Below are 126,515 nucleotides of genomic sequence, written 5' to 3'. Positions count from 1 at the left end.
ATCACTCGCATCACCGCCTGACCTCTGCTTTGCACCCCCGCAGCCCCTGTGGAAAAATGTCTCCCATGAAACTGGCCTCTTTCTGGTGACAAAAAGGTTGGGGACTGCTGGTTAACACTGTATGAAATTATCTTGTATATTTTTCATCTTCATCAGTACTCCCTTTCCCTAGAAAGGTGGGTGGTGTGTTGTAAGTATTGAAACAAGTCCCTGAATTAGCACCAAATCATGTCAGACCAGGAAGATTATTTTCTAGTTATCCCACACGCAGCAGGCCATCCTCTGGGCTGAAGAATCAAACATGGCAGGAACCTACTCAAAGCCCTTGCCTCTCCAGTGAACCTATGACAGCCTCAGCTGGTGTGAGATTCAGTCACTCGGGAAGAATCCAGCTTTCACTTGGCTTCCCATTCTATTCGTCCTCCAGGGTCTCCTCTCTAGGTCCTAATGACCAGTAGGTCACGATATCCCAAGTTCCCACCTAATATTAGTCATTTACCTTTTTATGAATCATTACTTCTCAGGTTTAGTGTCATCCAGAGGTTTCTTCCAGGAAACCAGCATTGAGTATTATTATTCAATTGTCTTGTCATTAAAATAAAGTTCAACACATTCTTTTTAGTGGCTACAAAGTAGCATAGTAAAGATGTACCGTAACATATATATTTACAGGTTACAATTTTTAGTAGTTGCTTAAATTCAACGGAAGTACTAATTTAGCTGCCTTTTCTTCTTTGAGACCAAGGTGAGTGGAAAAATGGATGTAATTTTTCAGAAGGGAGCCACAATAAAACATTGAAGAAGACCAAAGGAAAATATCTCTCTATTAGATACCTTGCTTATGATACATCTAAGAGATTAATATCTTAAAAAGTATTTTCTATCAGGTTATTATGTAAGTTACTGTGCATGTTGCTCTCTTACACTGGGCGGATACCTGAAAAAAAAATTACAGCAAGAACATTCTCAGAAGGAGACTTAGTTTTTGTTTGCCTATGTATAGAAATGCACAATTGTGAGTGTGACATAGTGTCACCAAGACCAGTGTGACTTTATATCAGTGAGTTCCTGGAGAAATGAAGTTTCTAACAAATTTGCCTATGGAGAAAAGGCCTAACTAAGTATGCATCTATATGATAGCTAAGGAACAGTAATAATACTTTATAGGTTGAATCACTTTAATGAAAGAGTGGAACTTGGTCAAGTGGAAAATAACTGATTTTAGTTTAAGGATGAGTATGGAAATAATATTTATTTAGTGCCTTATGTTAGATGTTTATGTTAAAATGTGTTACTTTTTAATCTCTACCAATAATTCAGTGAGGTAGTATACCATTTTATATATGGGAAACCTGAATTTCAGTGAAGTTAAGTGGTTTGTCTAATAAATTTGTTTCCAAGAGACAGTAGGAAACAGTAAGTGTGGTCTATAAGGCTCTATTGCTTGGGTTTTAAGCAATCCTGTAGCTCTTACAGACTAATCTCTCGGAGCCTTGGTTTTTTTCTTTTCTTTCTGTTTTTTTGTAGAGATGGGGGTCTTGCCATGTTAGGCTCAAGCAGTCCTCCAGCCTCAGCCTCCCAAAGTGCTAGAATTATAGGCATGAGCCACAGTGTCTAGCCCTCTGAGCCTCAATTTCTTTATCTGTACAGGGAGGAAATAGTTTTCACACATAGATTTTTTCGGGAAATATCTCAAATGTTAATAGATTTTTAAAAATATCAAATAATTGATGTAAGGGGCATAATTCATAGGAAGCATTTAATATTAGTAACATATTTTCTCAGTGATTCTAAACTTTGGAATTTCATGGCCAACAGACTTAAAAAAAGTGGGGGTGAGCAAGATAGAATGCTCTGCTTTTTATCTTGCCAAGTGAGACTTAAAAAAAAAAAGAATTATCTACTACCACAATCTTCATAAAGGAAAGGACATTTTAAAATTCAACTTGGTAGTGAATAACAGTCTCAGAATGAAGGACTGTTCTTTAAATTGAATAAATTTAGCTTCATAAAAGACTCAGTGTAATTCTTATTTTACTATGAACTAGGAATTAGATGTTCTGTAAGTCTCCCTTCAGTTCTGGAATATTTTGATTCTAATATTCACAATCTTCCCTAGTCCTCCCTGCTTCTGTACTTTTCCCCATCTAACCTGGAAATATTGGCTGACGATCCATAGTTTAAGTGGTTATTTACCTAATGAACCTGTGAATAACTGCTCTTAGAAATCATAGGATTAGAGACTACATCAAATGAAATTGGACTGGATAAAACAATAGGCACTGTAAGAAAAGTAGCAAAGACAACAATATACATTCATCCATCTAACAACTGTTCATAGCCTACCGTGTGCCAAGTACTCTACTGAAACCCTATGCAAACCCAAGAAATGGTCCATGCCCTTTGGAACTTAAAATTTGTATTACTTCTGTTTCCTAGGACAAGTACATTCTTAGAAGCTTCAAGGCAAATATTATATATTCCTAAAGCTTTAATTTTAATTGAACAAGGAGGGAGAAGGGTGAGAAGACAAGTAATTTGTTTGACAATTTAAAATTTATGTTAAGCATCCATAAACAGGAGTGGCATACTAAGTTTACATGAATGGAAATATAATAATACTTTAAAGAAATTTTACTCTTGTAAGAGCCACTTTTGGGCTATGGCTCCAGATTAGCTTGCATAGTTTACTCTCGTCTGCCTCTGGATTGGTGGTTCTTTACATTTAGTTTTCATAAACTTCATTTGAGGGAATTTGTTAAAAATACAGATTCCAGGGTCCTGGAGATTCTGATTCTATGGGGCTGTGGTGCAGTCTAGAATCTGCTTTACAAAAGAGCTATTTATTAGGTGATTCCAATGTAATGGTCTTTAGATCTTTCTTTGAGAGGCCTTGCCTTAGGGATACTTCAGAAGTTTCAGAAGAAAATAAATTGAAAAGGGACCTTCACAAAGTGAAACTTGGGAACTTTCTCCATTAAAGAAACTAATTTTTTTGCATACTATCCCTGCTATCTCTCTGAATGCTGCCAATTTAACACACTTTTAAACTGCATAGATTAAGTCTAGACTAGCACTGTGCAACAGGTCAATTTTAGAAAAAGTCCTTGGGAAATTCTTGTCAGATATGGTGCTAACCTGGTTGCTTTAGGAAGCTACCTTGGTTCTGTTTTTTCAGCTAAGTTAGGATATCACAGCTTTTTTGTTTTAATAAATTTACATAATGAGTGGCAGGGAATCTGGCTTGGAGTTGTATCTACCCCCTAAAAATAGAATTTAATTTATTGCCTTTGTATCTTTTAGGGATATCAATGCTCTCCAGCCACAGACCACCAGGAATACACCTGTAGCTGGACAAAATTGGGCTTATTGGCTTGTTGTGACAAAGGACAATGCTAACCATGGGGAACTGTGAAGTGTCTCAGTAAGAAGGTGTTAGAAAAGACAGAGAATTTGGCCTTGTGGTAGGTGATTTGGGGAGGGTTCAAGGAAGTGGGGCCTTGCTCTGGATTGGATGCTGGCAGGAAGTGGTGATAATTCTACAATAGGGTATCTTAATTCTTACCTAAAACACAAGAAGAACAGAGTGAGGCTAGAACTAATGGGTAATGAAATGATAGTTATATATTAGCTAGGATAGAGGGCTGTTTTGACAATATTCATGGTTTTTCTGTCATCAGATGTGATTATGAGTAGTCTCATTTTTATTGATTCATTATAGTCTCAATGACTTTGGCTGATTGTGGTGTTCTGTGAAATTGTTTATGTTCAACCATGGAATACCACAGCCTAGTTATGAGTTTCAGGCCAGCTCTAGGCTTTGAGGGCCTGCTTTTCTCTTTCTTAGGGTTAAGATAAAAATAAAGGTAAATTCTATTATATGTATGAATAGGATGTAGACACATCCAAAACATTCAACAGCAGCTGTGTGTAGACAAGGCTGAAAGTCAGCTCAGTATAGAGGAATAAGACAAGAATTACTGTTCTTGTTTAATTGTTAGCTCAATAATGACTGTGTGGACCTGACAATAACATTGTTTCCATTTATTGAGCATCTACTATGTGCCATGTTACATACTAGGTGCTTTACACACAACTTTGCAAGGTGTACTTTGATCATCCCCATTTTACAGATGTATAGTCAATAAGTACCATTTCTAGAACCAACTAGTGTTAAATGGAAGAGCTGGTATATTATTAGTGGGATTTGGCCATTTGGAACCCACTCTATTTTGACTATACCTGCATGTTTCTGTGAACAAAGTTCTCTGAAAACGAATTTGTAGGAAAGAGAGTTTATTCTAGTGAACAGTTTGCAAACTGGGAAGATGTTAACCTTTGGTGTAAAACGAAGATATATTCCAGAGAACAAAAGGAAGCCTCAATTTTGAGGCAGATGTTCCTGCCCAGGTCCACAATCAGGTCAGTTTATGCAAATGATGACTTAAGTGAGTTCTGATTGGTTGATACAATTGATCCCTGATTGGCCCAGGCAGGGGAGCTCTGGTTCAGGTGATCTCTGGAGTCACAAAATTGAAGAAAGGTGTGTGTTTGCAGGGAAGTGGGAGTACATGTGTGACCTCTAGTCAGCAAATGGCTGCTTGCTGTATTTTAAATCTAGGTTCAGTTAGCCACTTGGGATCCATCTTGAAGGATTGCTCTTTCAGATTCACATTGGTTCACACCTGTCTGTTCAGAACTTTGGTGTCTGTAGGTATAGCAATGGAAATATAACATACACTTGGGATTGTCCTGAAAATCAAATGCTATCATACATCTGATAGCACCTAGCACAATAGCAATGGAAATATAACATACACTTGGCGGGATTGTCCTGAAAATCAAATGCTATCATACATCTGATAGCACCTAGCACAATAACTGGCCCATGGTAGATAAGCCATAACTAAAAGTTTGCTTTCCTTCACAGGTGCCTTTAATTATGAGTACAGATGAGTTGACTATATCGAGGCTGTGGAGTGATTCTCGATGATATTAATCTCTTGGTCACACAGAAGTCAGGCTGAAGGGAATCAGTATCACAGAATCATAGAATTTTAGAGACCAAGAATTGTCATGGTCATCTCTTACAAATGGGGAAAACGAAACTCAGACAGTTGATTTGCCCAGTGTCACACATTTAATTACTGCCAGAGCTAGGCCGAGAAACCAGGTCTTCTCACTCCTAAGCCCTTGCGCTTTTCCGGCCACACGCTGCTTGTCATGAAGTCTAAAGTCCTAGTACTCGCTAGGGTCCTTGATTTATGCTCACTGGTTGCCCTTACAAGGCTAAGGGATCGCTGCTGACATTTCAGGTCTGAGGCTGCAGAGCTCTGCACGTGGACCTAAGTGAGAGGGAGCCTCTCCCCTCTTGTTATGTAACCTTACAGTTAAAAGTTTCTAACAATATTTTTATTCGGTGCAATTGGCAACGTAAGCATTTTCAAACGCGGAGCATTATTTTCGGGAGCTAGTTAGCGCTCCAGTTCCGCACCGCGTGGGGAGGACGGGGCGGGGCGGCAGGACTTCCCAGTGGAGCCCGAGACCCGGGTCTCGGAGCGGGCCGGGGGCGGGGCGAGCGCGCGGGCGGGAAGGAGGCAGGGCCGGGCGGGCGCCGGCGGGAGGCGGGCGGGAAGGAGGAAGGGCCGGGCGCAGACGAGCAGGCGGCTCCGGAGCGGCGCGCGCCATGTCCGCGCACAATCAGGGCACCGAGCTCGGTAAGGGGCCCGCGGGTCGCCCCCGTCCTCGCCACCGCGTCTCGCACCGCCCGGGGCCCTGGCCGTGGGTCCCCGAGGCGTTCTAGCCGGGGCGGGACGCGCTGGCGTCGGGGCCGCACCCGCCCTCCACGGCGGCCGAGCCGAGAGACTTGATTCTGGGGCACAGGGCCGCCGCCTGCCTTGGCACCCAAGCTTTATGTTTGTAAGCGGAAGTGGGAAAGGATTAGATTTTCGTCTTCCAGCCTGTTCGTTCTCTCTCTAGCTCCCTGGCTGCTGGAAAACAAACAATAACAGCCCAAAACCAAAAGCCCCCAAACAAAACCAGATAAAAACCTTCTTTCTCCTTCCTTTTAATGGAATACCTGTGCGATTTAATGCTGGATTTCTGTAGATAATTTTAACACAACTGTATCCCCGAAGTGGCCGTGCTGGTGGTGCAGGTGTCAGGTTTTTCTGTGCAGCAAGTACAACATTGCAAGTGTGATTTTAGACGCACAAAGATTTTAAAAGTGCCTGTATCATTTCATCTTATTAATATTAGTTTAAATACTACTGGCAAGAAAACTTGGTTCAGATTTCCTAAATTGTGAAAAATTTGTTAATTCCAACAGCAAAACCATGGTCAAGCCAAAGGTTAAGCATCTCAGTTTAAATATTATAGCTTGGATATCTTTGTATCCTGGAACTTTAACTTCTTATCTTTGTGACTTTGAGTAAATTTAAGCACTCTGTGCTTAAGTTTCTTCATCTGTAAAATGGTACTCACCTCATAAATCGGTTTAGAAATTAAATAAGAGGATATTTGTAAAGTGCTTGGTATTTTGTGGGCACCTAGTTAGTATTAGAATAATTAGGGGCTAAGTTTGAGAAATTAGTTATAACTTGTATGTAATACATACTGGTACTTTTTTTTTCCCTCGTGAAAGTGAATGTGCTCATTGAACAGTCTAGACTTCAAGCGGTGTTCTGGAATTTTTGTTGAATGGAAAGAGACTAAATCTGTCTTTATAAAGACAGTTGATTTCCTCATCTAGTTGATTTTGTTTTAGTCACTGTCCTGTAGCAGATTATATTTTAAACTCTAGTCCTATCTCTGGAACATGGACTCAGTAATAAAGGCCTGTTTCCTAGTTTGGAAGATCCTTGAAGATGGTGGGTGGAGATGAGGTGGTGTGTCTTACCTTGGTATCCCTAGGGATATGTCTGTGTGACTGTGTACACGTAGAGGATGTGCCATAATTTTCCAAAGCTTAAAAGTTTTTATTTTTCTTTCAAGAAATACAATTAAGTCATTTTTGGTTGCTTTATTTGCAATAATTAGAATCACTTCCATTCGTTTGTTGAAAAGTAACAGTATAGACAAAAACAATTGCCATGTAGAATAATAGCAAATTTGATTTTTATTCAGTTATTGAAATGATTATAGCTTTGATTTTATTATTTTCTTTGTTAAAATCGGGTTTCCCCCCCCCCACTAGTATTAATCCTTAATCCAAACAGGTTTAGTCTAAAATGCTAAAATAAGTTATTTGAATTATGTACTAGGGAAAAAAAAATCATTCAGTATTAATTTATGCAGTATATAAACTGATGATATTTTTATAGTTTTCTAATTTAAAGACTTTTTAATAATTTTTGAAAGAAATTAACCTTTTGTTTCCTTATAACAAAAGAATTTCATGTTTATTATAAAAATTCAATTAGCACTAAAAAGATTGTTACTAGTTCAATCACTGTTATTCATATCTTACTGTACTGTATATACTTCTAGCTCATGGACTTTAAAAAAAAAATAGACTGGCACAGTTGCTCACACCTGTAATCCTAGCACTTTGGGAGGCTGAGATTGGAGGATCACTTGAGGTCAGGAGTTGGTAGACCAGCCTGAGCAAGAGTGAGACCCCAACCCTATAAAAAAAATAGAAAAATTAGCCAAGCATAGTGGCGCATGCCTGTAGCCCCAGCTACTCTGGAGGCTGAGGTGGGAGAATTGCTGGAGCCCAGGAGGTTGAAGTTGCAGTGAGCTATGACGTCACCACTGCACTCTACCCAGGGCAACAGAGTGAGACTTTGTCTCAAAAAAAAATAAAAAAATAAATAAATAAATAAAAGTAGAGTGCTTTTGAGACTAAACCTGACCCTCATAGTTAAAAACCCTTCAAGGAAAACATTCTTTTAGTGTGGATGTGTGGAAAATGTTTTTCAAACAGGGAACAAACCCTCTAACTTTAATGTTAGAGGATGGAGCCCAGCATTTGGAGTTTTAACAAGTCCTCTGAAGCATACCCAAGTTTGAGAACCACTGGCCTAATAATCTCAAAGGCACTATGGAGTGCTACTATTACTATTATGCCCTATGTGGTCTATTAAAATGTACAGATGTCCTTCTGTCTGTTTTCTTAGATTCCTCTTAACTTGTGCCTAAAGTGGAGATGCCACATGGGCAGTAATCTTTCATTTACTGATGTATCTCAGGCACCTAGAGTGGTGTTGGGCACACAGAAAGCCCTCAAAAATGTTGAATGAATGAAGGAAGGAATTTAGAACTACTTCTTGCTTGGGGGAACTGGGGAATCCACCTGGGCCCCTGGGCATGCACAGGTGCTGTAAAGTACTGGACCTTTTTCCTCTTTCTGAATATCATTAAGATTCAATTTTGTCACTTCCATCTTTAAAGATATCTCAGTAGGCTTATGAAGGAAGTAGACAATGTGGCTTCCTTTCAAATGTGATTATCTCTGGAGGCTTTTGGAAAATGGAGATGCTGTATTAGGTGACTTCTAAGGATCTCCGTGCTCTGTATCTGTATATCTGAAAACTCTTGTGCCAAAAAGGAAAGATATCTGAAGAACAGAAAAAAAGTAATTAAAAACTAATCTTTAATTGGGAGGAATTGGGGACAATTCTATGGATTTCCTGTATTGAGTTGACAAGAGATTGTTTCAGGCATGTATGCACAGGTGAAATCATCAGTGATCATGATTACTGGTGAATGTAAGGACTGTTTTGCTCTGTAAAGGTACCTTCTTGTAATCCAAACCAAAACAAACAGAAAGGGCAGTTTATTGGTTTAAAACATGGATAAAGGAGATCAGCTCTGTCTAGCTGCTGAACCTAGAACCATGATGTGATTTTGTATTTTAAGTAGCACATTTATTCCTTCAACAAGTAGTTATTGAGTACCAGTTATATACTGAATAATGTTACCCTAGGCCCTGGGGTTATAAGACGGACTAAAGAGATGGTCACTCTGCCTTCACAGAGGTAGGTCTGGTTCAGGAGCTGGGTGTCAAGCCAAAGCTACAATTAAAATAATTACAAATGTAATATGCAGTTATTTTCTATTTATTTTTGTCTACAAAGTTAGATAGATGACCTAGACCGCTCCTTAAATGGGTTCTGATTACTGATTGTTCTGATCTTGTATTACAATCTTTATTTTCCCATTAAAAGAACTTACTCAGATAAGAATTAGGGATATAGGGAGCTCATGTCTGCCACTCCTGCTAAGGCGTAATTTGGGTATAGAATGCTTCTGGTTTGGGTGATGGTGACTTTCCACTGCAAAGTTATCATTTTTAAATTTTTTTAAATCTTTGGCACAGAATCTTAACTCTTAAAGATAGGTAAGGCACAGGATGATTGCACAATAATTCTTCACTTTATTTAACACTTGGTGTGAGCCACACACTGTGCTTAGGTGCTGGCTATAATGATAGTGGTTAACATAGAGCACTAGGTATGTGCAAGGCACTATGCTGATCAAAGTAGGGCTCTCGAACTCCTGGGCTTAAGTGATCTTTCTGCCTCAGCCTCTGGAGTAGCTGGGAATACAGGCACATGCCACTGCGCCTGGCTCTTGATGTGTTCTTTAGGTACAAAAATTAAATAGCAATAGTGAAATATTTAATAATTTTGTTGATTTGGGGTAACTTTTTTGTTCTGGATTTCTAAATCTAGGACTTGTTTCAATAGTTTCCTGAGAAATAGAACTGAAATCTCTTTGGTCCTAAACAAGGCAAACAGTTTAAGGAATCCATGAATTTCAAGTGAAAAATGACCTTGTATCACCTTTCAGGGATCCCCAGTGTTTATTACTATGTTTATTGAGATGGGGACATTAAAATGAGTTACAAAAGTCAATCCCTACTTAAATAAAAAAACAAAAACAAAAACATAAAGTGGCATATTCTTTACTAGGTGGCATGTGAAAATTTGATTCTAACTCTTAGCTCACATGGTAAGATAGAATTTAAAATTTTTTAGATTTTTGTAGGGAATTTCCCAAGTGGAGTTAACTTGAGATTTTTTTAAACAATAAAATTGATTTGTACCATATTTTAAGTTAATGGGGGTTTTGTGTCTGAAACCAGTATTTTTCTCCTTAATACTTAATATTCGTACATATATAAAAGTATACATACAAATATATTTTGTATATTTTTTCTTTAGATTTAATGGAGTACTCTTACAAACATTATCTCTTTTAATTCTTCCAGGAATCCTTTGTGGTAGGCATTTTTATTCTCATTTCATGGGTGAGAAAACTAGCTCAGAAAGCATAAGTAACTTGCTTAATGTCTCAGCTAGTAAGAGTCAAAGTCATGACTCAAATGCAGAACTTCTGATTACAAGTTCTTTACCCTTAGCTTCATATCAGTGCTGCCTCTAGGTACATTTTTCTCCATTTTACACACTTACCTTCATTCTGTAATACTGCCTTTCCAATAAATAAAATCAGAGACCCCATCAGAACTGAAACAGTAGAAGTATTGATGCAGCAGCTGGAGTGTGTCTGTCTCTCTTTCTCTCACATATATATCATGTTCTAGGTATAGAGAAGTGTATTTACCATATGGTAGGGAAGAAAGTTACTGTAATATGAAAATAATTATTTTTATTTAATTATGATTATAATGATGAAGTTATTATCCTTCCATGGAGTATTGATTATAAACCAGCATAAAAATTCTTTTTTGCTGGAGTTTTGTTAAACTTGAAAATAATCTCAAATTTTTAGGGAAGTTGAAAGTGCAACATAAAGAACTTTTCCCTCTGAACAATTTGAGGAAAATAGTTGACTTGCATGAAGCCGTACCACCCATAGATATTTTAGTATAGCCATAAAAATGAGACATTAACACTGATACATATTTTTTAAATTAAAAAAAATGTTTTTAAGAGAACAGGGTCCCTCTCTGTCACCCAGGCTGGAGTGCAGTGGCACAATCATAGCTCACTGCCACTTTGAATGCCTGCACTCAGGTGATCCTCCCACCTTAGCCCCCTGAGTAGCTGGGATTATAGGCAACATTGATATCTATTTAATACCATCTCATCCGCAAACCTCATTCGGTTTTAGCCAGTTGTCCAAATAATGTCCTTTATTTTAGAAAGATCCAGTTCAGAATTACACGTTGCCTGTAGTTATCTTGTCTCTTTAGTCTTCTTGTCTGGTATAATTGCTCAGTATTTCACTGGACTTGCAGGATCTTTATTTTTTTGAAGCATGCAGGCCAATTATTTTATAGAATGTTCCTCAGTTTCTATTTGCTCATTTTTTTCCATGGTTAAATTTAGATTATGCATCTTTGGCAAGAATACACTTACAACTTCCCTAAAAGTTTGAGATTATTTCAGAGTTACAAAAAGTATAGCAAAAAAGAATTTTTATGCTGGTTTATAATCCATACTGCATGAAAGGATAATAACTTCATCATAAAAATTATAAATAAAAATAATTATTTTCATATTACAGTGTTACAGTAGAAACAATGGTGTCTTCTCTTTGCATCGTATTGGTAATATACACTTTTGATTTGCCTCATTATCGATGATGCTTTGATCACTTGATTAAGGTGGTGTTTGCCAGGCTTCTTCACTGTAAGTTTACTTACTAACCTTCGTAATTTTATGGGGAAATACTTTGAAACTATTTAAGTATGCTGTTCCTCTGCAAGCATTTCATTTATTTATATTTGTTTATTTACATTAGTCTCCTTTGAGGTTTCCTATTTTCCCAATGAATTATAATTGTCACTATCATTGTTTGTTTTAATATTCAAATTGTTTCAGATTTTGCAGACCCTTGAAGGTGGCTTCTCTTTCTTTCTGACATGTGCCTTCCTCACCCTCTCCCTCCCAATTATATTTTAAATAATTCCTTACTTTCTGACTCAACAAGGTGTTTTTGGCTTATTTTATAATTTCCCTTTCCCAGCACTGGAGTCAGCACCTTCTCTAAGGAGCATGTCTTTCGGTGGATAATATTTAGACGCCAAGATCTGAGCACTGGTATGCTCATGTGACTGAGTGTCTCTGTTCCCAAGTCCCTCAGTTAGCAGAGCTGAAAAATGCATGTACTACTCACACACATTTACTTCTGTGTCTGCCTATCATCTGTCTCTACCTATATAGTGAAAACTGTGAGTTCACACTGACACCTTCAGTTCTGGTCCAACACCATAGGTTTTATTCCAGTTTTCACCTTTTCCATGTTTGGGATACTCCACATGCGGGGCTGGACTTCCCCTACCCCAGTAGACGTTCTTCTCAGTGTTCAGGCTCTGACGCCCTGAGCTGGGCAGCCCTCTCATGAGGTGCCTTCTTGGTCCTGCCTGTGTCCAGCCTCCTGCAGCAGACTGCTGCCCACCTTACCCTGGCGGTTGGTCTGTGGCACTCTGGGCCAGGCAGCCTCTCCATGGAGATACCCTCCACCCTGCTTGTGCTTTGACTCCCAGTTTCTGGCAGCCCCTTTGTGCAGATCCCCTCCTAGTGATTGGACTCTGGGCTACTCCGTGCATGGGGCCCTCTCCGCCTGTTTGGGCTCCATGCCCCACTCTGGGCCATAGTGGTGTCTCCTTCCCAACCTGGCTCAAACACCTACCTTGCTCACCTCCTCCCTCAGCCCCACCCCAGTGGTTGGACAATTGTTCAGGAACGGAAATTATAAATATATAAAAATACATATTTAAAAAACCCCTCATGTGGAGTACCCTTGTTACTTGTTGCTCATGATGGTGGCTGGGATACCAAGGTGGACCTGACCTGGTCTCTGCTTTCCTATAGCTCACAATCAACTAAAGGAGATATTCATGTCAATCATTGCATGTAATATGATAAAACTGACAACTGAAACATGGTAGGATGGGAAAGATAAAGATGAATTCATAGACGATCCAGAAGAGATTTTTTTTGGAAAGGATATTTCTGACGGAGTAATTTCTGCAAAGGCATCAAGCAAAAGCAGCCTGGCATGTTTCATTAACTATAGGAACCCAATTTTCAGATTTCTAATGTAATCTTCTCATTATACTCTAATGGCTAAGAGTAATATTTTAGTGAAGAAAGTAAAAGAATCCTTCATAGTCTAGGTATGAAATACATACACAGAGTCAGTATAATAATGATGGACATTTTAGATTTTAAATGGGGCATCCTTTTGTGAATGTTAACTTTGATTTTACCTTTGAAGTCCTTTACCTTTTGCTTGTAAGCATAAATGATGGTACTGTCTTTTATTATTCTGATCCTGTTCCGATAAATAGAAAAAACTATAAAGTAATAATTTGGGTTTGTTGTATAATTAAATAATTAAAAGTCCTCTCTGGTGCTTGCTAAGTTAAAAAACATTTTTTTAAGCATCTAAGCCCTGTGGATTTTAATTATTAGGAAGGAAGACAAACTTCAAGCACTCATTTAAAAATGGGATGCCTCTGCCAGTAAAGAAAGACTAGCAAATGAGACAGCAGACAGAGCCCTTGAGGATGCGATTTAAACATGTCACTAGAAATTGTTTAAGTGGAGAGCTCTGGCCCTTTTAAAACACTGTCTGTCACTTGAGGATTGGGTCACCTTGAAATGTGTTCATCTTTGAGTTAAAGGCATAAAAAGGCACTTTGAAATTTTTCAGTTAACTTTGGTGCGTGTTGTGTGTGTGTCTGTGGATGTCCCTCTCCTCAGCCTGCCTCAGCCGTAACACTGAGTTCCCTGGAAACCAAAGTGGTTGCAAGAGAAGGATAAATGTTTAATCTCAGCTCCTGCAAACTATACAGATTTTTAAAATGTTGAGACACTCAGGTTGCAACTTCTGGCTCTCTTTGTGTAGTCAGTCAGACCTTCTTCCCCCAAAGCAAAGCCTGAGATAAGAGCAGCCACTGGTAATGCCTTCCCCAAAAGGTACAACTTAACTGGTGCCTTGGCTCTTTCAGAACGTGGTTAATGATGTCAAGATTGTGGTCTTTAAAGTCTGGAAAAATACCCAAATTAACTGCTCTCATAATCTAGATTCAGATAAGCTTTTCAACTGAATGGACACACTCCTGTCCCACAGCTTTAGATGGGCATGTGTGTATCTGTGTGTGAGATTTCATTCAAATGTCTAAAATTTGACGTTGAACTAGGTATCTGGCATCTGTAAGGTATAGTTAGAGACTCCTTATCTCTGATTTAGAAATCCTTGAATAAACATTACCTCTTATGAATATTTCAGATAACATTTTCTAGGAAAATAATAGTGTCCACATTTATAAAGCCACCTCTTTTTGTTGTTTTTCATATCACAGGATTTCCTAGAAGAAAGGCATCTTAGCTATCAGTCCAACCCTCCTCTGTTACAGATGAGTAAACTGAGACGTAGGGAATTTAAATCTGTGGTCACATGGCTAGTTAGAGGCCACACTGGCATTGAAAGGCAGACTCTATGCTGAGAGATTATTCCAATACATTACATTACCCTCCTTTCCACTAGCTTTCTGTGCGCTTGGCTGGGCTATGGTCCTGCATCAGAATCACCTGAGATGCTTGTTAAAAATGCAGGTTTCTGAGCCCCACAATAGCTTTCATTATTCATATTATGGGGTAAAGCCCAGGAGCCCATTTTCACAGGCTCCCAGGATGGTTCTGAACATTGCAGACTGAAAACCATGTGGTAAGCTGTGCAGTAGACCCAGGCTCAGAGTCAGAGAATCTTTAATTGCTATGTATTATTTTTTGACAAATCATCTGTCATTTTTACCTTTGTCTTATTGTCTTTACATATCATATTTTTTATATTTGATAAGCAAAGTGTCTGTAAGCAAATATGCGGAGTATTAGCCATTTATTTTCTGATTGAAATAAGGGAAGAAATAGGTTAAATGAATGGAAAGGCATATTGGAAAAATCAGGAGGGGAGGTAGTTAAGTAAGAGCATATATCTGAAAAGTGCACTGTAAAATGAAAAGGGCCATATATTATTCAAATGGTGCCAATGGCTGACGGAAAAATATAATCAAACAGTATTCTTCATGATGATTTTGGAAATTGTCATGAGTGTATCTTCCCTATAGTCTCAGAGACTGCAGGGGACAGATCCCTAATCCCATTAGCTAAAGATGTGAGATTATCTACCAGAAAGAGTAATTCAGTTAACTTTCTGTTAGAAGTAAGAACATACTCATGTTTCTTGGAGATTATGAATTAAGTTGGTATTGTGGACTCAAGGAGGAAAGTAGGTTGTGACAGCCTTTATTATTTTTGTATTTGGTGAAGCAGCTCAAGCTCTGTATATATGGTGGTGTTTTGAGGGAGTATTTTTTTTCTTCAGTAGGTAGGGAGAAATTTAAATGCTTCTAGTAATTTTCCAAAGAAACAAGAACCATATTTTAGTTTTATGTCTTTATAATCAGAATTTATTTTCCTTTTCTTTTAAACTTTGGCTTCAGGAGGCAATCGTTATTATCATCTCAAAGTCATTCATTCAACATGTATGTAGAGCACCTGCTGTGAACGCATCACTATCCATGTGTTGGTGGAAGATAAGAGAGCAAGAGAAGTTGAGAGCCCTGCCCTTGAGAAGCTTCCCTTCATCAGACTTGTCTCGGGAAGTGCACTGCCTTACTCTTGTCAAGGAAAACAAACGTTGCCCATTGTCAGGATATGCAGCTGCCCTGTTTGAAATGGCTAACCAGTCAACATTTGTATGCATTAACCTTTGGATAACCATTTAAAACTACTGTGGGAAATCTCTTGAGCTGGGCAAAGATCTAATATGGGTTTTCTCAGGGAAAACGCTTTCATAGATCTGTCTTCAAGAAGAAAAAAATCAGAATTTCAGTCTGCAGATGAATACTGTGTTTGGGTGTAGCATTAAACTAGTAATTAATGTAACATAGTGATGTTTTGGGACTTAGCAATTAGCATGTAGAGTCTAGAAAGTAGACATTGGTGCAGATGATACTAAAGATCATCTCAAAGCAAAGCAGAGTTCTCTCTACATCCTAAAGAAAACTGAGTCATTTTGGTGCTTGACAGTAGTTATTTTTACAGGCCAACTTGACATTAGGCATCCTGTGGAATGAATGTCAAGGAATCTGTACCTGGCTGTTTATGCTTCACTGAATGCATTGTGGTTTATCTGAGAAGGATGTAGGATCAGGACCCAAGCACTTTCTTTAGTTCTAGTTCTGATAGCATCTCACCGTGGGACCTTGGGCGAGGGGACTTCAGTGCCCTGGCTTGTGCTTTCCAAATCTGTAAAACAGACACATGACAGTGTAGGTTCATCAGTTGTAAGATTTGTACCACTCGGGTGGGGGATGTTGATAATGGTGGAGGTTATGCATGTGTGGGGAGAGGGGCATGTGGGAAATCTGTGTACTTTCTGCTCAATTTGCTGTGCATCTAAAACTGCTCAAAAAAACAGTCTTTAAAAAAAAACCAGACACATGATCTCTGGGAATCCTTCCAGCTCTGAACTTCTTTGGGTCTTCTGTTCGTTCCTTATGACCCCTCAGTGGAATTGTTGGTTTGTAGTGTTCCCTTTGCTTGGAGTTCAGACCTTTCCCTTCCTTCTCTGGCCAGCACAATCTTTTCTGGCTTTCAAGGCTCTAAATTTCAGTGCTCAGTTTACATTTTCCCCTCTTTCTCTAATGATCAGATACATTATTATATATTTTCTTTTTCTCTAGCTGTTTCATGAATGTACCCTTTACCTTAATATATCTTTATGTGAGCAGAGCCTTTTATTTTGCATTCGTTCCTCTGCATGGCAGAGTATTAATTACAGTCTTACTGTTTCTTCCATAAAAAGATCTTGTGGATTCATTTCTTCTTCTTTTCTTCTATTCCTAGGCTTGGCTCACTTTATCACACACCTAAATCACAATGGTGGCTTCACAGCTGGTTTCTTTACCTCACAGGCTTTCTCATCTACTCCAGGAAAATCCATATTTGGTTAAACTTCTTGTTATTTATTTACATAGAACAACTTATATTTGTCTTCTCAGAATTGCTATTTCGATCATTTAGTTCCTTTAGAATGTTCCTTCATTTCATGAAAAGTATGTAATCTTAATCAAATTATTGTATTCTCTGTCTTTAGTAGAAGGAAATAATTGCGTTAGTGGGGACAGCCAAACAATGCTATCAGGAAGTATGTGAATGAGGTTAGTCAGGTAGAAATTTTCAAGACTAGAAATAGAAATGTCAAATTTTGCTAAAATTATAAGTCAAATAATTGAATTGAGTAAATATGTTTTTCACTCTAGAGATTATTAATATATATATAGCATTCTAGAAATAACTTGTGTTTTGGAATCATAGATATCTGTGTTTCTATTTTCACCCTGACAAATACGGTCTGACCTCGAGCAAGTAATTTAATCTCTAAGCTTCAGTTTCCTTATCTGTAACGTGGACCTAATGCCTACCTGGGAGAGTTAGTGTGAATATTAAATGAGAAATGTAGTTAAATCACCCTTAACTTGATAAGTGATCAATAAATGGTAGACATTATTCCAGTAATTACAATTGATCCTATGTTATCTTCCTAAAATACTTGCTGTCATCATTTCACCTCCTCCATGAAGGCTCACTTGGTCTCTTCTGCTGGACTTTTTACTACTAATCTCCTGGTACCTACTGATTTCAGTTTTGTGTTGTATGTTCTAGTCATACCCTATTAATTGGAGGCTTGAGTGTAGGATCTGTGTTTGTCAGATCTCTGTATCCTTCATGTCCCTTAGAACAGTACTTTTCGTGATGTAAGGAACTATTTTTATCAGAGTTTGTTGAAAGAATAAGGAAACATTGCTGCCTTTCCTGGGAATTTACAATGCCTTATACTGCCTGGTGTACCAAGCCCAGACACTTCCCTCTTCCTTGGAAGGTCCTGAGTCATTTGGCCCCATTCCTGTCCCCTCCTCTCTCCTGACATCCTTTGCTCTTGTCACATTGTCTTGGTCTTTGGTTTTTGTTCTTTGGGGATGTTGCTTCTGTTTGGAATGCCTGTCAACATTATGCTCTCTGCTGTTGGAAATTATCCCAGGTCTTGGAGGTTAAGCTTAAATCTCTTTACTTTCAGGAAATATTCTCTTGTTCCTCTTGTCTTTTTACACTTAATTGTTCTTATTTGTTTCTCTGTAATTTTTTTCTCACCATTTTGATCACATGCCCCTTAACACCAAGGACAATCGCTAGTATATAAAAGGCCTACTTATCTGTAAACTTTGGAGAATGAATCAATGCAGAGGCTTTACTCTTTTAAGTCTTAAAAAAATGTTTAAAATGTAAGCTATCTGGGATGAAATTTCCTAAAAGTATCTTTAAAAAATATTTCTGCCTAATTATAAAGGTAATATATAGGTTACCTTTATAATTTGTTCATAAATTATCAAGGGAATTAAAATTGCTTAGTATCACCCCATGTAGAAGTAGAACTTTGACGGTTTAGTCCCTGTGGGAGGTAGAGTGCACTACGTAGAATTTAATCATTTTTGCTGACTTGGAGGACATCATTACAAGCATCAAAGCACCTGTGTTTTCATACAGTGAGGCCCCCATGGACTCTTGAGGCTTTTACAGCCACTTTCCTCTAATCAAGTGGCCAGGGCTGCTCTACTTTTTTTGCTTGCCTGAGTATGTTTTTAATAAATTTTTTGATTACTCTCCTGTGACCAGACTCTTACTCTTCTGACACAGCAGTTTCTACTTTCAGATGTGCTGTTTTGAATATACACAAAGCTAGAAAGAAGAGAATCACGGTTGCTAGAATTGTGGGTAAACTAAGAGCAAGAAGGTTTTGAGTGGAGATTCTGTCAGTTTTCTGCACCTGGGATTCTGTAAGAGAACTCAACCCTAAAGCCCTAGGGCATCCATTGTAAGTAATGAATAACTCCTTTCTGATGCATTTAGGATAGAATTGGGAGAATTGAGAAAATAATTATGCATCATTTTTTTGTTTAGTGGTTCAGATGAGGAACCTTGTTAGACAGGGCTTCTGGGGCTCTTCTGATGAGTCAGATGCATAAACTGCATCCGTGGACGCTGTGAAATCTCTATTCACAAAGTAAAACCTTTTTATTTTAAAAAAAACTTATTCTTTGCTGTGAAATATTTATTCACAAAGTAAAAGCCTTTTTATTTTAAAAAAAAACTTATTCTTTGTTTCTTGGCAACATGTTAGAAAGTTAAAGACACATGCCTTATTCTTTTTTGAAATAATGGTTAACTATTATCTGGTGGTACCAGTTAGTTGTATGTTAGGTTCCTGGATGGTTCTTAAACCTTTTAATTATGAAAGTTTTCAAACACAGAAGCAGAGAAACTAATATAGCGAACTCATATACTTGTCTCCCAAATTCAGTAGTAATCAATATTGCCATACTTGTTTTACTAGCCCCCCTTTTTTGCCATGGTATTTAAGGCAAATCCACATCATGCCATTTACCCCTAATACTTCGATATGTATTTCTAGAGAAACAATGTATTGTTATATAAGTACAGGATCATTATCAACATTATATAAAATTATCACATGATTATGATCCAGTAATTCAATATAATTGATTTTCTTAAAATTGATTTAGTAATACTTAAAAGATTTTAAAAGGAAGATGTTTTTACTTTCATATGGTAATACAAATACTATAGTAACAGTTAAAACTTACTGAGTACTTATAATATGCAAGGCATTGCTAAGTATTAATACATGCATTATCCTGTACTTTACTCCTGCTTATAATTTTATGCAGTCAGTACTGTTTTTATCTTGATTTTTATCCTGATTTTACAAATGAGGGAGCTGGTATTTTGAGAGGTAAGGCAACTTGCCCACAGTCATACAGCTAGGAAGAGAATGGTGAGTTGGGATTTAGCTGTGATCTGTGTGACTCCAGAGATTGTGCATTCAATTTGAAAACTACATTGCCTCTTTATATACTTATATATGTTTTATGATTCATATAACCTGCACATTCCATATATGACCAGCTACTACTTATGTGTTCTCTTTAGGCTTTATTTTGTTATTAGGAATTCAAAATATATTACATGGATGATATATATTAAGAGATTGATATGGAGTAGAATAGTGCCTAAGAATCATGTAAAGGAAGAACAATTAGCAGACAAATGAATTGGAAGTTAATTTATATTTCCATTGCAAACATTTGATTTCAATGAATCTGTTTTTTGGCTCAAAAATGATTTTTAGAGAAATTTTTAAATTGACAAGTAATTATATATATCTATGGGGTATAGTATGGTATTTTGATATATGTATACAATGTGGAATGATTAAATCAAGCTAATTAACATATCTGTCACCTTACATACTTATCATTTTTTGTGTTGAGAATGTTTGCAATCGACTCTCAGAGCAATTTTGAAATAGACAATATGTTATTATTAGTAATAGTCACCGTGTTGGGCAATAGATCTCAAAAACTTAACTCTTCTCATCCAACTGAAACTTTGTATCCTTTGACCAACATCTCTAATTACCTTTCTTAATTGGAAAACCAAAATGAAGGTAGATATGAGATCTATAGATAATCTGTTATTTTAATTAACAAATTTTAAATTTCTTGCTCATTATTCCTCTTTAGAGATCTTAAAACAATCAACAAAAGGGATTATTTTAAAATTCCAGTCTTTAAAATGTAAAATTTGCCTCTGGGTGCACCAGCCTCTTGCTGCATGCTTTCCCCACCCCCGAGGTTCTACTTTGAGGGTGCCTTTGCCCTATTAAAAGCTGTCTGGGAGAAGAATAGAAAATTCGGTTCCCGCTAAAATGTGAAAGACTGATGGTATAAAGAGCTGCTTTTCCTGGGAAAGGTAATTTTAATTGGTACCAAGGAATGACATTTTATTTGTGCAGCTTAAAATTTTCAACCAAAGGGAATCTTTAGTTGTGGGGAACCTTCTTGCTATCCCTGAAATCTTGCCATTTTGACTTCTGTCCACTTTGGTTTTTTTGTACACTTGACCTTAAGTACTTCTCTCAGCCTCCTAGATCTGTAGCTGTTAAATCTTGCCCTGCAGACAGGAGCAGGGTTGTCTGTGAAAATTAGACCGGAGCCAGCTCCTTTAGCGAGCGCGCTCGGTCACGTGACCTGCCCCGGGGCTCCGGGTTCAGCCGGGTCGGCGGCGCGGGCGGCGGGGAGCCGAGTCCCTGCGGTGCCCCGTCCGCGTCGGGGCGGTGTTTACGACAGCGTCCGGGCCGCAGAGTCATTGTAGAGCTAGCTCAGTCTAGCTTCTGAGTGCGCACATCTAATGACTTCTCTTTTAAAGGCGGGGTGGTGCTTTAAAGTGTTTGATGGCTTGTCACAGAGCGTTTGGAAGCAATGGGAAAACCAGCTGCCTTGTCAAAACCTGTGCCACAAAAGAACTTCTTCCGGAGAAGAAATTGCAGAAGGAGCTCAGGTGCCCGTGGGAAGCAGCGTTTTGAATCCGTGCCCAGCAGGTGGTGATTTCCACTCTAATTCGGTTTTGGACAGATATTCCTAGACAGTGTTGGCAATCACTGTGCTCCATAGTGTAGCGGGGGTTTGTTTGTTTGTCTGGGGAGACAATATCAACTGAAGCCTGGTCTGCTTATAGTCAGAGTATTTCAGCACATGTTAGATGCCTGCTGTTCAAGAGGGACACCTGCATTCCAAGCTCCTTCTGTGAGATTGTGTGTTTAAGTATATATTTAAGTACCGATAAAGGCATTACTGGAGAGCATGAGACTGGGGTAAGCAGGGATCTGGAGAGCACTTGATTTTTTTTTTTTTTTTTGCTAATTAAAGGGTAGTGAGAAAACAATATAAGGCATGTAGAATATGTACAGTAGCTACCTACATAATACATTGTTTTAAGAGTTTTTTTTTCCCCAAAACTTAGCTCACTTCAGTTTCAAAGGATGATCTCTTATCTCAGTTTGAGAATTTGGTTGTGTAGTTCTAGACCACCTTGATTAAAATTTTCCACAAATAAGAACATATGTTGGGATGGTTACCCATTTAATCAAATGCAGCTTCTTTTTTGAAAAGAAGTTGGACTTCGAACTCAGACTGACTGAGATTCAAATTCTGATTCTTCTATGATTTTCGAGTTTTTATACTTAAAAAATGTAAAGCTAGGTCAGACAATAATCGTGAAGATTAAGTGAGGTATTATATGTGCAGCAACTGGCATGGCACCTGGAATATAGTGAGCCAAAATGAGAATGACTTACCCTTCCCTTTACACAAACAGAATAGGAATGTTGGAAGATTCTGGCCGTAAAGCTAAGGAGTAACTGACTGTGAACAAGGGTATTTGCTGAGCGAAATATAACATGTGATCGTGAGGGAGAAATTCAAAGGGTATAAGCAGCTGGAACCCCATTGCATGCTGCGATGTGATGGGAGTTGACTTGGAACTAGACATATATTCGATATTTTATACTGATTGCTTTCCTTCATGGAAATGTGATTAGCGGTTGTTATTGTTTTTATATCCCCCCCAGAAGGGAATTTATCCATCCCAAGTTCTTTTATGTTTCTAATTTTTTTTGGTAAGTGTCTTTGAAAATTAATAGCCAGACTATAGAGTAGGTGTTTCTTCGATAAGTCTCATTGGTACGATCATATGACAATTTTAGGCAGATAATCAGAGACAAGTGTGTTCATGCACTGTTACTTGAGAACAGCACATTTTGGGGGCTGAAATAGACGTTGGATTCAAAGTTCAGATATACAAGTTTTAGTAGCAAAATTGTAGTGATTCTCAGTAGGTCATTTAAAAAAATACTCACCCAGAAGGTACACATCAGGAGTAACTCACAAATTTTAGGAAATGAAGTTGTTAACACTTCTCATAAAATATGATCTTCATAATTTACTGTATCTTACCTTAGAGGTAAAACTTAAAAGTAAGTGTTCCTGGAAGAAGTCTTATATTACCTTAAATTCATGGTAAAGTACAAATGACTGATAGTAGATTTTTTTTGCAATGAGATTTAAGTGGGATAGTGTGCAGTAAATTAGGACATTGAGTACTGGTCCTTGGTAATGGGGGAATAGGTTTCAGGAAAAACAAGTATGGATATTATGTAACCTTTAAGTTCCATTAATATTTAATATATTTCATTGGTTTTTTTTTTTTAACTTAACATACTTTTAAAATTTTAAATGAAATAGTTTTATTTTTATTTTGAGTTCTGTTATGGGGCTATACATAATGTTTATATTTTCATGGGATTAATTGCATGCAGGTCTGTTTTAGCACACAAGTATCCTTGCGGACGCTCTAACTTACATGAGTAGCACAACATTCAGCATAGGTAGCAGCTTGATGAATAATATTTTCTGTTGACTGATAGTATGAATTCAATAAGTAACAGTGCATTTTTGAACAATCTAAAATTTTAATTTAGGAAAGTCCTTCATTAAGTCTCTTATTGAGAGGAAAGAGTTAAGTAGATTTTCTCTGAAGCTCCTGGCTCCTAGAATAATGGATTAAATGTTCTCAAAGGACAGAGAGTTGACTCTTTGCCCAAGAGGGGGCCAAAGTTATCCAGCTTCTTGATGAATTTCTCTAAGGTCCAATGATTCTTTCTGACCATTGGACACATTTAGGGGCTCAGAGAAACTTGTATCAGAAGTTTTCCCAGAGTACATATTTGGAAATCCAAATGTGGTTTTTAAGAAGTGTCTTACGGTGGGTGTGTCTCCATGATAGTGTGCCATGGCCTGGACTTGGTTTGTCCCTACCAAAACTGAAGTTGAAATCTGATTCCCAATGTGGCAATGTTGGGAGGCAGGGCCTAGTGAGAGGTGTTTGGGTCTCAGAGGTGGATCCTTCATGGACAGCTTAATGCTGTCCCTCTGGAGTGAATACGTTCTTGCTCTCCAGAGAGTGGATTAATTCCCCCGAGAGTGGGCTGTTAAGAAGAGCCTGCCTTCTCTGGTTTTTCTTCTCTTGCTTATTCTTTCACCATGTGATCTCTTTGCATACGCCCCTTCCCCTTAGCCTGTTTCTGCTTCCCCTTTGACTTTGGCCCCTTTGACTGTGTTATCACGCATCAGAAGCCAGCACCATGTCCTTGAACTTCCCAGCCCATAGAACTGTGACCCAAATAAACCTCTTTTCTTTATAAATTACCCAGCCTCAGGTATTCTTTTCTGGCAACACTAAATGGACTAAGGCAGAGCACATAGTGGTAAAACCAGGATCTTGTCAGTGAAACGTCTTGTGATATGAAAACTTTTGCCCACAAATTACCAAATTTATTTAAGATGTTAATTTGACTGAAAAGTACGAAAGAGTACTGATTTTTAGATGACAGTATTGTTGGTTCAGGGATTAACTCACAGCATTGTTGGGTATGTAAATGTGTGTATGTGTCTGTGTTTCTCAAATTTGAAAAACATGCACGAACCCATATAGATACTTAACTTTTTCTGGCACAGTGACAGGCATAGGTAGAGGCTTAAAGAATCAATACTTGATTTAGGCTGATAGAGTGAGTCCATTTCATAAAGCAAAAGGTAGGCTAGGTAAAGTGTAAAAGAAACTCCAAAGGACATTTTGTCTTCTTGCTTCTGAGATATTTTCTCTTATCCTTACAAAGCAAAGGGTCTGGGATATGGTGAGATTGTAGTCATAATGTAAATCCTGACAGTCTGTAAGAAAGAAGCAGGTGCATCTTTTAGGAGTATAATGGTATACATTTGTCTTAGTCTGTTTTCTTCTGCTATAACAGAATACCAAAGACTGGGTAATTATATACAGAAAAGAAATTTATTTCTCACAGTTCTGGAGGCTGGGAAGTCCAAGATTGAGGGACCATATCTGGTAAGGGCCTTCTTGCTGCATCATAACATGTTAGAAGGCATCACATGGCAAGAGAGCATGAGAGGGGCTGAACTCATCCTTCTTTCAGGAGTCCCCTCTAACAGTGACTAATCCCACTCCCACAGTAATGGTAATAATCCATCCAGGAGGGCAGAGACCTCATGACCTACTCATCTCTTAAAGGTTCCAGCCCTCAACACTGTTGCAATAACAATTACATTTCAACATGAGTTTTGGAGGGGGCATTCAAACCATAACACCATTATTCTCATGAAATTTCTGAAATAGAAGGAAAAGATAAAAATAGCAGGGTGGAGTTTAGATAATGTTTAGGAGATATTCAGTGACTCTTATCATTGGATATATGCCGGGTGGCAAATCTTTATGGAGAATTATTGGAGCTATATAGTAATTTACAAATATCAGATAGTTTATAAACACTGAAGTGAAATTGGGTCTTAGTTTCCATTTTGGGTTCAAACTCTGACTCTTAACTGAGTTTTTGGTCAGTTGATTTTTTCAGAAGATCCCTTTGGGACAAGAAAGAAATATAAGCAGTGCTTCTGTAATATATCGTGAAGGCTATATAATATATAGCATCCCTCTGTATTATATAGCATGAAGGCTGCTGATATTCCTCCTCATTAATTATAAAATGCTTCTCTCCTCTCTTTGAACATATTTTAATTTTTATTGACAATATCTATGTATATCCTTTAAAAACACTTAAGTCAACAAGAATTAATACAGTAAGCCCTGGTCCCATCCTCCTATATCCACAATTCCTGCTCCCAGAGACAGTCTTTTCTTCTGATACACACCTCTTGTATTTCTAAATAACATGCTTTTACTGTTCTTAATTTTTCAGTTTTAACTTTTACGCATGACTTTCTGATACGGAAGATAAAAGTAGCTTCCTTATAATTTTTCTCCCTCGTCATCTCCTTTCTCCCCTCTCCCATCCTCTCATTATAGTAATATAATTGTTATATAATTTTTAGTTTGATAAATTTTCAGTGTTTTTATTAATATGACTACATAAATACTAATCCATATTTAAGCCATATGGTATACCATGATTGCATTTCATTTCCTATATATATAATTTTTATTTTCCGTGGAATTATCTCATTTGCTTGGTTATGTACGTAGTTATTTGTAATTTAGTGAAACTGATCTTGCTACATTCAAACAGATCAGGTAATTTATCAGTTTTATATTTTTTTGGAGACATCACTTTTAGGGTTCTACCCTCTCTTGTTCTAATCTAGCTACTCTCCAGGCCTGCTGCACCTCTGCTATCCCGGGCTCTCCCTTTGCCATCGTCCTAGAGGTTTTTTTTGTTTTGTTTTTTTGTTTGTTTTTTTAACACTGTTGTTTTGGATCCCTTATTTCCTGGATTCCATGTCTTCTTTCTTGGTTTTCCTCCTGATTTTGGTGGAGCATAACCATCAGTAACTTCCTAAAAATCAAGGCTTTGAATGTCAGAAAATGGTTTTATTCTTCGTCATGTTTAATTGATAGTTTGGTTGAGTGTAGAATTTTGTGTTTGAAACTATTTCCTTAGGAATTTAAAGGGATTCTCCATTGTGTTCTAGCTTCTAGCCATTGTTCCTCTTGAGAAATTTGATGCTATTCTTATCTTCATTTAGTAATGTGATCTCTTATTTTTCTTTCTGGAAGCTTGAAAATTTTCTCATTATCTTCAGAGTTATGAAATTTCATAGTGCTTTGGTGTGGCCGCTCCTTTTTTAAATTGTCTGCACATTTGATGGGCTCCTTCAATTTGTGAACCATATATTCCTTTAGTTCTGGGAACTTCTGTTGAATTATTTCTCCTATTAATTTCTTCTCTTTCATTTTCTTTATAAAAAATTTACTTTTTAAATTGACAAATAGTAATTTAAAAAATGCTTATTGCAGCACAATTCACAATTGCAAAGATGTGGAACCAACCTAAGTACCTATCAATTCAGGAGTGGATTGAGAAAATGTGGTGTGTGTATGTATATATACACATATGCATATACACACACCATGGAGTACTACTCAGCCATAAAAAGGAATGAAATGTCTTTTGCAGCAACTTGGGTGGAACCGGGGATCATTTCCTAAGTGAAGTATCTCAGGAATGGAAAAACAAATACCACATGCACTCTCTAATAATGGGAGCTGATCAGTAGGCACATACAGGCACAAAGAGATGTAAAGGTGATTGGAAATCAAGAAAAGTGGGAGGGGGAGGGTTAAAAACCTACCTATCAGGTACAATGAACACTATTCGGGTGATGTGTACACTAAAAACCCCAACTTAAGCATGATAAAAGGTATCCATGTAACAAAAACATATGTACCCCCTTAATATTTTAAAATAAAAAAATTTACTTTTTTACTTGACGAATAAGTATTATATATATTTATTGCGTACATTATGATGTTTTGAAATAGGTATAGATTGTGGAATGCCTGAATTGAGCTAATTAACATATGCATTACCTGATATACTTATTTTTTGTGTGGTGAGAACACTTAAAATCTACTGTTAGCAATTTTTAAAAATACAGTACAGTTGTTATTAACTGTACTTACCATGTGTTACTATATAGGTCTGTTGAACTTATTCCTTCCGATAACTGAAATTTAGTACTCTTTGACTAACATCTCCCCAACCCTCCCTCCTCAGCCCCTGGTAACGACCATTCTACTCTCTGTTTCTGTAAGTTCAACTTTTTTAGGTTCTGCATATTAAGTGAGATCATGCATTTCTCTTTCTGTGCCTGGCTTATTTCACTTAACATAATGTCCTCCAGGTTTATCCATGTTGTTGCAAATACCATGATTTCCTTCTTTTTTAAGGCTGATTAATACATCCATTATTTTCTTTGTCCATTCATCTGTTGATGGACACTTAGGTTGATTCCGTGTCTTGGTTATTGTGAATAATGCTGCAATGAACATGGGAGTGTGAGTATGTCTTCATCATACTGATTTCATTTCCCTTGAATATAGATCTAGTAGTGGGATTGATGGATCATATAGTAGTTCTATTTTTAATTTTTTGAGGAAACTCTATACTATTTACCATAATGGCTGTACTAATTTACATTCCCACGAACAGCAGACAGGAGTTCTCTTTTCTCCACATCCTTTCATTTTCTTAATTGTCTATTTCTGAAATTCTTATTCCTTGGATATTGGACTTTCTAGACTGATCCTGTGATTTTGTTGTTTTTTTCTCCTGTTTTCTATCTCGTTATTTTTTTCCTCCCAGATTTTTAAATAAGTAAATGTTCATTATACAAAATTGGCAGAAACTTGGCCATAGTTTCTCTTTTTCTCCATTCTATATTATATACCAGTCTTATCAGATCAGTTGATGTGGTCCCCAGTTTTTCAGGTCTAGAGTCTTTTGTCTAAATTTCAGGATTCTCTGTGAACTGATACCACTGTACCTGTGCAATCATATCTTTACTCCCAAACACAACGTTTTGCCATTGTTATTCTAGAAACAGGCCATAACTGTTCCCGAATTGGTCTTCATTCATAGTATACTCTGTGTTTGAAATGTCTGTCTTCTCCTCGACTCGTATTTAATTTCTACTAGTCTGTCATGGCAAGTTGGCTTGTTGAAACCTCTGGCCAGCCGTGTCTTTGCTAGGACCCAGTCAGTCTCCTGCTTTGTTCTGCATTGTCATGCCCTCTGTGTAGTACCACTGCTCAGATGGATTAAATGATAACTGTCAGACCAAGTAGGCTGGTTCTTTCCTTCTTGTCAGTGATGGCCTTCTAATCCTACAGCTGAGTTAATCAGAGAAAGGCCTACAACATCAAACCTGTTGTACTAGTATAAAACATTCTATGACAGCTAACGCAGTGCCCATGGCAGAGTCAGTGCTCCATAAACGGTTGTCATAAACGGATATCAACTCCAAATCTAGTGATGACCCCTCTCACAGAACCAGAACTTGGAATTCCTTTTTTCCCAAGTCAGGGCTGCGTACCAGGTGCTGGTGCCTTGCATATTCCTGTAAATCTCCATCCATGGCAGCACAATGCTGGGCCTCCGTAGGTGGCCTGTGAGTTTGGGTATGTTACCACTGTGCTATTAAAGTTTTACAATAAGCTCACTCAGAATGATAGTAAATTAAAAACGAAATGGGTGGGAAACTTTTGGATATTTTAACTGCCCCCTTTCTTTGACTTCGTGATTCAAGGAAAGAAGTACATTTCTCAAACAGCTTTGATATGTGGATTGCCGAGGAAAACTATATAGTCCCAACCTGGCAGGTTAAGAGTTCTTTGAAATAGTTAATGAAATGCTTCATACTGGGAACCTGGTGGAACCACTTTACTTAGTTTCTGAAAAATCTTTTGATAATGCTTCCCCTAAGAGTTTAAGGAAAATGCCAACAGAATAAAAAATAACTGCCTTTTTTATAGGTTTAAACATATTTAAACAATAGCAAAAAAAGAATGTGAGTGAAAATGTGCTGTTCATTCCCCAGAGAGGTCAGTCATTGGTTGACACCAGATTTATTGCAACAAATGACATTTTCAAAGCTCACAAAACTCTTTGGAGGAGAGTTTAGAAAAACAATTGATGGACATAAAGTTAAAGATATTTTGAAAAGCTAAAAATATGTTAGCTTTCTAAATAAATTGAGCTGAATTTAAAGACATGGGCATCTATTACTATGATACTTTACCTTAAGGTTTCACTGTAATTTTTTAAAAGAAATTTAGACATTTACATATATACATGTATTATATTTATATATATAAATTTTATCTAGGTATGTTTATATATATATATATATACACACACACAGTAAAGTATACTATCTCAAATGTATAGTTCAGTTTTTACATATCTATACCAGGGACTTTCAATGTACTAATAATTTGATTTATACGTTTGTATTAGGGGATTGTTAAATATTTACATTTTAAAGGTTGGGAAGGAAAAAATAAAATAACTCCTAGTTTGCCATTTTATACTTACTGAAGCAGTTTGCTGCTGGAATCTTTTCATATTGGTTTCTATGTGTTATTTATTGCTGTGTAATAATTACTCTAAAACTTAGTGGCCTAAAACAACAGTAAGAATTTATTATCTCACACCATTTCTCTGGGTCAAAAATTTGAGAGTGGCTTAGGTAGGTGGTTCTGGCTTGCAGTCTCTCATGAGGTGGCAGTCAAGTTATTCGTACAAGCAGCAGTCACCTGAAGGTTTTTTCTGGGGCTGGAGGTTCTACTTCCAAAGTGGCTCACCCACATGGTTGGCACCTTATTGCGGGCAGCCAATGAGAGGCCTCAGCTCTTTGCCACGTGACATCGTCCCAGGACTGCTTATGTGTCCTTATGACATGGCAGCTGACTTTCCCCTGAGTGAGCAATCCAAGATGGTAAGGCAAAAACTACAATGTCTTTTCTTACCAAATGTTGGAAGTCACACAGTGATATTTCCGCAATATCCTTTTGGTCATGTGGGTCAGCACTATTCATTATGGAAGGGGCACGAATACCAGCAGGGGGAGTCATGGGAGCCATTTTAGAGGCTGGCTGCCACAGTTTACCTTATTCATTATGTTTTTTTTTTTTTTTTTTTTTGAGACAGAGTCTCGCTTTGTAGCCCAGGCTAGAATGAGTGCTGTGGCGCCAGCCTAGCTCACAGCAACCTCAAACTCCTGGGCTCAAGCAATCCTCCTGCCTCAGCCTCCCAAGTAGCTGGGACTACAGGCATGCGCCACTATGCCCGGCTAATTTTTTTTATATAGATTTTTAGTTGGCCAGATAATTTCTTTCTATTTTTAGTAGAGACGGGGTCTTGCTGTTGCTCAGGCTGGTCTCGAACTCCTGACCTCGAGCAATCCACCCGCCTCGGCCTCCCAGAGTGCTAGGATTACAGGTGTGAGCCACCGCGCCTGGCCTCATTATGTTATTTATTTTAACTTGCTTTGGTATATAGTTTCTTTTTATTACTAAATTTCAAGCATTCAGAAAAGTAGGACTAGTATAAAGAACACTCATATATACCAATCACAACTTAATACTTGTTAATAATTTGCTGTTTGTGTCTGTAGTTTTTTTCTGCAATATCTTAAAATTACAGATATCATGACATTTCACTCATAAACGTAAAAATAGTTTGCACCTTTAAAAAAATAAAGACATTTTCTTACAGTACCATAATGTCACAGTAACCAAATTTGAAATAATTCCTTGATATCATCTAATACTGAGCTTGTATTTAAATTTCCTCATTTTTCCCTCAAATCTGTTTTATAGCTGGTTTGTTCAAGCCAGGATCTAAATAAGGACTGTGCATTATGTTCAGTTGTTGTGTTTGTCTCCCTTAATCTGAAGCAGAATCTCCTTTTTAATGTCATGAGTTTGATGATACTGGGTTACCTTTCCTGTAGAATGTCCCACCTTCTGGCTTTGCCTAATTATTTCCTCATGATGTCATTTAACTTATTTCCCCATTTTTTGTATTTCCTTTAATTTGAAAGTTATACCTAAAAGTTGATTAGATTCAAATTAAGCAGTTCTGGTAAGAGTACTTCGTAAGTGATGTGGCACATTATGAGTGTCTGGTTATCCCATTTTAAGTAATGTTAATTTTGATCATTTGTTTAAGGCAACTCCAGCCACTTCTGCTAATCGTATAGTTCCAATTTCCCCCCTTTGACCTGCATGTCATGTATGAATTGACACTTCCACACCGTATGAACATCTGTTTGACCATGAACTTTTCACCCAATGTGTTTAACTTCCATAGGTAATGTTTGCTTATATCAATTATTTCATTAAGGGTTGCAAAATAATGTAATTTGCTTTAATTTGATTCTTTATGTTGTTAAATCACACATTTTCTGCTCTCTTCTTTGATGCTAACACTTCCTCCACAATCTTTGCTATATTTGAATCCTTTTTCCTTGCCCCCAGATGTCCCCTCCTTCTCAGGTTTTCTTAACAAATAGTAGCTTTTTAATGAATCTTGGTTAAGTGAATGGCTGTACTTTCGTTCTAGCACACCAAGGCTTCCTCAAACTGCCAGCTTTCTTTTTTGTTAAGCTATGTGTTTTTATCATGGATTCATCAAATATTTGTAGATCATTTGCTATGTATCCGTTAAGTACAGTGATGGGGAACTGGGCTGGGGGTGGTAGAAATTTGATGTACTAATGAAGTTGTCTGAATCCGTTTGCTTTGGGGAAGCTCTGTTGTCTTGTTGGAAACATCTAAGTAGATAATTCAACGATCATAACCACTAGGTTAGGTACCAGTGCCTGATATATATAGTAAACACCTGAATATTTGTTGACTGGGGTAAGAGTTGTAATATTGCTCCGTTAAGGTTCAGTGCAGCCCAGAGGAAGACTTAGTGGTTGAGCAGCTGGAGAAAGTTGCTCAGAAGTGACACTGAGTTGGATATTTGATAGAGTGACTGAGCATACAAACTAGATACTTCTGACAGTTTAAAAGGGGGCACTAAAAATACTTAAAATTATATAATTAAAAATATTTGTTGATTGATTGACAAATTGCTTTTATTGGTGGATTTTCTATTCAAGAGAAAATAGTTCCATTTAAAAAAATTTATTCTAAAATGGAAATATATTTGTGCACATCAAAGCCAAAAAAGTATTCATATTAATTATCTCAGCATTATAAAACAACATAAGTTGAATTATTACTCTGCTTTAATTAGCTTCTTAGCTGTATGAATCTCTGATATCATGTCAAAGTTGCATTTTATGTTTATTAAATTTAAAATTCTTGACAGCTTCAATTGATTCTTATGCATGGAACATATTTTTAATTGAGAAAATATTTTCTCTACAGGTGCTGGGGTACTTGGTAAACTCAGCACATTCTGTAAATGGAGGATATTCTCAATTTTCTTTTTTTTTTTTCATTGAAATGTCTATATATTTTACCACAAATAATTCACAGCTAATATATTGTTGCCTCCATTCTAAGGCACAAGACTAAATATTTTTATAAGACAAAACTTGTCAAATAAGATGTCTGTTTATCATTCTTTTGGATGTTTTACTAAATTTAAATACTGTAAAATTAACGGGCCTTCTCAATTTCTTTTCTTTGTGGCATAAAATATAAACTTGTCCAATTTAAAATAAGAGTTTGTGGTAGCTAGTCTCCAAAGATGGACCAGATCTCTGGATCGATGCCCTTGTGTCGTTCCCTATGGCAGTGACTCTGGGCTGGCCCTGTGACTCACTCAACCGATAGAATGTGACGAAAGTGATGCTCTAGCAGCTGCTTTTACACTTGGGGGAACTCTGAGCTGCTTTTTAAGAAATTTAGCAACCCTACTGAAGAAGGCACTTGGAGAGGGAGAGGTTCTGAGGCTACATGGAGAGAGAGAAGGAGACCTAGATCCAGGCAGAGCCCAGTCTTCCAGCCGCCCCTTCCCAGGTACCAGACGTGAGTGAAATCATCTTGCATGTCCCCCTTTCCACCGCACCCCTACTGGTGTCTTGGTGCAGGCTCCCACCTGCTCTTTTCTGAACCCCCTAATTGGCTTCCCCACAGGAGCCAGATCTATAAATCAGATTATTTCAGCCCTTTGCTCAAAATTCTCTTTAGACTTCCCATCTCACACCCGAAGACCTTTCCATGCTGAAAAAGTACTGCTTAAAGATCTTTCAGACCTTGCTGGCCACACCTCATGATGCGCAGTGTATTTTATATTGAGTGCCACACAGTACATGCCTACATACATGGAATTGAAACAAAACTTGCATACATGATCCCTACCTGTGTTACATGCAGTGTACTCTGATATTTTCTGTTCTTTTTTTTTTTAAATGCTGTTTGCAACTGACAGTATTGATTTCATGACATACCCATGGGCTATGAGCCTCATTTTAGAAACATTTTACGATATGATCTGGCCCTTGCCTCCCTCTCTGACTTTGTCTCTGTCTCTCCTTTGCCTACTCCCCTCCAATGCACTGGGTCCCTGCCTTGCCTCAGATATGACATGTTCATTTTTGCCTTAAGGACTTTGTATTTGCTCTTCTTTCTGTCTAGAAAACTATTTCCTTAGGTGACCACCTCATTGCTAAACTTCCTCCTTTCACTTGGGGCTCTGCTGAAATGTTTTCATATCAGACTGTCCTGGCCCATGCCCATCCTGCCTTCCCCATTGTCTTAGCCTATGTGACTTTTCGTTGTAGCCCATATATGTTATGTACTAGATTCAGTAGATATTTAGATATTTATTATCTCTTTTCATTAGAAAAAGCTCCGTGAGAGTAAGGATTTAGTTTCTTCATTCACGGCTGAGTCTACAGAGTCTACCGCAATGCCTGGCACCATTGTGGGTACCCCTTGTACATTAGTTGAATGAATGAATGAATGTGATTCATAGAATTGCATTTATCAAATTCTACAGGAGGTTTTCTGTCCCTTACCTGTCTCATATCTTAAATTTAAGTTACTGACTTTGGGTAAAGATCCCTGTAGACTCTGTAAGCAAGCCTGGAGCCATTTGGTGTAGGAATTCTGGGGTCCTGTGTACCTTGGACTAGAGAGGAATATGGACTCAGGGAAAGTCTGCACCCTTGGCCCCAGAGACTGCCCATCTGTGGGGAAGACGCAGCTCTGGGTGGGCCAGAGCAGACTCTAGAGTGTGGGGCCATCTCACCCAAGTGTACTGGTGGGTCCACGTAGGAGTAATGTAATAGGCAAATTCTATCAGGTAGCCTGTAGTGCTAACATTTTGGTGATCTTTTCTGTGGGAATAGTAATAGGACATTCTTACATTATCATTTCTGCCTGATATTGTGCAGCTGTGTCAGGCTGGCTTTGTGGAAGAGCTCAGTGGCCAAAGATTTGGTCATGAAGGGTTTGGAGCAGTGAAAATGCCCAAGGAGACATTGTGTAGTGCTGGGGCCTGCACCTCAGCGACAGCTGCCTTACTGGTTTACCTACTACAGTCTGCCTCTCTTTCTACCTGGAATGCACACTGCTGCCTGGCAATGCCTCCTAATTCAAGACTTAAGTATGTTTTTTTTTTCTGCTTAATAAGGTAATACATGCTCTTCGTAGAAATTTTTAAGTATTATGGGAATATATAACATAAGGAAGCAGAAATCTCATATAATCCTACCTCTAAAGAGAAACACTTCTTTCAATTTGACGTATAGTGTTTATTTTTTTGCGTAGATACCAATAGATATATGTTTTATATTTTTTGTTTTTATAAACATTTTTATTTAAAAAAAATCATACCACTGTGCAGATTACTTATTTTCACTGAGTAATATCTCATAATCAGATTTCCATGACAGTACATAGACCTCATTCTTTTTAATGGTTGAGTTGTGTTCCATATTATGGATATGCTATATGTTATTGAACCGGAGGGCATGGATCTTGGTGTCATGTGCAGTAGTGCTACCATAAGTATCTTTTCAGGTTTGGATTTGTATACTTATGTAAGTATTTCGATGGAACATATTCTGTATGCTGATTTTTAAAAAAATACTTTTTTAATTCTGTTGCAGCCCTGTTTGGAAATCTTTAATGACACCTGATCACCTATAGCATAAAGTCTGAACTACTTAAGCGTGCTATCTAATAGAAACAATGTAAGACACTAAGTAATTTTAAATTTTCTAGTTTACATATTATAAAAAGTAAAAAGAAACATGTGAAAACACAAACTCAGATTATCTTCTACTATGTTGGTGTGTTCTGAAAAAGTGTTGTAACCCATTTAGCTTTGGATGCAAGACGTATTTGAAACCACAGCCAGATGGGAGGGAGTATAAGCAGTGAATAGATGAGATTGGTGCAGAGGCAACAAATATGGAAGATCAAATTGCCCTTCAACTCAGTGCCAGTAATCTAAGTTGCAGTTTTTCAGGGGATATATAATAGTAAACTTATTCGCCTGGACTTGGATTGATATCCTAAGGAATGGCTAGATAGGTGAATGTATGTGGGATCAGTGTTAGAGATTAGGGGCAGAGTTGCAGTGGGGAAATGTGTCATTATAACAAGGTCTCTGGGCTGTGGCAATCAATATATGTTGTCAGTTGCTGGTGTCTTGGTTTCTAGAACATCTGTTTGGGTTCTAAGGATTGGGCTTAATCAGTGAGGAGAGTTGGCCAGTGCCCAGTGGGGATAAGGATGCCCTGGAGAGCTCAGCTAGGTTTGTTGGATGCTAGACTTTGGGAAGAAGACTAATTCTAGACCCCACCTGCTGATAAGAATGGGAGTCTCAGGATAGTCTCTGTTTTCTGTCTTTTTGGGTTGGAAACTGGGCAAGGTTCAATCTGCTCATTTATATAAATTGAATGTTCATGAGCTTGCCTGAATCAGGCATATACTGACATTCAGGAATCTTTTTTCTAGCCAACCTAACCCTTTCCAAGGCTAAAGTTGAAAGACTAGACATGATCGAGTGATACTTCACTAATTTCTATGTCTGATATAAAAAATAAATTCACCATGATGGAAGGGGCACAAGCATTTATTGAGCAACTATTTCTGTGCTAGATGCTTGCACATATGGGAGGGTCTGGCTAATTCCTGAGAGGTTATAAATTAGTATTAAAAAATGCAGAAATAATAGACAATTAGGTGAATACAATAAGGAGGGTTCTCAGTAATATATTCTGGTATTAAAATATATAATTACGTATCAGTAAATGACTATTTAGAGACAGCACTAGGGGACAAATTTGGGTGGTCCAGTTAGATATAAAAACCGATAAAAAATCAAGAGAAAACATGGGAAATTCAATCTCTCTTATTTTCCCCAATTTTTCCGGGGGGCAGAATTCTCTAAGAAAGTATCATGATTTATTTTTGTCTATTAGGAACAAGGATAAAATCAAAATACAAAATACACCTCTTTTCATAGGGTTATGATTTGGTATTACGTGTTTTAGGAATATTGTGAAAAATACAAGAACATCTGTAGAAACACAAATGGAAGTGATGGAAAGGCTAGAAAGATTCGCAGGGAAAATGATCTCTGTCTCCACTGAGAGTCAAACAGGAAAAAAAAAATAATAATAAATTGTGAGAAGAGCATTTGAGAACAAATTTATAACCAACAGAAGGGCCTGAAAGCCACCAAAAAGAAACACTAAGAAACAGTGGGATTTTCTTCATTGGAGAGTTTGCCTTCCAATTATGGTTTCATGTCTGTTCTCCCCAAAGACATGTGTACTTGAAACCCCGCCTGGCCCCGTAAGAAGAAGAGTCTGTGGTCCTGATGAGATTGTGTGCATTAGAACCACTTCTCCTAGAGGGGAGATGCTAAAGGGTACTTGAGTAAAATATTAAAAATTATGAATGACATAACAAAGGCCAATCAATCCTTTCTTTTCCCCAGACCCCATAATATGAGAACAAGGGTTATTTGATGAAATTAAGGAGTAGCAAATGAAGTACTAATAAAATGAGTTAGTCACTTATATAATTCATTGCCATGGGAGGTCACAGAGGCAAATTTTGTGGCTAGATTAAACATGGGGCTGGATAATTTTATGACCGCTAATGATATTTTTAGCAGTTGAGGCTGATATCGTGAGAGAAGTAATCCTATTACATTCTCCAACAGATAGTTTGAAAGGATCTCTGGCAAGTGGTGTCTGAGAAGTGTGAAAGCAGGTCTTACGGGTTGTAACCTTTAGTGGGTATTGTGCTAAGAATTGGTTTTTAAGGTGAATGTTCACAAGCATCTCATTCGTGCTTCAGTCCCAGCTTCTCCTATGGAGATCCAAAAGCCCTCTCTAATCAGAAGCAATTAAGAAAGGCATTCCCCAGAATTAGATCATTTCTGGTATTTGGGAACCACTCAACTTATTTATTGAATGCCACCCATGTGTCAAGTATTTTGCATGGAGTTTTTAAAATCTGTTGGGGCTATAAACATTTAGACACACCAGTGCCACTCTTAGGAAAGGGGACTGCACTAAAGGCAGACTGCAATGTTGCGTGGAAGCACAAAGAAGCAAAGGAATGTCTCAACCTTGTGAGGTTACGGGAAGGCTCCCAGAGAAGGTGATGTTTGAATTGAGTCTTAAAGGGTAAGCGAGAGTTCGCTCTGCAGTCCAGGTAAGGAAGGGCATTCTAGGCGAAGGAACAGACAGAGTGCACAGATCCAGAGACAGAACATGACACGATGGGTCAGGGAACGGCTAGTAGTTCAGGAAGGTTGTCCCATGTAGTCAGAGGGACAGGGAGAGGATGGGAATGAGGAGGATGAGGGCACGAGATGGTGGAGGGTCCTGGTTTGCCTGAGACCTCTCCTCAGAGGGCTTGTGCTTCCAGTGGTGGCAGTGGTGTTGGGTGGGGAACAGAGAAGAGGGAGGTGTCATATGACCGGCAAAGCACATATGACCCCTGCAGGCCTCGCCCCACTGAGCGAAAGGCTTTCCTCTTTTTGACCACTGTCAGCAGTTACTTGGTGCACAGCACTTTGCTTCACTCATTTTTCTTATCTGCCTGAAATAATCTTTACCATGAACCTGATCACCACTGTTAGTCATTAATTTAACAAAAAAAAAAGAGCCTCCCCTATGTTTGGATAGAGGGAGGTTCTTATAGGTCCTAGATAAATGGGGATGAGTCTAGTGTGTCTGTCTGATTTTGTTCCCTTGGGCTCTGCTGGAACAAAATCAGTCCTTGGGTGGGAAAGAAGAGGCAGATTTCATCTGCCTGACCCCACACTCCCACTTTCTCTGTGAAGTTGGCTCAGCAAACAAGCATGAAAACATACAATGTCTTTGAGGAGCAGGAGCAGATGGATGGAAATGTTAAAAATCTGTTTTGTTAAGTGATTTCAGCTAAGAAAATAATTTAATTAGTGAGAAAAAGCAACCAAACTTTATTCCTTCTTCGTTGATATTTAAATAAGAATATCATTATTAATCACTCAGACTCCAACTTAGAATTTCTACACCCTTAATACTGATACTTTTAAGAAGAATCAAATGGAAATGGGAATGAGAAAGAATGTTGTAAACACTGGTTTTGTTGGTGGTCTTATCTTTGTGGTGGATGCAAATATTTTATTGTTATTTGTATTTTTACGTGATACAGTGTGTGGTCAGCAGTTTCCCCCATTACATTATAAAGAGTTGTGGAATTGGAACGTGTTTCCTAGTGGATAGCCTTTTCCACAGTAGTCTTTTAAGGCTCTTTTAAGATGTTCTTCAAAAACATGGAGTTGCTAGAGAGATACAGAAATGAGGTTAGCTACAGAAGGTAAATGTGTACCTGCCCAATTTACTGTGAGGCCAACTACATTAAAGGAAATCAGTGGACGAAGTTGAAATATATGTGCACCAGACACTGTTTGGTGCTAGACACCCAAACATGAATAAATCGTGTCTCACAATATAGTAAGTACAAGAACAATTTCATCACAACTCTTTGATGAATTAAGTACAAACTCTGTAATAGAGGTATATCCAAATGTTAACTCTGTCTGGGGATCTGACAGTTCTTACAAAAGTTAACATTTAGACTGGGTCTTAAAGTAGAAATGACAGTTAACCAAAAAAGTAGAGAGGGTAGATCAAGATAGGAGAGAGCATTTCAGAACAAAAGCCACAGAAATGTCTTCTGAAAGTTTGAACAGCTTGTTTTTCCTTTCCTTTTTTCTAACTTCTGTTATACCAGTGTTGTTATTTCTAAAGCATTTTGAAAAATTCTCCTTTGAAGAAAGAATGAGCTGTATCTTCTTAGTATCTAGTGGATATTAATCTTGTCAGCAATGGGGTAGTAATCAAGGATTCCTTTAAGTCCCGACATTAATTCACTTAAGTATTTATTAATCATTTGCTCTTCTGGACTAGACACTTGCAAATAAGTCTTTGCTGTCAGAAGTGAGGTGCACGGCGTGGATAACACACATTTCCCCCCATTTTCAGACGTGTCTATGTAATGAATCAATACAGGTTCTTCTAGTTCCAAATGTACTTGATTTTACTTGAAGTATGCCTTTTGATGACTGGGCTTCCTTCAACAAGGTTATTTATTTGTAGTTGTCCGAAAAAGAAACATAAGCTTTAAAAGAGCATTGATGTCAAATGATAAATGTATCCTTTCAAGGACCATGTAAAAATAGATTGACTATATTTAATAAAACTTTTAAGTTTCAGAAGGTGTTGTTCTTTCACCTTTAGACCTTAGCTGGATCTCCAAAATACAAGTGAATCATCCAGCCGTTCTGAGGCGTGCGGGACAAATCCAGGCTCGCAGACCTGTGAAAAAGGAGTGGCAAGTAAGGGTTTGTCTTGCGCATTCTGTCCCTGTATTTTACAATGCATGGTCTCTTCCCTCAAGGCCACAGTATTGAATTTCGCTCAAGATGCATCTAAACTTAAAAGATTGCAGCTGTCCATGACTTATTTTAATAATTCATATATGATGATGATGGGTTGGAGAAAGATAACACATTTATCCAAACAAGTTAAAAATCTTATCACTCTTGAGTGGCAAAACCGCAAATGAATTTGAAGCATCTTTATTCATGAGTGAATTAAATGGCATATTTTCTCAACACATTTATTCAGTTTCTTAGACATGCCTTCTTTGGTTGTCTTCTATTTTAATTTTAAAACCCTAACATCTAAACCTGGTGTGTCCACTCTTGAGGCCCTTAGATATAAGAGCTGACCTTTTTTGACCATCATGTGTACCTTACTATTACTTTTAATAAATCACTTTTCAAAATTCCAGAAATGATGTTTTGTAGAGTGCTTGTGGTCAGCACATTCTTCAGTGTATCCCAACTGAAGACGTGCTATGCAAGACTAAAAGGAATTCAGAGTTCGTTTCATAAGGGAGGCAGAAGATTGTGATGAAATCTTTTACATTTTATATTTTGCTCATTCTTAGAAATATTCTGATTGAACGGATAAAAGAAAATTCATCTGAATGACTACAAAATATGAATATTGTTTTAAATATCAATTGGATTAAATCAAATGGAAAAAACACCAATGAACTTGGAGACTTTTTTTGTTTTTTTAAACAATATGTCATCCCAGATCCCAGGGTGGGAGATAAAATGTAAGATAGAAACCTTCTTCCTGAGTTCTCTCCCCTGAGGACAGACATGGTGGGCTCTCCTTATGGATGAGATGGGGAAGTCAGAAGTGGGGAGACTTGATCTAAGAGGGGTTTCAATTTGGGATGTCTGTGGGAGAAAAACAAAGTTTAAGGCTACTCTTCCCTTTTATTCTGGATAATGTTCATCTTGTTAGTGACTCTTGATCTATGCTTTTATTATATATCAGAATATGCCTTAGGACACTGTGGACATAGATACTAGCACCCACATTTATCTAATGACTAACTAGGTTAGAGATTAATTTTTTAAAAAATTTACCCTGTTTTTACTTTTCTTCAAACCAGGCTGCTTGGCTCCTGAAAGCTGTTACCTTTATAGATCTTACCACACTTTCAGGCGATGATACATCTTGCAACGTTCAAAGGCTCTGTTATAAAGCCAAATATCCAATCCGGGAAGATCTCTTAAAAGCTTTAAATTTGCACGATAAAGGTAATCTTGTGTATAATCTATCTGGTATTTACCTGTTTACAATACTGATTACTAAATCTAAGAAGACTTAGCTGCTAAAATGATAGAAGTGATAAAATTCATGATAGAAACCTGTGTTATGTATACATAGACAAATAATTGAGATTCTTCTCTGAAAAACAGCAGGAAGAGAATCTGAGTCTTGTTTTTAGGTCAGTTCTTTCCGTCCATGGATTAAAGTTACTGGTAGAGAGTACCTTTATATTTCTTTTCAATTCTTTAGTTTTGGAAGTTTTTTTATCTAGTGACTCTAAAATATTGATTCTGATTCCCTAGCCACATGTGAAAAAGCCAGTCTCATTACTTAATAATCACATCTCATACATAAAGTATTTTCTGTGAGTAAGAGAAATACTTTTGAAAATAAAATGCAAATAGGAAATATTGTATGTTTGTATATAAGGTTAGATCTTTCCAAAAGAGTCATATTCACTCCCTTCATGTATGTGAAAGAAAGGACTTTCTAAAGTTGCCATAACTTTAGAACCTTAGGCCGGGCGCGGTGGCTCACGCCTGTAATCCTTGCATTCTGGGAGGCCGAGGCAGGAGGATCGCTCGAGCTCAGGAATTCGAGACCAGCCTGAGTAAGAGTGAGACCCCGTCTCTACTAAAAATAGAAAGAGATGATCTGGACAGCTAAAAATATACATAGAAAAAAATTAGCTGGGCATGGTAGCGCATGCCTGTAGTCCCAGCTACTCGGGAGGCTGAGGGAGAAGGATTGCTTAAGCCCAGGAGTTTGAGGTTGCTGTGAGGTTGATGCCATGGCACTCTAGCCTGGGCAACAGAGTGAGACTCTGTCTCAAAAAAAAAAAAAAGTTTAGAACCTTAGCATATTAGCGATGGAGGAGACCTGTGAGAACTGAACCCCTTATTTGCTAAATAAGAAAAATGAGACCTGGAAGGCTAAGTGGCATTTCCAAAACAACATGTCTTGTTACTTGCTGGGCTGGTTTTGGGAGCCAAATCTGCTTTCCATGGAGGGACATTTCATGGCTCCTGAATGCTCATCTGCTGTGAGTGCAACTAGAGATGTTGACTTGGCCCAATGCAGGTATTTTATCCCAGATAATTTGTAGATAATTTACATACTGAAGCAACTCTACAGATTTTGAAAAGTATTTGTTTCCTTTAGGCTGGCAATAAAAACCCCACTTTATGGCACTTAAAAGTAACAACTTTGTGTAAGGTCTTCTGATATTGCTTTGCTTTATGATGGCTAGTTGATTTATTTTTTATTTTTTTGATTTAAGAGCTTATTCCTTAAAATGAGGGTTTCAGATTCAGATTTTATTATTTCTTGCAAAAGAGGAGTACTATTAGTTAAATGTCATTTTTCTGTGCCACCCTCTTAAATTTCACTTACTTTTTTCCATCTGTCCTTCAAACTGTCCTTTCTTTAAACTGCCCTGTTTGAATGCTGTATAAACCTTGTTTTTGTTATCTACCCGAAATGAAATGTTTTCATTGAGTCATAACCACCAAGTTTACTGTTTAGGCATTTTTAAAAATGGTATTATGTTAATCTCAAAGAACAGTGTATCCAAATTGTTTTTATGACTGTAATGATGAGAAAATAATCCACTTTGTCAAGAACTAGAAGGGAATGTGAAAAGTAAAAACCTTTTAATTTGCTGCAGCATCACGGAGGAATTATTTTTTCTCTCATTTGATTTCTGCCAATGTTGTAGTATAAATAATAATTCAAAGCATATTGTGTGAGTTGAACTTCATATACAGTAGGCTGTTATGATTTCTTTCTCATAGGCATTACTACAGCTGCCGTTTGTGTTTATCCTGCCCGGGTATGTGATGCTGTAAAAGCACTCAAGGCTGTGGGCTGCAATATCCCTGTGGCATCAGGTAAAATCTGTTGTGGCTTTTGTTGTTTTTTAAATGTTTCCAGTTCTTCAACTCAGACACCAGGGAGTATTATATTTAATTGTATATTATGATTTAAAGTAGTTTACTGTATTTAATTAGTTGTATTTAGTCATGATTTCAGTATTTATTAATTTCTTAGTAAGTAGCAGACATTATGTTAATTCCCGTAGAACTATGTTTCTATCCTTAAGGAAATTCAGTTGTTGAGGAGGAATAGTCAAATAAAAAAAACCATATGTGCAATAGATAGTATTGTATTAATATATATATACACACATTCACATACCTATGTATATGTATTCTGTTTATATATGTGTGAAAAATATAATAATAAAGATATGTAGAAGGTACAGTTGTAACTGAGCAGAGAATGATACAGTCTGCAGAAGTTGGTGACACTCAAGTAAGAGAAAGCGTCACAGTGGAGATAATAGTTCACTGGGTCTTAGAGGATGAGGAGGAGTTTACAGCATTGATAAGGTAGAAAGTGGCCTTTTAGAGAGAGGCACTAGCACGTGTGCAGGTGCAGAAGCATGTTCAGGGAACTAAAGAGATTTGCAGTTTTTGGCTCCAAAGCCTGGACAAAGAGGGAGCTACAGGAATTGGAGCTGGAGAGTGAGCTCAGGGCCGAATTGCAGAGGGGATCCACGCCATGCTGGGGCGTTGGGGCTTTATTCTGGTGACGGGGAAGACACTGAAAGGTTGTAAGCGGAGGCCTGGCATGATCAGCTTCATGGCGAAGAAACTTAAAGCTTCAGTTTAGTAAATATGTGTCTGTGTATATATGTATGTATGGATGGGTCATAGATAGATATAAAATTAGATTCTAGTTTTTTTTTTTTTTTGAGAGAGAGCCTCACTGTGTTGCCCTGGGCTGGAGTGCAGTGGCATCATCATAGCTCACTGCAACCTCAGACTCCTGGGCTCAAGTGATCCTCTTGCTTCAGCCTCCTGAGTAGCTGGGACTACAGGTGTGCACCATCACATCCAGCTAATTTTTCTATTTTTTGTAGAGACGGGATCTCGCTCTTTCTCAGGCTGGTCTTGAACTCCTGACTTCAAGTGATCCTCCTCCCTCAGCCTTCCAGAGTGCCAGGATAATAGGCTTGAGCCACGTGCCTGGCCTAGATTCTAGTTTTAAGAAATGTTAGAGAAATATCTTGGTGCTTTAAAAAATCAGTCTGTAAAGATCAATAATTTATTTTATTAGAAACACATTAAAACATGGTATGCAGTATTTATATACAATGTATTTGTTAGGATTCCCAAAGTATTTGGAGCTACACCTTTAGGCCTTAATTTTTAATCAGCCTCAGTCAAATCAGTTTTTCCTTTATGCAACAGGGAAATGTGCTTTCCTCTAAGGAGACAGACCCAAGGAATTTAATAACATCAAGGAAACACAATAGGTTAGCTTTAGAAACAGGGATGGAATTAATGATGTACATGTAAAATATGTTAATACTTTTTCAAAAGTGTAGTTGTATTTTCATTTTCCTCTTCTTTATGTTTAACTGTGCTCTTCCCAACTCTGTCCTACTCCAGTTTTGTGGACTAATTAGATACCTTGCCCTCTGGCATTCTCTTTCTTCTATTCTCATCTGCCTGGCTGGTTGTTTTGAGAGAGGCAGTGGGAGAAACACATATTACAATTGGGTTACCACAGCCAAAGGGGTTCATGAATGAGTAGATCAAGATAGCCATTTGATCAAGAGTAGGATCCAGAAGTAGTGTGCTAGATAGCTAGTGTTCATCAAAACACGGCTACTACTGCTATTTTATGGCTATCACTGAGAAGATATTTTCTTAATTGGTGGGTACTTAATGCACCCTCATGAGCATCTCTGCAGCAGCTTAATTTTGCATCTTCCAGAGAATGGAATATTCATATTTGTGCTAACACCAATACAATAGGAGAGAGCATTCTGTTTCTTCACACTTATATTATTCATAACATAGGTGATGTTATTAACTGTCATTAATGATTTGGTTTCTAAATGCAGGGGGTTTTTTTTGTCTGAAATTGTTTGTTGAGCTACTGATCCGATCAACTGAAATTTGTTTTTGTCTCCCTCCCTCCCTTCCTTCCTTCTCTCTACTAGTGGCCACTGGCTTTCCAGCTGGACAGACTCATTTAAAAACACGATTAGAAGAGATCAGATTGGCTGTGGAAGATGGAGCTACGGAAATCGATGTAGTAATTAACAGGACCTTGGTGCTGACAGGCCAGTGGGAAGGTAGGTACGTGCCTTGCCTAAGAGGGAGTCACAGTTCTTCCCTAAATCATATCATGGGGATCTGTTAAGAAGCAGCGTGTTTTGTAGGTCACTGTTCTAGGTTACAAGTCACTAGATCAGAGGGTGAGTTTAGTAGAAACATAGCTAGGATTGCTCATCCTTCGTAAGTCTAGGCAATTGCCTTCCTGCACGAACTTTTTAGAACCCTTTGGGTGCTTAGGTGAATAGTTATTTCCATGCAATCGATTCATAAATTTTTAAAAAAATTGTATTTTACTGATACGGTTTTCCTTTAGAAGGGAAAAGGTACTACTATTCTGTACTGTTTTGTTAATCAATACATAAATCACTCCAGGCAAGTCTTTTATGCAAAATTTATTTTAATATGTTGGAGGAAATTTGTCTTTTTTATGTTAATCTTTGTGGTCTTTGAGGATGTGGGGTTATTAATAATTCTGCTAAGTTTGTTTTTATTCCTAGTATCCTTACACATAGCACCCATGAATATTATTTTATATTCACCTCTCAGATTAATGATTCACTGTGATAGCAGATTACAATAAGACATTGCCCATTCCAGTAACAAGCTATTGTTTTTATAAGTAGATATTATTATAGAGGATCAAATAGATTGGACCTCAATCTTAAATATATTTTGTTTACTAAAGATGAGGTCATTGATAGCTAAAATGACTATAATTCTCCCTTTCAAAAAAAGTCATTATAACAAGTATTTAATAGTTTAGCCATAAATTTTTAATGAAATCATAAGTTAAAGCCAGAATAATATATCATCTCTTTATATATGTGTATATCAAATAAAAGGCATATTTTATTCTAATTATGGAGGCTATACCTAGTCATTGTTAAAAACTCCTGCTAGTCATAAAGGAAGTAGATATAATGATCTCACCCTCTAGAAATAACCCCGGCAACACTGCAGTGCATAACTTGCCAGACTTCGTATATACACACATGCTATCCTCACCCTGTCTTGAAGTTTTAATAAGAAATAGGATTATATTTAATGTATTTTTCCTTAACCTGTTTATTGGACTTGCCAATATCTCACGGATGTCTTTCCATGTTTCTTTCTATCCATCTGTATTTATCTGTAAAGCCCTTATCTCTGTAAAGCTTATTTCCATTGTTTATCAATTATGAATTGCTTTTGGTTATGAAGTAGCAAATATTTAGTCAATGGTTTAAATACTTAAGTATTTGTTCTCTTACATGAAGTCCAGAGGTAGGTATGTCAGGGGTGTGTGGCTGCCCTGCAAAGTTTCTGCAGACCTGGGCTACTTTTTTCTTCCAGTTCCAAAGCATGTGGCCTCTGCTGTCGTGCACTTCACTGTCTGAGGTGGCTTCTAAAGCTCCAGCCTTTGTACAGCTCCCAGATGATAGGAAGGAAGGGCTTGTCCTGTCTGAAAGTCTCATGTATCACCTTTGCTCATTATAGCTCATTGGCCCGGGCTGAGTTACCTGGCCATACTTGGCAGCAAGTGAAGATGGAAAAGGTAGTTTTAGCCTGGAATATTAGTTACATTCCTGTACATTCCCATTGCTTCCCCTCCAACCCCCAATACTCATCAAAATTTATAATTCTCACCAAGTTGAAATTCCTGACAGTTCATAAATATCATTTTGTACTTTTAATTTGTGTTCCTTTTCTTATTATTGTTAATGTGTGTTTTGGCCAACTGCGATCTTTCTTAAAAGGCTTATTTTAAATAAATATCCCTGTCCCTGTATATTAATTTTGTTTATCCGCTTTTAGTCTCAGATTTCAGTTAAGATTTAAAGCTAGATAGAATAAGAAGGAAAAGTGAGTAAGCATAATATTTAGAACAAATCTGGAAATAAACTTTATGTGATTTAGTGGGATAAGAACCTGCATGTCCTTTATGACTTTTATAAAGCAATTATTGATATAGAAATATACTTTATAACTTGTGTCTTTTACTAAACAGTTGTAGATATAGAAATATAGTTTATATTGTACTACTAATTGGAAAATAAAATACAATAGGAGATGGATTTTGATGTAATTGACTGTCCCTTAATGAACTAGGAATGGTTGTTTTTAAGAACTGAAAATTTCCCAATAGCAGGCATTTATGCAAAATATAATAACACATCATTGTCCTGAACCATGCTTTTCTATTAACTTTTTTATAGTGTTAATAACCTCTTGACCAAAAACAAATTGAAAAGGAACAATTTAATATTAGAAATTTAGTACCAAATAGAAACCTGTGGTGACTTAGGCCTTTTTTCACTGCAGTATTTTGTCTTCATTTTGATTCTCAATTTGATTACATATTGTATTTTTCAGTGTTATGTTTTAATATTATCTGTTTACTAAAATATGGACCTAAAATTAATTTCTTGGGATTTGCTGATGGAAATGTCTATCAGGCTATTGCATTTTCAAATCCAGAGCTCTCTCCCCTGTGCCCTGAGATTTGTAGGATACTTGGTAGAAAGAAATCCCACTTTTTAAAGCTGGCCTTTTAGAGTGTGTCCCAACCATTTCTCATGGTCACGAGGGTCCCCAGTTTAGGGTATGAACTCAAAGAAGAGGCCAGAGGGGGTCTCGTATTCCTATCCTTGGGTTCTCCTTGTTGACCGCTTAAAATCTCTGTTTGCCTCAAACTTCTAACTCTTCCACCCTCCCTGAGGCTCCTTGACCATTGGCAGATGACCTACCTGCTACTTCTCAAAGAAAATAAAACCATCAGACAGGAATTCCCTCAAGGTCCCTGTATCAGGTCTGCTTTCCCTTGCTTCTTTTCTCCTTCCTCCCAAATACAGTCCCTCTACTGTGTTATGGCTCTCATCGCCTGCATTTGCAGAAGCCTGATTCCATCTATCGCCATTTTTTTTTACCTGTATTTGCAGCTTCTCTCAACTAGCCGACTCCTGTTAAGCATTTAGACATACTTCAGCTTTTCTTACCCATTTAAAGAAAACCCACATGCCTCTTCATCCCCAGCCAAGTCTTTCCTTCAAGACTTTTTTCCTTTGACTAAAATTCTTAAAAGAGTCATATTTACTTGTTAGTCTTGGCAACAAATTTGAACCAAGATACTAATGACTTCTCATTTCGCTGTGTTCAGGTGATATTCCTCAGTTATTTATTTAGCTTTACCTGCCAGCAGCATTTGACACGGCGGACTCTTTCTTCCTTCGGCATATACTTTCTTGTCATCACTTTGGTGACTACATTCCTGAAATTTTCCTTTATGTTTCTGATTACTCCTGTATCTCTTTGCAAAGTCTTCTGCCTCCTGTCATCCCTGAAGTGTCCATGGTCCTCAGGTTCTGTCCCAGTGTGACTTTTCCTCAACCTCTGCACACCGTCCCTTGGAAACTTCATCTCCTGGCCGATTTCAGTTGCTTCCTTATGCTGAAGACGACCAAACCTCCCGAGCACTGGAACCCGGGTCCACCTGACTCCAGAACTCGTATTCGTTTTCCCACTAAACCATGTTGCTTTTCATCCATTATTTTCATATAAGTAAACATTCACAGTCAGTGAATCTTGACAAAATCAGAGCAATCTAGCTATTCTAGAAAGAAATGTGTTAAAAGAATTTATATTTTTCTGAATTCAGGGTGGCCAATCATCACTGGAGTCACAGAACATACCCAGACTGTGGAGTCGGAAGGGAGGATGACACCAGGAGAGCGGGGATAGTTGAGAGCAGAGTTTTACATTAGACAGACCTTGGTTGGAATCCTGGCTGTACCACTGGTAGCCCTTTACTTTCAACAGGTGCTTCCTGTTCCTTCTATGTAAAATGGGGATAATAACACCCACTTCACAGGATTATAAGAGGGATGAAATCCCATAATGTATGTGAAATGATCATCATGTTGCTTGGCCCAGATGAAGCCCTACTAGCCAGCAGCAATTTTACCTCCCCCTCCTCCTCCTTCTCCTCCTCCTCCTCCTCCTCCTGATGGTATGTTGTCAAGGGCAGTAACCACATAGCACATGTATTAAGTGAATGAAGTGGAACTCTAAAGACTTAAGTTTTATTCTTTGTGATTTTGATAATTTACACCTAGTCCTTGGGCAAACACTTCACTTCTTTCTGCCTCCATTTAATAAGCTACAAATGAGGGGATAAGACTTAATGAATTTTATAATTCTTTAGAGCTGTCATGACCCATGATTTTAAGTTTGGTGTTTTCATTTGCAGTGAATATTATTCCCATGATCAGTACATGAAATACAATATTTCTTTATGGTGATATTGAAGTTGACATCTAAGTTGCATTCCTTAAACTGTTCTTTGAAGAAAACGTTCACCAGAAGTGGTTCATCATCTCATAAATCTATAAAGGCAGGTTTTAAAAATTAAATGCATTCCATGCTCTGTAAACATACAGAAATGTTCTTTTTACTTTTTTTATGACCTCTCTCTGTTGCGTGTCTTTACCTAATATACTTACCAGTAACAAGGAAATGCTATCAGATTCCACCTTGTTTAGGAATCTAGTTCTTTGAGCTCAGGACCTAGAGCTGGCTCTACTGCTTGTGGGAGACTCATTCTGCACAGGAGCACAAGTAGACATGGCTCCAGAGAGGGGCTGGGGTTGTCGCTGACATTCTCCATGTTGTGTTCAACATAGCTGTTGAAAGTATTGTTTGCCTCCTGGATACAGAGCCTCATGTACCTTTCACTTCCTTTGCTTGTTCTTTTGGTTTGTGGAGTATATACTTCATGGCTGTCAAGAGTTTTAGGGTGAGAGAATGAAATATTAGGCCCACAATGTTTTTCATTCTTCTTTGTGAATGAAGTGGATCCTAAAAATTTTGAATCTGGGCAATAATCTATTTTTTTTAATTTGCTTATTTTTACACAATAAAGATGGTAGAAAGAACATCTCTGAAAAGAAATTGATATTTTTCTTTCTTTTGTAGAGCTTGTTAATCATATTATCTTATTAGAAAAACAATCTCTTAAGCTATAGGCACTTTTGGGGGAGGAATCACATAATCTATAATCTGTGGTTTTTCTTTTTGGGGGGTTGTTTATAACAGAGAAATTCTGGAGATAACTTATGACAGCTGTATGCTTTTATTTTTGTTTTTATGTTATGAGTCTTCAAAACTTCAAATACTATTGACAAAAATGTGTGTGTTTTATCTCTTGTAGGTTATTTTATTACCTGGTGGTGTAGCTCATCTCTGTTTTAGTCTTACAAGATTAATTAGTTGCTTTGGTGGTTGAAACTGTGTTCTCGAACATTTTGTGACTTTTCTAGTTTAAAAGGTTGCTGTACAATTTTATATTAAGTGTTTTACTGTACATATAATTATCTTAAGAGTTATTTTCAGGCCATTCTTGTGCAGTGTTGAACATCTTTCCGGTACTCAAAAAATAATTGCTTAGATATGTTCGTTAACAATTATTTTTTAAGTGCCTTTGAATAGCATGAAATATAAAAGGAAATCTACTTTATGACTTTTAGATGGGAAGTATAGCCTTTAAACACTTGGATTCTTACTTAAATCATAATTCTACACATGAAAGTTTTACTAACATTGTTTTTTATGTCTAGAGCAGTGCATTTCCAGAAAACCTAACAGATTGCCCGCTCCTTCAAGATTAAGAATATACTTTCCTTTTAGGTGGAACCTAGAGAGAAACAAAATAATTTTAAACAGAGAAAAGTAAAATGCTAGCGACGCTGCTTCCTGCTGGCATATGGGGCAGTGTGGGAGAAGGTGGAGCCAGTGGTCGACTTGTTTTGGATGTTGTTTCAGACAGATTCAGTGTGACCCCTTCGCTTCCTCGCTGCTGCTCGGATCTTCACTCTGATGCACACGGGACTTTCCTAGTGTGGCCGGGTCCTCCGAGTCCTGTCAGTGAACACTTCACTGTCACAGCCACACTTGTTTTTCAGCTGAGAATGGCGGGCGGAGGTCAGGTTGTGACCGCCACTTGTCATCCGTGTGGTGATAGTAGAAGGGATGTGGGGGACAAGACAGGAGACAACCCCTCTACTAGTTGCACCACTATGTTGATTAAGCATCTGCAATGTAATGTATCCTGGGTTTCCAGTACACCCACTGTCACGACTCTTGAAAACCTCATTATAAGTCAAAACATTTATTAATAGCTTTTTAATGTGACATCACTAAGTCAGCCACTTTTCTGGTGTATGTATTTTGTTAAATTTTGCATTATTCTGACTAACTTGCATTTGTGGTGTTGGAATTCCATTTTCATTTGTCAGGCATCTTTTATAATTACTTTCCAAATTATTATTTTTCTGGTATGTGGCAGGAATTGTTCTTTTTTTTAATTAAATAGGGAATTTCTAGTTTTCATAATGTTTAAATTTTTAACAATGAACATTTGTTCAATTACAGGTGAGTATGTAAACAGAAAAAGTAATAAAGGCTCTAGGGAATAAGGTCATGATGTTTGTAAAGATTTAACTACAGGGATATTTACTGAAGTAGTATTGATAATAGCCAAAAATCTGGTACCTTAAATATCCAATATTAAAATGATTGAATAAATTTTTTATGTCCATACAATAGAAGATTGTGCAGCCATTAAAAATTGTGCTATAGGCTGGGTGTGGTGGCTCACACCTATAATCCTAGCACGCTGGGAAGTTGAGGGGGGGGGAGGATTCCTTGAGGTCAGGAGTTCGAAACCAGCCTGAGCAAGAGCGAGACCCTGTCCTTACAAAAACTAGAGAAATTAGCCGGGCGGATGGCATGTGCCAGTAGTCCCAGCTACTCAGGAGGCTGAGGCAGGAGAATCACTTGAGCCCAGGAGTTTGAGATTGCAGTGAGCTATGATGATGCCACTGCACTCTAGCCCAGGGCAACACAGTGAGGTCTCTCTCAAAAAAAAAAAAAAAATCAAAACACTACAATCTAATTTTATATCTATCTATCCATACATACATATACACACAGACACATATTTACTAAACTGAAGCTTTAAGTTTCTTCGCCATGAAACTGATCATGCCAGGCCTCTGCTTACAACCTCTCAGTGTCTTCCCCGTCACCAGGATAAAGCCCCAACGCCCCAGCATGGCGTGGATCCCCTCTGCGATCCGGCCCTGAGCTCACTCTCCAGCTCCAATTCCTGTAGCTCCCTCTTTGTCCAGGCTTTGGAGCCAACACCTGCAGTTCTCTTTCAGTTCCCTGAACATGCTTCTGCACCTGCACACGTGCTAGTGCCTCTCTCTAAAAGGCCACTTTCTACTTTATCAATGCTGTAAACTCCTCCTCATCCTCTAAGACCCAATGAACTATTATCTCCACTGTGATGCTTTCTCTTACTTGAGTGTCACCAACTTCTGCAGACTGTATCATTCCCTGCTCAGTTACAACTGTACCTTCTACATACCTTTATTATTATATTTTCACACATATATAAACAGAATACATATATGTAGGTATGTGCATGTTTGTACATATATATTAATACAATACTATCTATTGCACATATGGTTTTTTTATTTGACTATTCCTCCTAAACAACTGAGTTTCCTTAAGGATAGAAACATAGTTCTATGGGAATTAACATAATGTCTGCTACTTACTAAGAAATTAATAAATACTGAAATCATGACTAAATACAACTAATTAAATACATTAAGCTACTTTAAATCATAATATACAATTAAATATAATACTCCTTGGTGTCTGAGTTGAAGAACTGGAAACATGTTAAAAAAATAACAAAAGCCACAACAGATTTTACCTGATGCCACAGGGATATTGCAGCCCACAGCCTTGAGTGCTTTTACAGCATCACATACCCAGGTGCCTGTAGTCCCAGCTGCTCGGGAGGCTGAGGCAGGAGGATTATTTGAGCCCAGGAGTTTGATATTGCAACACCACAGCACTCTAGCCCAGGCAACAGAGAGAGAATCTGTCTCAAAAAAAAAAAAAAATTGTGCTGTAGGCCTATATTTGATATGGAAAGATGTCAATGATATATTGAAGGGAAAACAAGTTACAAAATAATATGTACAATGCATAAATACATTTTTTTAGTTTTAAAAACCATTGAGTGGTTGGTAGTCTCAGTTCTTCCCATTAAAAAAAAAAAAAAAAAAAAAACCCGGATGCTAAGCAAATTACAGCAACTATATCAAACATATCTTTTTTTTTTTTTTTTTTTTTTGAGACAGAGCCTCACTTTGTTGCTTGGGCTAGAGTGCCGTGGCGTCAGCCTAGCTCACAGCAACCTCAAACTCCTGGACTCAAGCAATCCTCCTGCCCCAGCCTTGTGTGTAGCTGGGACTACAGGCATGCGCCACCATGCCCGGCTAATTTTTTCTATATATTTTAGTTGTCCGGCTAATTTTCTATTTTTAGTAGAGATGGGGTCTTGCTCTTTCTCAGGCTGGTCTCGAACTCCTGAGCTGAAACCATCCACCTGCCTTGGCCTCCCAGAGCTAGGATTACAGGCGTGAGCCACCGTGTTCACCCCAAACATATCTTTTTAACTTCTATTTTTGAATAGTTTTAAACTTATAGAAAAGTTGTAAAATTAATACATAAAACTCCAGTTTTACACATCACTCAGGTTCACCAATTATAAAATTCTATCCCATTTACCATTTTTGCCTTATTCTTTTTCTGTGTGTGTGTACATATATATAAAAATAAGGTATATGCATATTTTTTCTGAACTATTTGAGATTAAGTTGCAGACCTGTTGACCTATTAGCCTTAAATACTTCAGTGTGTATTTCCTAAAAAAAAAAAAAAAAAAAAAAAAAAAAAAAAAAAAAGGGACACTGTACCAACCCACAGTACACCATCAAAATCAGGAAATTAACATTGATACTTTACTACCATTAAATATATGAACTGTTGTATTTTGTAGATTGTTCCAGTAGTGTTATTTATTAGGTCTAGGATCAATTGTTATGTTGTCTCTAGTATTCTTCAGTGTGGATGAGTCCTCAGTCTTCCTTGTCTTTGAAGATTACAGGCCGGTTATTTTGTAAAATATACCTCAATTTGGGTTTGTTTGGTGTTTTCTCTTGATTAGATTCCAGCTATACATTTTGGGCAAGCATACCACAGAAGATTAGCTCTATTCTTCTCAGTGCATTATTTCAATACACTGTCAATTTGTCCCATTATTGATGATGTCACTCCTTTACTTGGTTAAGGTGTTTTCTGCCAAGTTTCTCCATTGTAAATTTAATAAGTATTTTGCATTGTAATTAATTAATACAGATTATAAATGGAGATATTTTGAGACTATGTTAATATCTTGTTCCTCATCTAACTTTTATTCATTATTTTAACATCCACTCATAATTCTTCAGTTATTACTCTCATAGTGGCCAAATGGTGATTTTCTAATTCCATCATTTCTTCTATACTTATTAGTTGGCATTATCTTCCTCTCTTTCCCTCCCTCCTTCCTTCTTTCTCTCCTTTTACCCTCCCTCCCTGCTTCTTTCCCTTCCTTCATTCGTATTCATAAGGACTCATACATTCCTATTTCACTCAATTGGTTATAATCCTTTGCTGTCAGTGTTTATTTTGATACTCAAATTGTCTCAAATTTGGCCAGTGGGAGCTGCTTCAAACTGGCTCCTGTGTCCTTTTTATGTTCCCATCATACTTTGAGAACTTTCTTGCTTTCTTGTAAAAGATATTTCAGGTTTGTCTTTGACTTCTCTACTGTAGCACTGGAATCAGCCGTTTCTCCAAGGAGCCTTGGTTTCTTTGATTGCTGAGTCGTATTTAGAAACAAAGATCTGGGTGCTAGGTATACTCATTGCTATCGGGGTGTTATTGTTTCTAGCCCCTCTCAGCAGACAGATCTAGGAAATACATTAATGTACACATACACACAACACACACGCATAAACTCACATACGTCTGTATCTGTTTCTCTATCCATCCATCCACCCACCCACTCATCCATCCATCTATCCATCTATCTGTCTTAGAACCCATGAGTTCACACTGATAACCTCTATTATAATCCAACATTACATGGTTTAATCTCAACTTCCTCCTTTCCATATTTATAATCTATTCTTGTCAATGAGAAATCCCTCACTCCCATTGTCCCATTATCTCCAGTGTATTCATCTTTCTGATTAGTATTTACCTATTTGATCAATTGCCTTGTATATGACAATCTCTAGACCCTGTGGGCTGTCTCCCTGGCCCAGTACCACTGGCTGTGCCCACCAGGTCCTCACTGGTAAGGGGGTCCCTCACTTTCCCTGGCAGGTCTGACTGTAAGCTCCTCCTCCCCTTTCCTCCCCTGCCTCCATCTGGCAGCATGCACTCCAAGAGTTTCCCCAGGCCCTGGTGACATGTCAGTCCCAAGTGTCCTTCCACCTTCATGGCAGTGTGTGGTTGAGGGTACCCCTGCTACCCTCTTCTCTCTGGCTGAGAGCTCCCAAAGATAGAGTTCAGATTGTCTTTCTCAATCAATAACAAGAAGCTGTTTGGTCTTAGTTATAACAATTTAAGCTTTCAGAGTGAATCAAAATTTATCTTCATTTTATATGTGCTTATTATTAAGGGTATATTTGAGGGGAAAACAATTGATTACCTTCATAATCTTTTTTTTTTTTTTTTTGAGACAGAGTCTCGTTCATTTGCCCTGGGTAGAGTGTGGTGGCATCCTCATAGCTCACAGCAACCTCAAACTCCTGGGCTCAAGTGATCCTCCTGCCTCAGCCTCCCAAGTAGCTGGGACTACAGGAGTGTGCCACAAAGCCTGGCTAATTTGTATATTTTTGGTAGGGGACGGGATCTCTCTCTTGCTCAGGCTGGTCCTGAACTCCTAACCTCAAGCAATCCTCCCTCTTTGGCCTCCCAGAGTGCTAGGATTACAGGCATGAGCCACTGTGCCCAGCCTTCGTAATCATTTGAATAACTTTTATACTTATTTCCAGAATTTGAGAAGTATTTGGGCTGTAAAAGTAAAGCTTTCCTATCAAATCTTGAGGAGAAAAATGTGGCTTGGAGAAGTTCAGTAACTTTCCTAAGTAACACAGCTAATCGGCAGCCAGTCAGGGGCCAGAAAGTCCTGATTCAAATGTACGGACCCTATCCCAACATGATGCCCTTGGTTCTGGTCCCATCCAGAATGCTCATAAAGCAATTTATAGATAATTTTGAGCATATTAAATTATACAAAATTAAGTATCTTATGTTTCTGAGTTACCTTGGAACTTTTCATTTTACACATTTTTTCCCCTAGAAGATTGGAAACCAGATCCTGGCATAACATCCATATGCCAAGTGAGTAGTTTGAGCTACATGGCAGTTGACATCCGTTTAGGTTCTGGGTTTGAATTACTCCGTTATGAAGTACTTCAGTTTATCTTCTTGAGAATACATTTTAACTACAGCATGTGTGCACGTGCCATGCATGCATGTGTGTGTGCTGGGACAGATATAAGAGAGTTTGAAGAAATAAAATTTTATTCCACATGGTAAGATTCTGGGCAAGTCATTCATCTTCCCATATTTCACTTTTCACATCTGAAATGTGGAAGTAGCTGCCAGATACCTCACAAGGGATAGTTAAATAGTATGTAGAAAACACTTTGAGCATTTTCTAAGGAAGAGGCTTTGAAAACTTAGGGGATTTCTCATTTTTCTAAGTAATTGTTTTCCATGAAGAATTGTTTGAAAAGGGGACCTCTTGAACTTATTACTTCACTTGTAATTTCCTTCACATATGTAGTCCAGCAGCAAGTATAATAAATCCACACCCTACTGCTGTTCTTTCCTGGTAACATAAGAGAAAATCCACCCATTAGTTTTTTCTTGTTTTGCTCATTTATATTGAAAGGAAAATATCAGCTAAGTTTGTGAAAGGACATAATTAGGTATTGACAGGGTTACATCTCAATATCAAGTTGCTTCAAGTTATATGTATCCTTCTAGTTTCCGAGGTGTCTATCATTGTGCTGTTAAGGTCGATGTCAAAACTACCTAAGCACTAATAGTGCTTCTTTGTGGTTTCCATGGCTTGTTTTGGAATCAAGTGGTATATTTTTCTTATATGTAAGATCTGCAAATTCTGATTGTGCTTTCATAAGTATTAGAACAGTGCTTGCTTTATTTTGTTCTTAAAAGTTATTTTTGCATTTCTGGAAGTATAATAAGGAGAAGTGCAGAAAACTAGTATCGAATGATGAAATACCTACTAAGTGCCTAGTTCTGTTCTAGCCAATGTATTATTTAATCTTCACAAAAATATGTGAGCAAATGGAGCCTCCCTAAGTAATTAGGCTTACGGAAATTGAATAATTCGTAAATGTTTACATAACTAGCGAGTAGCAAAAACTGTCTTATCTCAGGAGCCTATGCTATTCAAAGGAGCAGGGGCTCTGAGTTTAAAAACAAAATTGTTTGTGATATATAGTAAACTTTTCCTCTCAGACTGCTCCTCTGGTGTCCCAAGGAGGTTTTATTTTATGTTCTTTAAGAAACATGTTTCATATGGTGTCCTCTGCTTTTTTAAGTCCCTCCGGGCACTCTGAGCCTAATAAGCCCTGAGCAGTAACAGTAACATCACCACCCCTCTACCAACAGCTAGGAAGACAAGGAGTCAACATTCCTTGACTATGTGCTAGATACAGTCCTTACCGCTTTATGTGTATTAACCTATTTAGTGCCCAGAGTAACTCCATGGGGTGTACGTACTTTTGATATTCCCATTTTATAAATGAAGAACCTGGGACAAAGATTAAGTAACTTGCCCAGATCAAACAACAAATTAGTGGTCAAGCTGAGGCATGAACCCACATGGTCGGGGGAGCCCACCCTATTGTCCACTATCCCGTACTTCCTTAGTAAATGTTGATGGGTTGAAAACTAATGAAAGCAATTCTGATTAAGTTAAGCTGAAGGAGGGATTTATTAGGAGGACATAAAGTAGCTCACCGAATAAGTAGGAAGCCTGGAGAGCCAGGCTTGGAAAACAAGCTGGACCAAGAGAGACTGAGGCACAGAGAATACAGCCAGATTGTGCCACAGGCAGAGTTTGGTCATGAGGCCATTGTGGGTGCTGCTGCCACTGGCCAGCACAGGTACGTGCTGTTGGCTGTTGGCTTGCCACTGTGCCCCTGGACTTTCAGAACTGCTGCTATTGTTCATGCTGCAATAATAAAGAAAATCTCTAAGTGTTCTTTCGTCTTTGCATCACTTTGTAAGGTTCAAAGGCCTGGGTAGAAGCAATCACTTGATGGAGCCCAGGTCACATTCAGAAAAAGGCTAGATTTTGTAAGCTTTTTGATTTAATTGTTCTGGTATATTCTAGGCAGGATGGTAACAGAATGAAATGACCACTTTCCAAATGTTGGATCTTAAAGATTAAGATTTTTCTCAGAAAAATCAATCCTATTATGTGATGAAATAGGTCAGTAAAATGATTTTAGAAATTGGGAGTTAAGGAATCAGAAGGCACTGTTTGCATATTTGTTAAATCCGGTTAAGCTCTAAGTGGCCACTTTTGGTTCATTCTGTTTGGGTCATGGATAAAGAGCCTAACTTCCAAATTGCTGATAAATGGCTGAGTCATAAAACACGTAATTTTTTTTTCTGGTTAATTTTAACTCTACTTAAAGAAATTCACTGGGTATCAAAAGGTAGTACTCTTTAGAAAAAGGATGGTGGTTTTGTTCATAAATATGGTTGTAATCAGTGTTTTAAGAATTTGTTTTACAGGTCAAAATTCACTATAACAAATGCTGTAATAAAATATTTTCAAAGCTTATCTGATGACTCACTGATTGTAAGCACTAAACCATACAGCAAAGTTTTGGTTTGGCACAAGGAGTTGGTTCAGGCCATGAAATAAGATTTGACTTTTATCACATAACAATTAATGGAAACTCATTTTACTAGAATTCTGAACTTAATAATAATGATTAAACTTTTTGAGTGCTTACAATATGTCAGGCAGTGTACAAAGTACTTTATATATGATATATCTTCTCTTTTAATCCTTATAATGGCCCTGTAAAATAAATATTGACACTTTAAAGACAGAACTGAGGCTCAGAGAAATAACTTGCCTAAGGTCCCCGGGAGTGATGGAGTTGGGTTTTAAATCCAAATTTGTCTGACTTTAAGGCCTGCTTTTAATGGCCATATTGTGGAAGAAAATCATTAATAAAGCTCAAGTTGACTCTGGATTAGCATTCTGAGATTTTTAGACACAGGAGGTTTTCATGTCACTTTTTCTGGGAGAACAGTTTTCTCTTTTTAGATTCAGTAACTCAAGGATTGTCGAAGATTCCTTCTCTGAATTAAAAGAATATAAATTGTTACTTCTACATAATCTATCGCTGTTTCTAATATTCTTATACAGGTTGTCATATTGGAGGTGTAAGAGGATTTTCTCCCAGGTTAGGTAGATACGCAGGGCATGGTAGGCAGTGTGGCATCTCAGATCATTTCCCTTACTCAAAACTGCCCATTATTAAGGATTTGTGAAACTGGACAATCCTTTCTTGAAGAACCTTCTGTGGGTATCATCTCTGGGTGGCAACAAACTCTAAACTTACCAAGCATCTTGGAATAGAAGATTTGGTTTTATTTGTATTCAATTTTCACTTTCAAGATTCAAGTTAAATTTGGTTTTCTGGGCTTTTGGAAGGCAATTTTGTTTATTTGTTACAATTGTTATGGTTTTGACTGAGTTTGCGACTTACTTTTACTATGTACTTTTAGTAAACTTATGAATTACAGAACTCTCCTCTTAGCATTAAAAAATGTTTATCCTAACCTTTACTATGAATTTCTCTGATGCTGAATTTATGTGCTTATAAAACTACTTCCTATGAAAGACATATACAGACAAAAGAAGGAAAAAGCCTTGGTTCTGATAGTGTGATCAAGAAGTGGGGCGGCCAGTCTGATACAGGGTAAAAGCCGAATCCACTGGTGTCATTGACAGTGGACTATTGACATCTAAGTTTTCAAAAATTTAATACTCATTATATTGGTTTTACTTGTTTACTAAGATCCTGTTACTTTGAATATGAAATGTTCCCCCCCCCCTCGATTTTTTTAGTTGTAGTACTTGGGTCTTGGCTTGGGTGTTCAGAGGTTAATAGATTCAAGACAGCGTCTTGGAACCCCTCTATAGTTGGCTTTGTGCACATATATCCAAGACTACCTGTCCAGGCTTAATGCTTTTTAGTCAGCTATATAGACACACACTCTGGAAGATAATAGGGCAAGCTGTTATGTCTTTATTATCATTAGCAGAGCTCTCAAGAAAGGTCTACTTTATATTCCAACAAAAGAACTTATTATGTGTGAATGGAAGAATTAATAAAAGACTTTTTCACTGCTTTGCAAAGTGGTACATCACTGTATGTATGGTAGGTAAATTTGTTTTTTCTTATATATAACCATATATGAAAAAAGTAGAAATTATTTATAATTTGCATGTCATTATAATGATATTAAAAAAAGCTCCATGACTCTGGACCTCAGGCCAGGGCTTAGAAATGGTTTCATAGTAGCAAACTAAGCATTCCTTGTAACAGGATGTGAACTGCGACAGAATGCTCTAGGCAATATTAAATTGGGGTGATTTTTAGAAAGTGACAAATGTTTTATGTTTCCTAAATCTGAAATGGGTTCTACCAGCTCTAAACGGCTGCCAAGTTATGTTATCACTTGCCTGCTTTGTAACCGCCTCAATCACTTTCTTCTCAGCCCTGTATGGTGAGATTCGTCAGTTTCGCAAGGCCTGTGGGGAGGCTCATCTCAAAACCATATTAGCAACAGGAGAACTTGGATCTCTTACTAATGTCTATAAAGCCAGTATGATAGCAATGATGGCAGGTAAGTGTTTTATATTCAAATGATGTTTTCTATTCAATTGATATTTTTAGGAAAAATAAGTAAGTGAAAACATTTAGCTGTTATTAAAAGTGCTAACCACTTGGAATTTTTTGTGTGAGGTGTCAGATGTTTTGTGAATACATGTATAATGTGAAGTGGTCAAAAATTCTTGGCTTTCTTCCACATTTTTGTGGCATTTCATTGCTGCACTATTCTTATAAGGCAGTAGATGGCTCTCTTGTTAGTGAATTGCCTTCTATTTTATTCTTTGATTATTCGTTCATCAACATATATTAGACAGGAATTTCTTTAGCTGTGACTTATTCGTTTCTGTGAATTTAAACTTTTGATTTTTCTCAGAGATGTGTTTCCTGTACTATGTGAGGCAGCCTCTGCTTTTGTTAGTGTTAATTTTTTAAAACTTAATGCGGTATCATTGTTTTTTATATTTTCAAATGTAAGTTGACTTATTCTTTTTCTCCATGAGCAGCAGATCCATCCATTCAGACGTTAAAGCTTGAAACCTAGGAGTCATGTTTGATTCTTTCTTTTTGTCACTTTCACAAAAAAGTCAGTGAATAAGTCTCAAGATTCTCGCAAGACCTCTTTCCTGTATCCGATACATCTTCCCTCCATCCTGAGTGCTCCTGTTAGGACCATGGTCCTCCACGTGCATTGTCAGCTGGTCTCCCTGTCTCTGCTTTTGTCCCCCTCCAAGCTATCCTCCACACCATGGCAAAAATGATCTTTTAAAGATGCTAATTTGGTTGCAGTTCTGCTTGCTTAAAATCCTTCAGTGACTTTCCCACATCTTCAAGGAAAAGTGTAAATTCCTTAATCCTTGTTTTTTAAAAAAGTCCATCCTGAGACCCTGCCTGTGCCTCTGCAGTCTCATTTTCTCTTCATACCGTATTCTCCAGCCATGAGAATGACTCGCAGTTCCCTGCAGATGGTGCCATGCAAACTTTTTGGGTCTGTGCCCCCTGCTTGGAATGCCCTTTGCCCAAATAACTCCTTCACATCTTTGGGTTCAGCACAGGTATCATCTTTTTCACGAATATTTCCCCTGAGACTGCCTCCTCCCCCGGCACGTGGCTCATTATCTCCTCTGTGTACCCCATAGCTTCTGTTAGAACCTCTGTCAGATAGTTTATCACCTTGTACTGCGATTGAGTATTGAATTTCTAGGTGCCCCACTAGGGGCCCCATTTTTGGTAAGGGTACTTGGCTTCTCTGGTCTTAATTCAGGGCCATTTGTTGTAGTTGCCTTCTAGATTTTTACACTCTTGTGTACTTTTTGAATTGTCCATCAGACCTAGTAGATCATTCCTTGAAATTCTCCTGAAAATCAACCAACTAGGTATTAATGGTGCCATTGCTCTGATCATTGAGGCTGTATCTAGAAAATATCTGCTCTTATCATCTCATTTAGAGCAAAATCTCTGAGACATCAAAGGATAAAAAGGAATGGAACACTTTGAACAGCTGTTCATTAGTGATGTTGGCATTGCAAAGATCCACTGTAGCAGAAGATTCAGTGCAGCCCTTAGGAACCTGGAAAGCCCCATGGAGTCTTAGCTAGACAGGCAGCCTCCCTCTCAAGCTCCTTGCCATGACGAGGGATTGTTAGCCCGGGTAACACAGTAAAAGTTTGGAAACAAATAGCAGCCACGTGTAGTGCTTGCTTTATGGTAGCTGCATTGTTGGTTGTGTACACGAGGCTGAGATACTTCTCACAGTCACTTCTGAGCCAATCTTGTGGCATCTGTTACTCCATCTGTGATCCAGGCCACAAAGTATAGTCATTTTGGGAGGTCAGCCATCCATATCCTATCCAGAGCACTCATCATGGGAACGTGGCGTTAGGTCATCATACTCCAGAAGCCTCTGTTCCAGCCTTCACCCCTCACCCCTATCCACAGAAAGAAATGTAACTGGAAACATGCTCTCCCTCTGTCTCATCCTGTCTACTTGTTTTCCTATTCCTGTTGTCTCTCTACTTCATTTCTTCATTTAACCAGCATCTATTAAGCACTTATTGTGAGTCATATAACTGTATTTGTGGTGTGCTTTACCATATATTTTTAAATAATATTCCTTAACCTTCACATCAGTCCTGGAGTTGAAGAAACCTAAGATTAAGTAACTCACTTAACGTCACAAAGCTAATAAATCCCCCGTATCATTGTGGCTGCAGGTTTATTGCTTTTTCAGTAGTGACAGCTGTGTTCCAGGGCACCATGCTAGATTTCAAATGAAGGACACAGTCTTTGTGAAGTATAATATATGAAAGCATCTTGCGTATTTCTTGGCCCACAGTTTATATTTCCTATAAGAAGGTATAAAATAGAATTGAGATATTTTTTGAGGAACTTTTCTTTTTTTCTTTTTAAATTATTTTTTTATTTTAGAATATTATGGGGGTACAAATGCTTTGGTTACATACATTGCCTTTGCACCACCCATTATTGGGCATCTACCCAAAGGAACAGAAGTCATTCTATGACAAAGACACCTGTACCCGAATGTTTACAGCAGCACAATTCACAATTGCAAAGATGTGGAAACAACCCAAATGCCCATCAATTCATGAATGGATTAGTAAATTGTGGTATATGTATACCATGGAGTATTACTCAGCTATAAGAAATAACAGTGATACGACATCTCTTTGGTTCTCCTGGAGAGAGTTGGAACCCGTTATATTAAGTGAAGTATCCCAAGAATGGAAAAACAAGCATCACATGTACTCACCAGAAAATTGGTTTCCCTGATCATCACCTAAATGTACATCGGGGAAGGGTACCAATTGGATATCAGACTGAGGAGGGGGGTGGGGGGAGGGGATGGGTGTATGCCTACATGATGAGTGCATTGCACACCGTCTGGGGAATGGTCATGCTTGAGGAACTTTTTAAATTTTAAAATATTTTTTACATTCTTATTCCAGTTTTATATGTAGCTCTCACAAAGTAGTCACCAATAAAAATAATTTAAAAATGTCCGACTAAAATCACATTGTTTCCTACTTCTGTGGTATTTGTTATTGATTCATTTTTTAAAAATCAACTTTATTGAGGTAAATTTGCATTCAGTAAAATTCAGGTGGTTAAGTGTGCACTGTCATGATTTGGACAGTTTGTATAGACCTATAACTACTACTCTAATCAAGAAGCAAAACATTTCCATCATTCTCGAAATATCCTTTGCAGTCAATTCCACTCTTCTCACCTGTTGCCCCAGGTGTGACCATTGATCTTATTTTGTCACCATTCATTAGCTTTGCCAGTTTTGAACATAATCTAATCACAAAATATATACTCTTTTGTGCCTGTTATTTATTTATTTGCCCTCACTAAAGATAACAGATGTGAGATCTTGAGACGTTTGCTTACAAGTATTCCATTGTACAGGTATACTGAATTGCTGAAATTATTGGCCTAACATTGTTTATAATATGTTTTTCTTATTCTGATATCTGTAGGATCTGTAGTTATATCTCATTCTTTATTCCTTATATAGGTCACTTTTGTTTTCTTTCTGTTGTTTCTTTTGTTTTGTTTTGTTTTTCCTGTTATTGTTCTCCTCTTCCTCCTTTCCTCCTCCTCTGCTTCTGCTTCTTTGACAAAGAGAGTCTTGCTAGGGTTTGCCAATTTTCTTATTTTTTTCAAAGAGCCAACTTTTTGCTTTGTTGGTTTTTTTCATTATTTTTCGGTGAAAGGTGTTTTCTCATATTCCTTGTGATTTCTCTCGTTATTTAGAATGTTATTTAGAGTGTTATTTAGAATGAGATGTTTAATTTCTAAATGTTTCTGTGCTCTTCTGAATATCTTATTGTTATTGATTTGTAACTTAAAATTCTGTTATGCTCATAGAATATCCAATGTGAGAATCTTTTGTCTTTTGAAGTTAATAAGTTTTATAGCTCATTTGATGGTAATATTTAGGTATATGCTTTAAGTGCACACTTTTAGGTTTAGTTATGTTCACCTGTTGATGTAGCACATTCATCATTATGAAATGTCCCTCTTTATCTCTGGTACTAGTCCTTGTCTGAATGTCCAGTTTCTCTGACATTAAACTAGCCACACTAGCTTTCTTGTGTTTACCATTTACATGTTATATCTTTTTATTTTCAATTCATCTGTGGTATTTAAAGTGTATCTTTTATAGGTATTTGTTTTTTTAATTCATTGTGACAATCTCTGCTTTTTAATTAGTGTTTTGTTCATTTACATTTCATATAATTATTGATATGGTAGGAGTTAAGTCGGTCATCTTGCAGTTTTTTTCCTTGTAAAATTTTGTTCCAATCTATTTTTTGTTTCTCTTTTCTTGCCACTTTTTTGGTCATCAGCTTTTTTACAGCACTTCATTTTATTTCTTCTATTGGCTTTTTATCTAAATTTCTTTGTGGTTTATCTAAATGTTTAAGTGGTTACTTTAACAATTATAATATCCATCCTTAATTTATCACAGTCTACTTAGAATTAATGTTGTTTCACTTTACATTTCATATGTCAAAAATATAAGAACGTTACAATAATTTTATCTATACCCTCATTAGTCCTTTGAATTATTTTAATGTCCTTCTTTACATATTATAAACCCCATATTATAATGATGTAATATTATAAACCCCATATTATAATGATACAATTTTTGTTTTAACAGTCATTTGTCTTTTAAGGAAATATAAAAGAAGGAAAAACTAGGATAAGATAGTATTTTATATTTTCTCATAAATATTTCCATCTTTATTCCTTTCTGTATATCTGAGTTTCCATCTTGTATAATTCGGCCTGGAAACTTCCATGGAAATTTTTTGCAGTGCAAGTCTGTTGGTGACGAATTCTCTCTGGTTTTCTTCATGTGAAAATGTCTTTATTTGACCCCCCATATTTGAAGGGCAGTTTGCTGAATATAGAGTTCTTGGTTGACAGTATTATTCTTATTTTAGCCTTTATATATGTCATTCTATTTCTTGGAATTCCATTTCTTCTATTTCTCTGTATGTAATGTCTCATCTAACTCTGGCTATGATCAATCGATATTTTCTTTTTATCGTTTTTTTCACTAATTTGACCATGACGTGCCTACGTATGGTTTTCTTTGTATTTATCCTGCTTAGAATTTGCTGAGCATCTTACATCTGTCGGTTCTGTTTTCTACCAATTTAGGACATTTTCAGAACTATCTTTTCAATGTATTTTCTACCCCATTCTATCTGTCTTTCCTTCTAAGACCCCAGTTATGTGAGTGTTAGACTACTTGACATTATCCTATAGGTTACTGAGGTCCTGTTTATTTTATTTTTAATCTTTTTCCCTCCTCTGTTCTCTTGATTGGTTAATTTGCCTGGATCTTTCTTCAAATTCTTTGACCCTTATTTTCTAGCTCAAATTTGCTTTTAAGCCCATACAGTGAAATTTATGCTACTGTAAATTTTTACTTTTAAAATTTCTACTTCTCTTTTATAATTTTTATTTCTCTATTGGGAGTCCCTAATTTTTTACTCATTGAGTTCCTATTTTCCTTTAAGAACTTGAAGATTTTCTTTTTTTTTTTTTTGAGATGGAGTCTCTCTCTGTCACCTCGGCTAGAGTGCCATGGTGTCAGCTTAGCTCACAGCAACCTCAAACTCCTAGGCTCAAGGCTTCTTCTGCCTCAGCCTCCACAGTAGCTGGGACTACAGGCCCACACCATGACAACCAGCTGATTTTTTTTTCCTGTTTTTAGTAGAGATGGGATCTTTCTCTTGCTCAGGCTGGTCCTGAACTCCTGACCTCAAGCCATCCTTCCACCTCAGCCTCCCAGAGGACTAAAGGTGTGAGCCACCACGCCTGGCCCTGAATATATTTATAATAGCTGATTTAATGTCTTTGTCTGCTAATTTGTGTACCTAGATCAACTCAGGGAGATGTATCTTGAGCTGACAATGTTCCAGTGCCTAAAAATATTTTGTTGAGTTTTGTAGTTATTTATGGTAAGAAGTAATGTCTGGTAACATTTATTGTGTTATGTCTGGAATTCTTCACTGCTTTTGTTTTCCCACTAATTTAGAATAAAAAATCTCAAAGGAAAGGGGATTATCATTTACATTCGTAATAAGGTATTTTATAATTTTGATAGCCATTTAGATTATGGCAAAAATAATTCTTTGAAGAGAGAGTAGGTAGAGATATCTATGTTAGTCTGACATTATACATCATTGTAAGTGAAAAGTCAATTATCCAAGGTATTTACATTTTTGGCCAATTAAATGATTAGTAGTCTACTTTTGGTTTAATATTGTTTAGAAATCTTTCAAAATGTTTTTAGGGAAAGGAACACAGTCAGTAGGAGTGAGCAGACCAGAATTCTTGTTCTGTCTTGCATATTCCGTAACCTTGAGCAAAAAAATTAATTTGATTATCAGTTCAAATGAAGTGAGATATATAAATGCATTATAAACCATAAATTAAGTACTTTGCAAGTTATTAAAAAGTATCAGTATACTTTCCTACCCTATCCTACCTCAGTAATAAAGGAAACATAATTGAATCTTTTTTTCTATCTTCTTACAAGGCATTAGTTAGAACATAACTTTGTAAAACCATTTGTTGTAGCTATAGGAGGAAATACATGATACTGAGCTGTATTTCTTTCTGTACTGATCCCAAAGCTTACTATATCAGTAGAATTATTCAGTGAATCTTACATATAAACTTGTTTTCCTAACTTTTGCCTCTATCTTCAAAAAGAAGGGTATAAAAAGAGTCTGAGAATCACAATTAGATGTGGTCCAGTTAATTGTATTTTTATGGTACACTTCTCAGCCATGTTTATTTGTCATTTCTCCTAATATTTTTATTCTGGAAGTTGTAGCAGCCACAGTTTAATTAGAGAGGATTTACTCAGCAGCCACAGTTATCCAGAACCAAGCCAGGAACCACACACACAAAAAATGAAACCATTTTGAATATATGAAAAATATATGATATAATCTATAACATAATACCAATAATAGTTACAATTTCTTGAGCATTTACTATGTGCCAGGTACTGTTTTAAGGGCTTTATGCATATTTATATTTAATCTTTACAACAACCCTATGAGGTAGGTACTCTTACATGATAAAATTAGACTGTCAGTCAAAAGGATCTTTTTGCTCCTGTTCTGTATGGTCATTGCTGATATTTGGAAATATTCCAGGTAATTCTGTCTTTGTTATATTATATCATTTCTTGTCTGTGATAGCTTTCCCCTCTCCCCTTAGTCATTTTTAAAGATTTAAATAAAATTTCCATTCTCTGTCAAACTTCCCATTGATCATCTAGGGGCAGGATTAATTAACTAATTGATCAGACTGTTGTGCTGCTTGGACAGTTGTAAATACCAGTAGCATTTGTTATATAGTATCATCATTGTTTTCCCTGTTCAATTGTTTTTTTTTTTTTTTTTTTTTGGAAAACTATGAGCTTTCCTGAGATCAAGGACTACATCTTTCTTATCTTCATTCCTCTGTGATTACTATTACGCATGGCATCTAGTAGAGCCTAAGAAAATATTTCCAAATATACGAATGAATGAACAAAAGAGAGAAAAAAAAAGATAAGGAAAAGTGAAAAGAGGCAAAGTGAACTTTGAAAATCTAGATGCATCTTTCCAGATGTGCCACAACCTTATAGAGTTTGAACATACTATTTTTGAGAACAAACTTTTATTCTAATTGAACCAAAAGATAGATAATGTATACCCTTGACAAGGAGATTATATTCCCAAGATTGTTCTTAGGTGATGCAAGAATATTTTATAAGAATTTGGTTTATAAGAATTTGGAGGTGAATAGAGACAAGGAAGGACCAGGGAGAACTTTTTGCTTTGGTTTTTTGGTCAAAGAAAATTGGATCTTCTGTTTACTTTAGTGGAAATATGGTGAGAGAAGTATGAATAAAGGAGGAGGTAAAGTAGGAGTAAACAATGTGAAGGGAATATAATCAGGGAAGAAAAAAACGAGAGCCATAAATTTTTTCCTCAAACAAACCAAGAACAAGGTGATAGGAAGTAAGATAGGGAATCACGCTTAGAGAAAAGAGAAGCCTAAAGCAGGTCAATCTACTGCTCAGGGATTTCAGCCCTGCTAACACACGCATTAAGAATAATGGCAGGACGTAGAAAACTGGCTTTATCTTTCAGTAGCGGTGGACTGTTCGCGCACACACAGCAGCTAACAAGCTCCGCTCTGAAGTTATTCTAGACCTTATCTGTGGAAATAATGCAGGCATGATAAATAAGGTTGGAGTAGAAAAGCACTAAAGATGCAATCATAATGTCATCAGGTTTGAATTGCTGATGAAGATCTGTGGGAAGTGTACTAACACAAAAATATGGGGCTTGAGGAAAGCAGAGCTTGAAGGAATGCAAAATGAGTTTTGAACTTGGCTGGAATGTTGCAATATACAGGAAATCAAAAATGAAAAAGGTAGGGACCAGGGGAGGGAACATTCGAAATTCAGTCCAATAAGATCAAAGTAATATGGAAACAATGAGATGAACCAGAGAAATAAGAGAAAATATAGAGGAAGCCATTAAAAGATAAAGAGAGAAAAACAGCGGGAAACTTGCTATGACTGAAGGAAACCAAAACACTAAAAAAATGCGGTGGTTAATAGCAAATTAACATCTAAGATTCTTTTTAAAAAAATGTTTTTGAAAATTTGAATATGCATCAAATAATAGAATAAATGACAATATAGATTTGTTTTTCTGAAGATTGTCGCAAGTCATACTGAGTCCTTCATCTGAGGCTGCAAATCTTTGTATACTCAAGGAGTATTGATCCAGATGGCACAACTAGACTCCTGTGGTGTTCCAGCTTGTTTTTTTCTGTTTCTTAAATAAGATCTTGTCTTTCATAGGAAAAGCATTTAATTTATGAGAAGGTATGCTGCAGCTAAAGGTTGATCACTGGGGAAAGCATGAGGCTATAGATTTGGGTTGGGTTAAGACTTAAAGGATTTAAAGTCTAAATTTATTTACAGTTCCTTAAACTAGCCGTAGAAATTAAACCACTTATAGGGTGAAAACTAATTAACTTGCTATCTCATCCATGGAGTGAATTTAAATTCAGGTCCCCAAGTAAAAATTTCAGAAAATTTACCCCCATCCACCCCCTCCCCACCCCAGCATCCTTTATTGAGTGGAAAACAAAGAGCTCTGCCAAGGAAAGAAGTTATCATGTTTTCTGGCTTCCAGGCAGTGCAGAAACTACTGATGGTATATTCTGGTATATACATAGCCTTTTAAGGAACAGGTTAAGTATATGACACACACTTAAACATAAAATGTTTCCTTTGCTGCTTTATGGCTGGGCTTTGGGGAAAAAGAAAAGAAAAAGCTTATAAGCTTAGTTTTTTATGTGGTGTGTACTAGTCTGTGTAAAATTTTAGTATATGAAATTGTCAAAAATGTAACCCAATTTATTCCAAAATCACATAACTGCGTCCTCCAGACTTAACTTGCATAGAAAAATTTATGGATGTAAAGACTAGTGCATAGTAAGTGCCTAGGAAATGTTTATTGATAGATTCAGGTATCAGGTGTGTATGTGTAGGGGCTATATGTGGATATATTTGTAAATAATGTATATAGAAATTAATTTTTTAATAAAGCTGTATTTTCCCATTTAACATTAAGGGGTTTGCTTTTCTTTCCTAAGTGAAATTCTGATACATGACATAGAGGCTAGACCTGCAGATACTTTTTCATGTATCTGAGATTCTGTTATTCCTTTGTCTGTGATTCCTAATATTTTCACTTTTCGTTATTTATTTTGTAATATCTGTGCCAAGTAGTTACTGATCTATTAGTGAACTCTTAAAATGCTGGGAAATTGAAATCTTTGAATAGATCTCTCTGTATATTGTACCAGGTAGATACTTGTTATAAATATTTATTGAATTCTGAAATTGGTAATTTACAAATTCTTTTTGCAATAATCCCAAGAGGGAGATAAGAGAAGTATCTTATTATTGTCTTTTAGTAAATGAAAACCTCAAGCTCGGAAGTTAAGCAACTAGACCAAGGCCACACTTCAAGTAAGTGGCAGAATTCTGAAGGACGCTTGACTCCAAATTCCATGGTTTTATTATTGCATAATCCTGCTCTCCACTCTGTGATTGATCTGTGTATGTGTATTAGATCAACAGTCCCCAGTCTTTTTGGTACCAGGGACTGGTTTCATGGAAGACAATTTTTTCCACAGAACAGGGAGAGCATGGTGGGAGAGATGGTTTTGGGATGATTCAAGCACATCACATTTACTGTGCAGTCAAACCTCTCCTCTAATGATAATCTGTATTTGCAGCTGCTCCCCAGCGCTAGTGTCACCGCTTCAGCTCCACCTTAGATCACCAGGCATTAGATTCTCATAGGGAGCATGCAACCTAGATCCCTCGCATGCACAGTTTACAGTAGGGTTTGCGCTCCTATGAGAATCTAATGCCCCCATGATCTGACAGGAGGCGGAGCTTAGGCCGTGATGAGAACACTGGGGAGTGGCTGTAAATACAGATGAAGCTTCATTCACTTGCCTGCCGCCCCCCTCCTGCTGTGTGGCCCAGTTCCTAACAGGCCATGGATTCGGTTGGAGACTGCAGTATTAGATGATATACATAAGCTATGTTTAACCTTTGGAGGCTGAGATGTGTTTCTAGAGTCCCTTAATGAGATTTTATGTTGCACTGTACTATTGAGGACAAAAGAAGGAAGACAATAGAGAGGCAGAGTGTTTGCAGAAAAGGTGTAGAGGGTGGTGGATGTGGAGTCAACATGAAAGAGAAAAAATGAAAGCAAGGCCAGAGCCCCACCTGTGAGAGGCCCATAGTGAATCCTTGTTGAAAGGAAAAGGCAGGGTGCCCAGAGCTGAAGTGTCTCTTCTTAGGCAGCTTCCACCGTTTTTTTGTATTATTTTTTTTTGTTGTTTTTTTGTTTTGTTTTGTTTTTTTTTTTTTTTGTGTGTGTGTGTGTGTGTGTGTTCACCTACTCTGCTGATGGCCCCATAAGGATGTACTTAGGAAAGTAACAGGGTCAGGACTTAAGTGCCACTTGAGTTTTGTACTAAGTTTCCGGTTTTTCTTTTGTTTGTTTTTTTTCCAGATTCCCTTAACCTAGAGTGCTGAGAGAACAGCTAGGGAGTGACAGTGAAAGTGGGCCTGCCTTTTTTTCCACCTGATGAAGGAATAGGAGAGAGGTCAAAGCTGAGGGCAATCTGAGAATCAGGGAATAGAGTAGGTAGGATGGAAGGACATGGGAGAATGGAAATGTGATCAGAGCATATTTGGAGGGAAGTCACAGCATAGGATGAGGTACATTGAACCTTCTCATGAAGACTAGTTGGAAAGAAAATGGACATCTAATTCAGGAAGAGGAAAGTCATTGGTGTTGTAATAAAGTGTTTAAATACTTGTAGGATTTTCCTGAAAAAGAAGGATTTTTCTTTGTTAGCCCAAGGTAATAGGACTGGGACCAACTTTTAGAAGTCGTGGGAAGATGGATTTTGGCCTAGTTATTATAAGGAAGAATGTTGTCAAAGTCCAAGTCATCCAGAAATTGGATGCACCACACTAAAGGTAAGAGCTATTCTAAGCACAGCCCAAATGACAACCTAATGAGGCTAATATTAGGCATGTGATACTCCACAACAATTAGAGGTGCCTTCTGCTTCAGAGCAATGTGATCCTATGTCGTAGAAAAGAAAAATGTTTTACACACACACACACAAAATTGTATGTGTATGTGTGAAACTTCAGCATAGATTACAATCCAGTATAGACAGTGGCTCAAAATACACAAATAATTGGAAAAGAGGAATATGTTAGTTTCCTAGTGCTGCTGAAACAAAATGCCACAAGCTGGTACTTTTTAAAACAACCGAAATTTATTCTCATGGTTCTGGAGGTTAGAAGGCTAGAATCAAGGTGTCAGGAAGCTCCCTCTGAAGCCTGCAGGGAGGAATCCTTTCTCGCCTCCTCCGGCTTCTGGTGTTTGCCGGCAATACTTGGCATTCCCTGGCTTGTGGATGCGTCCCTCCAGTCTCACTGCCACACGGCCCTCCGTGTGTCTCTGCCTGGGTCTCTCCTCCTCTTCCGAGAAGGACACCAGTAAGGTAATGGCCCACCTTACCAGCATGACCTTATCCTAACTAATTATATCTGCGGTGACCTCTTTCTAAGGTCATTTGCTGAGGTATTGGGGGGGTGGGATTTTGACATATCTTTTTGGGGAACACAATTCAACTCATAGCAAGGAAAAACAGGATTCTTGCTCTATGATTCTATTATTTTCTACTAAAAAGACCCGAAGAAGTTAGAGAAAAATATTTTGAGTCAAACCAGCAAACTTGGATTCAGGTGCAAAAGATTGATTTTTCCCTCTAAGCAATGTTAGATGGTTTTGTGGATAGGGGAAATCTAGTAGATATTAAATATTTTTATCTGCAAAAAGCATTCTGTAAGGTTCTCAATGGGAGATTAATGGCTGAAATAAAGAATGAGGCATTAGGAGATAAATTTGCTTATGAGCAAGAGACAGAGACTAACGGTAGAAGGAAATACTTTTTAGATTGGAAAAGAGTGACATACAGCACAAGCCAGGAATCAGTTTGGGGACCTATGGGTTTTTCACTTTATTTTTATTGGACTTTGTAATAAAAATACAGATCTTCAAACAGTCCGAGACAGAGTGAGTAATACTACAAGCATCAGTAATCAAAAGTTATTCTCTATCATAAACTAAATGACTGATAATAAATACTGACACAAGACTACACAATGTACCATAATGTTATAAAATGGAGCAAGTTATTCTCCTGGGTTCTCTTTTCTTCTGCATGGGTGAATATTTCTTTATTTGCCTTTTCTAAAAAAAAAAAATATATACATATATATATATATATTTGCTGGTTTCTAGGTTTACCTTATAAACCAAATAAATGAAAAAACATTTTTTTTAATTCAGAAAGAGGTGATGACTGAGGGAAAAATTGGTTAAAGCGAGACTAAGGTTATATTGCCATCACTAGAATAAAGAAATTAGGGGCCCTGTGTGTTCAATTGCTCGGCAAGCGATTCAGTAAAAAGACTTGAGTGAGGGGGCGTTATTGGAATCATCAGCTTATTCTGCAGCCATGACTTTAATGGAAGCATATGCAAAAAAGTCATTTTAGAATGAGGAAACCACATATCTGAGGGAGGGAAATACAGCTGGAACTTTTCCTCTTTTTTTAAATTTTAACATGGCTGTAAAAAACCTGTAAAATTCAGTGATTATATATATAACTTTTAGTCTTCCCAGGAGCTAGCTAAGTATGTGGGAAACGTACTTTTCAAATTGGACTTCTGCCTGCAGCTCTTTTTGTCTAAATCACTGAAAGGGCTTTACAGATTTCCCCATTATTAGTACATTGTCAGATAAGCCAAGAGAAACAGAGCAAATAAACATTCAAAAGTTAAGTCACAGAAGTTATAAATGCTTAGAAAACTGTAAGTATAATAAAGTGCAAAGAAGCTGCATTAACCTCAAATCTTTCCTTTTATAGGTGACAAAACTGAAAGATTCAGAAAGATCAAATTCACAAGGAATTTGCCCAAGGACAAATAACTAAAGTCAAAATACAGCCTAGAACAAAGGCTCTCAGTTTGGGCCACACATTATTAGAGTTTCCTGAAGAGCTTCTTTAACAAACTGTTGAGAAGATGCTACCACCAGAGATTCTAATTTGAATTGGTCTTGAATAGAATAAGGGAGTCAGTACTTTTTAAAAGTATTTTTTAAAACTTCCCCAGCTGCTTCTACTGTGTGGGCAGGAATGAGAACCTCTGACCCAGAATCTAGGCTTCCAGATATTAAGACAGGAAACCAGTCTTTCTACTGACACTTGTAGTTTAGAAATTATTTAGAGAAAGAATTTCAAATTCAGAAGAGAGGAGACCTTTAGCATAGACAGTCCACAATTAACAAACCAATTGTTTTATTAGTTATTTACTTTACAAAGTGCTTATTTGGAACATTGAACCTATATTCCCAGAGAAACAAGATTGTCCACGGTTGTTTCGTCTCTAGGCCAGCCCGGAGTTTAGCGCCCAGAATGACTGAAATTTAGCATCAATAGTTCTATAGCCCTAATCAACACATATAAGGACATACATGTTTTTGTAAGGACATAAATTTATTTTTAATTTAGGTCTCTAAGAACATTTTTTATCGTTCTACTGTTTAGATAGTTATATTGAGGTTTCTCCTCCGTTCATCTTTAATCTTTAACCTATTAAGAGTTAGGATTTGAATAGGGAGTTCCCTAATTTTGAATTATGCCAGGGAGTGGAAGGAAATGAGGGATTGAGGGTGGCAGGAGCTGGAGTGAAGACAGGAATTGGGGAGAGGGGAGGAGTCTAGTGAAGAGAGAGGGGCCAGGGTTCTCTGCCATCTAAGTGCCTGGGGATATTTCTGCCCCTTGAATGGGCTAATTCAGCCAGTATTTAATGAAGACATAATATTTTTCAGACACTATTCTAGGCATTGGAGAAGGATTAGAAGAGAGAATGGAGAACAAAAAGTATGACATAGCTCCTGGCCTTTAAAAAAAGACATTATCTCTGGAAGTGAAAAACAGTTTCTAATTTGCCTTGTTAAGAAAACAGGAGCCATGGGCCACTTTTTCCATGTACTAAAGGAACATTGCCAACCCTCTCTGGAGGAGTCACAGAGGAATCCACAAAGCAAGTGGCATTTGTGTAGGAGTCTTAGGTGCAGATGCAGAGGAAGGGATCTCAGGCACAGAATCGCTGGCTCTTTTATACGGAGACATGAACCAACATGTCATGGTGAGGAAGCTGGTCTGGTTGGGGTCGAGTAAATGGAGAAGTGGCAGGAGAGGTGGTGGATGAAGCTGGTAAGTAGCTCGAAGCTTCATGCCATGATAAGGAATGTGGGTTTCCTGTTTGGGGGTATTGAAAGTTTTTAGCCTGAGGAATGAGCATTTGAGTAATTCATTCACCTATTCATTCATTCAGCCACCAGGATTTATGGGGAAGGTCCACTATGTGTCAGACCCTGGGGACAAGGATCATCACAACACCCTTACTCCAGACCCTTTGTAGTAGTAGAGCAATGATCAAATTTTCATTTTAGGCACATACACTTTGGGCAGTGTGTTTAGGCTGTGGTAACTATATCGATGACCATGAGGAGGTGCTCAGGGGAGGCCAGGCAGAGGGGATGGAGAGGGGTAGAGGGCTGGGGGACACAGTAAGGGGGCAAAATGCTAGCACTTGGTCAATGACTGCATGCCAAACGGGAGGGAGAGGGTAGACCCAACTCCTAATGGTGCCATTTGTTAGAGCAGGGAATTGAAGAGAAGCAAGGCTTTTTCCCAGGGCGGGAACCAGAGCCTCTGCTAACCTTTGTAAGTGCTCTACCTGTTCATTCTGCTATTGGCTTCATGCAGAAGGTAGCATAGTTTCACCGCTTTTCCTCTACTTTTCTGTTCTTGTAACAGGCAAAAAAAATCTGATGCTTTTTAAGGAATCTGATTAAGTCTATTGAAGGTAAAAGAAAGAGAGGCTATTTTTCTGTTTAGAAAACATTAGCAAGACAAAGCAGGTAAATCAAAATGGAGAACTAAATCCAGTTGTTTCGGTGCTCCCGGAGGAGAAGGAAATTCAGGCTTTTCCTTGAATCGTCAGGATGTTGCTTTGCTAGTGACCCAAGAATGAGTGTTATGGTATGCTTTTTGTAAAAAATTTATCACCAACTGGGGCATCGAAAGCAAGGTTCCTGTGTTAAAAAGCTGCTAAATTGGGCAGGGGCAACAGAGGAGGCACTGAATAGTCAAAGAAATTGGAAAGAGTTTAGATCATCCGCATCACACAAAGCCAGCACAAGGCTGTTTGTAGAATGCTGGCTGCTATCACACTGGCTTGATATTAACATTCTAGTGAATAATTAAAATATCCCTGTTTATTTTTTAATAAAAAGAAAAAGCATGTATGTGTTACCTCAGAGTTTATAATGACACCTATAGTTGCATCTGTCTTTGCGGTTTTTACTAGGATTGTAGATGAGATAACTGAGACAATTAAAAAGCAGATTTTCTTCTGTTTCTTTTAACTGTTCTTATTTTACAGTCTGCAATGTTATAATGCCTTTCAAAAATATAAAATAGAAATCCTTAAAACTGCTCTGAGACATTTTCATTATAGTTGGTATTTTCTAAATTGAGTGGTTATTAAATATATTTTTCTGCTGAAATTATTTTTGAAGTACATCTCATTTTCATTTTCCGTCTGTAAGAGGCAGAGCTGATACTATTTCTTCCTGCTTTGCTTTTTAAAATTCAGACTCCCATGAGGTGATCAGGTACTTCTTTATAATTGAATATACTTTTCAGTTAAACTCACCCTTTTCCACTAACTGTTTTCTTTGGTTGTTCCTTCAGGGCTTGAGTAGAAAAGTTCAGTGTTTTATTCAAGGCATTTTTTTTTTTAATTTTTTTTTTTTGAGACAGTCTCACTCTGTTGCCTGGCTAGAGTGAGTGCCGTGGCGTCAGCCTAGCTCACAGCAACCTCAAACTCCTGGGTTCAAGCGATCCTCCTGCCTCAGCCTCCTGAGTAGCTGGGACTACAGGCATGTGCCACCATGCCCGGCTAATTTTTTCTATATATATTTTTAGTTAGCCAGCTAATTTCTTTCTATTTTTTTTTAGTAGAGACGGGGTCTTGCTCTTGCTCAGGCTGGTCTCGAACTCCTGACCTCGAGCAATCCTCCTGCCTCGGCCTCCCAGAGTGCTAGGATTACAGGCGTGAGCCACTGCGCCGGCCCATTCAAGGCATTTGACTCAGAGAAAAAGAGTTGCTTACACAGAGAGCAGAAAGAGATTCATGCTCAGTAACAGAGAGAAACACAGACTTTTGTGAAGCCATAGTTGTGAAGTGTTTGTTGCTCTTCAAGGTGTTCAATGTTTCAGTAACTCCAGACCTATCTGGGATTACTGGACCCTATCAATTTCTGGAAGATCTGCCTGAATTTATGCCTATTAGATGGTAGTAACAGCATTTGTAGTGTGAGGGAAATTGCAGCTGAGGAAGGACAAGAACAGAGTAAATGGCATTAGAGGAAAATTTTTCTGAAGAGGGTGAGGTAATGAGTTAGGAGAATATCAAAGCTGAACGCTCTGTCTCCCACTCCCCGGAGTCAGAAGTGGCTGCCACACTGGAGGGGGAGAGACTCTATTGGGAGTTCAGGTGCCTTGGGAGCTTAGAAAGGAAACCTCAGTGTGGACTTTTCAGACTCTGCTTTCCTTAGTGCCCCAAATAAGGTCCAATGAAATAAAATTAGGATAATAGTTACCAGGCACTTTGTAACAGCAAGGCTATTCTTCAACTCTGAATTGTTTGCTAGAGAAATTACAGATACAGAAAGAAATACCAGGTAGGACCAATGTATATAACCTTGAGTTAGATGTGGCTCTTATATGTGACCTGGAACTGACAAGAATTTTGTCAGAGAACTCAGAATGCCCCTGCTCCTCAGAACTGCCCTGTGGGATTCTCCTCTTTCTTTCCTGCTTTATTTTTTTAATTTTAATTTTTATTTATAAGAACTATATATATTTAAGGTTTACAACGTGTTTTTTTTTTTTTTTATTGTGGGTTTTTGTTTTTTTTTGAGACAGGATCTCACTGTGTTGCCTGGGCTAGATTGCAGAGAGGTCATCATAGGTCACTGCAGCCGCAAACTCCTGGGCTCAAGCGATCCTCCTGCCTCAGCTTCCTTAGTAGCTGGCACCACCATGCCAGCTAATTTTTAAAAATATTCTTAATTTTAATTTTTTGTATGTTGTCCAGGCTGGTCTTGAACTCCTTGCCTCAGGAGATCCTCTCACCTCAGCCTCCCAAAGTACTAGGATGGCGGATGTGAGCCATTGATATACATTGTGGGATGATTACTACAGTCAAACTAATCAACATATCTATCTCCCCACATAGTTAAATTTGGGTTTGTGTGTGTGTGTGTGTGTGTGTATATGTGTGTGTGTGTGTGGTAAGAGCATTTAAGATCTACTTTCAGCAGATTCCGAGTAAAGTATCACCAACTATGGTCACCATGCTGTACGTCTCCTTCTGTTATTTCCTTAGCTAGTTGCTACTGTGACTCTTCCCTTCCGCTTTCCTGAACTACCACTTTGTCTTGGACAGGGCAGTGGTGCCATTTTTCTCGTCCTCTACAAAGTTGCTCTCCCAGTCCCGGTGCCAGTTTCTTGCTCACGCCCTCCTTCCTCCTCTTATCTCCTTATCAGCCCCCACCTTCCCAGCTCTGGGCTGAAATGCCCTGGAGAGTTGACTTTGGATTTGTTCTGAAACATAAGTGACCTAACCTCAGTCTTTAAACTATTCAAGACCCACGTCTAATCCTCTACCCGTTATTACTGCTGGGTGGCTTAAACAACAGAAATTTATTGTCCCAGAGTTCTGGAAGCTGGGAGTCTGGGGTCCACATGTTGGCAGGTTACTTCCTTCTGAGGGCTGTGAAGAAGAATCTGTTCCATGCCTCTCCCCCAGCTTCTGGTGGATCACTGGCAATCTTTGGTGTTTCTAGGCTGGTAGAAGCATCACTCCAATCTCTGCCTTCATCTTTACATGTAGAGAAGAAAATTCAGGCTTTTAGTCTTCCCAAGAGCTATTAAATATGTGGGTAACATACTTTTCAAATTGGACTTTTGCCTTCATCTTTACGTGGTGTTCTTCTTATGAGGACACTAGTCATGTCAGACGAGGGGCCTGCTCTACTCCAGTATGACCCCATCTTAACTATTAATAGTTACATCTGCAACCACCCTGTTTCCAAATAAGGTCACATTTGGAGGTACTGGAGGTTCAGACTTCAACGTATGAATTTGGGGGCAATCCAGTTCAACCCACAACAAATGAGTTCAAAGTGAGGAAAGCAAAGCTAGAGTTTAGGAAGAAACTTTTTGCTCATTTTGCTCATGTGCCTAAGGGCTGAGTGCTTGTCTTAGGTAGGAGAGCAGCTGTGAGATGGTATTTCTCTGCTGTTGAAGGCTAGCTGAAAACAACCACTAAGTGGCAGTGGAGAGGGAAGTAGACTGTAAGGGTTGAGTCTGTGGTTGGTGGGGAAGTGCCAGGGAGCAAGTGTCACTGGCTCATGAATGAGTGAGAAGTATTCCTAGTTATTTGTGCCCAAGAAGCTCCCAGCTTCCATAAGTCCACCCCACCCTATTCCCCCAACCTGGATCCCTGGCCCTTCTCTGTCCCACCATCTTGAGATCTCTTCTTCCCATTTAAACTCCATTGGTAATTTAAAGCCCAGAGCAAGCCCACCCCTAGCCTGATAGAGGTGTGGTGGGTTGCAGAGATGGACAGTCAGCTGTGTCCTGGCCTTCTGTTTCCTAAGAAAACATTGTTATGCAGAATGTTCAGGAGGGGTTGGTGGGGCTATGCATTAGATTCAGTAAGGGTAAAACATGCTTTTCTGGGCTGGCCTGGGACTTACTACCACATGAAATCTGGAGAAATAGTTTCTGATTTCCAGCCAGGAATTTATTTATACAAACTTTTGGAATGCGGTCCATTTCTGGGTTAGAGAATTGCAATATTAAACTGCTCAATTTAATAATTAAAGGTAGAAAATATCTTTCAGTTTACCTGTGTAGTCAACTAGCAGTTTCATATATGCAGATCATTTGAATCCAGATTTACTCAAAATGTAAATAGATACAAAGAAAAAATTAAAAGCACACCTAATTCTCCTAGAGACCCTACATAAGGCAAAGGAAACTGCTGCAGGAAAAAAAAAAAAAATCTAACCACTCCCTAACAACCATGTTCTTCCACCAAATCTTATTTCTTTCCTTTGATTTGTAAATCTAGAAATCACATGCTTCCCAGAACCCTTAATAAAAGATTACTTTTAAATGCCACAATCCCCAATTTTTGTTAATGTATTGAAAAAAGTTGAAGCTCGTGAAGAAAAGGGGAGCCTCAGTATTGACATAAGAAGAAGGACTATAGCCTGTCACAGTGGCTCACGCCTGTAATCCTAGCTCCTGGGAGGCTGAGGCAGGACGATCGCTTGAGCTCAGGAGTTGGAGACCAGCCTGAGCAAGAGCGAGACCCCGTGTCTACTAAAAATAGAAAAATTAGCTAGGTATGGTGGCACGTGCTTGTAGTCCCAGCTACTGAGGAGGCTGAGGCAGAAGGATCGCTTGAGCCAAGGAGTTTGAGGTTGCATTGAACTATCATGACACCATTGCACTCTAACCGGGGTGACAGAGTGAGACTCTGTCTCCCAAAAAAGAAAAGGACTAGCCACCTACCTAAATTTTTATGAGTAATCAGTTTAACTTATGAAATTGTATACTGTCTTCTTAAAAACAAGAGGGTGTTTGCAGATGTGTCCTTTGCAGAATGACAACAAATTATTAAATGGGGGCTTTGGTTCTTTGTTACATTCTTATTTCAAAAACTAAGATGGATTATGTTTATTAAATTACTTTTTAAGAATTAAAATCCTACTATAAATTAAGATAGTTAGAGATGCCTTGGGAGTTTCCAAAATCAAGGTTAGGAACTGTTGATTTATAAAGATCATCTATGTATATGTGTTTCTTGGTGCAAGGGGTGAGAAAACTTTTGATAATTTAATGGGATTTATGAACCTATTTTAAGAACTAGAGTCTGTGAATAACTAGATAAAGAAGAAATAGAGCAACTGAGGATTTGGTTTCATGCCCTATAGAGTTCAAATTAAATTTTGCCAAAAGACAGTTTAGAAGTTTAAAAGATTAAGTTTTCTTTCTTTTCATGCAGTCTACTTCAAAACTAGTCAACATAATGAACTCGACAGCATATGCCCTTGGATGATTTGCAATACTAGAAAAGCAGTGTCAGGATTGAAAAGGTTGTTCTAAAGACCAGCTTGCCTTCAACCAAATCAATGAAGACAAGGTAGCGTGTTCTAAAACTGTGATTTCTGAGCTGTGCTCTGTTAATCAGTATTTCAGCAAAAACCCTGACAAAGGAGTCTTATGTTCATAAAACTTTGGGGGATACTGCGTGAAATATATCCTGTAAGCCATTCACAGTGCACATGCATTTAGAAATGACCCTGAAAGTTTACAAAAACTTGTGTATTTTTGTTTAAGTCCATCACACCAAACTTATTTCAAGTATGGCAAAGTTTTTCCCATGTATCATTATTCATATTGAACCAAAGAACAGAGCAAGTGAATACTTATTAGGTTCCGTCACGTCTGTAGACATAGATTATGCTCTGTGGGAGCATAAATTTTTAAGCAGACAAGATTACAATGAACACATAACTGTAGGAGCATCAGCATTCAAGTGTAAGTGGTCCGATTTTAGAAAACCTCCCTTGCAATCTCTTTCAACACCACCTCCTCCCCATTCCTGTGGCTAACGTCTGAAATTCCACTGTTGGATCCTGATGGTTTAGTTTAAGCCTGTTAACATTTAGGGCTATTTGAAGGAAGGAGCCTGTTCAGCAAATGTGGAAGATTACTTATGGAAAACTAGTAGATACATGAAGAGAACTAAATGTAGACTTGGTGAAAATATTCAATTAAAAAAAAAAATCCATTGAGTTGAGACCATAGGTTACAATCCCTTCCTCACCCTGTTCCCTCTTCCCCACAGTGAAGAGAAGTCAGGACATTTGTCCAGCCCAGATCAGAAACCCTTCAGGAAAAGAGAAAATGTCTCTTTAAGCCGAAACTGTATTACCAGTTGAGATATTATGTGTTAGTGCTCTGACTAAATAAATAGCTGAAAAAGAAGACAGCAGAAAACATTTAATACGCATTTGTTCAGTTAAACTGACTGAAACTAGGACTAAAATCAGGAAACAAAGCCCAAGCGTTACTAGTCAGTTTCTGAACAGCCTCATTTAGCATGTGCTGGGACTAAACTGCCCTCTGTCCACACACGGCTCCTCTGCCCCTGCCATCTGGAGACAGAAACCTCATTCACTTCCACACGTCGCACCCCACGTGGATGCTGAACCTGTCACGGCCTCCTGATCATACCTCCTCGCTACCCCCCTCCGCTGTGGCACTTTGGACCGTCCCTCAGCACAGATGTCTGCCTCTTCCAGAATGGAGCAGTGTCCAGCCAGGGACAGCGGCTTTTATCCTTGCTGGGCACACAGCCTAGGACAGATATCTCTGGTGGGACAGAATAGGTCAAGGACAGGTCCTAAGAGCTGGGAAATTTCTGAAAATTCCTTCTTGACTACGTTAGCCTTGAAAATCCGTCTTTGCCCCATGTTACTCCCAGGCTTTCTCAGCAAGATGGCTTTAGTAGGAGCCTGAAGTGTCATATAACCGCTTTATTTTTTAAGGTTTGTCAGGTTATTTATTATATAAGCTCTTAGAACAGTGCCTGACACATGGTGAGTGCTGGATAAGTGTTTATTAGAGAAAATAATTAAATAAACCCATTTGTTTATTACAAGTAGGCAACTGTGACTGTAGAATCATCAAAGAATTTTGTTATGTTCATTGTAGACATTATTTGTTGTTAAAGTTTGCCTAATACAGGATTCATTTGGATTTTGTAAGTATTTGTTAAGTTTATACTATCCACAGGGCACTGTGCTAGCTATGTGACCAAAATAATGGTGGGGAGTGGGGCAGGCATGGCCCTCAAAGAATGTTCACTCAAACAGAGCTCACTGTGGAGGGGAGTGAGGGGCAGGCGCATAGAAAAATTTCTCAGCTCATTCAGGCCCAGTAGCTTCTCCAATTAGCTTCTTAAGATGTGTATCTTAATTTCTTCCTCCATTTTCTTCTATTGCTAGAGCTGCTTATATTCTCTGTTCATTGATAACGAAGTTCCTTTCTCCCTGTTTCTTCAGTAACATGTTCAGACAGACTGGTGTGTAGACGCTTCATTCTTTAGTCTTTAGATGGTTGCTTCTCCAACAAAAATCCTACCACACTGTGGCTTCTTACTTTTAGCTTTTCCTAATAATTCTTAACAGTTTTCTCAAATCCTTTTTCACCTGCTACTTTTCCTTTCATGTTTTATTCAGCTGGACTTTGACTCCTTCTGTCAGATTTCCCAGTGTAAATGGAGTGGGGAGTTAGGGACTCAGATGGGCACAGCTGATGGTGTTGTAAGGGGTCTCAGCTAGGCAGAGCAGAGTGTGTGTGCGTGCACATGCACGCGTGTGCACTCGTGCAGGGGTGGTAAATTTGTGGCCATGGTTGCAGAGTGTGATTGATGTCCCTGTCATATATCATTGGATTTCGAGGTCAGCAGAGTGAAAATAAACAGTCCAGGGGCTGTGCATCAGTTAGGATTGAGAGTGGCTGCATATAGCACAGAACTTGACAACAGTGGCTTAACTTTTTTGTTGTTGTTATATAACAAGAAGTCTAGAGATTTGGGCAGTCACTGCTGTTGGTTCATCATCAGTGTCAGGATTGGTGTCTCTGTTACTCTCTTGGCATTTCCCTGTGGTTATGAGATGGCTGCCACAGCTCCAGTCATCATGTTTGTATTCAAAGTAGGAAGAAAGCAATGACCACACCATTTCACATTGAAGGAAACAGTTGAACTGGGCTAAGTAGGATTTTGAAAGAGAGAGAAAGGATGCAGAGTACTACAAAGTTGGTAAGGTAAGAGGGTGTTTCTACAGAACAATAACTAGTCTGGTTTAGGAGGCAAAAGTGTGTAGTGGTTAAATGCCTGGGCTTTGAGTTAGAAAAACGTGGATCCAAATTCCATTCATGACACTTATAAGCTGTCACGTTAGATGCATTTTTCAGTCCTTCTAAACCCTGGTTTCTTCATTGGTGAATGGAGATAATAAGAGCACCTGCCTTTTAAGGTATTGTGAGGATTAAATGAGAGTAGATATGTAAGGTGTTTAGGTAAAGCTGAGCACCTAGTAGTTCTCAGAGACCTGTTCTACTCCTCCTCCTCCTCTTTTGTTGTATTGTCAGCACGATCAGAATTAGCTAGAGTCTAAGATGCTTTAGGGTGAGTAGCAGAAGAAAACAATGAAATATTAGGTTAAATTCATATCCCAGAGAGTGGAAATCCTAGGGTTTTCTTCTTTAAGCAGGTTTTGTGATGAAAAAAATGGCACGATCAAACTAGTCTTGTCTGTTTATCCCAAATTACAATACTTTTTAGTTCCTCATACTTAAAAATTTTCATTATCTTTAATTTCCATGTATCAAATATAAAAAATTGGGCCACATCAACCCAGAAAACCTTCTTGAGTAAATTTATGATATTTGTGACAAAAGCCCAAGTAAATAGATCTCCAGCATAAAATGACACTGTTTACTGTCCTAACCCAGTTTTCCAAATGCCTTTTTGCTTTACAAGTTATCATTGTGAATCTCATTTTCCATTTTGGAAATAAATTTTAACAGCTGAATTTTTTTCTTCACTAAGGTTTTATATATTTAAGTCACCCATGTATTCACTTTCAATTTGACATTTAATAACTCCCCTGAAATACATGGGAGAAATTATATCCACGACATAGAGGACTCTAACATGTACTTAAGGGGAGGAAATAAATGCCGCACTCAAAGCAATTATACAGGTAGTATTAAAAACATTAAATATGTATCAAAAATTTAAAATGCAGGTTTAAAAAGACAGTAAAGGTAAGAAAAAAGCCCTACTTTGATAGCATGCCTGTTAAGAAACTATATTGTGTTTTCTGCTGGGAGGAAATCTAAAAACGAATGGTCTTTTAATCAAACCTATTAGTTTTGTAATAGGAAGTTCTGTGAGAGACAGAGAAAACCTCTGTGTTAAGTATGTAGCATATCCTGTTTGTCTGAAATGTACGTGATTACTGTGTGGTAATTCTATTTAAGAGTCTTAGAAAAGGAGCCCATAGTCCTTTGCTATGAGAGAAATATAGCATATGAGCATATATATTCATGGGCAAGGCAATGCCTTGAAAAAAGGTGTGTGACATGTAGGGGGATGCTAGATGAGTTCCAGTTAACATGTAGCGTGGATCCAGCTTGCAGGCATGTTCAGTATTAATTCATGACTTTTGCAGAGTCTAGGTCAGGACCATTCTTCCTGCCCAGTCCACAAACCTTTTTTCCCCCGAATTCTCCTTGCTGCATGTGTCTTCAGGAATTTGTGAACGATTCTAATATCCCAGCAGTGCACAGCATGACCTGGCAGAAGTTTATGGTGACCTTTTCTGATTGTACCTTTCCCCATAGATGGGGTTTTCTGGGCTCTGTAGCTTTCTCCTTTGCCAGCATCTCTCTCTGTTGTTGAAGAATCGAGGTCTCTGGTGGTGCCTGAGTGAAAAGGAATAAAGATAAAAATGAAGGCGTGACTAGTTGGAAAATAGAGACCGAATTTTAACTTGAAAATTGTTTGTGAACAGAAGGAGAGAGGCAGCATTGTCTTTATAAGTGGCTGGTGAGTGGTAACTGTAGTAACCCAGATGGCCAACCCCAGCTCCACATGGTAAGTGCTTTCCATTCAGAGCCTTTTCAAAGTTCACCCATCTATAGATCTGCTAATGGGAAGCATATGAGTCTCCAAGTACAGTGAAATAATCACCTGGAGATAAAACTCCCCACAGAAAAATTAACACAACTTCTTTTATGAAAGACAGGTCACTGTAAAAAGAAACTCTACATACTTATCATCAGTTGTTGAAAAAAAAAGATTTACGATGACATTGAGGTATGATAATCTCAAATATGTTCTGCATTGTTTTTAAAAGCTTTGTGTTTAAAATTCATAGCACTTTCTAATCCTGATAAAGTAGCCTAATTTTCTAGCTTGCTTTGTTCAGTAAAATGTATTTCTAAATCCATTTTAAGCAGCTATTTCTTCAATTTGAGTAATTTTCTCTCAAGTTAATAGATTCCACACAAGCATACCTGCCTTTTAATGTTAATATATACTATATATTCCAAACTGGCTAGTGACAATAGAAAGCACAATCAAAATGAAATTCAATTGTTTAAAGCATATCTAGCTTGTTATTTTGTTGAAACATTTCTTCATTCTACTCTTTGCCAAAGTACAGTGATACCAAATCATATTTTACAGATTGTGTGTCCCTTATCTGAAATGCTTGGGACCAGAAGCATTTTGGGCTTTGGATTTTTTTTTTTTTTTTTTTTTTCAGATTTTGGAATATTTGCATTATACCCAGTTGAGCATCCCAAATCTGAAAATGTGAAATCCACAATGTTCCCAGAATATTTCTTTTTGAACATGATGTCAGTGCTCAAAAAGTTTCGGATTTTGGGCCAGGCACAGGGGCTCATGCCTGTAATCCTAGCACTCTAGGAGGCCAAGGCAGGAGAATTGCTTGGGGCTCAGGGGTTCAAGACCAGCCTGGACAAGAGCTGGGCAAGAGGGGCACCCTGTCTCTACTAAAAGTAGAAAAAATTAGCCAGGCATGGTGGCACATGCCTATAGTCCCAGCTACTCGGGAGGCTGAGGCAGGGATCGCTTAAGCCCAGGAGTTTGAGGTTGCTATGGCACTCTAGCCCGGGCAACAGAGCAAGACTGTCTCAAAAAAAAAAAAAAAAAGTTTCGGCTTTTGGAGCATTTTGGATTTCAGATTTTTGGATTTAGGGTGCTCAGCTGTACCTTATGTTGAGGTTCTATCTCCCTCTTCCCTCATAGCGTAAGTAAAAGAAAAAAGAATGTGTTAGATATAATTGTGTCATTTTAAGACAAGATGACTTTAAAACTACCATATCAATAGAGAACATTTACCCAACAGTAAATCCCTACATTAACAAGATCAGCTTTAGGGACTGGCCAAAAAGGAACAGCATTTTGATTTTGAGGCATTTGGCATCAGTAATTTGATTTACAGATCGATGTTTTCATTTTATATTGTCTAATACATTTTGATGTTTTATCCAAGCTATTGTAATTTGTATAATAATAATGCTGGTGGATATTTCTGGCATTTTCTTTTGATTATAGAATACTGGCCTAATTGCCATGAATCTCTTTTTTCCTTCTCAGCCGTGCCACTGGCTTTCTGAAAAACAGAGGGTAACGTGATGGAGAGAGAGAAAGATTTTTTTCTAAATTAGGTGGTCACACCAAGAGAATACATGTATAACTTTGAATCAGTATTTCCTCTAAAGGTGCAGAGTTTCATACGTTTAGGCTTGTCTTATATACTGCTATGTTCCTAGTTTCTAGAACAGTACTGGTACATAGTAGGTGCTCAGTAAATATTAGTTAAATGGATGTTGAAGGGTTGGGAAAGAGGGTGGCTGGGTTAAGCACTGAGGTGAGCACAAGTCATACACAGTCATGAGTTTATAAAGTATATTTTTACAGTTACTCGTGTATGTTTGAAAACTGAAAGCAAGGCCAGTTCCAGAATAGGATTAAGGGGCCAGCCAGCTGGGCAGTTTCCCAGCGTGCTAATCTCTAAGAGGCATTGAAACCACTGAAAATGTTCAAGACAGAGAAAATTGAATTTACTAGAATTCCTCTGCTATCTGTCATTGGGGATTAGACATAAGGCATTCTAGGAACATGCTCTCATGTTCCCTAAACAGGTATTCTCTGCTTTCTAAGGACCATAGGTTGAATTAGTTACAGAACTTTTGTTTTGCTAAGTGAAGTATTCGAATTTGGAAGCAGAGCTGAATTGTTGGGACAAGAGAGAATGAATAGTCAAGTGCTGTCACTGGGATCTTCTTACTCTACCCTACCTTTAGGCAGAATTAAGCCTTGTTTCTCAAATTTTAAGCCAACATTTAAAGGATATTGGTGTAAAAGGGTATCAGATTGTTAGGCTATACAGACTGATTACATGTTTTGGTGTCTCAGTGAAACCCCAGACCAGTGCTAATAGAGATATGTAATTTAAAATTTTTTAGTAGCCACATTAATCAAGTAAAAAACAGGTGAAACTTATTGTAATAATATATTTTATTTAACCCAATAAATCTATAATATATCATTTCAATGTGTAATGAAATGAATATAAAAATTATTGAGATGTTTCATGTTCTATTTTTCTGTACTAAGTCTTCAAAACCCTGTGTGTATTTTACATTTGTAGCACATCTCAGTTTGGACTAACCACATTCCAAAGCACTCAGTGGCCACCTATAGTGAGTGACCACCATATTGGACAGTGCGGTGCAGCCCTACACCCTTAACAGGGTGGAATCAGTGACTCCCAGCTGCACCAATGACCTGGTCCTAAAAGGCCCTTTAATCAAAATTTTCTCTCTTTGGCCATTGTGAAATCCCCAGTGTTGGTACCACTGTTTAAAAATCTTTTTAAGGAACTATAAGTGTAAATGTCTTGAAGTATTTTTCTTCAAAACTAATCCTTTAGGTAGTTTAAGGCTTCAATATGAGTGCTGTTGCTTGGCCAACCTTCTTTACCGAGTGAAGCATCATTAGTAAGTAACCGTGTCTGTTTAGACCAGTGATGGGGGGCTACATGATGATTAAGGAAGAGGCCAGGATTATGGATGTCATATTTGGGAGCTAATGGGAAACTACTTAGAGAGAAGACGAGGAGCAGCCTTAAAATATGAGTTCAGGAAAAGGGGTAAAGGTACAAATGATTATATATACTTGCCATTTGTCGGCTAATTGATAATTTAAGAATTACTTTTACTATGTAGTTTTTCTTTTTCCCCTCCTTTCTCCCTTGTGAACTCACTTCCCTTTGTTTTTCTGAGATATGATTCACACACAATAAAGTTCCACCTTTAAAGTGTACACTTCAGGGTTTTCAGCAGACTCACCAACTTGTGCAGCCACCACCACTGGCTAATTGCAGAGCCCTTCATTTTGATGACAGGTCCTCTAGGGCTCACTTACCAGCAACTCTCCTTCCTTAACAACCTTGCTCTGAAGAGCGCAGGGGGAGGGGAGAGGTGAGAACTAAGAAGTGTAGCATCATTTCTGAGAGCCCATGTTGACTCTGTAGAGATTTGCAAACATCCTCAGGAGACCTAATACCATATTAAAAATTAGAGAAGATACAGAGCCAGGTTTAGGAGACATTTGGGTGTTCCCCATTTTGACTCTGGGTTCAAAATGCTGACCAAATGGCCTTATAAATATTTGAATTAAGTAATCCTTCTCTTTTTCCAAATTTGTTTAAAAAACAACTTAGGCCAGGTGCAGTGGCTCACACCTGTAATCCAAACACTCTGGGAGGCCGAGGTGGGTGGATCATTTGAGCTCAGGAGTTCGAGACCAGCCTGAGCAAGAGTGAGACCTCGTCTCTGCTAAAAAAAAAGAAAAATTAGCTGGACAACTAAAAACATATAGAAAAAATTAGCTAGGTGTGGTGGCGCATGCCTGTAGTCCGAGCTACTTGGGAGGCTGAGGCAGGAGGATTGCTTGAGCCCAGGCGTTCGAGGTTCCTGGGAGCTGGGCTGACGCCACAACACTCTAGCCTGGGCGACAGAGTAAGACTCTGTCTCGCAAAAAACAAACAAACAAAAAAAACTCAAAACAACAACTTAGAGTTGTTTGAATGATTAAAATAGAAGTTACTTGTTTTGATTGGTAACTCATTTCCAGCATTACTACAGTTCTGAAATTCATCTTAAATAAAACCTAAGTTTTAAAAGTAAAAAAGAACTTCTGATATATTGGACATAACTCAAGGCTCTTGTTTGTATCAAGTGATTCTACCACATATTTTTGAGTGGTTAGCGTAATTGTTTAGAACATTCTCCCAAGGACATTGCTGTCAATAACCAAGGATTATACAGTCAGAGTCCCCACCTTGTATTCCATTTGAATCACACAGTTTTGCATTATTTTAAATGATCACATCTTTATTTTTATTGAGGGAAAGGCAACTGGAAGGAATGTGGTTATCATGAGCTAATCTTACCCTTGGGGTATTGGAGATATTTTCTGACCCTGAAATTGTGATTGCTTTCTGATTGCCATTATGCTTGAACATGCCTTATTGCTTAATTACGATGCTCTGTTTCCTTGCTAACGTGACAGACTGGACTGACAGAGAAATATTTTTGTAGCTCACTATTCAGATTGAAGGAAAGAACTGCAGAGAGCAGGAGTTTTTATTTTTTATTTTTTTCTTTCCTTCTCACGCTTTTCTTTCTTTCTCTCTCTTTCCTCTTTCTTTCATATGGGCAGCTATTATCCGTGCATCATGGAAGCATGTCTTTGTGGAATAATTGTCTCCAGACTGAGTGTTAGCACCATACTGATACCTCCACAGGGACTTTCTGCTTCCATCTTTATTCTGGCCAGTTCTTCAACCATAACACTGAGTCTTTATTGTCTCTCCCCAAATTATTTTCAAACCTATGTTGAGCAAAAGAATGTAATACTGAAGACTCTGTTTTAATTTGAGGCTTCATATTTTTGTACACTCTGTTTATTTTTTTAAAAAAGTGTCCCACTGCAGATTGTAGGTATAAATTAGTGTCAGAATTACCATACAAAACTCTCTTGCTAACTTTAATCAGTAATTTCTTAGAGAGCGATAGAAAACATGGTGCTAATGAATAATGTGCCCAGAAGCTCTTATTATAGGATTGGCGTGAATTCCACTTAATGACAAGCTTTCTCAAGCAGCAGTTGATTTTAAATCCTATTTTTCATTAGTGAAGTATAAAATGTTAATAATACCTTCCATTGTGCTGTTCTTTTGTAGCATAGTAGCATATATCTTCCATGTTCACCAAGACTCTTTTTAAGCGCTTACTGGTAACTTCCTGTATCATAAATAAGATTTGTTCAAGAAATAAAAATGTATGTTTTCCCATTGTTAGCTATATGTTTTTCTAATAATCACATTTGAAGCTTATTATGCAGTAATAGCCTTAAGATATTATTTTTTTAAAATGTGCTACTTTGGTCTTAATACTAGTTTTTAATCTGTTCTTGTTTCTATGAAGTCTGAATGAGATTTTCAAAATTGAATAATAATTTGATCCGTTAATCTTTTGAAGCTAGTAATTTTATTTTCCTCTCTTTGCAGTCTCTGAGGTTTGCAAATGAATAGAGCTTCATTACTGCAGTCTGCATTTAATAACCATTATCCATTATCTTGTAATTAAGACTCCCTGTAACGAATCATGAGGACAATGCAAAAATACATACTACATTTCTTTAATGAACTGGAAAATGTTCATCTTGTTCTATTTAGTAATGAGTTGCTGAATAGTCATTAAATCCACTGGAGAATAGAGCTAGATGGATTTTGAAGACTGTCTTGAGTTTGTGGTTAATCTATTAGAATTAAAATTTCATCTTCTATTTTTATCAACAGCTGATTAGAAGTCATTCTGTTTGACCAAATTGATTAGAAGACCATATACAAGGGCAGCTGTTGTTTAATGAAAGTTTTTAATGAAACTGTACCATGGAGACTTGTAATTATAGGCCTTAGAAAAGCTTTGAGTTGCTTTAGACCACAAAAAAAGTATTGTGCTAGAGATTTCAAATTAGGAAAATTAAAAAAAAATACAATTTAATATAATGCTATAAATTTATTATTAATTTTAATTTCAACTAATCATAGTTGAATATTAGTCTATTTAATGTGTTACTTTGACTTTTTCAGGCCTTTCATCTCCTAGTTTAGTCATTTCGTTGGAATTGTGGGCACTGATGAAAGAACATTTGTATGGATAGCTATTTTAATTTGAGATATTTTCTCATAAGGTTTTTTTTCCCCAAGCTGAGCCGAGGTAAGCTTGGTTAATGTTGGATTTACATGAACTCAGAGAAGAGTCTGTAGTGCTCTGTGGTGTTGGTAATTCAAAGTGTAGCATTTATTTCTCAAAGGTAATTTTGTTTTAGCAGAAGGGCAAGGGAAGCAATATTAAAATGAGAAGTGAAACAAAAGTGTGTGCCTACTTAGTCCCATTGGAAAATCCATTGTTCTTTTGACAGAAGTAAAGTACTAATGTACTTTCTAAACTATTTTGTGTAATTAAAGCTAGATCTTATTCCTGAATTTAAAGAAATAGCCAGAGCCTGCATGCCTGAACTCTTTTGAATCTCTTGTGTAATCTCTGACTCTCAATTGTCCTTCTCAACACATCCAATGCAGACACAAAATTTAGCATCTTAAAACACTGATTTCATGGGATCAGACCACATGTTGCCTAAAGGACAGAGCCCAAACAATGTTTACAGGTTGAAACCTCTCTATAATATTTTCCTAAAGGATATTTACAGTCACATGTTCTAAAAACACCACCTCTCTCCTCATGTCATCCCCAACACAGATTTCTTAGATGTATTCATTCATTATTGTTTGGCTGTGCCTTATACTTTCTTCACTTTTGGTGTTTCTTGTAATAGCGGTGTTCTTCCATATGCTCTTCCATCTTTAAATTTTATCTCTCCTTTAAGATCTGTAACAAATTCCACTGTTCCAGGAAGCCTTCCTGTATTAGTCTAGCTGAAGTGAATCTCTCTGAATCTTTCCAATTCTTGTTGATCATAATACTTAGTTGGTGTACATCCAAAACACCTTAACCACATGTATATTCTTATTTCCACCCACACCTGATTTCTAAATAATAAAGGCTTGGCTTTATGTTTAAGGACTTCCAATTTCAAGTTTGATGTAAAGAGGCTGGCCGGAAGTTGTAACTCCTGTCCTTAGAGCAAGAAAAAGCTGAATAAACTGAAAACCAAGGACTTTTATTAGACCTATTATATAACTGAAGTCACGAGGCAAACTGCCACCTTCAAATCTAGAGAGAGAGACAGGTGAATCCTGAGAGTCACAGCTGAGATCTGCTTACCTGGAGCTCCTAGAGCCAAAAAAATTAGTGGGAGCATTTTATTGGTAATTTTGACAAATTACTGGAGACCAAGATTGGCTGCCCCGTGCCGCCCCCCCCACACCTTTTTGGGTTTTACCTCTGGGAACCCCACCAGGTTTTCACAGTGAAGAGCCAAAGAAGGTCCCTTCCTGGCTCTAGTAGAGGAAGGGAAAGATAATCATTGTGAAGTATGCCCAGAGTGTTCTCCAAAACAAAGCTTACTCTCCAGGGAAAAAGACTTTACCAGAGTCTTATCCCACTTGGGAGAAGGGCATTTCCCCTCTAGTCTTACCGTCTCACCAAAGTGGGGGAGAAAAGCTAAGAAACATTTGTGAAGGTTATGCCCAGGGACACAGGCCTAGTAAAAGACCAAGATTTAACCAGAAGATCACAGAATATTTCTCCTCCCTCATCTGTTACCACCATACTAGTATGGCTCCAGTATACTAACGGTGGGTTACAGCCGCCAGAACTCAAAGACATAGACTGTCTCTGGGGAAAAAAAAACAAGGATACTATAGAAATTTAAGGACTGTGGCACCTATAGCTACAGCAAACATTAAACACAGCCCAACTCTCAGCCAGATTAACATAAAACCTCACACTAAAGGCCTGTTTATTTTAGTTCTCCTTACGCAATACATCATGTGTGGCTTTCAACAAAAAATTACAATGGATGTTAAAAGGAAAGAAAACAACTATCAAAAAACAGTATATATACAGAAAACAAGAATCAGCACCAAATTCAGATATGACATCAGTGTCAGAAATCTGACAGAGAATTTAAAATAACTGATTCATATGTTAATGGCTTTAATAGAAAAAAAAGACTACTTGAAAAAATGGTAGGTAATGTCAGCAGAGAGATGGAAAGAATCAAAAGGAAGTGCTAGAAATCAAAAACATGGAACAGAAATGAAGAATGCTTTTGATGGGCCCATTGGTAAACTGGATTCAGATGAGGAAAAAAAAATTAGTCACCATGAAGATAGATCAATAGAAACTTCCTAAACTGAAATGTAAAGAGAAAACAAACAAACAGACAAACAAAAAACAACCCCAGAACATCCACAAACTCTGGGACAATTTCAAAAGGTGTAACACGTGTATTATTGGAATACTAGAAGAAGAAGAGAGAGAAATAGGGTGGACAACATATTTGAATGGCCGAGAACTTTCCAAAATTGACACCAAACCACAGATCCAGGAAGATCAGAGAACACCAAGCAGGATAAATACATTAAACTCTTGCACCTAGACATATCGTATTCAAATTAAAGAAAACCAAAGACAAATAGAAAATCTTGAAAAAAGCCAGAGAAATAAAACACCTTACCTATAGAAGAAAAAGAAAATTACCGTGGACTTCTCATCAGAAACCTTGTCAGCAGGAAATGAGTGGAGTGAAATACTTACGTGTTTAAGGGAAAAAACCAACAACCTAGAATTACATATCCAGTGAAATTGTCCTTCAGAACTGAAAAACTGAGGGACTTCATTGCCAGCAGAGCTGCACCACAAGAAATGTGAAAAGAAGTTCATCAGGGAGAAAGAAAATGATACAGATCAGAAGCTTTGATCTACATTGAAAAAGGAAGAGCTTCAGAGAAGGAATCAATGAAGAATAACAATAACTTATTTTTCTTTCTTAATTGATCCAAAAGAGACCATTTTAAAGTAATAATACAACAATTTATTGCGTGATTAGATCGTATAGATAAGTGAAATGAATGATAACAATATTATAAGTGACAGGAGAAAGGAATTAGGATACTTTTTAAAAAGGTACCTGTAGTACCTGTGTACTGGTGTAGTGTTATATGAAGGTGGACTTAGATTAGTTAAAATTGTATGTTGAAAACTCTAGGGCAATCACTAAAAAATGTATAAAAGAAATAATTGAGATGATGCGATAAAATGGAATCATGTAAATGCTCATTTAAAGCCTGAGAAGACAGAAAAAGAGGTGTAACAATTGAAAAAGAATTCAACAAATAGAAAAGTTATAAAAATGCTGGACATTAATCCAACTAAATCAATAATCACTTTAAATGTAATAGTCTAAATATACCAATTAAATGACAGAGATTATTAAAAACAAGACCCTACTATATAGCGTCTGTAAGAAACTCACTATAAATATAAAGACTGAGAAGGTTAAAAATAAAGGGATAGAGAAAGATATAACATGCTAACAGTAGTCAAAATAAAGCAGGAGTAGCTGTATTAATTTCAGACAAAACAGACTTCAGAAAAAAGAACGTTGTCAGGGATAAAAAAGGATAATACATAAGGATAAAGAGGTCATTTCTCCAAGAAGACGTAACAATACTAAACATGTATGCACCTAGCAATACAGCATCAAAGTCTGATAGAGCTGAAAAGAGAAATAAAATAGACAAATCTATTATAGCTGGAAATTTCAAAACCCCTCTTTTAGTAACTGATAGCTCAAGCAGGCAGAATGACAGCAAAAATGTAGTTGATTTGAACAGCACTATTATTCAACATGATCAAATTGACATTTGTAGAAAACTCCATCCAACAATAGCAGAATACATGTTCAGGTTCAAATGGAACATTAACCAAGATAGGCCACATGTTGACCCATAAAACATACCTTAACAAATTTAAAAGAATAGAAATCATACAAAGTATGTTCTCAGACCACAATGGAACTAAACTAGAAATCAGTAGCCGAAAGATCCACGTTTGGAAATTAAACAACACACTCTAACTGACACATGGGTCAAAGAAGTCTCAGAAGAAATTAAAAAATATGTTGAATTAAATGAGAATGAAAGCACATCAAAATTTGTAGGATGCTGCAAAAGCAGTGCTTAGAGGGAAATATATAGCATTAGATGCATATATTAGGAAAGAATCATCTAAAATCAATAAGGTAAGCTTTCACTTTATAAAAGTAGAAAAAGAAGAGCAATTTAAGCCTAAAGCAAATAGAAGAAAAGAAATAGAAATCAGAACAGAAATCAGTGAAATTGAAAACAAAAAAAATAGAGAAAAAATTTCTTAAAACCCTAAAAGATGCTGCTTTGAAAAAATCAATAGAGTTGGTAAACCTATAGCTATGCTAACTTGGAATAAAAAAGAGAAGACACAAATTACCCATATTGGAAATGAAAGAAAGGTCATCTACTGTTCCCATGGATATTAAACCAGTAATAAAGGAATATATGAACTCCATGCCCACAGGTTTGATAAATGGATTTATTCCTTGAAAGACATAAACAACCAAAACTCAAAAAGAGAAATAGGCTGAATAAAACTGTATCTATTAAAGAAATTATTTTAATTTAAGTTTAATTTTCTTTATTTTATAAAATATTCACATAAAATATTTTATGTGAATATTGTATATAAGTTAATATATTTATACAAATCATGTAGCTATACTATACATTTATGTAAATGTTTTATAAAATATTTTAATTTTGATGTATAAAGTAATTTTATTTGTTCTTTAATAATTTAACAAATAATTAAAGAAAAATAATTATAACCTTCCAAAAGAAATCATCAGCTCTAGATGGTTTCACTTGTGAATTCTATGAAACATTCAAGGAAGAACTAATACCAATTCTCCACAATCTCTCCCAGAAAATAGGAGAGAGAATGCTCATTTTATGAGACCACCATTACTCTAATCCAAAAGTCAGATAAAGATACTACAAGAAAGAAAACTTATAGACCAATATTTTTCATGAATATAGATACAAAAGTCCTTAACAAAATATTAGCAAAATGAGTTCAGCAATGTATAAAAGGAATTATATGCCACAACCAAGTGAGATCCATTCATAATAAAGACTCTCAGCAAACTCGGAATAGAGGGAAATGTCCTCAACTTAATAAAGAACATCTGCAAACAAACTTCAGCTAACATACTTAATGTGAAAAACTGGATGTTTTTCTCCTGAGATTCCTCTAAGAACAAGATGAGGATTTTCTCCCATAACCCCAGTCTAATCATGAGAAGCAGGTGAGGGACGTTCCACAATATACCTGACCAGTACTTTTAAAAGTGTCAAGGTCATTAAAATAAGGAAAATTTTGGAAACTGTCAAAGACAAGAGGAATCTATAGAGACACAACAAAGGTAGTATCCTGGATGGCACTGGATACTGAGTAAAACTAAGGAAAACTACATAAAGTATGGACTTTGGTTAATAACAATATATCAGCATGGGTTCCCTAATTGTAACAAATGTGCCATACTTGTATAAGATGGTAATAATAGGGAAAACTGGGTATGGGGCATATGGAAACTGTATTATCTCTGTAATTTTTCTGTAAACTTAAATCTGTCCTAAAATTAAAATTTTATTTAAAAATCAATCAATCAATCAGTATTTTGTTCTGAGCCACCTGCTGCCCTGCCCAGTGTTGTTACTGGGACTGGAATGAAATTCAAAATTGCTTTCCCTTCCTCAGTAGTCACTTAAAGGTGGAAAATACTGTAGTTTGCTTTTTCTCAATAGCTGTGACCATCCATCCATCTGTCGAAAATACTTTGTTGAGTTTCTCCTGTATGTCATGCTCTGGAGATAATGAAGTGTGTAAGAGAGATACGGCACCTGCCCCTAAACATTCTTAAAATACAGTCAAGAAAGGGACACAGACAAGAAAACACATACTGTGTGGGCCACTGCTGCTGCCCCGGGCTACTGCTGCTACCGTGGTAGGTTCTCTGCTCTGCTCTCCCAAATACGTTAGGAAGAGAGTCCCCGCCCCTTACCCTGCCTCCAAACTCTTCCAAAGGAATGTGGCTCTTTTGATTAACTTTAGATGGTGTGATTTTTAAGTGACCATGCCTTTTTTTGTTGATCTCCAAATGTGGTCTTGGTCTTCTGTCTTAATAACCTTCTCTTTCAAGGTGCTTAAAAGCATTTAGATGATATCCAGTATTACTCCCAAAAGCCTTTTAGTGAATCAGAAGTTGTCACATATTAGAAAAACACAGCTTGGTCTCATGAATTCTTTTGGGATGTTTCCTTCACGTTCTTCCATCTGTATGGAAGTTTTAATTTCTTTTCTTTGTCTTATTTCTGATGTTGCAGGTGCCAGGCATCAGTTCTATAGTCCACTCATTTATTCATTCATTCATTCATTTATTAATGAACATAGCATATGCCTACTTCAAGGCCTTTGCACTTTCTGTTTCCCTGCTTGGAATGCTCTTTCCCCAAATTGCCTTCATTCAATCTCTGTTTGAATCCACTAATCAGGGATGCTGTTATGATGGCTCTTTAAATATAGCTACCCCTCCCCAACTCGATCACTCTCCATCTCATTACACATTGTTTTATTTTTCTTCATGGCACTTATCTCCACTTGACATTTATTCTATTAATATATTTATTTGTTTATTATCGTTCTCTTCCAGGACATCTCACAAGGGCAGGAACTTTTTGTTTATCAGTCTATTCCTAGCATCTAGAGCAGAGTCTGGCACATAGTAAACACCCAGTAAATATTTGTTGAATGTATGCATGGTAGGCACACCTCCATTTCCCCCAGTTGGCTTATGTACCCAAGGAAAAGAAGGTTTCCAATGACCTGCTCTGATTTATCAAGAGTTTTTATGGTATTTATACAGATTGCAGTCTTACCTAGGTCCTTGATTCGTTTATTATATATTTGTATAATACTTGTCAGTTTTCAAAGTGCTTTCATATAGATTGTCTCTTTTGATGCCTTGTATAAAACTATGAAATAGGAAATTTTTAGACCTATTTTTACAAATGAGGAAGGTAAGGGGATGGAATTTGTAACATATAACTGTCAGAGCCAGAGATAGAAACCAGATCTCCTGACTTCTAGCTCATCAAGTGGTTACCCAGCGTTCGTGTTTCATCTCCAGCTGCGCCTGAAGTGTATGGTTTTGAGGGCAAGGGCTTGAATTACTCATTTTTATATTTTCCACATGCCTTATACACAGCGTACTTAATAAAGCTGTGTCTCTTTGAGCCATTTCTATCCATATGGTATTTATGGAAGTATCTTTTCCAACTGAAACTAGAGGGGAAAGCTTTGGCCACTTCTTTCTTCAACTTCTGTCTTCCACATCTTTGATGGACCATAGAATAATCTTAGAGATTAGTTTTAGTTATGATTCCACACATTTGGTGGGCGAGGGCTGTGAATTTGCACACAAGTCATCTAGAAACCTTGTTTATGTTAGATTCTAATTCAGTTGGTCTGGTGTAGGGCCTGCAAATCTGCATTTTTACAATTTTTTTTAAGAGACAGGATCTCACTGTGGTGCCCAGGCTGTAGTGCAGTGGCATGATCATAGGTCACTGCAGCCTCCAGCTCCCAGGCTCAAGTGATCCTCCTGCCTCAGCCTCCTGAGTAGCTGAGACTACAGGCACACACCACCATTCCTGGCTAATTTATTTTTTATAGCGATGCGGTCTCACTGTATTGTCCAGGCTGTTCTCAAATTCCTGGCCTCAAGTGATCCTCCTGCCTTGGCCTCCCAAAGTGCTGAGATTATAGATATGAGCCACTGTGACTGGCCAAATTTGCATTTTTAACAAGCTCCCCATGCTTCTTGTGCATGATCCACACTTTGAGTATTTCAGGACTAGGTAACCAAGTAAAAGATGGACCCTCTATTTAGCTATCTGACTGTGTCTTGGAGGCACTTTAACATATTGGTTAAGTGAAATTGCTTTGGTTAAAATTCTACCTCCGCCACTACCATGTGACCTCAAGCAAGTTACTTAACTTTTCTGTGCTTCAACTGCCTCTTTAAAAATGGAGATCATTAAACTGGAACTAACTGATGAGCACACATGTGCACAGAGGACTGTAAAACTTAGTGGAAGTCAACCAGGGGGCAGGGGGAGAAGGGAAGGTACAAAAAAACCTACCCAATGGGAACAGTGAACACTATTTGGGTGATGGGCACACTTACAGCTGTGACTCAAGCATTACAGAAACAATCCATGTAACCAAAAACATTTGTACCCCCTTAATACTTTGAAATAAGAAGAATGGAGATATTAGTATTTAACTCATACAGTTGGAAGGATTGACTGAGTTAATACTTGTAAAGCACCTAGATTTATACTGCATAACACTCAATGAATCTTAACTGTTATTATCATTTCTTTGTCTCTGCTATTCTGTTAAACTACATTAATAGGTTTAAGATACATTTGAGGGAAGGAAGTTTAAAATATTTGCAAGGCACGAAATAGCGTGGTGTCTTTCATGAAAATCCTAATCTGGATGAAAGAGACATAGTGCTTTCATTAATGAACAATGCAGTAGAAATCAGCTAATGGTGGTTCTTCTTGTTTTGTCACAACTACACTTTGTACTTTTTATCAAGCGTGAGAAAATGAGGGGAAAATGAGTAGGCACTCCAGTTGTGTAGTAAAGTGTCATGATGTATGATATTAAGCATCAGGCATAAAATTATTTTTATTCTTCTCAATTATACATTAAATAAACCAACCTGATTTTAATTGGAAGTGTGGAATTTGGAGGCAAGAGTACCAGAGGTCAGTGAGAATATATTTGGTGCCTAATATAAGTCATCAGATAGTAAGGGGGGAAAAAGTGTGGACAGAATTGTTTTAAAGGGAGATTTTGGTTCTAGTTTTTCAAATAATTAATGAAAAATAAAGTTGTTTTCCTCAGGAAAAAAAAAATTTACACACCTCATTTCTACCACTGACTCAAAAGTGTAAAAAATAAAATTTTAATTAACATAGAGTTTTTCTTTCTTTTGTTTTAGGATCAGATTTTATTAAGACTTCTACCGGAAAAGAAACAGTAAATGCCACCTTCCCGGTAGCTATAGTAATGCTACGGGCCATTAGAGATTTCTTCTGGAAAACTGGAAACAAGGTATAATATTGCCAGCAAATCTTTCTTCAGAGTAAAGATAATGTTATTTATAATACTAGTTACAGCCACGATAACTGTCTTTATACGCAGAAGGTGTGAATGCCTTACCTTTATTAAGATAAATGTTTAATTTGCTTTTCATTATAAAAGAACACATTCCAGGAGAAAAATGTGCGCTTAGCAGAAAGTGAGTGTGAGTGTGGGAGTGAGTATGTGTGATCAAGATGTAAACTCACTTTATGTCCTTTTATTAACCGAAGACAATTTTATCACTGACAAGAGATTCCTAAATGGGTTCTTTAACGAACTAATTCTGCTGTAACACAGAGGCTTTCTGGCAAGGCGTTGGCCGGTGAAAACAGGTTAATGCAGAAATTAAACTTCCTTGAGGAATGGAAAGAATTGCAGAGTAACATTTATTGAATGATAAGCTGTGGTGGCGATATGAAAAGTATGCAATATAATGGGAAATAATCTTTTCCTGTCATTATTGAAGGACACACATAAATTGGTTTTTCTGTTGGGAAACCCCCGGTCCAGAAAAACTTATTACTTTTAATAATATGAGGTGAAGAGAAAATTCTCGAGGAGATGAACTTATTAAACAAAATAATGAAATGCTGTGAAACAGCAGGGAAAAGGTAGCTAGACGTTATATAGCTCTTGAATTAAATATCCATTTTTGCGTTTTATGGCAGTTGGATGTGCTCTTTGGAAGACTGTTAAGCTGAGGAGGGTAGATGCTAGCTTTTGTCAGCTTTTTGAAAAATAATGCATATTTTTTTGAAACATATGAAGTTAAAAGGAAAAATGCGTACGAGGTGCTTTTTTAAAAAATGAGTTTGGATTTTCCTTTTCACTTCAAGTTGCTTCTTTAGCTGCAAATTAACTCAAAGGATTTTTTTTTTTACATCATTGGTGAGAAAAGTAGTGTGTGTGTGTGTGTGTGTTTAATGAGACTTTTCCTTCCTGAGGGGCATCTTTTAAAACCCATCTCTTGATTTGTGCTGAATAGATACCCAAAAAAGACCTTTAATCTCTTGCCAAGTGGGTGTGATGACTTTATATGTGACTGGAGCTTCCGTTTATTTTGGATTAGGAGACCTTTTGGGAATGTCCTGGTTTATGAGAGGAAACAAACTCCATCCAGAATTTTCTCCCTCAGAATAACTTCACATCTTAAGTACAAAATAGGATAAGTATCCACTGTGACCTACATATGAAAAGCGACCCAACTTGAGTAAGCTCTACTTGATAGCCTTTCTACAATAATCCAAATAAGTTTTTTTTTTTAAATTTTTTTTAAAGCTATAAAAATGAGAAATCTATCTTTGGTCCTCAGTTGAGACTCTCACCACTCAGTAGACCATGGTTCTCACCCTCAGCCAAAGAACATCAAATTCAGATGTGAAGTTTTTTGTACTTACAGATGCCTGGACCCCATCCCTGGAGTTCTGGGTCTGGGGTCGTCTTCAGGCATCTGTATTTCATAAGCTCCATTGTCAGGGTTCACACTCGCCACTGGGGACCCAATCCTGTTTTGTTCTCAACAAACGTTTATTGAGTAGTGCCACATTAACTTACGTTAAATGGTAGGAATACAAAAACGAGCTAGTTCTTTACCAGGAGAGCTCTTAAGACAACAAGCAAAGAATTTAAATGAAAGTTTAAAGTTCTCAATGTTCCAGACCAGAGTACAGGACCGGGGGGTGGGGGGACATTTTGCTGTCTTTCAGTTCTTTCTTTTTAATTATGTTGATTCTTTCCTCAGCTAATAAATAAAGTCCATCATAGTCTTATTAAGAAAAAGGTACAAGTGAAATCATATTCATTTAATCATGTGTGATTTCAAACAAGGAGGATCTCTGTATGTATCTGCAAATCACGTACAGCCTTTTGGGTTGTTGACAAGTTGCCTGGACAGTCCTTAGACTGTAAAGGTTTCTACTTCATTGATTCAAGGGTGTTTTAAAATGCAATAGGCTGCCTTCTAGATCATGATTAGTGTCACTCCTGAGAAGTAGAGGTTTAATATTTCATAACTGATTTCCTTGCAGATTTATGTTTTCTACGTTCTCTCTCTTAAAAAAAAAAAAAAAAAGGATAAACTTATGCTAGAACCTCCCTTTGGAAGCACTGCCAGACAGACTTACTGACACAAGCTGCACTACACAGAAAATCTATATGAAGCACTACCTAACTGACAGAAATGCTCCCATGATTAATATGTAAGCTAATATCAGCTAAATGATTTTTTTTTTTTGGCTTTTTTTCAACAACTAACCTCATCCTACTTATTCCTCCCCACGCCTTACAGAGTCATAGCTTAGACTCTAGGTCTGGAATAGATGTGGTTAGAATCCTTGCACTGCTGCTGCTTAGCTGTGTGACGTTGTGTGATTGAGGCAGGGAAACCAATTAGGAAACTTTTACTGATATTCCATGTGAGAATTGATGAGGGTCTAAACTGACACAGAAGTGAAAGTAGCCGGGCAGGGTGGCCCATGCCTGTAATCCTAGCATTTGGGAAGCTGAGGCCAGGGGATTGCTTGAGGCCAGGAGTTCAAGACAAGCTTGAGCAAGAGCAAGCCTCATCTCTACAAAAAATAGAAAAATTAGCCATGTGTGCTGGTATGCACCTGTAGTCCCAGATACTGTGGGAGGCTGAGGCAAGAGGATTGCTTGAGCCCAGGGTTTTGAGGTTGCAGTGAGCTATGGTGACACACCGCACTCCAGCCTGGGAGATAGAGCAAGATGCTGTCTCAAAAAAAAAAAAAAAAGTGAACATAGAGAGGAAAGCATACATGTGAGAGGCACAGGAAGTTAAGGAGGTAGGACTGACAAGACATGATTATTGAGTGGCTGCTGACGGGTTGTGGCATGGCCAGGAAATGGCAGAGTTCAGGTTGACTGTGAGGTTTCCGACTTAGGTTGACAATAGGGCCACTCAGTTATCGTCTCCCTTCTCTAGTGTTCTGTTAGCAATCACTATTGCTAATGCAACAGATCAAAAGAATGGCTCTGAGTGATAAAATGCAAGTGCTTTAGTACATGGGCTGTGGTGTGTTGTTTTGACCACTCTCATCTGTAGATTCTCTACTGGATAGTCAAGTTCCTGAAACATGCAAATCCAGATAATCAGGGTTTTACTGTAATGGAACATATTTTTCCTTTCCTAATGGATCCAGGGACATCATTTATAAATATGAGATATTGGCTGAATTACTATCCTTATGTAATTGATCTGACTGGTTTATGGGACTCTGTGCCTACAACCTAAGAAAAAAAGTCCGTACAGTTGATTAAAACAACTGTCAACTCTCCTTGCTGGATGTTGCCGGTTTGGTTAAGGTGACCTGTGGCCTCACTGATTCTGTCCTCTTATCTTAATATTTTGAACCTCAAGATAAAGCCATGCAGGCTTACTTGTAGAAACATACATAGAATGCATGGGCTTTTGTGATTTGTTTTCCCATTTCTTCCAGGTTCACAGCTATAGTCTAGATGGTTGAGGTTTATGACTTTCCAATAAGTGAAATGTTACTGAGGTTTATTCTTCCAAAAATCTTGGAGAAGTTATTTTGTGATGTGAAGGTGTGTGAGTCACTGATCTAAGTCCTTTTGCTTGATGAAGTGAAACAGATGTTTAAAAAGAGAGAAAGAGAGAGTCAAGACTCTGTGTAAACACAGTACCATTTCTTTAAAGCAATCTAATAACAATAAAGACTGTTCTCTTCTCTACCTTCCCCTTTAGATAGGCTTTAAGCCAGCAGGCGGCATCCGCAGTGCGAAGGATTCCCTTGCTTGGCTGTCTCTTGTAAAGGAGGAGCTTGGAGATGAGTGGCTGAAGCCAGAGCTCTTCCGAATAGGTGCCAGCACTCTGCTTTCGGACATCGAGAGGCAGGTGAGTAATAATCCATTTCTTTAGAATAAATTGACAAGTGTTTTCGAGAAAGAAATTGAAAAGCCAAATTGAGAACTAGAGAGGAAAACTCATCTGATTGACCTCCTTCTGATCCCCTGCCTTCTTCCAAGCAGGCTCCACTGCTGAAGCACATACTAGTGAGGCTTTATGATGAAATGTTCCTTACAGTTAGTAATTATTATGTGATAGTATAAATAGTAACTGATATGTGTAAGTATAGAATCATTATTAACTAAACCCTGATTTTTCTCACAGATTTACCACCATGTGACTGGAAGATACGCGGCTTATCATGATCTTCCAATGTCTTAAGTTAGTAGCCAGCTCCAGAAAAGTTCTTTACGACAGCACTTAAAGATTATTTTTCTACATAATTGCCAAAATCATTTAATTAAAAAATAGGGGAATGGGTAACTGACATTTTTCCCTTTAAAATTTCCATTGAACTTAAAGAATGAAAAGAAAAAAAAACAAGCTATCCACGTGTGCTACTCATTTCAGATACATCTGAAATGGTCTTAATTTTGAGATCTATGCTATTAGCATTGCGAAGGTTTTCTCCTAAAAACTGAGTAAAATGTTAATGGCAGATTTGCCCACATCAAATTCTAAGGGGGGAAAAAGATGTTAGCCTGTCCATGAAGCATGGCCTAGCAAAAGAAAATGCAACATCCCTGACCTGCCGCTGTAATGACTTCAGGGGCCACTGATTCAGCACTAATTTCCCACCATGAAAATCCATCTTTTTTATTTTTGCAATGGATATACTCTTTTGTTAACCATTTTACTAATGCAATTTCTGACTTTGTTATATGGAACTTTGAATATCATTGGAATTTTTAAAATAAAAAAGTCCTTGTTTATTAAAAAACACTTTACATTGTAACAATGCATATTGAAAAATTAATCCATTAAACATAAAAAGAGGATTTATCAATGACTTTCTGTATCTCTCTAGTAGATTCCTTGGGTATATGTCTCAAAGAACCTCTGTACATTATTAATGAATGCAACTTATGTATATGTTCTGAAACTCAAGATTTTCTGGTATAGTGAACAGGGAGGGGGAAAATAGCAGACACTGACAGCACTTATTACGTGCTAAGCTCTTTACATGTATCAATTTATTTAATCTCTATAATAGCAAGGTAAGCATAGTAAGGTTTTTAATCCTTGCAATAGTAAGTACTGATGTTATCATCTTTTTATTACAGATGAGGATCTGAGGAATAGAGAATTTAAGCAACTTGCCAAAGGTTGCTCAAAATTAGCGGAGTAAGGAATGAAGCCCAAGCAGGCAGGCTGGCTCCCGAGTGTGTGCAGTCATGCCCGTGTGTAACTGTCCCTCAGCCCACAGTCGGGTGCACATAAGCAGAGCTCACTGTTAGCTGTGGGGATGGTAATCTGCCTATGGTCTGCTGGTTCCTTTGCTCTGTCTCTCCCTGCCTCCCTCCTCAGCTGTTTTGCTTGCTAGCACCTCTGTCTACCGCATTATAGAACCTAGGTTTGCTTAAATGGCAATTTCATCCAGAGTGGGTTTTTTTTTTACTTCCCTGCATGACCCTCCGTTTACTCATTAGCAAAACCCTGGACTGGAGTCCATTTTGGTTTTATCTTCTGACCTGCCGAATTCTAACCCAGCCTCTGCCTCTTTCTGGCTTTGACTCCTTGGTCCAGTAAGTTTACATCTCTTGACCCTCAGTTTCTTTGTCTGTAAAATAAAGGGGTTGATGATAGCAAGAGTCTTTCAGACCTGAAATTATATTACCCTAAGGATAATTAGAACAACTTCAAGAAAATGTCTCGTGGCTAAAAAGAGAAAATACTTTCATACCAATCTAAATCAGAACTTGCCTCTTGGAAGTCAATTCGGCGAGTCCCTCAGAGCACTTCTCTCACTGTAAATGAAATGACTAAAATAAGAATGGAAAAGAAATACTGCATTCCCCAAAGCCTTAGCAGAACGCTGACTTCTGACTTGTGTCTTTGGATATGGTCAGTGGCTCTGAGTGCCGTATCCAGCTCCATAATATGGCGGCCCAGGTGCCCACCAGTGCGGTGGCCAGTCACCTCTGGAGAAGGAACATTACAGAAAAATAATTACATTCTATCACCTTTGAAGCTATTCCAATTTCACAGGGGTTTCTGTTTTCCTCCCATTAAACCCAGCTGGTCATTTTAGTTGATCAAGTGAACAGGCATCATTATCTTCAATTTTAATTTATATGAGGCGTCCACTAAAATTGACCTCTGCGGACAATTACAGATTCACATAGGAAATTAAGACTGGTGAGTCCCTCAAATCTATTAGGGACTGATGAGCATGGCCTGATCTAAACGTAGGTAATGTTATATTTGGGGGAACAATTTATTCCAAGGACTCTTCATAAGGAACGTCTGCCCGTCCTTACCTGGCTCTTGAAATCAAATGTCACACAGATGACTTTAATAAGAACACTTTGGTTAATGTTGATTGCTATGAAAATAAGAGGAAGGGGTCATTTCTGAGGTGACTGTGATTTACTATAAGCAGATTTGTGTACTTCAGAACATTGGGAGCAGATGCTTTATACAAGCAGAAAATGAGTTGCTGCGTTCTGTGTTTAAAGCTTTTAAGTTAATAAAAGCAACCTCCCCTTCCCCCCGCTCCATCGTTGCAATTGTTCAATGAGACATATTAGGCCTTGAGGTTATTTTAAAAACAATCAATCACATAACTGAGGGGCACATAAAGATTTTAGAGAATATGTAGTTCAATCCTATCTTTTTTTTACATGATAAAGGAAACTCAGAGTGGAGAAGTCACTTGTACAAGGTCACATAGAAAGTCAGAGCTGAGGCTAGAACCCACATCCCCACCACATGATGAAATATTTCACAAGACCTAGGTCTTTGAAACTGAATATCTCTTGCTTGTTCTTGCACCCTGCCATACCTAATTATGTTTGTCAGCATGTGAACTTCAGGTTCACTTTTGTCTCTAGGAGTCTTATATAGATGGTGTTTTGGAGAAGACCAACCATCTCAATCTAGCCCAAGTGATAATGTGATAGTATAGTTGAGTTCATATATTAGAATTTGAGAATTTTGGGTGACCTTTAGAATGGAATTAAAAAAGTTGAATGTTGCTTTGTTTTTTAAGAAAAGAACGGGGCTTGTTTGAATGCTAATTTGTGTATACACGGAGAGAGAACGACTTATGTAATCACAAAACAATTTCATAATTACAGTATTTTTGCCCCATTCTGGATTATTTCAACACTAATGGGAAATTCAGACAAATTAGTTCCCATGAAAAATATCTTCAAAGAGACCTGTGAAATAGTGGGAACTGTTACAGATATCTGGAAGTGTATCTTCAGAGCAACATCATACGGCCTCTGTCCCGATTGATCAGAAAAGTTTGCTATGTCATGTGTATGTGTCTTACACAAACCAAACCTAGAGAAAGCGAATCAGTTTCTTTGGAAAAATTAACTTACATTCTAGTACCAATAATAATTTTTCATCCATCAACCTGATGGTTCTTTTTTGATATAACATAAATAGGTCCAGAGTGCAGAAATTTGAATAAATCTTACCTTCAAAGGAAATGAAATGTTATGCCCATTTTGGTACTAGGGAAAAGGTATGAGGTGAAATCACTTCTACATTTATTTTCCTGACTGCACACAGGGGTTTTGCCTCCCAAGGAAAATATGTATTTTATAACCACCACCAAATGATCCTTTTTAGAAATGACCACAGGTAACATCTGGCTGATATATAAAATATGTTGTAAAAATAATCATTTTTAATTAACTAAAACCTGCTCAGGAGAGAGTCAGAGGAATATCCATCTGGCCAATTCATACTTAATAGGGCAAAGGAGGATCAGAATGTTTAATTCAGTATATGTGAAATACTTAGTGACCTTACAATGAACTAAAACTTTTTTTTAGGAAAAAGAACAGAGGTAAGGAGGAGGAATCAAACTATCTAGAAGGGACGGACCTAAAATTTAACTTTTTTTAGAAATACATCTTATATTGTAAAACATAGGTAGACTATAAGAACCCTACATTGTGGGGCATTCGTTTCTATGGTTCAATGACAGATAAAGTTTTTGATTCATTTGAACAGTAAAATAAGGTTAATACTGTATTCTGGAGGTTAGCAAGGGTGATGAAGAGTTTTAAGAAGTGATTATAAATGAAAGTAAAAGGAACTGGGATTATTTATCCCGAGGAAGAGATTAAAGGGTACTTTATGTCTGACAATGCCAGGAAAAGTTACTTTTATATGAGATGTTAGTAACCCAGAGTCCTATATCTCCTTTGTAGAAGAAGAAATGAATTTATGCCACACGTGAAGTTAGGTTAGTTCGAGAGAGGAATGCTCTTCATGCTCTAGAGTCTGTTATTAAGAAGGTACATCTTGCTATTTCCATCTCAGAAGTAGATTCTCTTTTGATTGGAGTGGTTTAGTTGTGCTGCCAAAGAAAATGGTTCTCAAATGTTCTGATACATCAGAATCACCAGGAGAGTTTTGTAAAATAGAATTCTGGGTCCCACCCCCGGAGTTCCTAATTCAGCGGTTCTGCAGTAGAGCCTGAGAATTTATATATCCAACAAATTCCCAGGCGATGCTGACTCTGTGGAGTCAGCAGGAACCACACTTTGGGAACCACTGCAATACAAAACCTTGTACTCGAAACCTAGATTCCAAAGTAAATGCATTCATTAAGCAGTAAAATCCACCAGCTGCAGCACTTCTTTATCATGAAGCTCCAGGATAAATGTGTATATTTTGCTGCTTTTCATAGCCAAGAACAGGAGCGGGAACAATGGAAATGACATTATCCTTTAATCTTTTCACAGTAGGCAGTGAACTTGATTTCACTTTGGGCTTAAAAGCAAGCTTTGGAGCCTAGAGTAACCATTTTGGATGAGTTTAGAATCATTATCTGCAAAATCTCCAAAGAATTTCAGCAAGCCAACATAGTAAGATTCAGCTGTATTTGATTTTACCAATTTGGAATGCTATAATTTTTGGTGATTCAGATATAATGATGTACTTAAAACCAAGCCATATTTTAACAGAGCCCATTCTTTAAAACTTACATGTAGAAAAGATGAGATGTTTTAGGGAAAGGCATGTTTCACAGACACTTGGCTTCTTACTTCGGAGGTACTGTGTAAATGGTCTCTAGAGCTAATGAAAATGTTAGTTCCTTGATTTTTTTTGACACTAAAGGATGTTTTAAATTTGTTTTTTGGCTTTTTAAGTGTTTGCAATGCCAGTACCACCCTAGTCAGGCATGGCTCTTAGTTACAAGCAACAGAACTCTCTTCTATCTAGTATAAGCGGAAAATATATGTATTTTCAAAGTATGCTGAATATCTTACAAAATGCCCAGGAGGTCCAGATAGTCAGAAATAGAGGCAGCCAGCTAAGAAGAATGCCTGGACCACTCTTCAGAACAGCCCCAGTGAAAACTTACTGGTTCTGCCTCTGGACATTTGATACCAGAACCTCTACCTTTGCCACCTCTGGAAGGCGGATTTATCACAGTGGCCAAAGATGGATACTTCACATTGCTCTCCTGGGTATCAAGTTCCTGTGTGGTTGTGTCTAACTGTTAGAGCCTTGGTCACATACCTGTGCCCTAGTGGCAAAGGAGGCTGGGAAAGCAGGTTGTGGCTGCCTTTTGTGGGGAAGGGGCCCATAGTATTCAAAAGATATGGGATGGTCAAGAATCATAATAGTTGTCAACTACAGTTAACAAGGTGGTACTAGAGATGGAGAGATGGTGCATACTTGGCAGTAAGAAAGGACTTGGTGCCCCTCAGCTGCATGTCCATTCACAGTTAGTCTCTAAAACTCTGCAGTTGCCCCTTTTCTCTGGGTCCCACATAACAGGTCCAGAGAAGTCCTATGAAGTCCTTCTGTTTAAAAAGAATTTTACTCTCACCAACAATATATGTCAGTGTCGTTGCACCCAAATACATAAACTTCTGTTTCTTTAAACAGCTATCTATTCACTTCCTACCAAGAGTATGAAGAGGTTAATTCTTTCTACTTTCTCCCCCTCATCTTCTAAGCTCACCTGATTCTTGATGATCATATAATTTTTATGTCATATTCTTTAGACTTTGAAATGTACTTACAGCTCTATTACATGATTTATTAGCTTTAATAATCTTTCTATTCCATGCTCCACCAGATGAGAAAATCAACATATCTATCAACTATCTTGTCCTCCTCACCTCCAAACCTTTGCTATATTATTTCTACATCATTAGAGTTTATTACATTTAAATTCTGTGTTGTGAACATAATCTCCACAATTGTTTTAATCCTAAAGTTAAATGGAGTCAATATTCATGACTCCATTTATCTCTTCTCTTTTCAAGGTTTGGCCTCTAGTAGTTTCCTCAAGAAGGGCTTTGGGACTATAGTCCCTGAGTTTTTGCAAGTCCAAAACTGTTTGCTGTCTTTACCCCTTGGTGATTATTTGGCCATGTACAATTCTTGGGTCACACACTTTATTTCCTTGAGGACTTTTTGCTCTGGTGTCTTCTAGCATTGAACATTGCTGTGAAGAGTAACATTCTGACTCAAGCTTTTTGCCTCAGTGCACAACAGGATTTTCTTTCAATTCTAGTAGGCTTACTAAAACATGTTCAGGGCTGAATGTTTCGTGTCAGTTTTTCCTGGGGTTCAGTGTGCCGTCTCAGTCTATAGATTCATGACATATTTTTGGAAAGTTACTTTGGAGTGTATCTTTACCTTTCTTCCTACTTTATTATTATTTTTAACCTCTTCTTTAGGATGCCAGCTATTGCATATGTTAAAGTATTTTTGTGTCCTGTCTAGCTATTATTTTCTCTAATTCTTTTGAGTTTTTTTTCCTACTTCATTTTGCACTCTTTACCATTCCTGTCATCCTTGTTTTTTTCTACGTTTTCAGCACAATCTGGTTGCTGTCAGTGAAATGCTAGTTTCCTGGGCTCTACCAAATCATATATTATTTCCTGTTGTCTGGCATTATCTTCCCTGAGCTCTTGTATATTTGATGTGAACTCTTGTTTTATAGATATAGTAGCTTTGTTTAGGTTGTTTAAGTTTATGGCAATGTGTTTGGCCCAAACTTTTACCTGACTTATGGAAATATTTTTCCTGGTGAATATTCTTTGTCTTCCATTTTTTTCCCTATTTAATTCCTCTTTTATTTTTTTGCAGTAGTTTTGCATAGATGCTCATTTTTTAATGAGGGAAGTTCTTTCTAGATCAGCTACTGTCAAAGAAGTTTGTGAGGAATAAGTGCCACATATGTCCATGTTCTAGGCTAGCAGGAATTCTTATTGCTCACAAACAATGTAAGTTCTTTATGACACAGGATTTTGTGTTTGAGCAGATTCTTTTGGCTTTAATTCTCCCTAGCTAGGAGAGATCAGCAGCTTTAATGCTACTCACAATGCATTTCTATTTTCTGGCCCTGCTTTAATGACAGGCTGCTTCCTGCAAATATGGGGCTGTTGTATGATTTTTCTTTTAGCCCAATCACTCCTGCTTCTCTTTGATGCCAGACTGGGTTCGGGGGCACTTCTGCTGCCAGCGCATGTACCTAGCCCCATTGACCCATAGTTCTAGGCTTGTCTTCCTAGGTTGTGCCACCTACTTTGATCAGCTGTTTGTTTGAGGCCAAGGAGTTGGAATTTGTATAATGTTACATTTGAAAAGGAAGAGTTATGTTTGGAATGAATATAAATTCTGATTCATTTGAAATAGTAGTAGAAGCAACAGAAACTCTAAAACCAAAAGTGCTAAGAAAGGGGGAGGTGAAGCTGCAGTGCCTGAGGCATCTGTTACTATTCAGCACCTCTCCCTCAGAGAAAACTTATCTTCCCCATTGGAATGTGAAGGGGAAATAATAAAACTGGATCTGGTAAATGACTGGCATGTAGGAGCCATTTTAACAATTCCAGTTATTCTCTCTACCACCATGGTGACACTATTAAATAAGTGGAAAATCGCACTATTTTGGTAATACAAATCTAATCTTTTTATGAGTATAAACATGCTGCTTCTCCAGTTTTACCTACTGGGCGTTCTTTAAGCCTGTCACTAAGCAACATTAGAAAAGAAGTTTCAAAATCAGATGCCATTTCTCATTTTGCTGACTTAACTATAACAACTGGTTTCTATCATTATTTCTACCATTTTTATGATAAGATCATTGCCTGTGTCTTTGCCTAATTCCCCTTCTATGGGGGACAGGGAGAACCGGAGGGTGGGGAGGCGTCTAGGCTGAGTAGTGTATGTCTCATAAAGCAGAGCTGGCAGAGGGGTCTCTAACCCGGAGCCTGGCAAGTCTGGGGCTCCAGCAGAGAGACATCTGAGTAAGAGGCTCTAACTGTGTCAACTGTAAGGTTTTTGGATGGTCGGCGCCAGAGAAAGAAGGATGAGCAGAGTGGAAAGGGGCAAGCAATGAGGCTTTATTTGAGGACTCCCAGGTGAGGTTCACGGGTGCCGAGAGAGGGGCCCGAGAAGTCGCGCCGGCCAGAAGTTTTGGGTAGGCTTATATATGTTTTTAGAGTTGAGGGATGGGGGTTTCTTTGGCGTGAAGAGTTTTGGCGCTAAGAGTCGGGAATTTTTAGGGCGAGTATTGAGAAATAGGAGGGGCTGGTGGTATGTGTGGACTCCAGGAACCAAAACTTCTCTTATCTGGGTGAACATCCAGGTGTGGTTATTCTTTAACTGAGCTGGGCCTAGAAGTTATTTTTGGCAGGTCTTGGGGGCTTCTTCTTTTTCTTTCTTTAGGGAGGGCAGGGGTGCCCACCACCAGCCTTATATCAACGAAGGCATAAGCCTGGGGTGGATATAGGGAGCCAGGCTTTTAACTAGGAGATTGCAGAATAAGGAATTGGGGGCCAGTAGCCAACAATTCAGGCAGGGGTGGCCTAGGACAGAGGTCTGGTTGGCCTGTGGATTCTTCCTTCATCATGATGGCACGCTGGGCCTGGGATTTGTGCAGGCCCAGACTGCCCACCCTGAGTGGGAACTCTGAGGGCTAAGCCTGTCGTAACCAACTTTGTACCCCTCACAGCATCCAGTGGAGTACAGGCAGTCCTGGGTTACAGACGAGATACATTCTTGAGACTGTCTTTAGGTCATTTTGTATGTGACTCAGATCCCCAGTGCATATACAATACATATACAGTGCATAGCACGGTAATGATAATAATAACAATACTACAATGGCTCATATGTGGTCATAATAATGCAATATGATCTGTAATAACACCCCTGTACTATAATAATAAGTTACAAAAACTATTGTACTCTTTCTTTTAATTTAAACAAAACAGAACACAAAAACAAACTCATACCAAAGTTCAGATAGGAGAAATTTTAAAAAAGAGCATTAAAGGTTCACACCTAACAGTGCAGCAATGCTAGACTAATAGGAATGTTACGCTTATTTTGATCTTCTAACCAAATCAGTAATAACTTTTCTGTGTCAATAATTAATCCACCGCACTGCTTAGTAATTGATGCTTTCGTTGGAGCACAGCCTTTCACGTGTTCCCTTATTCTCACTTTATCCTTTAAAATCGTTCCAGTAGTCTAGTGACTGAAGCCTAATGCTTTCCAATGAATGATGGCATCTGGCCTTTCTCCAAACATTTATTTCTACTTTCATTTCCATCATAATCACCTTTCTCTTCCCTGCAGGCTCACTTGGACTTGCAGTGGATTTTTGCTTTGGAGCCTTGGTCAGGAGGGTAAACACAGACTCACAAAATCGAATAAAAAGGTTAAGAGGAAAGTGATGCTGTGCGTAAGCAACCTTATAGACAATGAGACTAGCGCCAGGGGGTAAAGAGGCTGCGCCAACAAACCGCTTATGCCACGTGGGTTTGTTTACACATGTGGAAGAAACTAGTTCCCAAATTATTAATTTAGTTAATTATAAGTTATCCTCATGGGAAGCCTTGGGAGCCCATTGGTAAGTTCAGAACCCTGTCAGGTCATCCGTAACCAGGGGCCTGCCTGTATCTTACAGAGAGTGGGTGCTTCACATTTATTTGTTAAATCAATTTAAGTGATAATTATCACTTGGGATAAGTACAGGGAAGATATGATTATAAAATGAGACCAATCCACAAGATAAACATAAAAATCAGTGCCATCCAGGTAGATAAAAGTACAACTTTGCTAGTGAATTAAGTTCCCAAGTAAATGTGTGAAACATATTTTTAGAGGAGTTTTCATAAAATAACCACACCTTAAAAGTTTGATACATTTTATTAATAATTTGGGGAGTGGGGGATGGTACATTTTACCAGTGGCTTTTCTAATTTCAGACTGCTAAAACTTGGCTGGATGAGTTGCAAACTTATGAAACATGGTTTGGGAAAACAATTTTTATTCATTAAGCTGCTTGTTTTGGTAGATTAAAAAAAGCACATATCCTTTTTTAAGAGATGTTTATTTCGTGTTTTGAGTGGCAGCAAAAATAATTGTGTGTTTGAAATCTTTGAAATATGTTTTAATGCTTTTAAAATGACTTAAGAGCAAATTTGCCAAATTTACCCACTGCTTAAGCCATTCCAAGGTTGAAAGTTAGTTTCACTTTCCAAGCTTTACAGAACTACTTAATATGTTATTAGATTATGTCTTTTAACCTGCAGTCAGTGTTTGTGTCTGGTGCACTGATTAGAACATTTGACACACCCAGAGCAAGGTTTTGCAAAGAAGAGATATTGCAGTTGTGTAAATGCTTGATTTGAGCTTTAAAAAAATGGAAACAAATATTTTTGAATATAATAGAATTATGCAAACATGGTCTTATAATAGGATTTCAGTTGTTAGATTCAATATATATACCTGGTATTTATGCTATGAATTAGTTTTCAAAAAAGACTAACTGCCTTTCTAATCTAAAAAATCTTTTTGTTTTGATGAGACAAGGTATTTAAAAGGTTTGGATAAGGTGTGTAAAATTCAGACCCAAGAACAGTTACCAGCATTTCCTGAGTGCCTATTAAATGTGTATTTTAAGTTCCTGGGAGTTCATGGGATTGTAGAATTCCTTGGACACATATTTGCTAACTAGTAATCGATAATTTATTATGCATTTAGTATGTCATGGGCACTGTTCTAAGTGCTTTATGTATTAACTATTTGGCCCTCACAAGAAGCCTGTGAGATAGGTACAATTATCATTATTTTGCAGGTGAATTGTCGGAGGCATAGAGGAATTAAAGTGATTTGTCTTAAGGTCACATGCGGAGCCAGCGTTTGAGGCCAGCTACTCTTGGCTGCAGTGTCTGTGCTTTAAGTACTGTGCCCAACTGTGAGCTGGGCGCTGTGGTGAAATGATGCCTTTGTGCCATATTTCTAAGACAAGGAAACTCACTAGAATTATAGCATTTCAGGGGGTAAAAACAGACCCCCAAAGTTCATTTAATCTAACCATCCAGCCAATGATCGTGTTCTCAAGCGGTCTGCCGGCTGCCGTGGAGATGGGGAGAAACAGCAATGAAGTGGAATCTTGATAATGAGCTGTTAAGGGACAGAAACAATGCCCTCCTTCTAGGTTAAACATGTTATATCAGGCTTTTATTATATTTACTGCTGGGTTTCAGGGTCTGGGATTCAGCCCATGTTATTCCAAATCCTTATATAATGAGCTGTGATACTGCAGGTTTCTACCATTATGGCTATAAATACAAAAACACACAAACTCTCAAAGGCATCCACCCGGGTGTAAAATTACTATAGAAATAGAAAGGTTAAAAAAAATGAATTGTTGGGTTTGGGGGATAATTACTGGTGACGTGGGTCTGGCGAGATCTTGATAAGAAATGTGAATAGTTTAGAAAGATTTCAGGGGCAGGGTGAAAGTTGAGTAGAAGGCCGGGCGAGGTGTGGCTCATGTCTGTAATCCTAGCACTTTGGGAGATCGAGGTGGGAGGATCGATTCAGGCCAGGAGTTCAAGACCAGCTTGGACAAGAGCAAGACCCTGTCTCTGCACATAATAAAAAATTACCCTGGCATGGTGGTGCATGCCTGTAGTCCCAGCTACTCAGGAGGCTGAGGCAGGAGGATCCCTTGAGCCCAGGAGTTTGAGGTTGCAGTGAGCTATGACATGCATAAATTATTATTTGGAGGAATAAGGGTACCTGTGTACTTGGTGCTTCTTAGTTTGTTGAAAGAATAAATGTAGGGAATAAAAATCTGAGAGCTATATCAAAGATGGGATGTCATAGGTATCATTCCCCTAAGTTTTTGAAAGCAGAAATAGTATCTTATTTGTATTTATATTCTTGGTGCCTTGCATGCAATAGTCTTAATATCACTTGAATTTATTTATATATAAAAAATGCTATGGCAGAGGGGAGAGTATATCAGAAAGTTAAAGCTTCATCCTAGAGGTAATCCTTCAGTATGACCAAGGATTTTGTAGGTGGAGGGTATTGGTTGTGCTGTGGGGGAGAGGTTTGGGTGGGAGATATGCTTCATCCTTATTGCTATTTCCTTTCATATGAAAGGAAGCTACTCACTTACCGCCACTCCTGGTTTCTCTCTCATCCTCCCTCCCCAGGGAAGATGTAGTGATTTACCTTGTTGGCTATAGGATAAGGAACTGGGCCTTTGTACGTAGCTCAAGTCTTCCCTTCTCCCTCTTCTTGGTAGTGAGCCTTTTCTCCATTATCAACATTTAATAATTGGGCAGGGGACTCTATTTGGGAGGCTTGCAATTGTCTAGTGCTTCCTGAAACTGGGTGGGTGGATTGCAAAGTTCTGGGGGTAGAGTATCAGGAAGCCATTGTCGCCATATAGTAAGCTACATTCTTCAAAGTCAACTCTACTGGTAATAAAGGTGATGCTTGGTTCTCTCTATCTGCTTGCTTTTTGTTTTGTCTCAGTTTCCAGGGACAGATATTCTTGGAAAAGAAAATAGTAAGTGCAAAAGCATATAGAACTGAAAATACATAATGTGTTTGGGGAGGAGTCAGAATTCTGCATAGCTTTAAGAAGGAGCATGGCCGAGAGGATAATTAAGGAAGGTGTAAGGTTGAATCAAGAAAGGATTTAGATGACATACTAAAGAGTTAGACTTCATTTTTTGGACTTTATAGTTCTCAAAGTATAGTTTGGACATCTCTAGGCATCCTCGAGAAACTTCCAGGGGGTTCATGAAGCCAGAATTATATTCAAATATTACCAAGACATTGTTTACTTTCTTGCTGTTCTTCTCTTATGAGTGTGCAGGGAAGTTTTCTGGAGGCTACATGATTGTAACTTATCAAATGCAGATGCAAATATGATATTTCAGCTTCTATTATAATAAAAGGTCTTCCTGTAAGCCAGTCACTAAAGAGATTTGTAAAAATGTAAGGCAATGTCACATATCTTACTAGTAATTTTTGGGGATTTTTTTGGGGGGGAGCTAAATGTTCCCACATAACCCAAAAGCTCTCTAGGGCCCTTAGTAATTGTTAAGACTCTGAAGAAATCCAAAAAGTTTGAGAATGGCTCCTATATACAATGAAGAGCCTTTGGAAATTTTATAGCAAGGAATCAACATAATTCATGCTAGATACGTAATTCTTTGAAAGTTACAAAGGATGGCAGCCATGCCCAGTGTTGGCACAGATGTGGGAAGTGAGCATTCTTATGTTCCAATGGTAGAAAAATGAATTGATAAAGCCTTTAAGGAGGGTCTTTTGGCAATAGGTACCAAAAGATTTTAAAAGTACAAACCCTTTGGCCTAGAAGAAATTCCATTTGTAGGAATTTATACTAAAGAAATAACTGAACATATGTTAAAGATATAAATAATATATATGAATACTTATTATGGTATTGTTTATAATGATTTTAAAAATAGAAAACAACCTACATGGCTATGTTTTAGGTTTTGCCTGTTTTGGTAATTACTGCCTGCGCCAGACTGAACCTTGATACTTTTAATAATTATTAATTAATGAGATGGAGAGTTCAGCATTTCAAGAGACACAAGCTGATCAAAGGATCTGTGTCCCTCTATTGTCTATCAAATTCAACACCCAAATAATATTCCAAACTTACCTGCATGGCCTTCAGCCACCTGCCTGAAGGGAAGAGTCTTTAAAATCCAAAGCGTGCAGATACCTGGAACTGGTATTGTTCCCCACGGGCCCAGGAGACAGCAGCGATGGAAAGATTATCCGTGGCCACACAGCTCTAAGTCTGCAGATTTGAATGGCTCCCCTTTCTGGGACAAACTTGTAAGTCTGTAATAAAATTCTTTTACATCTTCCTGTTGCCATATTTGGGATAGAAAAATATGAGTTTTTCCCAAACTTATTATGAAGACATACATTTTTTTTTCAAAATAGCAACATAGCTTATACACTAAATAGACTCTAATAAAAGGTGCACAGAAGTGGCTCATTTTTCAACAGGGCAAATGTCTAGATTTCTTGGTTTAAGGGCACAGTGACCTTTGACAATATTAGGTTAGTTCCCAAAAGAAGAAAAAAATTTCCATAGTCAGCACCAGAATTTTCAAGCCCATCTGAAAGCCCCACTCCTTAAGAATCCCCAGCAATAAACCAATAATAGGGAATTGGCAAAATTATGGTTTATAAATACAGTGGGCTTCTAGTAACCTCAAGAATGAGGATGTGGATGTGATTTTACAGACATGGAAAATTTACAATTTACAATATGGTGTGGAATATAGAAAATTGCTTGTAATAAAAATATGCAGAGATGATTCTATAATTGTTATATTAATCTATATATTGCATTGGGTTCCTCTGGTTATAAAGAACAGAAACTAAGGTTATGTCAAGTATGGGGGTTTTATTATTTCAATACATGGAGACAACAGGGAATCATGGACTTGCAGTCCACCTTCACAGGAAACAAAAGGAATTATGTCGCTGCTGGAGTTAACGGAGCCTGAGACAGGCCCCCACAGCAGTAGTCTCACTCCTTCCTCTTGTGATTTGAGCATAATCCAGCTCCATCTTCTGCTTCTACCAGTTAATAGCACCTTCCATGGGGTAACTGTTTCCTCTGAATCCTGCCTGTGTTTTCTGGTTCTACCCCTTTATGGCATTTGCATAACTGCCTTAGCTATATGTCTTCCAGTACTTACTCTTTTTCCAGCTGCATTACTCTTCACATATTTCTAATTCAAAATCTTGAGACAAAATCTGATCAAGCAGGCTAATATCTGTTTTCTCTGTCTGAACCATACCACTCAGGCCACTGTACTGGATGTTGTTGTCTTTGATCTGCTACTTTGCCCAGGACTAACCAGTCATGGCCAAGGAAGTAGCATTATATGGTACAGAAAACAGCTGCCTACATATAAGCAATCACTTAGAGCCACTTTCCTTGGCAAGGGAATGAGGCTAGAGTACCTTAGAAGAAGGGTGTGGGTGTGATGTAGCGTTTTGACCCTTGACCTGTTTAGTGAAGATATATTTATGTATGCAAAGTGGGGCTGGGGCGGTTTCCCAAGGAAAACTGGGTTTCCTACCAGGAAGGAGAAATATTGGCTGGGCAGCAAACAGCAAGCACCTATACAAGAGGAAATTAAAATACCTCAAGGAAGAAAGCATAAGGGGGCTGTGCATTGAAGTGGCAGTGGGGTGATGAGCAGAAAGATAGAGAAAGATAATAAAGGAAAAGGACTTGACCCATTAGCTAAGAGGATTAAAGGACCAAGGAGGAGCTGAGTAAAATTTTGAGATTTCTAGCTTGGGTGTCTGGTTGATGGTGATGAACTTGGCTGAGATGAGAAATTGAGAAGGGGGGTGTATTTAAGAAAGTGATGAGTTTGGTTTTAGGCACATGAATTCAGATTAGGGGCAGGGGGACAACTTGTGAACTAAAAATCTTAACACACCTCCCCCCAGATGACTGAATGGACCCCCTCTTGGCCAAAGGGACCCCAGAAATACCCTAAAGCTGAGTTGCTGGCTATGAGAAGGGAGGTCAGACATGCTCATCATGCCCCCGTCCCTTCTTGGAGATATCCTTTGTAACTCATTAACAGGCCTAAGGCTATACAAGACAAAGCTTAAACCACACCTGCAGGTCCTACATTTATGTAACAGATCACTTGAGTTTGGGTATATGTCTGGTATATGTTCAGTGGCTTTTCTCTGATTAACGGACTTCCTTAACTTAAAACATCCCAAGTCTTTCAACAAAGCTTCATTTCTTTAACCAATTACAAATCAAAGAATCTTTAAACCCACCTATAATCTGCAGTGCCCCTCTTTGAGATGTCCTGCCTTTTCAGGCCAAACCAATGTATGCCTTCCATATATTGATTTATGACGTTAAATGTAATTCCTGTCTCCCTCAAATGTATATAAAACCAAACTATAACCCACCCAGGGCAAGACCTCTTACTCAAGGCTTCTTGGGCGTGGCTCTCTGGACCGTGGTCACACATACTGAGGTAAGATTAAACCTCTTTAAGTTGTTTTACAGAGTTTGGGTTCTTTTCCATTGACAAACTTTAGGCAATTTTTGTGGAGATTCTAAGTCTTATTTTTCATTCCTTTTTCTATATTTTGTGGGCAACACATTATTCATTTGCATAGGCATATTATGCTTCTTTGTATTTTTTAAATCCTCACAATAGAAGCATAAATTGCTGTTGCTATATCTGTTACCGAAAGTTCTGTACTTGTCCCCGAGGCCAAATCAGTGAGAACAAAGAACGAGGACAAGTGGTTTGAGGAAAAGGCAGGACTTTATTAATTTGCTGGCAGATTAGGAGGGTGGCAATCTAGTGTCTCAAAAGACCACCATTGTGCCTTAAAGCAGAAAAGCAGGGCTTTTTAAAGGGGGGTTTTCAGTGGTTGGGCTCCGGTCTACATGACCAGTGTTACATGTCGTGGCTTCGGGCTATTGTTGTTTACTCTAATTGGTGGTTTCAGTAGACCTTCCTTCCAGTGACGCTGATCTTGTGACCCTTGTCCAGACCGTTCTCTTGAGACATCTCCAGTGGTTTAAGATACTAGAAAACAAACAGCGAAGAATATTTTCCTGCCCCTTTGATTACCGGCCTTGGGAAGGAAAGGAGGCTTTAATTCCCAAAAAGGGTAGGGGATTTAGACAACTTGTAAAACATTTCATTGCGGTTTTTCAGACCTTTACCTCTGTTACATATCTTTGAATAAAAATCAATATTAAAATATCAGCACAAATTCCATGCAAAGTTAGATCATCTAATCTGGCTCTAACCAGAAGCCTTTAGCACAAATGGGGATTCCCCCTTACCTTTACCCAACCAAATTTTCCATTCTCCCTGTCTCTTCCCTGACTGTACCCTGAATCTTCTCACATACCCCTTGCACTGAACTTTCTCAAATCGAGATTCTCATCAGTGACGGAGAAGTTGACTCCTTGCTGGGAGATGTCTATTTGTGTATATATAAGATTCAGACAAAAAGTCCCCATCCAAATAAAAAATACCATACTGGAACTGCTTCATGACTCAGAGACCACTGGTCATGAATTTCCCAAAAACCAATTCAGAGAGAGGATTGAGGGAAAATTCCTAATCAATATGTTGCTACCTTTTAACTGAGGAATTTGAGGCCCATCAAATTCCCATCTAGCTATATAACAGCAGTAGGTTACTTTGGAAGACCTTTTGTTTAACATGGCATTGTTCTAAGTTCTGGGCCTTGGACGACCTTCCTGTTTGGGGTCAAAGCTGTTTGCTCAGTGGTCCCTGTCAGGGTTCAGGCATAGTTGCTGTTAACAGGAAAAAAAAAGCCAAACTCTGTGAAATAATTTTAGAGAGATTTACTCTGAGCCAGATTGGAGGATCATGACCTGGAGCCATCCCAAGAAGCCTTGAGCACATGGACTCGCTGTGGTTGGGTTATAGTTTGGTTTTATACATTTCAGGGAGACAGGGGTTACAGGTAAAGTCATAAATCAATACATGGAAGGCATACATTGTTTGGCCTGAAAAGGTGGGTCATCTCGAACGGGAGGGCTTACAGGTTATAGGTGGGTTTAAATATTCTTTGACTTATAATTGGTTAAAGACATGAAGCTTTGTCTAAAGGCTTGGAATGTTTTAACCTAAGAAGCTGTTTATCAGAGATAAGCCATGGGACATATATTTGCTGTGTAAATTGAGGACCTGAAGGTTTGTCTTGAATACCCTTAGGCCTGTTAATGAGTTATAAAGGATGTCCCCAAGAAGGGAGGAGGGCACGAGGAGGCATGTCTGACCTTCCTCCTCCAGGCAGGCAATTTAGTTTTAGGATATTCCTTTGGCCATGAGGGGGTCCATTCAGTCAGCCGGTGGGGGGTGGTGAGCCTTAAGATTTTATTTTAGTTCACACTGCTTAGGGTCTGACTTGTCCCTAACAGTCAGAAAGCCCCTGGAGGGAGCCATGCCTTCTTCATCTCCTTAGGCTTAGCATCTTAGAACAGGCCTGGAAAAGAGTAGGAGCTCAGGTCAAAAATGTACCAGGGTCTATAAAAACAGTGCCCTGAAACTATCCACAGTTCCATTATGCCTTGGGGAGCCAAATTAAGAAGAAAAAAAAAATGTTCTGTTAAAAATGGAAACAAATAGAGTGTTTCAAATTAGCAAGTTGTTAGGCTGAACCCAGAGGCTGGTGGAAGGTTCCATGGGAACTTTCCCTTTAAACTAGCCCCACCCCCTTTGAAGGCCCACCCAAACCCGGCTATAAAAGCCCTAGATTTCCTGCCATTTTGGGGCTGATGCTATTTGGCTGCATCCTACCTGTACACAGACGTTAAAATAAACTTTCCTTTCTTTGATCTTGACCTCGTGCGTTCCTCCCTCCGCATTTCTAACACAAGTCAGTATAGTGTAATGGTGTAAAAGTAAGAATTTTGGAACTTAACTAGCTGAGTTTAAATTCCGACTCTACCACTCACCGGTTCTGTAACCTTGGGGCAAGTTGTTTAAAAACTTCTCTGTGCCTCAGTTTCCTCATCTGTAAAATGTGGATGCTAATGGGACCTACCTCATGGGGTTATGATAAGATTAAATGAGCAGGTTTATTGTTCTTAAAACAGTGGCTGGCATATAGTAAACACGACATAATTGTTAATAGTTAGAAAGGATTATTAAATGTCTATTTGAGAAAAACTACATAACACTTCTATTATAGATCTTCATCAAAATAATCTTGGGCAGTTAAATGCACAAAATAAAATTATAAAAAGTCTAACAGAAAGTACAGGCAAATTATGTGTATAATTGTAGAAATCAAATAGTATAAGTAAAGCAAGATAGAAAACTGTAAAGGTTTTTTTAAAAAATAAGAAAAAATGCATTAAAATCTATATTTAATTTAAAGTCTTCATTAGTCAATTTAAAAGTAAATGCTGAAATCCAAATAAGATCTGTAGTCTATTTATCAGTATTTTACCAAGGTCAGTTTCTTGGTTTTGATGATGTACTATAGTTACGTAACATGTTATCAATGTAGGAAGCTGGATAAAAGGGACGCTAAGAGGTCTGTACTGTATTTTGCAACTTCTTGTGAGTCTATAACTGTTTCAGAATAAAAGTTTTTTTTAAAAAGCAAATGAAACTAGAAAAAACATTTGCAACATAAAAAGGGAAAAACTTCATAGCTTTGAGATATAAAAAGCTTACCAATCAATAAGCAGGATATCTCTGTACAAAAATGGGCAAAAGACATAGATACTTTGCAAAACATAGCAGCTAAATTTGTGAAAAGTTGTTCAAACTCACCGACAGTGGAGAAAGAGCAAATAGAAGACATGCCACATTCTGTTTATCAGACTGGTAATGACGAACAATGGACATAATAATAACAGATATTGTTGCCAATTGTGTGCATAATTGGGCATTCCGTCTACTGCTAGTAGAGGGGGGAGTTGGCACAATTTTGCAGGAAACCAATTTGACAAAACACAGATTAAGTCACAAAAAGGTACAATTTCATATATAGGAATTTATTTTAGGAAATAAGGATGTGTCCAGATATATGTATGAGAATGGTCCTCAAGCATTATTAATAATAAGAAATTGTAAAGAATAATAGAAAATGATTAAATAAATACAAGGGAATAGAATACCATTGTTGTAAAAGAATATTAAATGGCGTGGGAAAACAATATGTCAAGTGTTAAAAACTCAAATTAAAAAAAAAATGTGAAAATATATGTACAGTATGATGCCAATTATATTTCCAAAAACATAGTGAAGAAGTAAGAGGTCATAGGTTATTCCAAACTGGAGTCAGGTTGGGGGGGTGGTTTTTGGGGGAGAGAAAGAGGGGTACTAAAAAGACTTCGAAAGGGAAGAGAGATGTTTTCTGAGTGAAGGAGAGCTGCTCTGATTAGGAGGAATGGGTGTAAATTACAGCAGAAAAGGAAATTCGAAACTTGCTAAAATATATGTGTTTATTACTGTTCCACTGGATCTAAACTTTTTGAGGGCAAGTGTCTGTCTGTCTTAATC

The 126,515-nt window shown here is 37.8% G+C and overlaps 1 protein-coding gene across 2 annotated transcripts; it reads left to right on the top strand.

Moving 5' to 3' along the window:
* The first annotated feature begins 5,629 nt into the window (after positions 1-5,629).
* Positions 5,630-106,896, top strand: DERA (deoxyribose-phosphate aldolase). 2 transcript variants are annotated; one of them, XM_045554259.1, is made up of 9 exons: positions 5,630-5,717; positions 39,983-40,080; positions 41,217-41,364; positions 43,171-43,266; positions 45,390-45,524; positions 61,240-61,368; positions 101,986-102,098; positions 105,853-106,002; positions 106,279-106,896. In XM_045554259.1, the coding sequence occupies exons 1-9, from the start codon at positions 5,687-5,689 to the stop codon at positions 106,333-106,335; spliced, it is 957 nt and encodes a 318-aa protein (XP_045410215.1). In that variant the 5' UTR covers positions 5,630-5,686; the 3' UTR covers positions 106,336-106,896. The 2 variants fall into 2 exon arrangements, with proteins under 2 accessions (XP_045410215.1, XP_045410214.1); XM_045554258.1 differs by lacking the exon at positions 61,240-61,368 and having other exon boundaries at positions 5,632-5,717.
* Positions 106,897-126,515: the final 19,619 nt, after the last annotated feature.

Source organism: Lemur catta, chromosome 6, assembly GCF_020740605.2.
Source record: "Lemur catta isolate mLemCat1 chromosome 6, mLemCat1.pri, whole genome shotgun sequence".
Classification (NCBI taxonomy): Eukaryota; Metazoa; Chordata; class Mammalia; order Primates; family Lemuridae; genus Lemur; species Lemur catta.
Note: the sequence above shows the minus strand (reverse complement) of the source record. Positions and strands in the feature narration are given on the sequence as shown.

Bases quoted from the DNA above. Each gene is read 5' to 3' on its own strand.
- DERA (XM_045554259.1), top strand. From the start codon at position 5,687: ATGTCCGCGCACAATCAGGGCACCGAGCTCG. The intron at 41,365-43,170 runs GTAATCTTGTGT...TCTTTCTCATAG, and splicing joins TTTAAATTTGCACGATAAAG to GCATTACTACAGCTGCCGTT. The intron at 102,099-105,852 runs GTATAATATTGC...CTTCCCCTTTAG, and splicing joins TCTGGAAAACTGGAAACAAG to ATAGGCTTTAAGCCAGCAGG.